Genomic DNA, 110,457 nt, shown 5'->3' with positions numbered 1-110,457 from the left:
CCTTGATGTTCTGCTGTGCTTTTTTTTTCCAACCTCAGTAGAAGGGGATCATGTTAGGGAACACTTTAAGATATCCGGGGGTCCATGGGGCCTGACCAGATACACCTCTGAGTGCTGAGGGAGTTGGCTGATGTCATTGCAAGGCCATTTAATCTTTTGAAAGATCATGGTGATTGGGATAGGTTCTAGAAGAGAGCAAATGTTAATCCTCATCAGAAAGGGGATCCAGGGAGCTATAAGCCTGTTAGCCTCTCTTCCGCCTATAGGAAGGTGGTGGAACAACGGACCCTGGATGCAGTTTCCAATCGCCTCTTGGTCCTTTGTGTGTTTGGGAACAGTCAGCGTGGCTTTATGAAGGGGAATTCATGCTTAACCAAGCTAATAGCGACAGTGAAGCGACTGGATTGGTAGATGAAGGGAGAGCAGCGGATGTTGTTTATTTTCAGAAGACATCAAAAGCCTTACTATTACATCCTCAATAGAGAACCTGTCAAAGTATGTGTTAAACAACTGAACAATCCCAAAATAGGCTGAGTGGCCAGGCCCATCTGTGGTAGGGTAACTCGGTGTAAACTCAGGTGGGCAGATGAGTTCCACTTGAGTTGGTCGGTATACGTCAGCTGCCCTGTTGATGTCCCCTCCCCGTCGCTTGCCCACCCCCAGCCTGCTGGCTCTTGGGGAGGTTGGAGGGAGTCCTGATGCGGTGCCAGTATTATGCAGCAATAGACACAACACTGGTGTGATACCAGTGCTGTTCTAGCTACATGTGCAGAGCACAGCACTGTATGGGCTGCTGCGGGGAAAGTGAACTCCATCCCAGACAGACCCAGCACACCATCCCATCAGGGTTGTGATCAGCGGCATAAAGTCCATTTGGAGGAAGTCATTAGCGTTGTACCTCAGCATTCAGTACTGGAGCCAGTAATATTTAATGTCTTTGTTAATGACCTGGATGATGAGGCAGAGTTTACCCTCTGCAAATATACAGACGATGCAAAACTGGGAGGAGTAGCTGTTGCACTAGATGTTTGGACAGGTTGATGAATTGAAAGGAGAGGATCCTCATGAAGTTCAGCAAAGGGAAAATGCCAAGTGCTGCATCTGGGGAAGATTAGCCGCGTGCGCCAGTACGTGGTGGGGGCTGACGAGCTGGTAAGCAGCTTTGCAGAGAAGGATGTAAGGGTCCTGGTGGACAACAAGCTGATTATTGGCCAGCAATGCATCCTCGTGACAGAAGGCCAACAGCACGCTGGGGCTGCATTAGGAGGAGCGTTGTCAGCAGGTCAAGGGAGGTGATCCCCTTGACTCAGCGCTGGTGAGGCTGTGTGTGGAGCACTGTGTCCTGTTCTGGGGTCCCCGGTACAAGAATGATACAGACTTACTGGAAGGAGCCTAGAAAAAGGGCCACAGGGATGATGAAGGGACTGGAGCATGTGTCGTGTGGGAAGAGAGGCTGAGAGGATTAGGGGGATCTTATCCATGTGTATAGCACCTGATGGGAGAGAATGAGGAAAGGGGAGCCAGATCATTTTCAGCATTTCCATGACAGAACAAGAGGCAATGAGGACAAGTAAACCACATGAAATTGAATTTGAACACAAGAAAAAAACAGGGTGGTCAAACACTGGAATAGGTTGTACAGAGAGGTTGTGGAGACTCAGTCTGTGGATGTATTTAAAACCCAACTGGGTATGGTCCTGTTTTGGATGACCTGTGCAAACCTGAGTTGCAGGACAAAGCATTTTGATGTTATAAGGAGGTACACCTCGTTCAGTCTTTCAGAACATTGTGAACCTGGGAAAACAAAAGGTAGCATTACATGTTTTAAAGCTTGGTTCCTATGAGTCACAAAACTTAGTGTTTATATTTTAATACATTGAAAATATGTTAATATGCATTTTGTCCTGTTAGAGCTACTTAAACTACTGGGGGGAAAAAAAGAAAGTAGTTTTGAAAACTGATGACAGTTAAATGTGAGTACATATTTTCCACTGTCTTGTCAGGATTATGTAGTATAATCAGACTTTTTTATTTGGCCTGTTTATAGAAAACAAAAGATAGAAGTCAAATTCAGAATGCTTTGATTACAACTGCTTCCTCTGCTCTTTACCCTTGCAATATTCCAGAAGATGAGGTGGTTTTACCATGCTAGGCAGCTGAACTCCACCGCAACCGCTCTCTCTCTCCCCCTCTCCTTAGAAGAGGAGGGGAAGAAGTAAAGGAAAGAACAACTCGCGGGTTGAGATAAGGATAATTTTAACTAAAGGGAAAAATAATAATTAAGGAAAGATCATTATTAATTAAACACTTTTTAACTAAAGGGGGGGAAAAAGGGAAAGGGGAGAAGGGGGGGGGGGGGAAAACACAACAAAACAAGTAAAAGCTGTGTGGAAGCGCAGAGGAAAGAAATCACTCTACTTCCCACAAATGAGCGATGCTTGGCCACGTCCTTGAAGCAGGGCCTCAACGCACGTAGCTGGTGTTCGGGAGGACAGATGTTTTCACAACGAGAGCCCACCCCTCCCCTCTTCTTCCTTTTTCTGCCTTTTATTGCTGAGTGTGACATCATATGGTATGGAATATCCCTTTGGTTGGTTTAGGTCAGCTGCCCTGGTGATGTTTGTTTCTCACTTCTTTGCCCACCCCCTAGGAAGGTTAGAGAGAGTCCTGATGCTGTGCCAGCACTGCTCAGCAGCAGACACAGCACTGGTGTGATACCGGGGCTGTTCTAGCTACAAGTGCAGAGCACAGCACTGTATGGGCTGCTGCAGGGAAAGTTAACATCCCAGCCCGACCCAGTACGCGTTTTTACCTTGACTCTTCGCACCCTCCTTGCCTGTGGGCTCGTGTCCACTTACACAACCAGTACAGATTCCCTGAGAGGAAGTTTCCCAGGTGTCACTTTCCAAATCCTGAAGCATATTGTGAGCTTCCAGGCGTGCTGTTTGGCTGGTTTTGGTGTTGTATAAGTAGACAAACGGAGAGAAGAGGATTGCTGATGCTAGAAAGATCGGATGAATGGAAGTGAAGCTAGAAAAAAATTCTGGATAAAGGATCATCTTCATAGTAGAGTGGGAGTGTCCTGGTTTTGGCTAGGATAGAATTGACTTTCCTCCAAGTAGCTGGTATGGTGCTGTGTTTTGGATTTTGGATGAGAATAATGTTGATAACACACTGATGTCTTCTGCATTACAGAGCAGTGCTTGCATGAGTGACAAAAGCACGTTATTATGACTGGCCCTGATGCTCTGTGCATCCTTGGCATAGACTTGGCATAAATCTCAGGAGAGGGTACTTCAAAGACTCAAGAGGGTTCCGGTGGGCTTTTGGTATAGATGCCTTAGCGACAGAGGATGTTAAACAGTTGTCTGCCTTGCCCGTTGTTGCGTTAAGGGGTGTAGCCAATTACCTGTTATAGGTCTGGTCGGGTTCAGGGTACTGAACTATCACGGTCACAGATTGACAAATAATGTAGCACATCACTCCCTCTAGTCGTGTTCAGTGAGAACTATCATGGCTAGGAACAATGCAATTAAGTGCAATTTATTACAGCAACAGGAACACAGGCTCTTTGGATTGCTGGCAATAAATTCACTGTCTGCAAAAGCAAGCTAGCATGCATAAAATACGCAGGTACACAGCTTGGCTATTAATGCATTAAAAGGCACAAAGAAATCTCTATAGAGTCTAAGTTTCCTGGGGAGGCACTTGGTATAACCAAGTGTTGAAATCTTACCCAGAGGTGTCCCAATGGGGGGGCGGGGGGGGAAGAGAGGCTCAGCCTGCTGACTGATCCCAGAAGTCACGATGGTGTCTTCCCTAACATACCCTCTCTCCTAAGCCAATTTATATTATTTTCTGTCTTTTAGGTGGAGCTCGAGTGACTGTAGTCATGCTTATCTTGGTTACGATTGGTGCAAAGTTTTCTCACTTTTGTTTGAAAGTATAGTTTCAGAGAAATTCAGAGCGCATGCTCAGTGAGGGGTGGTCACACCTTACAGGCGGGTAGCTTTTGGGATGGAGGCGTGTTTTGATATTATAATGATAAGTTCACTACAGTACAGCATTTTGTCAAACACATGACAGCTCGTTGACTCAGGGTAGCAAATGTGCAGCTGATCAGTCTCTGTGTGCACAAGAACAAGCAAGTCCCTCTTGTCACAGAGCCTAGCTGCAGTGTCTCCACTCTGCTCTACGCTCCGTACTGTTCCGTAGAGTCAGCACACCAAGTTCCCCCAGTGTGATTAACATCTAAGGTTGGAGGCCTAGGGAACGTTTAGGTAGTGTAGCTACACTCCACCCTGAAAGCTTCTTCAATGCTGTACGCTTTCCTTAAAATGTGAATATTAGTTTCATTTTCCTTGTCACCTCAGGCAATTACTCCATACCTGGTCTCTCAGAGGACCCTTCTGTTGTGGGGTTGCTGAGGGTCGAAGAACAGCAAGTGCCAGTCGCTACCACAACAGTGCACCGATGGCAATATCGCACCAACCGAGACTCCCTGATTCCCATCCATAAGCTAATTCGTCAACTGGAGAGCCAAGGAGTGATCAGCAAGACTCATTCACCTTTTAATAGTCCCATATGGCCAGTGCGGAAGTCTAATGGTGAGTGGAGACTAACAGTGGACTATCGTGGCCTGAACGAAGTCACGCCACCACTGAGTGCTGCAGTGCCGGACATGCTAGAACTCCAGTACGAACTGGAGTCAGAGGCAGCCAAGTGGTATGCCACAGTTGATATTGCTAATGCATTTTTCTCCATCCCTTTGTCCGCAGAGTGCAGGCCACAGTTGGCTTTCACTTGGAGGGGAGTCCAATATACTTGGAATCGGCTGCCCCAGGGGTGGAAACACAGCCCTACCGTTTGCCATGGACTGATCCAGTCTGCACTGGAGCAGGGGGAAGCTCCTGAACACCTGCAGTACATCGATGACATCATTGTGTGGGGTGTCACAGCAGAAGAAGTTTTTGAGAAAGGGAAGAAAATAGTCCAAATCCTTCTGAAGGCTGGTTTTGCCATAAGACAAAATAAAGTCAAAGGGCCTGCACGAGAGATCCAGTTTTTAGGAATAACATGGCGAGATGGACGTCGTCAAATCCCAATGGATGTGATCAACAAAATAACAGCTATGTCTCCACCAACTAGCAAAAAAGAAACACAAACTTTCCTAGGTGTCGTGGGGTTTTGGAGAATGCATATTCCAAATTACAGTCTGATTGTAAACCCACTCTACCAAATAACCCGTAAGAAGAACGATTTCAAATGGGGCCCCAGGCAACGACAAGCCTTGAACAAATTAAATGTGAGATAGTTCATGCAGTAGCCCTTGGGCCAGTCTGAGCAGGACCAGATGTAAAGAATGTGCTCTACACCACAGCCGGGGAGAATGGCCCCACCTGGAGCCTCTGGCAGAAAGAACCTGGGGAAACGCGAGGTCGACCCCTAGGGTTTTGGAGTTGGGGATACAGAGGATCTGAGGCCCGCTACACTCCCACCGAAAAAATAGGTATTGGCAGCATATGAAGGAGTTCGATCTGCTTCGGAAGTGGTCGGTACTGAAGCGCAGCTCCTCCAGTCACCCCGATAAAGGCACGCATGACACGGACTCCTCATGGCTCTTCAACAGCAGGACCTTTATTGCCATTTTTCACCACTACATATGCATTTTCCCCGTAGCCCCGCATGCTGTCCACGTGCCCAAATCTGTCTTACAATTGGTTAGAGACCCTCAGATACGCGCCTTGAGCCAGCCAGCAATTGGCTACTGCCCAAAGCTCATCTTTAACACTGTAGCCAATTTACTTTCTCGTCCTTGCTCAAATTTTTAGTTCTACCGCTGTTTTCCTCATTATCTCTAACTCAGGGATGTGTGAAACAGCACGAAGCCACCTGTGAATTCCTTTCCCCCAAAGAGCACAAAGCTCCCTGCGAATTCTTCTCCCACACCCCGACTGCTGGTACTAGGCTGGATGTTCAAAGGAAGGGTCCCCTCTACACATCATGCAACTGATGCTACATGGAGGAAGTGGGTTGCCCTGATTACTCAGCGGGCTCAAATAGGAAACCCCAGTCGCCCAGGGATCTTGGAAGTGATTATGGACTGGCCAGAAGGCAAATACTTTGGGATATCACCGGAGGAGGAGGTGGCCCGTGCTGAAGAAGCCCCGCTGTACAACAAGCTATGAGAAAATGAGAAGCAATATGCCCTGTTCACTGATGGGTCCTGTCGCATTGTGGGAAAGCATCGGAGATGGAAGGCTGCTGTATGGAGTCCTCAAAGTCATTTGCTGAAACTTTTGGCTTTTGACCAAAGCTTGGGGTTCTGACTCCTCTTTCTTCTCGTCCTCCAATAACGCTGAAGTTCCCTGTATAATTGCGTTTAGCTGTAGTGCTGGATTTAGTCTGGGACTGCCACGAAGTACTTTGTGGTTTTGTGGATTTCTGCCACTGATTTCCTGACTTCTGAGATGGAGCGGTCTTCTGACCAAACCCACTACCGGAGAATCCACTTGTGGAGGAACCTGGAAGACCAGATGCAAGACTGGCAAGGTCAGCAAAAGGGTCAACGTTCTGAGACTTAGACCGGCTGAAGGACGGACCTGAAGACACACTGGACTGACTTCCTGTGGTAAGAACTTGACCTTCAAAAGCAGACTTCATCTGTGCCGATGGTGCATAGACAGGTCCGGAAGAATCTACCCAGGAATCCCATCCACCTAAGAGATCTGGGTAGCTTGTAGAAGATGACATTTTAGGTGTCTCTAGTCCCAGGTTCCCTGAATTCAAGAAATCTGAACTAGAAGACCGAACCGAATTACTTGTAGGAATAAATGTATTAGGAGTAGATGTTGCATTTGGATTCAGCATGCCTCTAAAGAAGTCTGCACTAGGTAGGGACAGATTCTCAGAACTTGATGACATTGTGAACGGGTCGAAAGGATCAGCTGATGCTGAAGACATCTTAGTAGCAGCTGAACACTGAGACTGACTGCTGAGAAAGAAAGATGTTCCTTGTCCAAGAAGATCTCCAGTGGACTCTTCTGGGATCTGTGATGCACTACCCACAAACAGATTGTTCAACAAGTCTGCATTACTTGTTGAAGAGCTTGTTTCTGAGATAGGTTGTTCCTGTTCTAGTGGAATATCAGAGTTCAGTCCCAGTAAATCTACATTCTCTTCAGTGAGAGGTTTTTGTAACAATGCAGATGAAGCTTCAAAACTGGCTGCAAAAGGCAACTCTCCTTCCTGAGTACCAGAGTCTCTCTCACCAACAGTTACTGCCCCTTCTTCACCTGGAAATGCAGGGAATTCCTCATCTGAAGGATCACTCTCTTCTCTCTCATTAGATAGTTGAACATGATCATTTTTGGATGAATTATTGTCTATTCCACTTCCTGGATTTTTTCCTTCTTTCCAATCCAGAGAATGAAAGAAGTTATTTGCATCAGTACCACTGCTATGGGAGGATTCTGTCTCGGCTGGGGCACTTTCTGAAGACTGCTCCAGTTGGGATGCTTCCGCTTCGTATTGTGCAGTTGAACCTGGCTGTCTAGGCAGCTCTGGTTTCCCGAATTTTGACAAAATCTCTTGTTGTTCCTCTCAGGTAGAGAAAAGAATCTTGGGATTCAGTCCCTTCATATTCATGTTATCCCATGGTGGCTGCTCACAGCTAGGTCTGTCTCTGGGCTCCACCTCCACTTCCAGATTGACTTGAAATAAATCAGGATACTTCTCTTGAATGTCACAGGCATCAAGGTCATACTTAGCAAATTTCACTGTGGTGGCATTTCGGGGCACAAAACCTGTGTGGAACTGAATCTGAAACATCTTCATAGAAGCCATCTTGGCTTGTAGTCGGCCTCCAAGCGTTGACCGGGCGTGATAGATCACAATGAGGACATCACCTTGAACTGTTATACCTAGTGGAATTACTGCTTTACCATCTTCAATTTTGAACTCCTTCATTTTGTCATATTCCTGGGAGGTAGTGGTTACTCTTTCATCCCCAACATATACTTCACAAAAAGGCCTGCAGCCATTACGCTGCTTACTGAACAGAGGAACTGGAGTCATGATGTCCTACACGTCCTACACGATGAGTTGCAGAAGCTGCTGAGGGAGAAGGTGAATTGAGTCAGTTTGCAGAAGTGAAAGCCATCCAGCTGGCTTTAGATATTGCTGAACGAGAAAAGTGGCCAGTTCTCTATCTCTATACTGATTCATGGATGGTAGCAAATGCCCTGTGGGGGTGGTTACAGCAATGGAAGCAGAGCAACTGGCAGCGCAGGGGCAAACCCATCTGGGCTGCGGCATTGTGGCAAGATATTGCTGCCCGGGTAGAGAACCTGGTTGTAAAGGTACGCCATGTAGATGCTCTCATGTGCCCAAGAATCAGGCTACTGAAGAACATCAGAACAACCAGCAGGAGGATCAGGCTGCTAAGATTGAAGTGGCTCAGGTGGACCTGGACTGGCAACATAAAGGTCAATTATTTATAGCTCGATGGGCCCATGACACCTCAGGCCATCAAGGCAGGGATGCAACATATAGATGGGCTTGGGATCGATGGGCGAACCTGACCATGCATGCTATTGCACAGGTTATTCATGACTGTGAAACGTGCTGCAATCAAGCAAGCCAAGCGGTTAAAGCATCTTTGGTATGGGGGAGGAATGGGGAGGTCCAATGTGTACCTCAAGGGGATCTGATGTTGGTTGAGAATAGCCCATGAGTTGAATTGTATTATGTTAATTATTACATAATGCTGTATGTCATCACTACCATGATTGCTACATGTCAGTGTCCCATTAATGGTATCACAGTAACAGCCACGCCGATAATGATGAATGAATTCTGATAGAATTGGACAAGCACAGCGGCGTGATGGAACCAGAACGAGCTTCAGCATGTGATGATCCAACATCCAACATCACACATCATCTCTTCTACCCTGCAAGACTGCTGGGACAGATGGAGCCCAAAGTCAGTCACAGACTCCACAAACTCAGTGGACGTTTTATATACATATATGAAGGTGGTGACTAATTGGAATGTATTGGGAAGTGTGGGACCTAAGCATGACATAAATGGTATGGAATAAGGGGTGGATATTGTCCTGGTTTTGGCTAGGGTAGAGTTAATTTTCCTCCTAGTAGCTGGTATGGTGCTGTGTTTGGTATTTAGGATGAGAATAATGCTGATAACACGCTGATGTTTTAACTGTTGCAGAGCAGTGCTTACACCAAGCCAAGGACTTCCCAGCTTCTCGCTCTGTCCTTCCAGTGGGCAGGCTGGGGGTGCAGCAGGAGCTGGGAGGGGACAGACCCAGGACAGCTGACCCAAACTGGCCAAAGGGGTATTCCATACCATCTGACGTCATGCTGAAGAATTAATATGGGGGGGCTGGCCAGGGTGGGGAGGGATGGATCTGCTGCTTGGGGACAGGCGGGTGGTGAGCAATTGCATTGTGCATCACTTGTTTTGTACACATTAGCAGTATAGTAGTACTGTTGTTATTATTTTCCTGTCCTAATAAACTGTTTTTATCTCATCCCATAAGCTTTCACTTCTTTTTTGTGATTCTCTCCCCTGCCCCATAAGGGGGTGGGGGGAGGGTGAGTGAACAGCTGTGTGGTGCTTAGCTGCTGGCTGGGTTAAAACACAACAGAGAGTGATTACTTAAATTATTTACTCAAAAATCATTTTATTCTGAACTTCAGTATCCTTTGTTTTCTTGAAATTTTTGAAGGCCAGGTTGGAGACATTTTATTAAGATTATTATTTTTTTCACTGTTAGCAGATGCAGTTCTGGACATTATATTATTTTCTAATACGTGGAGCAAGTCAGAGTACATCATAAGGAAGAGGCTCTTCACTGAGAGGGTGGTCGCACACTGGAACAGGCTCCCCAGGGAAGTAGTCACTGCGCCAAGCCTTTTGGAGTTTAAGAAGCGTTTGGACTGTGCACTCAGTCACATGGTCTAAAATTTGGGGTAGACCTGTGTGGTGCCAGGAGTTGGACTCGATGATCCTTATGGGTCCCTTCCAACTCGGGATATCCTATGATTCTATAGATGTTACTACCTCTGACTGTAAAAATCCCTGGCTACTCTGTAACAAGTCTTGTATGTGTCTGCACTGTAATCTATTTTTAAAGTGTTGTGTGGAGATATGAGCTCTGCTAACAGGTGCTTGCTAGGTTCTGCACTATGCTTACCCTATAATGGTCTTACACTTCCTGGTTAGAAGTTGCTGCAATATATTGCCAGTTTGCCTGCTTATTTAATGGTTGTGATTTAACCTGTCAGACAGTTAAATACTACACGCTTGTTTGCTTGCCACCACCCCCAAGTGGGATGGGGGAGAAAATTGAAAAGTGCAAGAACTCATGAGTTGATGAGATAAGGATAGCTTAATAATAATGGGGGGGGGGGGGATAAACCAAGTGATGCACAATGCAATTGCCCAGGCAGCCCCCGAGCAACAGTCCCCTCAATTTTTATTGTTCTGTGTGACATCCTATGGTACGGACTATCTTTTTGGGTCAGCTGTCCTGGTTCTGTCCCCTCCCAGCTTCTTGTGTACCCTTAGCCTCCTTGCTGGCAGGACAGCATGAGAAGCTTGAAAAGTCCTTGATTTAGTGTAAGCACTGCTCTGCAACAGCTAAAGCAGTGTGTCACCTGCATTATTTTTCTCCTAAGTCCCACACACAGTACTGTACCAGCTACTAGGAGGAAAACTAACTCTATCCCAGCCAAAACCAGGGCATTATTGAAATCCTTCAGGAGTGAAGGAGGGTGAAATCTGTAACTGACAGTTCTGGTGGCAGGAGTCCTTTTTCCTCCTGGTGAATGTGGGGGGTGGTAAGATTTTTATATATTCAAGAAAATGCAGAAGTCTTATTAAAAAGCTACCTAGCATTTTCAGAACGGAGGAAAAAGAGGAAAATTTTTGGGGGGGAGGGGGGGGGCTGTAGTCTCATGGTCACCGCCTAAGCGAAAAACTGACACTTAATTACCATGTTATATTTGTGTGCATGTATTTGTGCAGTTAAACAGTTTCATGTATAACAATTCTTAATTTCTGGCATTTAAGCATAATAGGAATTGACAGGTTTGAATATTTGAAGTCTTAAAGTTGTTCCAGAATCCTGTTCTTCTGATCTTCAAAACTCCATTTCCAACTGGTATTTTTTTTTTTGTCCTTTTGTGGTGTTTTGGATTAAAACACCTCTTTTCTCAGTGGACTTTACTCCTTCAGATGTTTATGACCAATGTTTAAATATATCTTAGTTCCTCATTTTGTGAGGCAAAGCAAGCAGAGAAGTTTTCTTAGAGGCTTCTTTTGTCCATGATGACTGAAGTAGTTTGCTATTGCCCTTGGAAAAATTTTGAATTTATGATGTTATTCCAGATGTGGCCTTACTTGTATCTTGTTTTGTGATGATATAAAAAAGAAAATGTTCAGGGAAGAATGACTATGCTGTTTAAGATTTTTTTTTTTTTCATTTAATTTGGTAAGCTGAAGCTAAAGATAGTTGTTTTAGTTTCATCTTTTTGTTTTTTTTTTTGGTAATGTGGAGTTCTGGGAGTTGACTCTAGATGATGTTTTTTCTTAACCTTTTCACAGAAGTCTTGACTTCTGATTCACGCAGTTGCTTTCAGTTTCCCTTTTCTCAACGCGTTGCTACTCTTTCTACTACTCTTTCTAAAACAGAGGCAATATATTAAGCTTTCCTGAATACTGTTGTGCTAAGACAACTATGTTTTAAAAGTGTCTCCAGCTACTTTAAAACTGATGAAAAATACTTTGTCACAAAAGGACCCTATCAACTCCATCATAAAAAAGAAAAACAAACTGACCTTTTTGATTGTTTGATTATACGGTGTAGTGTTCTCGTTTCAGCTGTTAATGTGGCTCAAAGTGGGTGGCTTATCTTTACGAGATCAAATCTCTTCACTGTACATCGTTTGGAACTAGTTGTTCATTTTTACTTGGTATTCACTGCCTTATTGATGTTCAGACCTCACAAAACAATAGAATTAAATTTTCAGTAATTAAATACTGGAATAATTGTTGCATGTTACCTGAAACAAAATTCTTTACAGACTTCTTAGATGACCCTCAAGAAACAAAACTGAATTAATTCTTTCCTTGCTGCAGTCTATTCTGCTATCCACGTGCATAGCAAAACATACATTTTGTGAAGATTTTAATCTAAATCTATACCAATGGAAGGCTTTTTTTATGAAGTCGCTATGCAGAACTTGAATCAGACATCAGAAACTATTGCTACCGTGAGACTTAATCAGACTGCTAAAAATATTCAGGAAACTGAAATGCATTTGAATGTTAATGGTAAGAGGATAGCAATATTTCAGTGTCTTTTTCTTGCCTTTTTAGAATTTTACAGCTCTGTTTCAGTGATGGACAACCTAAGCCAAGTTAGCTTTCAGGATACTTTTACTAAAGGCAGGTATGTTTTGAGTTTGTGCTTCTAAGGAACGATGAGTTCACTGTGACAAATTTTGGGCTTAATTTTTTGTTACCAAGAGAGCTTCTGAAAGCAGTAGAATCACCGTATTCAGATCTATGGAGCTTACCTCAATACGTTTCTGATAGTCGTTTTTTAATGTTGGGTGTACAACAACTGTTTTATCATGGAATCATAGAATGGTTTAGGTTGGAAGGGACCTTAAAGATCATATAGTTTCACCACCCCCCCCCCCCCCCCCAGATGGGCAGGGACGCCTTCTACCACCTTCCACGAGACCAGGTTGCTCAAAGCCCCATCTAACCTGGCCTTGAACACTTCTAGGGATGGGGCATCCACAACTTCTCTGGGCAACCTGTTCCAGTGCCTCACCACCCTCTGAGTGAAGAATTTCTTCCTAATATCTAATCTAAATCTACCCTCTTAGTTTAAAGCCATTACTCCTTGTCCTATCGCTACGTTCCCTGACAAAGAGTCCCTCCCCAGCTTTCCTGTAGGCCCCCTTTAGGTACTGGAAGGCTGCAATGAGATCTTCCTGGAGCTTTCTCTTCTCCAGGCTGAACCACCCCAACTCTCTCAGCCTGTCTTTCTAGGAGAGGTGCTCTCTGGTCATCATTTATCAATGTTAATGAACAGTGGTTGATCTGATGTATGGTGTGTATATAAGAGAAGGCTTGCTAGGAGACGAGTTCTTCATGGTCTGTCATTATAACTAAATCACTCTTGTTAATGCTTGTATGGGTGCATACTACTTATTTTCATTCTATTCAAATACCTAAGGTGTGAATTTTTAGTTAAATGTGGGACAGTCCTGTATTTCTCAAAGGCGGAAATGTTCTTCTAAATGTTCTTCTAAATGTTCTTCTAAAATGAATTGCTTATCGGTGCTACTTATTTGCCTTAGGCTCATGAGTCTTTGCAAAGGTAACTGTTTGATGTCAAGCTGGAAGGATATATCAAGTGAACTAAATAGGTCTCTTCAGTATTTTTATTAACATCTGCAATAATGAAATAGAGCATACTTATTAAATATGTAGGTAGTACAAATCTGAATAGAGGTTGCAGTTGCTTTGGGGGATACAGAATGCAGAAATGTCTCTGACTGCTGGGGATAGATGAAGTAATGGACTTGAATAGCAGGGGAAAAAACAAAAATTGTCAGATCTTGTAGAAGAAATCTTTGAAACGATGTAAGAGCAATTCAGTGCTGGAACGTGTTGCAGAAGAAAGTGGTAGTCTAACTTGTTGGTGTAACTTAATTTGAACTCAACCAAAAATCAAACTGATGTTTGGCAACCAAACTGATTGTAAATGGTTTAGGCATAGCAAATCTTGCCTGAGGTGACAGTAGTCTTGCTGGCCTTCCGTTCTCACTTTGTGATCTGTTTTCAGTTTGCCAAAAATAACTTCCTGGGGATGAAGAGTACTCTAGTGTTGATACTTGTAATGAAGCAGAGCTCGTACTTGTAATGGAAACGTTTTCTGTATTAAAATACATTCTAAGGCAAGCTTGTTGGCAACATCGGAAAGGTAGCAACTAGGAATATTTATGGAGCCTGGTAAAACATGGGGTTGGTAACTTAAAGCTGGATAGGCTGTATATTCTAAAATGTGGTTTAAAGAAAAGCTAACCGATCAGGTGGATGATTAGTTGCGTGGCACTAGCCACGCTCAGGGTTTTGGGTTCTACAATCTCAGGTGCACTTTTGACCAGCCATGTTGGCACTGGATGGTGCGCACTTGACCAGGTGGTGCAAGAGCATTCTGCGTAGCAAGTTGGCAGGATTTATTATCAGAGCTTTGAACTAGATTTAGCGGAGGAAGGAATGTACCTCTGACAGAAAAGTACTAGGGACTGCTGAAACTTTAGGAAGCAACAGGGGAAATAGTTGTGAATTGTCACAAAGGAAGGAGGAATTGTCACAAATAGGAGGGCTCCTATAAAAAGGTGATGCGGCTGATAGCCCAGCTGTGAAGTGCCTCTACGCCAATGCGTGCAGCATGGGAAACAGGAGGAGTTGGAAACCATAGTGCAATTAGAGAACTATGGCCTAATTACCACAGAAATGTGGTGAGATGAATCACACAGCTGGAACACTGGAATTGAGGGCTGCAAGCTTTACAGAAGAGAGACAGGGAAGGAGGGGAGGGGGTGTGGCCCTCTGCTAAGAAATGGATAGATTGCAAAGAGCTGCTTCTGAGAAACAGTCACAGACAGGTTGAGAGCTTATGGGTAAAAGTTAAGGAGCAGACCAATAAAGGACACCTTGTGGTTGGGGTCTACTACAAGCTGCCTTGTCAAGGGGAGTCTGTTGATGAGGCCTTCCTACTTCAGCTACAAGAAGCATTGTGCTTGCAGGCTCTCATCCTGATGGGGGATTTCAAATGCCTGAATGTCTGCTGGGAAAGCCACACAGCAGGCTGTAAGCAATCCAGGAGACTCTTGGAGTGCATCACAGATAACTTCCTGGTCCAGGTATTAGACAAACCAACCAGAGGAGAAGCGTTACTGGACCTGGCGCTCACCAATGCGGAAGAGCTCATTAACGAGGTTGAGACTGGAGGCAGTCTGGGCTGCAGTGACCATGCCCTGGTTGAGTTTGTGATCTCGAGGAATATGGGCTTGGCAAAGAGCAAAGTCAGGACCCTGAACTTCCAAAGAGCAAATTTCAAGCTATTTAAAGACCTGGTGGATGAGATACCCTGGAACACTGTCCTTAGCTCTGTTCAGCTCCTTTGTCCCTGGCAACTCTTTAAGGATGTTTTCCTTAGAGTGCAAGAACTCTCCATCCCCCTGTGTAAGACAGAAAGCAAGCAGGGAGGGCAGGAAACTGGGATGGCTGTGCAAGGACCTGCTGGTCAAACTGAGGTGCAAGAAGGAAATGCACAGGCAGTGGAAGCAGGGGCATGTGGCATGGGAAGAGTACAGGGATGCTGCCTAGACGTGCAGGGATGGGATCAGGAAAGCTAAAATGAAAGAAAAAACAAGCAAACAAAAAAACAGCTTTAGTATGACCTCATGGCAAAAAAAAGAAGCAGCAACTTGACTAAGTAGTGCAGTTTAATACTTACAAATTTGTTAAACTTCTTTTTAGTTGTTGAAATTTCTCTTGCTGGAAGTCTGCAGTAGCCCACTTCAGGCCAAAATGCAATGATAATTATCAGTTATCTAGTTCAGATTCCACAGTGCTTGTTAAAACTTATCAAATTACAGCAGTTTTAGATTGGAGTGACCCACATCTGTGTTCACTAACAGATCTGCACTCTGTTGTGCATAGACATGGAATACATGTTTATTTGCTTTTCCCTATAACATGCACTTGGATGTTAATTGTGTTTTCACTACCTGAATTTCTAATAATGTGTACATCATACTTAAATATTTTTGAGTCTGTGGTGGTTTTACCGTGCTAGGCAGCTGAACACCACAACCGCTGTCTCCCTCCCCCTCCTTAGATGAGGAGGGGAAGAAGTAAAGGAAAGAACAACTCACGGGTTGAGATAAGGATGATTTAATTAAAGGAAAAACAAATAATTATTAAGGAAAGATTATTATTAATTAAACAATTTAACTAAATTAACAATTTAACTAAAGGGGAAAAAAAGGAAAGGGGAAGAGGGAGGGGGAAAGGGAAAACTAAACAAAACAAGTAAAGGCTATGTGGAAGTGCAGAGGAAAGAAATTACTCTCTACTTCCCACAAATGAGCGATGCTTGACCACGTCCTTGAAGCAGGGCCTCAACGCACGTAGCCGGTGTTCGGGAGGAGGACAGACGTTTTCACAACGAGGGCCCACCCCTCCCCTCTTCCTCCTTTTTCCACCTTTTATTGCTGAGTGTGACATCATATGGTATGGAATATCCCTTTGGTTGGTTTAGGTCAGCTGCCCTGGTGATGTTTCTTTTCTCACATCTTTGCCCACCCCTAGGAGGGTTAGAGAGAGTCCTGATGCTGTGCCAGCACTGCTCAGCAGCAGACACAACACTGGTGTGATACCAGGGCTGTTTTAGCTACGAGTGCAGAGCACAGCACTGTATGGGCTGCTGCAGGGAAAGTTAACATCCCAGCCCGACCCAGTACAGAGTCATTGATAATTTTGCTGTATCTAGCCGTAGAGCATGATTCAGATACCCTTATAATTCAGGTAGTGTTTCATCCATTTCTTTCCTTTCAGTGCTATAGTTCAGCTTTAAGCAATAGTTTATATTACCTTGCATTCTCTTGTTTGCTGAGAAATGTTTCTCTGCCTGTGGGGAGAACAAGGGGTAGAAAAAGTACTCTCGGGTTTTGCCTTAAGCCATTACCTTCTCTTGCCCATTTTCAAACTAGTGAATTTTACTGGATTTTGGCAGTATTTCTGGATATTCAGGCTCTGTTTCTATTCAATCTAGAGGAAAATACGGGGTTCTTGGCATCTAGTTTTCTCATGAAGAATCTTAATGTGGCCTCTGAGATTAACTTTCAGGGGCTAATTTGGGAAACCAGCTTCTTCTAAGAAGCTAGTGAAATAGCTTCTATAATCCATTCTAGACAGTATCAGAAAATATTTCAAGGAGATAATTTTGCCACAGCTTTCTGATCAGACCTCACGCAAGGTGCTTCATCCAGTTTGTAAGAGGAAATAAAGGAATGAATGTTAGTTCTAATTTTATGATCTTTGTGAAATATTTGATTAGTGTGACACTTCGGTAATAAAAGGACAAATGTGACGCTGTAATGAGATAAGGCTAGCTAGATTACAAATCATATCTGTTTGAGACAACAATACCAGACAACAGAAGGGAGGTAGTGATTATACCACAAGTATAATGTTCTTGAAATGAGTACTTTTTAGATGTTTATCTTGTTTTTCCAGTTACAGGGACTTGCCATGAGGTGCTGAAGCCTTGTCTCATTGATTCAGAGAGACTGGACCTAAATGGCGCAACATGACTTTGCTCCAGCCTGGCTTAATTTTCCTACTCCACCATCATCAACAAAGGTATGTTTTTGCTGTTCTGATCAGGCAGCTTCAATATTACAGAAGTCTAAATGTCATAACGTCAATCATAATAAAAATAATAATAAAACATAATAAATATGGGAAGGGTGATAACGGATGATATATATCAAGTCTTGCTGTCATGATTTAAATACTTGAACCTTGGTTCTCAAGCTCATATCTCTAGTAGGGGGTTTCTGCTTGAGCACCTGAGTTCAAGGAAAGAAGAATGTGGACACATTTCCAGAGCTGCTGTTAGATTAAAATTTCCTTCATCAGTAGCTTAAAATGAATTATTGTATTGCTGGAAAAACTGAGAGGCATGTGCTTGATGTTCTTGCTTCTGATTTTGCTTTGTCCTATATGTTTTAGAGAACGTTTTTTCTTATTCCATCATCAAAGTGATTAAAAAAAATGCTTTTGAAAATAGACCTTCTGAAATGTCTCATCAGTTACTGGGGGTAGTGTGTGGTGCTTTCAAATAGTTGTGCACCCTCACTGTTGGCTGTTCCATCTAGACTACAATTACTTCATTTATGAAATGGAAAAGTTAGCTTGAGAACAAGAAATAGCGGTCCCTAGAATACTTGGAAAACAAGGAAAGTCTTGAAAGTCTTGAATATGTTTCTTGTATAAATGTGTGTTTTGTTTTGTTTTGTTTTTTTATCCTGGCATATCCTTCTACTCTTTCCTAATTTGTGTGACTGCAGAAGCAGAGGCAGCACTGGATATTTCAGACTCCTATTATCTGTTTTATTTTTCTATTTGTAGACCTGCCTTCTTTCCTTCTTTGTTCTAATCTTTTTGAATGCAATATCTGTATCTACAGCTATGAGAGTGGTATTGCCTTGCTTTAATGTATTTAAGTTTCTTGCTGTCTTCATGTCCATGGAAAATATTTAGCCTTTATAAACTTTGGAAATGAGCTTGTGCTATTGTTCAATGCATAGTCAGCAGTCAGTATTAGTTGACTCCACTGCTTTACTTATGTATCTACACACACATGCATGCATGCACTTTTTTATTCAGGTCATTGAATGTTTTTATTGCTCTATTTATCTTCTATGCTGAACTAGCTAGCTTGTTTATTGTAGTCTATCAGCAACTGTCAGTTGCTATTACGGGAATGTTAGGCTCATCTGTTCCTGAGAGCTGTATATTTTTGATCTGCTTGATTTCTGAGAGATTCAACTCCTTGATCTGCCTTTTCCAATTTAATACACTTTCAATAGGAAAAGTAATTAGAGCTTAATTTAATATAGTGTCCCAATTATAAAACAATTTTTCTCCATGTGTTTCATGAATCTGCTGGAAGGGACTTACCTGCATACTTAAAATGCCAGTACAGCATGATAAAAGTAAGTTCCAGCATTGCCCAAGTACTATTCAAATATATCTGAGGTGTGAGGTTTTTTGTTGCCTCCTTCCTGAATTGTGCAAAGCTTCATTGCAAACATCTGTCTTCCATGAATCTTTACCTGAAGGAGTTTAGATAAACTTTCATTTCTTCCAAAAGCTTTGTAGTTGTATGCTTTCTCCGTTATAGTCCTTGTGCTTCGTTGTCTGTATTGCAGCTTATTTCCTTGCGTTACCTCTTCCTTTAGCGATGAGCATTTTGCGATACACAGCCCGTTTGGATATTAAGCGCTTAGTCTTTTTGGTCCTACCCATGTGTAGTAATTCCTAATTTACATCATAAGGCTTGTTCTGTCATTCCTTCACGAGAAAGATCTCAAATGTTGTGGCCCCCTGCGTGCCCCCCCCCCCAACACTTCCTAGAATAGGTGTTTGTTTCTGCTTCCCATATCTGAACAAGGCAGCTGAAGAAAAGAGCAGATAAGAGGGATGGAGATGAAGAAAGAAGGGAAGGCATCTCATGTTTCATGCAGAATGGGGCTGGGATGAAGCTGTGGTATCAACAACATCTGGATTGGAAAAGGAGAAACTGAACTCTGACCTGTTTCCCTGAAGAGGCACTTTTATTAACTGTATCTTCAGGAGTTTGGTTCCCTCTCAGTGCTGCGTAGCTGAGGCTTTCCCTCATGTAGGTAAAGGTTAGTATTAGAAAAACCTGATACAAGGAATCTGGGAATGTGAATGAACTCTCATAATGTGACTGAAATGAATTACATCTTGATTAAAATCCAATTCACCTATTGCTCCTGGTTTCCTTTTAAGGTTAAGCTTTTGATATATAAGTGATAGGGAGGTGATATAAAGCTGGGTAGCCACTGCTGAGCAGCTTTAGTTCAGGTCTGGAACTATGTTGTGGTTTAACCCAGCAGGCAGTTAAGTACCACACACAGCTGTTTCCCCCCCAGTGGGATGGGGGAGAGAATCAGGAAGAAAAAGTAAAAGTTCATGGGTTGAGATACAGTTTAATAGGACAGGAAAGGAAGAGAGAACTGAAGTTCAACAAGGCCAAGTGCCGGGTCCTGCACCTGGGGCACAACAACCCCAAGCAGTGCTACAGGCTGGGAGATGAGTGGCTGGAAAGCTGCCTGGCAGAGAAGGACCTGGGAGTAGTGGTTGATAGTTGGCTGACTATGAGCCAGCAGTGTGCTCAGGTGGCCAAGAAGGCCAAACGGCATCCTGGCTTGTATAAGAAACAGTGTGGCCAGCAGGACTAGGGAAGTGATTGTGCCCCTGTACTCGGCTCTGGTGAGGCCGCACCTCGAGTACTGTGTTCAGTTTTGGGCCCCTCACTACAAGAAGGACATGGAGGCGCTCGAGCGAGTCCAGAGAAGGGCAACAAAGCTGGTGAGGGGTCTGGAGAACAAGGCTTATGAGGAGCGGCTGAGGGAGGTGGGGTTGTTTAGCTTGGAGAAGAGGAGGCTCAGGGGCGACCTTATCGCGCTCTAGAGGTACCTTAAAGGAGGCTGTAGCGAGGTGGGGGTTGGTCTATTCTCCCACGTGCCCGGTGACAGGACGAGGGGAATGGGCTAAAGTTGCGCCAGGGGAGGTTTAGGTTGGATATTAGGAAAAACTTCTTTACTGAAAGGGTTGTTAGGCATTGGAACGGGCTACCCAGGGAAGTGGTTGAGTCACCATCCCTGGAGGTCTTTAAAAGACGTTTAGATGTAGAGCTTAGTGCTATGGTTTAGTGGAGGACTTGTTAGTGTTAGGTCAGAGGTTGGACTAGGTGATCTTAGTGGTCTCTTCCAACCTAAATGATTCTGTGAAATATTGTTAATTGAATGTACAAAGCAAGTGATGCACAATGCAATTGCTCACCACCCGTTCAACCACCAGCCCATCCCTGAGCAGCGGTCACCCCACCCCAGCCAACTCCCCCGTATTAATTGTTCAGCATGATATCCTATGGTAAAGACCATCCTTCTGGGCGGTTTGGGTCAGCTGTCCTGGTTCTGTCCCCTCACAGCTCCTGCTGCACCCCCAGTCTCCTCGCTGGCAGGGCAGTATGAGAATCTGAAAAGTCCTTGGCTTAGTGTAAGCACTGCTCTGTAACAACTAAAACATCAGCATTATTTTTCTCCTAAATCCAAAACAGAGCCCCATACCAGCTACTAGGAGGAAAATTAACTCTATCCTAGCCAAAACCAGCACAAACTAATATTTGCTTCAATACAGTACTCTAGTTGAGCAGATGTGAATAGCTGAGCCATCTTTGGATATGGACAAAACTTTTTTGGGAAGGATTTTTATAAATTGTACATGGGCAATACAGACTGTTAAACTCAATAGTTTTTGCAAGGTTACTGTTAATTCATGTTAAGCGATAAGATTTCAGAAATCTCTTTTGCTTTGTTTCTTGGCTGGCTGAAACAAATCAGATAATTTCTCAACTTCTAGAAATTGCCAATAGATTTCCTGTGGATTATAAAGCTTACTGTTGTCTTTGCAACAAGAGGCTTGACTGATACCTCCATCATGTGGGGAAAATGCAAATGGGATGATCTTTGCATATCACTTAGCAAGTTTAGATGCTTTATATTGAGTACAACTCAAAACACTAGATGTGAAATGCTGACAGTTATACTTTGCGAAAGTGTGATTGTTCTTCAAGGTTATACCAAAAATGAAATTCTAAAGGCAGTATTATTCGGTTGTCGTGTGTAAATGAACAGGTGAAGCAATCTTCTAAAACTCAATTTATAATCAGCAAATCTGGACCTTTCTTAATTTTTTAGTGGCTTATTCAAAGCTTGTTTATAAGGAATTAATATTGAGGTTCCTTATCATAATTTAACTACTTAAATCTTAAGTTTCTTATGGTTTTCTCTTTTTTTTTCCTCTCTCTAGGTTTGCAAGGAAATAATTCATTTCCCAGATCTCAGATTGAGAGGGAAATCCGTTTTCATGTGACTTATGTACAGTTTGGAAATGCATGCTTTGTATTTTGAACATATCTAGTGCTTTTGTGAGTTTGAATTTTAAGCACTGGATTTTTGAACAGCACTTGAGCATGACAGGTCTTTATCTCAACCCATGAGTTTTTACCTTCCCCCCTCCCCCCCCCCCCTCATGATTCTCTCCCCCATCCCACAGGTGGGATGTCTGCCGGGTTAAACCACAATACAGTGGTATTACAGTAAGTAGCCCAGATTAATGAAGAATGAATCTTGATGGAACCAGAGAAGTGCAGTGGTGATGTTACCAGAACTGGCTTTAGCATGCAACAATCCAAAACTACATAGCATCTCTACTGTCCAGAAGGACCATTATGATGGAGGGAGCCTAAAATCAATCCCACTGTGGGTCCGTGGGGCGTGTAAGCGAATGGCTGGCTTAAATTGCAACAGAAGGGTAGCCAGAACTCACAAAAGTTTTCTAAGGATTCTTTGGGGGTAGCAGCTCATTACTGAGGTCTAGATTAAGACAGAATGCAAATGTGTTTTTATTTTTTTTAATTTTTATTTATTTATTTATTTATTTATTTATTTTATCCTAGTCTTGCTGCTATCAGAATAGAGTGTTTTGCCTTTTCTGTCTCAACTCAGAATGTGTAAGAATAGCAACTGGTATATTGTGGATCATGATTTGTTATGTGTTTACAAGTATTATGTGAATAAGCCATTACTGCTGTCTTTTAGGGGGTAGACTGAGGAGTGGGAGGGGGAGGGTTTTTCTCAGGAGTAAGCTTCAGGCAGCAAAATCAATACTTTTGTGTAGTGAAGCTAATACTCCCAAGAACTGCTAAACTTATTTTGCTCACGTAGTACATTTTTCACATAGCTACAAAAGCAAAAATGCCCAGCTATTATGGCACTGGGGAATGTTTGATTTCTTGCACATGTGCAATACAGTGGGCTCAGTGCACAGTAAGTCTGGTGCTGGAGGGAAGGGGAAACTTTTTGCTGTTGTTGGGAGATGTGTGGCACGTAGAACAGTAAGACAGCATTATTTTTGCAGAAAGAAAAGTTATTCTTGAATTTTTAAGGTGTAGTAGCGAAAGAAATGCTATAGTGTTAAAATAGTAAAGGCAGATAGACATAATAGGGAAGACAGCTTCTGTAAGATGTGATACTTTTTGATTTAATCCCCTTAGGTATGAGTTCTAGTGAGGATGTATTTTGATTTGAGTGCTATTCTCAGCATAAGGTTTTAACTTATGCAGTATTTCCTACTGGTATATTAAAGATTTACTTTAAAATGTCTATAATCCCTACTTATAAGCTGATAATTTGAAGTATATTTGTGAATCTATACTTTTGACTGTTTTGTTTGTATTTCATAACTAGTTGTGTTTGCCTTATTAAAATTTAATTACAAGGCTAATATAATAAACTGGGTCTTTTGGGTACTGCTGCATGTGATCAAAGCAACTCCTTGTTTTCTGTGCAATGCATGTGTGGTCTCTGACAACCCAAACTAAGATCCCAGATTTTGAAATATCCTGCCTTCCAAATTATGTTCTCGTGTCCTTTCTTACCTTTTTTTTTCCCCCTCTGCTGCAACACGTGACACTTGTCTTCATTCTGCTGCCAAACCAGAATAAACACTTGACTTTTTTACCCTGTGTCGCAAGCATGGTCCTCAACACTGTTTCGGTGTCCTGGAGTGGAAGATACAGCTTCCACTTCTGCTGGCATGAAAGGTGATGAACATGTGCATACCTGAGAGTTACTGTATTGTCTGCCAAAGTCCTTTTAAAAATGGTTTGAATATACCACGAGTAATGCATGTTACAGTTTTGTTATTAATCAGATATCTCGGGTCTACTACTTTTGCTCCTTTACAGTCATCACTGAACTTTGAGAGACATTCTGAAAACTTTTTGTGGGCAGAGAATCGTTATGAAGTAAATCGCAGAAGACGCAACTCCTCAGATGGGCTTGATTCTAACGTTGGACGACATTATAGAGGTATAATTTAGCTTTCATGGAATGTTTTTACATCATTGATATGTAGCACTCTGGCTAGGAAAAAAATATATGATGATAATAGTTGTCCTATGCTAAATGTTGTGTTCTGTAGTAACATTAGAGGTGATGGAAAGATGGATCATCTGGGAGAGAATGTGATGAGTAAGGGTTAGTCAGAGTAATGCGATTCCAGGTGTATTTCTATCTTAACTCGTTCTAATTCTTAATTTTCTAGCTAATGACATATAAATGAGTAGTCAGGAAAAGGGGTTGAGTAGTCTTAATGTTGGACTACAATCCTCTTTCTCTAGAACTGTTTTATGAGATTCTTCCCTACTGCTTATATGAATAAGTCCACTATGCTATCACATCCCAGAGTATGGGGCTGCTTGCTTGACTCCTCTAACAATTTTGCAAAAGTAGACTGTTCTTCCAAAACTGGTTGTTATTACATTTCTTTAAAACTTAAAAATCTAAGGGCATTTTGGAAGAAAAGAGAAGAATGGTTGGCGTTCACAAGGCAGAAATGGTACAGAAAATATAAACTATCGTGGGGGATACCATGGCGGAGGTTCCCGTGCTCATACCAGCACTTCCCACTGTGGAAAAAGCCAAGGCCTGCATGAAAACAATGTACCTGATAATGAAACTGGGAAAAAGGAAGACAAGGAAGTACCTAAACAGTTTGAGGCTGAGGATTTTGTAAGTTAATTGTAATTATAATAAACAAGATTCTATTGTTTCTGCAAGTTCCATTTTGTCCATTACAAGCTACTTCATGAGATTTCACCAGTTACAGGTTATCGTGTAAGGGATCGCCCTTCCCATAGGTAAGGGGGTGTTAGTCATTTGTCCGCTAACTTGTTTCTCTTTTCATCTCCATTTTTATCACTGTATATTTATTATTGTCAATTAAATGTTTAAGTGAAACTACAGTTGGGTTCCAAGTTGATTTTTTATAGTATTTTTGCCACAGTAAACTGCGGCACGTGTAATTGTGTAGAATTTAATACATACCTCACTGGAAATTTGAAGTACTAACAAAGTTATTCTGCTGCTGGTCCTTTGAGGTTTCATGTTTCAACCTACAATTTTAGGATATAAGAGGAAGGATAAACTTCCTCTTTGAAGAACCATACATCACTTTTTTTTTGGTTTGTTTTTGGCTTTCTTCAGATAGTTTATATAATGGTATTGACTGCTGCTTGAGATCACAGAATCACAGAATTGTAGGGGTTGGAAGGGACCTCGAGAGATCATTGGGTCCAACCCCCCTGCCAAAGCAGGTTCCCTAGAGCAGGTTGCCCAGGTAGGCGTCCAGACGTGTCTTGAATATCTCCAGAGAAGGAGACTCCACAACCTCCCTGGGCAGCCTGTTTCAGTGCTCCGTCACCCTCACTGTGAAGAAGTTCTTTCGCATGTTGGTGCGGAACTTCCTGTGATCCATTTTGTGGCCATTGCCCCTTCTCCTGTCCCCACAAACCACTGAAAAGAGGCTGCCCAAATCCCTTTGTCTCCTACACTTAACGTATTTATAAACATTGATAAAATCCCCTCTCAGTCTTCTGTTCTCAAGGCTGAGCAGACCCAGGTGTCTCAGCCTTTCCTCATAGGGGAGGTGCTCCAGGCCCCGTATCATCTTTGTGGCCCTTTGCTGGACTCTTTCCAGGAGATCCCTGTCTTTTTTGTACCGGGGAGCCCAGAGATGTTTTATTGGAGAAGAGAAACAAGTGAGCACTGGTATATTTGGGTTTGCAGAGGGAAGTTTCTAGTCTGTCTCCATTTAAAAGTCTTGGACAGCAGAGGTTATACTTCTGATATTGTTGCGGTTCTTTATTTCATTGGTCTTAGAATTCAAGACTCTTTGAATTTTGTTTTAAATAATGATAAACTTTCCTTTCAGCCGTCTTTGAATCCTGAATATGAGAGGGAACCAAACCAGAATAAGTCTTTAGCTGCAGGTGTGTGGGGTGAGTATTGTTGATGTTCTTAAATATAAAAATATAGTACAGATTTGAAGTAGTTTTATTAGAAGCATAATTTATTTTAGAATATTACAAAGATACAGATGGAAATTGAGGAAATTTCCTCAGTATTATTACAACGTGAGTATCTCTTTGTAAGAGAGGTAATGCTTCTATTTGAATATCAGTCTGGTCTGTAGATACAACCACAGCTAGGGTTCTTGTCCCAGAACAAGTATGCATCTTTTTGTAAAGATGTCAAGAATTTATCTACCAAGAGGAAATGTCACAAAGGTGGGTCACCTAAACTAGTGATGTGATTGCTAGTTGAAGACTTCATGAAAGAATGCTTCTGACTGATTAGAATAGTTAAAGAGCTGGGAGAAAAACCTAGGAGGGCTGGAAAGAGCAGGTTAGGTTGCAAAGACTTAAGGTCTCTTCCTGGAAGCAAATTTCTTGAGCTGATCTGTGTGTTGATGAATTACTTGTAACAAAGCCAACCCTGAGAGTGGGCATTGAACTGAACTGTAGTCTGGGATAACTTTCTCATCTCCACCTGATTTGTACTGTAAAATGATAGCCATATTTTTCTTGAAAGTAGGCTTCTGATACTGAATTGTTCATTAAGAATGTGGCAATAAGGTTTCCCCTGAGCCTTCTCTTCTCCAGACTAAACAACCCCACTTCCCTCAGCTGCTCCTCATAAGACTTATGTTCCAGACCCTTCACTAGCTTCGTAGCCCTTGTCTAGATATGCTCCAGGGCCTCGATGTCCTTCTTGTAGTGAGGGGCCCAAAACTAATCATAGTACTCGAGGTATGGCCTCACCAGAGCAGAGTACAGGGGGCCGATCACTTCCCTGGTCCTGCTGGTTACACTGTTCCTGATACAAGCCAGGATGCCGTTTGGCCTTCTTGGCCACCTGAGCACACTGCCGGCTCATGTTCAGGTGAGCATCAGTCAGCACCCCCAGATCCTTTTCCTCTGCACAGCTTTTGAGTCACTCTGCCCTAAGCCTGTAGTGCTGCATGGGGTTGTTGTGCCCCAAGTGCAGGACCCGGCACTTAGCCATGTTGAACCTCATCCCACTGGCCTCTGCCCATCAACCCAACCTGTCTGGGTCCCTCTGCAGGGCCTTCCTACCCTCCGGCAGATCGACACTTCTCCCCAACTTGGTGCCCTCTGCAAACTTACTGAGGGTGCGCTCCACTCCTTCATCCAAATCACCAATAAAGATATAAAAAAGGATGGGCCCCTACACTGACACCTTGGGAAAACCACTGGTGACCGGTCGCCAGCTGGATTTCACTCCATTCACCACCACTCTCTGGGCCTGGCTGTCCAGCCAGTTTTTAACCCAGCGAAGAGTGCACCTGTCCAAGCCACGGGCTGCCAGGTTCTCCAGGAGACTACTGTGGGAGACCATGTCAAAGGCCTTGCTGAAGTCTAGGTAGACTACATCAACAGCCTTTCCCTCATCCACCAGGCGGGTCACCTTTTCATAGAAGGAGATGAGGTTGATCAGGCAGGACTTGCCTTTTATGAGCCCCTGCTGACCATACCATCTGACGTCATGCTAAGCAATGTATAGGGATGGCTACCTGGGGTGGGGGGGCCGGCTGCTCAGGCATAGGCTGGGCATCAGTCAGCGGGTGGTGAGCAATTGCATTGTGCATCACTTGTTTTGTACACACTATTAGTAGTAATACTATTATCACTATTATTGTTATTATTATATTCCTGTCTTAATAAACTGTCTTTATCTCAACTCACCGGCTTCACTTTCCCGTTTCTCTCCCCCATCCCAGAGAGGGAGGGGGGAGGGTGAGCGAACGGCTGTGTGGTGTTTAGCTGCCGGCCGGGTTAAACCACAACAGTCCTTTTGGCGCCCAACGTGGGGCTCGAAGGGTTGAGATATCGACAGATTTGACCAGAGTGTGTTAAACTAAAATTGGTATAAGTATTAGACCTGCTTAATAGTTGCTAGTCACGATGTGGATTGCCTTAATCTCCAGTCTGCTGTGCCTGTTTTCCAAATTGAGTTTTATAGCGCGTTACTTTCTGTATGTGCTCCCTGTCATGCTGTTTATCCTTTCCGGGCCCTGGTTTAAGATTGTTATGGTACTGTGCGGTGTAACAATGGCTTATGAAATGATGAGATTTCTGGTCACGACTCTATCCTGGTATTTGTACTCAGCACTGTCGTCGACTCTATACTTTGGAAACCATATCTCGGAAACTATTAGCAATTACACCTACTGCCTTTTTTCGTCAGGGAGCCAATCTGTGGAGGGGACAGGGGAAGATATTTTTCCCTACCTGTTCACTCTCCCTTTCTCCTTCACCATCACCCTCTTATCCCCTGAGCTAGTTACGGTGGTTCTCCGAGATGTTGAATATCCTTGGGATACTCAGACCAGCCTGCTCTTGTTGTTATGTCTCCTGAATGCGCTTCAGGTTTTGTTGAGGGTTAAACAACTACTTAGGAATCTCGTCCGGAGAGCTGTCTTGAGGCAGGATAGTTGCGAGTGGCAGGGAGTGTGGGAGGATATGGGCAGGTTTCTAGAGCAGCGTGCACCTCCAGTGTTTTGGACATTCACCCCTGAACAACTGCAAAATCCTAAAAAGCTGGCAGAATGCTTGAAAAAAAGGTGTCATGACTCTGGCAGTTCCAAAGTGACACAAATCACTGTAGCGTGCTGGGGTCTGGCTTGTGCCTATCGAGCTGCAATTGATGCTACTATCAACCAAGTGACAGACCCTGCAGCCGCTCCAGCTCCTGCAGCTGCTCCAGCTCCAGCTCCTGCAGCCGCTCCTGTGGCTGGGTCAGAGAAATGAGCTGTAGCAGTGCAAGTTGCCCCTGTAGACAAGGTGAAAAAATGGTGTAGAGATTCAGGTCGTTTAGAACGCAGACAGTCTTCTGCTAGGTCTAGGTATAGAGAAGACGAGGCTGGGCCATCAGAGGTGCAGGAGGATGAAGATGTCGAAAAATCAACAGTAACTACCCGGACTCTATACCAGCGTGAGCTACGAGATGTGCGAAAAGATTTTGGTCGCTGTATAGGTGAGCAGCTTGTCACCTGGCTGCTCCGGTGCTGGGACACGGGAGCCAATTATGTGGAATTAGAGGGCAAGGAAGCCAGGCGGCTGGGATCCCTTGCTAGGGACGCATGCATTGACAAAGCAATTGGAGATGGAGCACGATCTCGCAGCCTCTGGAGGCGTCTCCTGTCAGCTGTGAAGGAAAGGTATCCCTTCAAGGAAGAACTTGTATGTCTACCAGGCAAGTGGACCACCATGGAGAAGGGAATTCAGTACCTGAGGGAATTAGCCATACGGGAAGTAATTTATAAGGACCTAGACGACGCACAAATATCCACAGATCCAGATGCAGTCCAGTGTACACGACCCATGTGGCGGAAGTTTGTATGGAGTGCACCATCATCATATGCCAGCTCATTGGCAGTAATGGCCTGGAAAGAGGATGAGGAACCCACAGTGGATGAAGTGGCTAAAATACTCCGGCAGTACGAAGAAAGTCTCTCCTCTTCCCTACAGGCCTGCGTCTCGGCTGTGGAGAAACTTTCTGCAGAGGTCCACCAACTTAAAGAGAGTTTATTTTCCTCCCCACCTCTACAAACCAGTGTCTCAGCTATTAGGGGTAAACGTTCATCTATGCAAGGAAGACAATATGGTGGGCACACACACCGTGCCACCCTGTGGTTTTACCTACGTGACCATGGACAGGACATGAGAAAATGGGATGGAAAATCTACTGCAACCCTAGAGGCACGGGTACGTGAATTGCAAAGGAAAACAATTGGGAAAAAGGAGTTCTCTGAAGTTTGCTGCTCCAACTTCCAGCAGGCAGTCCTTTAAACACAGAAATGAAGATTCTGACCAGGACTAGAGGGGCCCTGCCTCCAGCCAGGGGGAGGAAAGGGACAATCGAGTTTATTGGACTGTGTGGATTCGATGGCCTGGCACGTCAGACGCACAGAAGTATAAGGCTTTGGTAGACACCGGTGCACAATGTACTCTAATGCCATCAAGCTATAAAGGGCCAGAGCCCATCTGTATTTATGGTGTGATGGGGGGATCCCAGCAGTTAACTGTATTGGAGGCTGAAGCGAGTCTAACCGGAAATGAGTGGCAAAAGCACCGTATTGTGACTGGCCCAGATGCTCCGTGCATCCTTGGCATAGACTTAGAAGAGGATATTTCAAGGACCCAAAAGGGTTCCGCTGGGCTTTTGGCATAGCTGCCTTGGAGACAGAGGACATTAAACAGTTGTCTACCTTGCCTGGTCTCTCGGAGGACCCTTCCGTTGTGGGGTTGCTGAGGGTTGAAGAATAGCAGGTGCCAGTCTCTACCACAACTGTGCACCGGTGGCAATATCGCACCAACCGAGACTCCCTGATTCCCATCCATAAGCTAATTCGTCAACTGGAGAGCCAAGGAGTGATCAGCAAGACTCATTCACCTTTTAATAGTCCCATATGGCCAGTGCAAAAGTCTAATGGTGAGTGGAGACTAACAGTGGACTATCGTGGCCTGAACGAAGTCACGCCACCACTGAGTGCTGCAGTGCCGGACATGCTAGAACTCCAGTATGAACTGGAATCAAAGGCAGCCAAGTGGTATGCCACAGTTGATATCGCTAATGCATTTTTCTCCATCCCTCTAGCAGCACAGTGCAGGCCACAGTTGGCTTTCACTTGGAGGGGAGTCCAATATACTTGGAATCGGCTGCCCCAGGGGTGGAAACACAGCCCTACCATTTGCCATGGACTGATCCAGTCTGCGCTGGAGCAGGGGGAAGCTCCTGAACACCTGCAGTACGTCGATGACATCATTGTGTGGGGTGTCACAGCAGAGGAATTTTTCGAGAAAGGGAAGAAAATAGTCCAAATCCTTCTGAAGGCCGGTTTTGCCATAAAACAAAATAAAGTCAAAGGACCTGCACGAGAGATCCAGTTTTTAGGAATAAAATGGCAAGATGGACGTCGTCAAATCCCAATGGATGTGATCAATAAAATAGCAGCTATGTCTCCACCACTAGCAAAAAGGAAACACAGGCTTTCCTAGGTGTCGTGGGGTTTTGGAGAATGCACATTCCAAATTACAGTCTGATTGTAAACCCCCTGTACCAAGTAACCCGTAAGAAGAATGCTTTTCAATGGGGCCCGAACAACGACAAGCCTTTGAACAAATTAAGCAGGAAATAGTTCATGAAGTAGCCCTTGGGCCAGTCCGAACAGGACCAGATGTAAATAATGTGCTCTACACCGCAGCCGGGGAGAATGGTCCCACCTGGAGCCTCTGGCAGAAAGAACCTGGGGAAACTCGAGGTCGACCCCTGGGGTTTTGGAGTCGGGGATACAGAGGATCTGAGGCCCGCTATACTCCACCTGAAAAGGAGATATTGGCAGCATATGAAGGAGTTCGATCTGCTTTGGAAGTGGTCGGTACTGAAGCGCAGTTCCTCCTGGCACCCCGACTGCCGGTACTAGGCTGGATGTTCAAAGGAAGGGTCCCCTCTACACATCATGCAACTGATGCCACATGGAGCAAGTGGGTTGCACTGATTACTCAGCGGGCTCAAATAGGAAACCCTGTCACCCAGGGATCTTGGAAGTGATTATGGACCGGCCAGAAGGCAAATATTTTGGGATATCACCAGAGGAGGAGGTGGTCCGTGCTGAAGAAGCCCCACTGTACAACAAGCTACCGGAAAATGAGAAGAAATATGCCTTGTTCACTGATGGGTCCTGTCGTATTGTGGGAAAGCATCGGAGATGGAAAGCTGCTGTATGGAGTCCTACACGACGAGTTGCAGAAGCTGCTGAGGGAGAAGGTGAATCGAGTCAGTTTGCAGAAGTGAAAGCCATTCAGCTGGCTTTAGATATTGCTGAACGAGAAAAATGGCCAGTTCTCTATCTCTATACTGATTCATGGATGGTAGCAAATGCCCTGTGGGGGTGGTTACAGCAATGGAAGCAGAACAACTGGCAGCGCAGGGGCAAGCCCATCTGGGCTGCTGCACTGTGGCAAGATATTGCTGCCCGGGTTTAGAACCTGGTTGTAAAGGTACGCCATGTAGATGCTCTCATGTGCCCAAGAATCGGGCTACTGAAGAACATCAGGACAACCAGCAGGTGGATCAGGCTGCTAAGATTGAAGTGGCTCAGGTGGACCTGGACTGGCAACATAAAGGTGAATTATTTATAGCCCGATGGGCCCATGACACCTCAGGCCATCAAGGTAGAGATGCAACATACAGATGGGCTCGTGATCGAGGGGTGGACCTGACCATGGACACTATAGCACAGGTTATTCATGATTGTGAAACATGTGCTGCAGTCAAGCAAGCCAAGCGGTCAAAGTCTTTTTGGTATGGAGGACGATGGCTGAAATATAAATATGGAGCGGCCTGGCAGATTGATTACATCACACTCCCTCAAACCCGCAACAGCAAGCGCCACGTACTTACAATGGTGGAAGCAACCACCGGATGGCTGGAAACGTATCCTGTGCCCCATGCCACCGCCCGGAACACTATCCTGGGCCTTGAAAAGCAAGTCCTATGGCGACACGGCACCCCAGAGAGAATTGAGTCAGACAACGGGACTCATTTCCGAAACAACCTTATAGACACTTGGGCCAAAGAACATGGCATTGAGTGGGTGTATCACATCCCCTATCATGCACCAGCCTCTGGAAAAGTTGAACGATACAATGGACTGTTAAAGACTACACTGAAAGCAATGGGTGCTGGGACATTCGAAAATATGGATACGCATTTGGGAAAGGCCACCTGGTTACTCAATACTAGGGGATCTGCCAACCGAGCTGGACCTGCCCAATCAAACCTGTTACATACAGTAGAAGGGGATAAAGTTCCTGTAGTGCACGTAAGAAACATGCTGGGTAAAACAGTCTGGGCTACTCCTGCCTCAGGAAAAGGCAAACCCATTCGTGGGATTGCTTCTGCTCAGGGACCTGGATGCACTTGGTGGGTAATGCAAAAGAATGGGGAGGTCCGGTGTGTAACTCAAGGGGATTTAATACTGGGTGAGAATAGCCCATGAGTTGAATTGTAGTATGTTAATTATTATATAATACTGTATGTCATCACTACCATGATTGCTATATACCATAGATGAAAATGGTGATTAATTAGAATGTATTGGAAAGAGTGTAACCTGAGCATGACATAAATGGTATGGAATAAGGGGTGGATATCTCTCCTGGTTCCAGTTAGGACAGAGTTAATTTTCCTCCTAGTAGCTTGTAGGGTGCTATGGTTTGGATTAGGATGAGAAGAGCGCTGATAACATGCTGATGTTTTAATTGTTGCAGAGCAGTGCTTACACTAAGCCAAGGACTTTTCGGCTTCTCGCTCTGTCCTGCCAGCGAGCAGGCTGGGGGTGCAGCAGGAGCTGGGAGGGGACAGACCCAGGACAGCTGACCCAAACTGGCCAAAGGGGTATTCCATACCATCTGACGTCATGCTAAACAATATATAGGGGTGGCTGGCCGGGGTGGGGGGCCGGCTGCTCGGGGATAGGCTGGGCATCGGTCAGCGGGTGGTGAGCAATTGCATTGTGCATCACTTGTTTCTTACACATTATTATTATTAATACTATTATTATTATTGTTGTTGTTGTTGTTGTTGTTCTTATTATTTTCCTGTCTTAATAAACTGTCTTTATCTCAACTCACCGGCTTCACTTTCCCGTTTCTCTCCCCCATCCCAGAGAGGGAGGGGGGAGGGTGAGCGAACGGCTGTGTGGTTTTTAGCTGCCAGCCGGGTTAAACCATAACACTGGCCCTGTTTCCCTGGTTGTCCCGCATATGTTGAATGATTGCATTCAAGATGACCTGCTCCATCACCTTTCCTGGCACCGAGATCAGGCTGACAGGCCTGTGGTTCCCTGGTTCCTCCTTATGACCTTTCGTATAGATAGGCGTCACATTACTAAGTCTCCAGTTGCAGATTCTCAGAATTGTAGGGGTTGGATGGGACCTCGAGAGATCATTGCAAAAAGCAGGTTCCCTAGAGCAGGTTGACCAGGTAGGCGTCCAGACGTGTCTTGAATATCTCCAGAGGAGACTCCACAACCTCCCTGGGCAGCCTGTTTCAGTGCTCCGTCACCCTCACTGTGAAGAAGTTCTTTCGCGTGTTGGTGCGGAACTTCCTGTGATCCATTTTGTGGCCATTGCCCCTTCTCCTGTCCCCACAAACCACTGAGAAGAGGTTGGCCAAATCCCTCTGTCTCCCACACTTAAGGTATTTATAAACATTAATATGATCCCCCTCTCAGTCTTCTGTTCTCAAGGCTGAGCAGACCCAGGTGTCTCAGCCTTTCCTCATAGGGGAGGTGCTCCAGGCCCCGTATCATCTTTGTGGCCCTTTGCTGGACTCTTCCCAGGAGATCCCTGTCTTTTTTGTAGTGGGGAGCCCAGAACTGGACACAGTACTCCAGGTGAGGCCTGACCAGGGCAGAGTAGAGGGGGAGGATCACCTTCCTTGACCTGCTGGCCGTGCTTCTTTTAATGCACGCCAGGATCCCATTGGCCTTCTTGGCCACCAGGGCACACTGCTGGCTCATGGCCAACCTGTCGTCCACCAGGACCCCCAGGTCCTTCTCCGCAGAGCTCCTCTCCAGCAGGTCATCCCCCAGCCTGTCCTGATATATGCGGTTGTTCCTTCCCAGGTGCAGGACTCTACACTTGCTCTTGTTAAACCTCATTTGGTTTCTTCCTGCCCATCTCTCCAGCCTGTCCAGGTCTTGCTGAATGGCAGCACAGCCTTCTGGCGTGTCGTCCGCTCCTCCCAGGTTTGTATCATCAGTGTACTTGCTGAGGGTGGACACTGTTTCCTCATCAAGGTCGTCGATGAAGTTGTTGAACAAGACCGGACCCAGCACCGACCCCTGGGGAACACCGCTAGTCACAGGGACATCCAGGACCTCTCCAGATGACCATGACTGCTGATAGATGATGGAAAGCGGCCCAGCAGTCACATCTGCCAACCCCCTCAGCACCCTTGGGTGGATCCCATCTGGCCCCATGGACTTGTGACAGTCCACGTTGTGGTGGTTTTACCGTGCTAGGCAGCTGAACACCACAACCGCTCTCTCCCTCCCCCTCCTTAGATGAGGAGGGGAAGAAGTAAAGGAAAGAACAACTCACGGGTTGAGATAAGGATGATTTAATTAAAGGGAAGAAAAAAATAATTATTAAGGAAAGATTATTATTAATTAAACAATTTAACTAAACAATTAACAATTTAACTAAAGGGGAAAAAAAGGAAAGGGGAAGAGGGAGGGGGAAAGGGAAAACTAAACAAAACAAGTAAAGGCTATGTGGAAGTGCAGAGGAAAGAAATTACTCTCTACTTCCCACAAATGAGCGATGCTTGACCACGTCCTTGAAGCAGGGCCTCAACGCACGTAGCCGGTGTTCGGGAGGAGGATGGATGTTTTCACAACGAGAGCCCACCCCTCCCCTCTTCCTCCTTTTTCCACCTTTTATTGCTGAGTGTGACATCATATGGTATGGAATATCCCTTTGGTTGGTTTAGGTCAGCTGCCCTGGTGATGTTTCTTTTCTCACATCTTTGCCCACCCCTAGGGGGGTTAGAGAGAGTCCTGATGCTGTGCCAGCACTGCTCAGCAGGAAACACAGCACTGGTGTGATACCATTGCTGTTTTAGCTACGAGTGCAGAGCACAGCACTGTATGGGCTGCTGCAGGGAAAGTTAACATCCCAGCCCGACCCAGTACAACCTCCACCCCTTATTCCATAACATTTGTGTCACTCTCAGGTCCCCCATACTTTAGCATGTAAGTATTCTCATCACCGTTGTCCCTTGTCCTTTAACAGATCGATGGGTAAGTATGTCTTTTCATCCTATAGGTCTTTCTTGGAAAATGTTCATAAGAACTGTTGACAACTTGGTCTTCATCTGCCAAAATGGTCACTCACAGCAGGCGGAGTTGGATGTCTGGACGCCAGCACCAGCTTAGCTCAAGTCCTTGTTGCACTTGCCCGGTTCCTTGCGAAGTTGACCTGTTGTTGATCCTGCAGCATCTTCCTACAACATATAACTTAGATTACAGATTAGTTTTCTCTCAAGGTTAAATCTCCTTGAGGCATGCACTTGATATCCCCATTCTTTTGCATGACCCACCAGGTATACCCCGGTCCTTGGGCGAAGACAATCCCACGAGTGGGTTTGCCTTTTCCTGAGGCAGGAGCATCCCACACCGCCTTCCCCATCCACTTTCCTACATGCACTACGGGGACTTTAGCTCCTTTCACCGTGTGTAGGGGTTTTGCTTCAGCAGGACCAGCACGGCTGTCAGACCCCCTGTTGTTATCTAGCCAAGTGGCTTCTGGTAGATTTATGTCCCATTGTTTCCATGTCCCAGCACCCAATGCTCGTAACATAGTCTTTAACAGTCCGTTGTACTTCTCAACCTTCCCAGAGGCTTGTGGGTGATAAGGGATGTGATACACCCACTCAATACCATGCCTCTTGGCCCAGGAGGTGACAAGATTGTTTCGGAAATGACTGCCATTGTCAGACTCAATTCTCTCTGGTGTACCATGACGCCACAGCACTTGCCTTTCCAGGCCCAAGATAGTGTTTCGGGCCGTGGCATGGTTTACGGGGTATGTTTCCAGCCACCCAGTAGTTGCTTCTACTGTGGTGAGTATGTACCGTTTGCCTTGGTGGGTTTGTGGGAGTGGTCCGATATAGTCAATATGCCAGGCCTCACCATATTGAAACCCTAGCCACCTCCCCCTATTCCAGGGAGATTTTACCTCCATGGCGCTCTTGATTGCAGCACAGGTCTCACACTCATCGGTAACCTGTGTGATGGCCTCAGTGGTCAGGTCCACCCCTCGATCACGAGCCCATCTGTATGTGGCATCCCTCCCCAGATGTCCTGATGTTTCATGGGCCCATCGAGCTACAGACAGCTCACCCTTACGTCCCCAGTCCAGATCCACATGAGCCACATCAATTTTTGAAGCTCGATCCACTTCTTCGTTGTTCTGATGTTCTTCAGTAGCGCGGCTCTTGGGCATGTGGGCATCTACATGACGTACTTTTACATCCAGGTTTTCTACCCAAGCAGCAATATCTTGCCACAGGGTAGCAGCCCAGATAGGTTTACCTCTGCGCTGCCAGTTGCTCTGTTTCCATTGCTGCAGCCACCCCCACAGAGCATTTGCCACCATCCATGAGTCAGTGTAGAGATACAGTACTGGCCATTTTTCTCTTTTGGCAATTTCTAGGGCCAGTTGTATGGCTTTTACTTCTGCATACTGACTCGACTCGCCTTCCCCTTCCATGGCCTCCACGACTTGTCGTGTGGGACTCCACACAGCAGCTTTCCATTTCCGATGGCTCCCTACCACACGGCAGGATCCGTCAGTGAACAACACAGACTGCTTTCTGTCTTCAGGCAACTCATTATATGCTGGTGCCTCTTCAGCACGGGTTACCTCTTCTGTCGGCACTCCGAAATCTCTGCCTTCCGGCCAGTCCATGATCTCTTCCAGGATTCCTGGGCGGTTGGGTTTCCCCATTCGAGCCCGCTGTGTAATTAACGCTATCCACTTCCTCCACGTAGCATCAGTTGCATGCTGTGTAGTGGGAATTTTCCCTTTGAACATCCAGTGTAACACAGGTAGCTGTGGTGCCAAGAGGAGCTGTGCTTCTGTACCCACAACTTCTGAAGCAGCTTGAACACCCTCATATGCCGTGAGTATCTCCTTTTCAGTTGGGGTGTAATTGGCTTCTGATCCTCGATAGCCCCGTCTCCAGAAACCCAGAGGTCGACCTCGAGTTTCTCCTGGGGTTTTCTGCCAGAGGCTCCAGGTGAGGCCATGCTCCCCGGCCGCAGTGTAAAATATGTTTTGCACAGCTGGTCCGGTACGGACAGGCCCAAGGGCTACTGCACGAGCTATTTCTTGTTTGATTTGTTCAAAGGCCTGTTGTTGCTCGGGGCCCCCACTTGAAATAGTTTCTCTTTCGAGTCACTCGATACAGAGGACTCACAAGCTGACTATAGCCTGGAACATGCATTCTCCAGAATCCCACAAGGCCTAGGAAAGCTTGTGTTTCTTCTTTGCTAGTTGGCGGAGACATTGCTGTTTTTTTATTGATCACATCCATCAGAATATGGCGACGTCCATCCTGCCATTTTACCCCCAAGAACTGGATTTCCTGTGCGGGTCCCTTGACCTTACTCTGTTTAATGGCAAAACCAGCTTTCAGGAGAATTTGGATTACTTTCTTCCCTTTCTCATAAACTTCTTCAGCTGTGTTGCCCCACACGAGGATGTCATCAATGTACTGCAGGTGTTCAGGAGCTCCCCCTTGTTCCAGTGCAGACTGGATCAGTCCATGGCAAATGGTAGGGCTGTGTTTCCACCCCTGGGGCAGCCGATTCCAAGTATATTGGACACCCCTCCAAGTGAACGCAAACTGTGGCCTGCATGCTGCTGCCAGAGGGATGGAGAAAAATGCATTAGCAATATCGATTGTGGCATACCACTTGGCTGCCTTTGACTCTAGTTCGTACTGGAATTCTAGCATGTCTGGCACTGCAGGGCTCAGTGGTGGTGTGACTTCGTTCAGGCCGCGATAGTCCACCGTTAGCCTCCACTCGCCATTAGACTTTTGCACTGGCCATATGGGACTATTAAAGGGTGAGTGAGTCTTGCTGATCACTCCTTGACTCTCCAGCCGATGAACCAGCTCATGGATGGGAATCAGGGAGTCTCGGTTTGTGCGATATTGCCTTCGGTGCACCCTTGTGGTAGCGATTGGTACCTGCTGTTCTTCAACCTTCAGCAATCCTACAACGGAAGGGTCTTCTGAAAGGCCAGGCAGGGTAGACAGCTGCCTAATCTTCTCTGTGCTCAAAGCAGCTATGCCAAAAGCCCACCGGTACCCTTTTGGATCCTTGAAGTACCCTCTCTTGAGGTAGTCTATGCCAAGGATGCATGGAGCCTCGGGGCCAGTCACAATGGGATGCTTTTGCCACTCATTCCCAGTTAGACTCACTTCAGCTTCCAATACAGTTAATTGTTGGGATCCCCCTGTCACTCCAGAGATACAGATGGGTTCTGTCCCTTGGTAGCCTGATGGCATTAAGGTACATTGTGCGCCAGTGTCCACTAAAGCTTTGTATTCTTGTGGTTCCAATATGCCAGGCCATCGGATCCGCACAGTCCAATAAATTCGGTTATCCCTCTCCTCCACCTGGCCAGAGGCAGGGTGCCTGTAGTCCTGGTTGGAGTATCTGCCAATTAATTCTTGCAAATGAGAAGCAGAGGTCCCTTCATCAGGGTCAAGAATAACATCAGTTCTTCTACTGCCTCTGGGGAACTGCCAAACAGAAACTGGAGCAGCATTTTTTTTAGGAGCCCCTCTTCTTTCTGCTGTATTTCCTTTCAGTTCACGTACCCGAGCAGCTAGGGTTGAAGTAGGTTCATCATCCCATTTCCTCATATTTTCCCCGTGGTCACGCAGATAAAACCACAAGGTGCCACGTGGTGTGCGTCCTGGATACTCGAGCAGGAAAATACTGATTCTTAGTGGCTGAAATATCACTCCGTCTGGATGAGGAGGGATATGCTCGTTCTACGAGGTGGTCAGGTCTTTCGGACAGTTTCTCCACAGCTGAGACACAGGCCTGTAGCGGAGCAGAGAGGTTGTCTTCATATTTTTGAAGCATGCAGGATACAGTATACACTGTTGGTCCCATCCCCTCATCCCACTGAATTCCTGCCAGCGTACTGGCATGTGATGATGGTGCATTCCGCACCAATTTACGCCACATGGATGTTGTGCACTGGACTTCATCGGGATCTTGAGGTGTCTGGGCCTTGTCCAAATCACTATAAACCTTCTCCAGCACAACTAATTCCCGCAAATGCTGGAGACCTTTATCTATAGTGGCCCACTTGCCTACTTGATATACAATATCTTCCTTATGGGGATACCTTTCTTTCACAGCTGCCAGGAGTCGCCTCCAGAGGCTGAGAACCTGTGTCCCTCTCCCAATTCCTTTGTCATTGATCCTTTCTCTAGAGAGGGATCCCAGCTGTTTGGCTTCATTGCCTTCTAGCTGTTGGCTATTGGCCCCAGTGTCCCAGCACTGAAGCAGCCAGGTGAGGATGTGTTCACCTGGGTATCGACCATAATCCTTTCGTATTTCTCGCGACTCACTCAGGGATAGGGATCAAGTGGTTTCTGATTCCTTTATGATTTCCATTCTTCTTCCTGCTGTTTTTGTGATGGCTCTGCTTTAGAGGTGCCTGCCTTCTCCCTCCTTCTTAGGAGAGGCTTCTTCCCTTACTAAACGAGCTGACTTCCGTTTCCATTGTTTTGACTTGACTATGGGGGCGACTGATACCATAGTTGGTTGATCCTCCGGGTCAGCCACAGCATGTGTTATCTGGTCATCTGATTCAGAGACTTCCTCCCTCTCTTCAAGGTGCTGGATGATGTTAAACAGTGTTTGATAGGAGTAAGCCAGGACCCAGCAGGGTGCTGCAAGCTGTCGTTCTCCACCATTATCAGGGTCAGGGCATATGACTCTCAAACATTCTATCAGGTTTTTAGGATTTTGCACTTGTTCAGGGGTGAAGTTCAAAACTATTGGAGGAGACACCCGTGAGAGGTACCTGCCGATATCCTCCCACACACCTTGCCACCTGCCACAAGACTGTTTTGGGATAGATTCCCGGGTAAGCTTTCTAAACAGTCGACTAATCTTAGAGAGAAGAGGAAACCCATTATTCAGAATTAGAAATAGTAATATATGGGTTACACATGGATATTCAAAATACTCAGAAACTGTTGTAATTAGCCCACTGTGAAAGAAGGAGGAGGTACCATTCCTGATATTATTCATAAACTGACTTCCAGATGAGGAAAGAAAGGCAGTGTAATTCTGAACGTTCTCTAAAAGATAGTTTCCATGAGACCCAAATGATAACAGCGCAGAGCCTGAATGCCAGATTAACCTCAAGGCCAGTGCTTGGCAGCACAGCGAATTAAAAAAAAACGAACACAGATTGTAGCACATTCTCGGATCGGATATAGAGGAGAAAGGAGAACATGACACGGATTGCATGACACATGATCAAACACGCCAATATTAACAGGACACTGAACATGGCGACTAGCAAGTAAGTGTGTTAGTTGTAAGCATTTTAATCAATTCTACTGTTATCTCAACCCTTCGAGCCTCATGTTAGGCGCCAAAAAGGACTGTGGTGGTTTTACTGTGCTAGGCAGCTGAACACCACAACCGCTCTCTCCCTCCCCCTCCTTAGATGAGGAGGGGAAGAAGTAAAGGAAAGAACAACTCATGGGTTGAGATAAGGATGATTTAATTAAAGGAAAAACAAATAATTATTAAGGAAAGATTATTATTAATTAAACAATTTAACTAAACAATTAACAATTTAACTAAAGGGGAAAAAAGGAAAGGGGAAGAGGGAGGGGGAAAGGGAAAACTAAACAAAACAAGTAAAGGCTATGTGGAAGTGCAGAGGAAAGAAATTACTCTCTACTTCCCACAAATGAGCGATGCTTGACCACGTCCTTGAAGCAGGGCCTCAACGCACGTAGCCGGTGTTCGGGAGGAGGACGGATGTTTTCACAACGAGAGCCCACCCCTCCCCTCTTCCTCCTTTTTCCACCTTTTATTGCTGAGTGTGACATCATATGGTATGGAATATCCCTTTGGTTGGTTTAGGTCAGCTGCCCTGGTGATGTTTCTTTTCTCACATCTTTGCCCACCCCCTAGGAGGGTTAGAGAGAGTCCTGATGCTGTGCCAGCACTGCTCAGCAGGAAACACAGCACTGGTGTGATACCATTGCTGTTTTAGCTACGAGTGCAGAGCACAGCACTGTATGGGCTGCTGCAGGGAAAGTTAACATCCCAGCCCGACCCAGTACACACGTGGAGCAGCAGGTCTCTATTTCCACCTGAACTGTGGGGGGTTTCTTCTGCTCCTGTCCCAGACTTCCAGGTCGGGAGGCTGAGTACTCGGAGGATAACTGGTCTGGCTAGTAAAGACAGATGTAAAGAAGGCATTAAGAACCTCAGCCTTTACGTTATCCTCAGTAGTCATGTTCCCCCTGTGTCCAGTAAAAGATGGAGATTCTCCTTGGTCCTCCTCTTGCCTTTAATATATTTGTAAAAACATTTTATGTTTTCCTTAACCAGGTGCCAGGTTGAGCTCATGCTGGGCTTTAGCTTTTCAGATCTTCTCTCTGCATATGCTGGCAACTTCCTTGTACTCTCCCCGAGCTGCCTGTCTCTTCTTTCACCGGACATAACCTCTCTTTTTCTCCCAGATACTCAGCAGAAGTTCCCTCTTCAGCCTTGCCGGTCTTCCCCACCGGCTCATCTTACAGCACACGGGAACAGCCTGCTCCTGCACCTTTAAGACTTCCTTCTTGAGGAGCGTCCAGTCTTCCTGGACCCCTCTGCCCTTCAGGACTGACTCCCAAGGGACCCTCCCTACCAGTGTCCTGAACAGTTCAGTCTGCCCTCTGGAAGTCCAAGGTAGCAGTTTTACTGCCTTGACCCCCCTCCTGACTTCACCAAGAATAGAGAACTCTACCATTTTGTGATCACTCTGCCTAAGAGAACTCCCGACCACCACATTTCCTACCAGTCCTTCTCTGTTCATGACCAGCAGGTCTAGCAGGGGACCCCCCAGTAGGCTCACTAACCAGCTGAGTCAGGAAGCTGTCTTCCATGCACTCCAGAAACCTCCTTGATGGTTTCCTCTGGGCTGTGTTGTATTTCCAGCATATGTCCAGGAAGTTAAAGTCCCCTGTGAGAGCGAGTGCTGGTGATTTCATGACTTCCACCAGCTGCTTGTAGAGCGCCTCAGAATTTACTCAGAATGAGGGCCAATTTAAATAACATGAAAGCTACTATTTAAACTGTTACTAGTACTGAGATCTGAATCTTGTTGCTCATTTTAAGCGGTACTTTAATTTGCTGACTCTTATTCTCATACTTCCCCAGCACATCTTGTGCTGTTAGGTATTTATTTAGAAGGGGGTGGCCTACGTCTAGTTTTACAAAATCGCTAAGAACTTTTGCAGTAGTCTAAAAAATTGGAATACTTTCCATTCTTGTGTATTTAGTAGCTTTAATGTGAAAGTCAAGAAATATTTAACTTTCAATAAAAGTGTAACAATAGCTAATTTTATTTCTATAGCAACTTGAGTGTTTTATCACGTTTGAAGCACTCTGGCTGCTGCATGATGTGGCTCAGGTTGATCTGATTCTTGATTCCAGGCTTTTTAGGTATTGCTTCACAAGCAAAGGAAAGAACAGTTCTGTTAGTTAAATAGGTTCTGTAAACTACAGTACAGTGGCTTGTTACAGCTTACAGTGTGATATCTTTATTATAGCTTGGCTCTTGCAAATCTCATTTTGTAGTTGAAAAACTGAAATTAAGGCTCTTTATTCCCTATCAAAGGAAATGCAATGTTCAAGAATGTTGCCATTCCCTTTAAATGCTTGTTTTTAAAAAAAGGATACTTTTAGATTACATTTTATCTTGTGTACCTGGGATGAGAGCATGCTTGTATTATGAAAATTCATTTCATAACTTTGTACTTATTTGTCATTTAACTTTATCACAAGTGTAACATTTACCTGCTAAACAAAACTAAAGCAATTTATGCTTTTAAGATAGTTTTCTTTTTTAAATGTAGGATATGGTGACTCTGACCATGAATTAGAAACACTTGCAGGGAGAGAAGATAATCTTGGAAAAGGTTGTTGATGCAAGATTGGAGTGCATGTGCAAAAACAGTTTTTCCCACTTTTTGGAAATTTTAAACTATTTTTAATAGCTGCTCTTGAAAACTGTCAAATGTCAGTTATTTAGTGAGTATGACAGCTGGCTGTATGTTTCTAATTAGTGCTGTCTTGAACCTGGAAAAGGTGTAGGGTTCAGATGTTCTGTTATAGACATCTTAGGCATGGAGATAGAAAATGGTCATTGCCATGATCTGGAATAGTATGCATCACTTCTGATAAGAAGTGATGTTTATAAAGGACTTTATGGAACATTGACTCTAAAGTGAGCTGTTAATTATTACGAGTAATAATTCTTTAGTAACCTTTAAAGGAAATATGAAAGCCGTAATATCTTTTGAAGATAACCATTAACAACTAATAGCATTTGGTGTTTAGGTTTGCAAACAAGAGCTGTATAGCTAGTTCTTTGACTAAAGAATATCTTTCTGAAAGTAAAATTCCTGCAGTGCCAAGTGAAATATTTTACAAACAATGGTTGTAGAAAGTGGACCAGAACCTTTTTTTATCCAGTTTTGAACAGTGTGTTATTTGTGAAACCTAACTCTGGACTAAGTTTTTGCTTTATGCCTGTTTGTTCTGGACCATATGGCTGTCCAGTAACCTATGAAGTAGAAACTTAAGACTATATACATATGCACACGTTTTTCTTTTTCCAGAGTATCCTTTGAATCCTAAATCTAGATCTCCAAGAATGCTGGTCATTAAAAAGGGCAGTACAAAAGAACTGCAAATATCTGGATTCCCTCTGGTAGGAAGTCTTCATTCACAGCCAGTAAAAAATGGAACTGGCACAAGTGTTTATAAAGGAGTAGTCCCTAAACCTGCCACTCCACCCGCAAAGGTGAGTTTTGGATACCGGTGGCATGAATAACAAGCCGGGGTGGGAGTGGGGGGAGCTCTAATTCTGAATGTGCTCATTTCACCCCTGAGAATTCTGTTCCTAGAGTATGCTTTCAAGTCTTGCATACCTCAAGTGCCACACGCCCCAAAGTTGACTGGAAACACTTTCTCATTTTTCTTTTTAAATTATACTATAACTGAAACTTCCTTTATTTCTTATTTACCTTTTTTTTGAGAAGTGCAAGAAGCATCCAAGTGAGAGTGAAAAGGATGTTTTTAATTTACGGAATAGTAATGCTTTTTCTGTATATGTTTTTAACAGAAAAAGAGATACCAAGTTGAGAGCTATAGTTGGCATAACAACACCTTCAGAATTTATTCCAATTATTGATATAGACGATGTTGCAACCTCTTAGTGCCATTTTGGTCCTTCTCCATATGCAACTTTCCATGTTCATCTTTTGATTTTTGTTTCAGGAATTTTTCATGTGCTCCTAAGAGCACCTGATAGAGCTGTTTATAACTCTAGAACTTAAAGTATTGAAAACATTATCATAGAATCCTAGAATACACTGAGTTGGAAGGGACCCACAAGGATCATAGAGTCCAACTCCTGGCTCCATACAGTACCACCCCAGAATGAAACCGTATGTCTGAGAGCATTGTCCAAATGCTTCTTGAACTTGGCAGGCTTGGTTCCCCTCTAGACCCTTCACCATCTTTGTAGCCCTCCTTTGGACATTCACTTATAGTTTTATGTCTGTCTTATATTGTGGTGCCCGAAACTGCACATAGTACTCGAGGTGAGGCTGCACCAGTGCAGAGTAGAGCGGGACAGTTACTTCTCTGGACTGGCTAGCAATGTTGTGCTTGAACTCCAGGGTACAGTTGGCCCTTCTGGCTGCCAGGGCACACTGTTGACTCATTCACTTGCCATTGACCAAACCCCCCACTTTTCTTTCTGTGGGGCTGCTCTCCAGCTTTTTATCCCCTAGTCTGTCCACATATCCAGGGCTGCCCTATCCCAGGTGCGGAATCTGACACTTGCTCTTTTTAAAATTCTATTGGTTGGTGATTGCCCAGCCATCTAATTTGTCAAGATCTCTCTGCAAGGCCTCTCTACCCTTGAGGGAGTCAACAGCTCCTCCCAATTTAGTGTTGTCTGCAAACTTGTATAGTATGCATTGGAGTCCTATGTCCATGTTATTTATGAAAACATTAAAGAGAACTGGCCCCAAAATGGAACTCTGGGGGAACCCCACCAGTGACTGGCTGCCAGCCTGATCTAATCCCATTTACTATATAACCCTTTTATAATTATTTTCAGCTGTTAAAGACTCATATTTTAGTTCTTAATACATGACATATGATGATCTTAATCGTTCTTAAATTTAGCTCTTTATATAAAAAGTGTAAGCTATTTATGAAAGGATTAATTGCTCATAAACAGTTGGTCCTACAGAAAACAGGTGTTTGGACTAAATTATGGTTGTTGTTATGATTTGCTTTTCCTTAATCAGTTTTCTAAAGATGCCTGAAAATAATTCTATTGTAGTTGATGATTCTTTAATTTTTGTTTAGACTACGCCGTGGAAAAGCCAAGCAAAAGAAAATAAAACTGGGATTCCATTTCCTCATGAATCTGCATATGGTATTGGCAATTTCAGTCCTTTCAAATCAAACACCAAGGCATTTCCTGTACCACAGAATTCAGTGAAAGAGGTAAAATAATGCTTGTAGTTCTAATCAAATATATCAATTTTTTGATTTGTTTGGTTAGATAAGTAGATCAATAAAACTTATGGAGAATTGTATTTAATGTTTGTTTTCTAGAAGTTAATGTGAGAGAGGGTAATGTGAAAGGTACCTCACTGCCTTTAAGTACTACTGCATAATTTGCTTTGTAGGCTTGATTTAGAGTAAAAAATGGTGCACTAGTATGTATAACTTGGTAGGTTTAAAATTTAAAAACTGCTAATATACTTCAGAAGGTCAACTGGTTTTTTAGCAGTGCTCCATAAACCTGCATCTCTATTTACATGCAAGAACCATATATACTGGAATATGGATATCTTTCCTCTGCTTTTGACTGCGGATATACATGCAACCCAAAACTACAGGTTCCTGAAAGGCCTTTTGTCTTTCATTTAGAAGAATTTCAACAAATGTGCTTCTAAGTCTTTTTTTTCCCTCACCCCCTACATTAGTGTCATCAGTCAAATTCTTCATCCCCTGTTGACAAAGTTGGTCAGCCTCATTTAACAAAGTTGACAAGAATGCGGACTGATAAGAAGAGTGAATTTTTGAAAGCATTGAAACAGAGAGTGGAAGAACACGAAGATGAAAATCATGCTGGGCAAGAGAAGGTAATGGTCTTCATATGTGTTGTAGATCCAGCAGTTGAATCTATGTTGGTTGAGCCTTTGTAAGAGCATATTTAAGAAGGGGAAAAAAACTGCTGTGCAACAGCTGCTGGGAGAGAGAGGAGTGAGGTTTCAGGCTGAATGTAACCTATGTTTTATTTGGCTATAACCAGACTGTTAAGACATGGTCTTGCATCTCTAAATGTAGGAAAGGAATTACCTTTTGAACTGTAAAAAGTTGCTCCAAGTACTACTTTCTCCAGTGCTTCTCAGTAGTTTCTTTTTCTTTCTGCAGAATGTGTTCATATACGTTAATAACTCAGGCAAATCTTGTATTCAGCAACAGTAAAAAGAATGAAGAAGCTTAGTACGCTAAACTAATCTTTCTGGAGGGCAGTGTTTTGCAACTTGTCTGTTATCCTTTATTGTGGTTTAACCTGGCCGGCAGCTAAGCACCACACAGCTGTTCGCTCACCCTCCCCCCTCCCTCTCTGGGATGGGGGAAGAGAATCAGGAAAATGAAGCCTGTGGGTTGAGATAGAGACAGTTTATTAGGGCAGAAAAGAAAAGAATAACGATAATAGTACTACTACTACTAATGTGTACAAAGCAAGTGATGCACAATGCAATTGCTCACCACCCGCTGACCGATGCCCAGCCTATCCCTGAGAAGCCGGCCCCCCCACCCCGGCTAGCCACCCCTGTATATTGTTTAGCATGACGTCAGATGGTATGGAATACCCCTTTGGCCAGTTTGGGTCAGCTGTCCTGGGTCTGTCCCCTCCCAGCTCCTGCTGCACCCCTAGCCTGCTCGCTGGCAGGACAGAGCGAGAAGCTGAAAAGTCCTTGGCTTGGTGTAAGCACTGCTCTGCAACAATTAAAACATCAGCATGTTATCAGCGCTCTTCTCATCCTAATCCAAAACATAGCACCCTACCAGCTACTAGGAGGAAAATTAACTCTGTCCTAGCTGAAACCAGGACAATATCCACCCCTTATTCCATACCATTTATGTCATGCTCAGGTTACACCCTTTCCAATACATTCCAATTAATCACCAATTTCTTCTATGTTATATAGAATGTCCACTGGGTTTGCATAGTCCGTGACTGACTAGGGCTCCATCTGTCTCAGCAGTCTTTCAGGGCAGAAGAGATGGTGTGTGATGTTGGATCACTGCATGTTGAAGCTTGTTCTCGTTCCATCACATCTCTGTGCTTGTCCATTTCAATCAAAATTCATTATTATCTGTGTGGCTGTTACTGTGATACCATTAATTGGACATTGACATATAGCAATCATGGTAGTGATGACATACAGTATTATATAATAATTAACATAATACAATTCAACTCATGGGCTATTCTCACCCAGTATTAAATCCCCTTGAGGTACACACCAGACCTCCCCATTCTTTTGCATTACCCACCAAGTGCATCCAGGTCCCTGAGCAAAAGCAATTCCACGAATGGGTTTGCCTTTTCCTGAGGCAGGAGTAGCCCAGACTGTTTTACCCAGCATGTTTCTTACGTGCACTACAGGAACTACTACAGGAACTTTATCCCCTTCTACAGTGCGTAACAGGTTTGATTGGGCAGGTCCAGCTCGGTTGGCAGATCCCCTGGTATTGACTAACCAGGTGGCCTTTGCCAAATGTGTATCCCAATTTTCGAATGTCCCAGCACCCATTGCTTTCAGTGTAGTCTTTAACAGTCCATTGTATCGCTTGATTTTCCTGGAGGCTGGTGCATGATAGGGGATGTGATACACCCACTCAATACCATGTTCTTTGGCCCAAGTGTCTATAAGGTTGTTTCAGAAACGAGTCCCATTGTCTGACTCAATTCTTTCTGGGGTGCCATGTCGCCATAGGACTTGCTTTTCAAGGCCCAGGATAGTGTTCCGGGCGGTGGCATGGGGCACAGGATATGTTTCCAGCCCTCCGGTGGTTGCTTCCACCATTGTAAGTACGTGGCGCTGGTTGTTGCGGGTTTGAGGGAGTGTGATGTAATCAGTCTGCCAGGCCTCTCCATATTTATATTTCAGCCATCGTCCTCTATACCAAAGAGGTTTTGACCGCTTGGCTTGCTTGACTGCAGCACATGTTTCACAATCATGAATAACCTGTGCTATAGTGTCCATGGTCAGGTCCACCCCTCGATCACGAGCCCATCTGTATGTTGCATCTCTACCTTGATGGCCTGAGGTGTCATGGGCCCATCGGGCTATAAATAATTCACCTTTATGTTGCCATTCCAGGTCCACCTGAGCCACTTCAATCTTAGCAGCCTGATCCACCTGCTGGTTGTCCTGATGTTCTTCAGTAGCCCGATTCTTGGGCACATGAGAGCATCTACATGGCGTACCTTTACAACCAGGTTCTAAACCCGGGCAGCAATATCTTGCCACAGTGCAGCAGCCCAGATGGGCTTGCCTTTGCTCTGCCAGTTGTTCTGCTTCCATTGCTGTAACCACCCCCACAGGGCATTTGGCTTTCACTTCTGAACTTTTCTTTTGCACTTCTTTTTTTTTCTTCTTTTGCACTCTTCTTCTGCACTTTTCTTTCACTTCAATGGCTTTCACTTCTGCAAACTGACTCGATTCACCTTCTCCCTCAGCAGCTTCTGCAACTCGTCGTGTAGGACTCCATACAGCAGCTTTCCATCTCCGATGCTTTCCCGCAGTACGACAGGACCCATCAGTGAACAGGGCATATTGCTTCTCATTTTCTGGTAGCTTGTTGTACAGCGAGGCTTCTTCAGCACGGGCCACCTCCTCCTCTGGTGATATCCCAAAATATTTGCCTTCTGGCCAGTCCATAATCATTTCCAAGATCCCTGGGTGACTGGGGTTTCCTATTCGAGACCGCTGAGTAATCAGAGCTGAGTAATAAGAGTAAACTACTTACTCGGTGTAGTATCGGCTGAATGATGTGTGGAGGGGAGCCTTCCTTAGAACATCCAGCCTAGTACCGGCAGTCGGGGTGCCAGGAGGAGCTGTGCTTCAGTACCGACCACTTCCGAAGCAGATCAAACTCCTTCATATGCTGCCAATACCTATTTTTTCGGTGGGAGTGTAGCGGGCCTCAGATCCTCTGTATCCCCAACTCCAAAACCCTAGGGGTCGACCTCGCGTTTCCCCAGGCTCTTTCTGCCAGAGGCTCCAGGTGGGGCCATTCTCCCTGGCTGTGGTGTAGAGCACATTCTTTACATCTGGTCCTGCTCAGACTGGCCCAAGGGCTACTGCATGAACTATCTCACATTTAATTTGTTCAAGGCTTGTCATTGCTCAGGGCCCCATTCAAAAGCATTCTTCTTACGGGTTACTTGGTAGAGCGGGTTTACAATCAGACTGTAATTTGGAATATGCATTCTCCAAAACCCCACGACACCTAGGAAAGTTTGTGTTTCTTTTTTGCTAGTTGGTGGAGACATAGCTGTTATTTTGTTGATCACATCCATCTCGCCATGTTATTCCTAAAAACTGGATCTCTCGTGCAGGCCCTTTGACTTTATTTTGTCTTATGGCAAAACCAGCCTTCAGAAGGATTTGGACTATTTTCTTCCCTTTCTCGAAAACTTCTTCTGCAGTGTCACCCCGCACAATGATGTCATCGATGTACTGCAGGTGTTCAGGAGCTTCCCCCTGCTCCAGCGCAGACTGGATCAGTCCATGGCAAACGGTATGGCTGTGTTTCCACCCCTGGGGCAGCCGATTCCAAGTATATTGGACTCCCCTCCAAGTGAAAGCCAACTGTGGCCTGCACTGTGCTGCTAGAGGGATGGAGAAAAATGCATTAGCGATATCAATTGTGGCATACCACTTGGCTGCCTTTGATTCCAGTTCATACTGGAGTTCTAGCATGTCCGGCAATGCAGCACTCAGCGGTGGCGTGGCTTCGTTCAGGCCACGATAGTCCACTGTTAGTCTCCACTCACCATTAGACTTCCGCACTGGCCATAGGGGACTATTAAAAGGTGAATGAGTCTTGCTGATCACTCCTTGGCTCTCCAGTTGATTAATTAGCTTATGGATGGGACTCAGGGAGTCTCGGTTGGTGCGATATTGCCGCCGGTGCACAGCTGTGGTAGCGACTGGCACTTGCTGTTCTTCGACCCTCAGCAACCCCACAACAGAAGGGTCCTCTGAGAGACCAGGCAAGGTAGACAACTGTTTAATGTCCTCTGTCTCCAAGGCAGCTATGCCAAAAGCCCAGCAGAACCCTTTTGGGTCCTTGAAATATCCTCTTCTAAGTCTATGCCAAGGATGCACGGAGCATCTGGGCCAGTCACAATACGGTGCTTTTGCCACTCATTTCCGGTTAGACTCACTTCAGCCTCCAATACAGTTAACTGCTGGGATCCCCCCGTCACCCCATAAATACAGATGGGCTCTGGCCCTTTTATAGCCTGATGGCATTACAGTACATTGTGCACCGGTATCTACTAAAGCCTTATACTTCTGTGGGTCTGATGTGCCAGGCCATCGAATCCACACAGTCCAATAAACTCGGTTGTCCCTTTCCTCCCCCTGGCTGGAGGCAGGGCCCCTCTAGTCCTGGTCAGAATCTTCATTTCTGTGTCTGGAGGACTGCCTGCTGGAAGTTGGAGCAGCAAGTTTGTCATAGAACCCCTTTTTCCTGATTGTTTTTCCCTGCAACTCATATACCCATGGGTCAAGGTAGATTTTCCATGCCATTTTCTCATGTCCTCTCCATGGTCACATAGGTAAAACCACAGGGTGGCACAGGGTGTGTACCCACTATATCATCTTCCTTGCACAGAAGGATTCTTACGCCCGATAGCTGAGACACTGGTTTGTACAGGTGAGGAGGAAGATAAATTCTCTTTTAGTTAGTGGACCTCTTCAGAAAGTTTCTCGAGAATATTCTCTTTTAGTTGGTGGACCTTTTCATAAAGTTTCTCCACAGTGAACACGCAGGCCTGTAGGGAAGAGGAGAGACTTTCTTCGTACTGCCGGAGTTGTTTAGCCAATTCATCCACCATGGGTTCCTCATGGTCTTTCCAGGCCATTACTGCCAATGAGCTGGCATATGATGATGGTGCACTCCGTACAAACTTCCGCCACATGGGTCGTGTACACTTGACTTCATCTGGATCTGTGGATATTTGTTTGTTCTCTAGGTACTTATAAATCACCTCCTGTACGGCTAATTCCCTCAGATACTGGATTCCCTTCTCCATGGTGGTCCACTTGCCTGGTAGACATACAGGTTCTTCCTTGAAGGGATACCTTTCCTTCACAGCTGACAGGAGACGCCTCCAGAGGCTGAAGATGTGTGCTCCATCTCCAATTGCTTTGTCAATGCATGCGTCCCTAGCAAGGGATTCCAGCCACCTGGCTTCCCTGCCCTTTAATTCCAGATAATTGGCTCCGGTGTTCCAGCACCGGAACAGCCAGGTGACAAGGTGCTCACCTATACAATGACCAAAATCTTTTTGCATGTCTCGTAGCTCATGCTGGTATAGGGTTAGGGTTGGTTTCTGTTGTTTTTTCGACATCTTCATCTTCATCCTCCTGTTCCGCTGATGGCCCGGCCTCGTCTTCTCCATACCTAGTCTTAGCAGGAGTTTCTCTGCCTTCTAAAGGATCTGAGTCTCTAAACCATTTTTTCATCTTGGTTACAGGGGCAACTTGCACTGCTACAGTTTTGTTTCCCTGACCCAGCCACAGGGCCTGCCACAGGGTTGCAACGAAGGCAGGGCCCGCCACAGGGGTTGGAATAAACTCTGGGCCTGTCACAGGGATTGGAACGACCACTGGGCCCGTCACAGGAGCTAGAATGACCGCTGGGCCCATCACAGGGGTTAGAACAACCGCTGGGCCTGTCACAGGAGCTAGAATGACTGCTGGGCCCATAACAGGGGCTGGAGCGGCCACAGGGGCTGGAGCAGCCACAGAGGCTGGAGCGGCTGGAGTGGCTGCAGAGGTTGGAGTGGCCATTGGGCCTTTCACAGGACTTGGAGTGGCCGCAGGGTCTGTCACTAGGGTTACAGTGGCATCGATTGCAGCTCAATAGGCATAGGCCAGACCCCAGCATGTTGCAGTGATTTGTGTCTCTTTGGAATTGCCAGAGTGATGATACCCCTTTTTCAAGCATTCTGCCAGTTTTTTAGGATTTTGCAGTTTTTCAGGGGTGAATTTCCAAAGCACTCGAAGTGCCCACTGCGCTAGATGCCTGTCCATATCCTCCCACACTCCCTGCCACTCATAACTATCCTGCCTCAGGACAGATCCCTGGATGGCATTCCTAAGTAGTTGTTAAACCTTAGACAAAATCTGAAGCGCATTAAGGAGACATAATAACAACATGCTGGTCTGAACATCCCAAGGATATTCAAAATCTTGAAGAGCTATCATAACTAGCCCCGAGGAGAAGAGGGGGGGTGAAGGAGAAAGGGAGAGTGAACAAGTAGGAAAAACATCACCCCCTGTCCTCTCCACAGGTTGGCTCCCTGAAGAAAAAAGGTAATAGGTGTAATTGTTAATAGTTTCCGAGATATGGTTTCCAAAGTATAGAGTTGACGACAGTGCTGAGTACAAATACCAGGTTAGTTTCATGACCAAATGATATGATTTTTTCAAATCATAAGCCAGTGTTACACCGTACAGTAAAATAATGATCTTAAACCAGGCCCCGGAAAAGATAAACCGCACGAAAGGGAATACATACAGTAAGTAACGTGCTATATATCTCAATTTGGAAAACAGGCACAGCAGACCTGAGATCAAAGCAATCAAAATTGTGACTAGCAACTATTAAGCAGATCTAATACTTATACCAATTTTGGCTTAACACACTCTGGTCAGATCTGTCGTTATCTCAACCGTTCGTGCCCCAGATTGGGTGCCAAAACAACTGTTATGATTTAACCCAGCCGGCAGCTAAACACCACACAGCCGTTCGCTCCCCCTCCCTCTCTGGGATGGGGGAGAGAATCAGGAAAATAAAGCCTGTGGGTTGAGATAAAGACAGTTTATTAGGACAGAAAATAAAATAATAATAATAATAACGATAATAGTATTACTACTAATAGTGTGTACAAAACAAGTGATGCACAGTGCAGTTGCTCACCACCTGCTGACCGATGCCCAGCCTATCCCTGAGAAGCTGGCCCCCCCACCCCAGCTACCCACCCCTATATATTGTTTAGCATGACGTCAGATGGTATGGAATACCCCTTTGGCCAGTTTGGGTCAGCTGTCCTGGGTCTGTCCCCTCCCAGCTCCTGCTGCACCCCCAGCCTGCTCGCTGGCAGGACAGAGCGAGAAGCTGAAAAGTCCTTGGCTTAGTGTAAGCACTGCTCTGCAACAATTAAAACATCAGCATGTTATCAGCGCTCTTCTCATCCTAAATCCCAAACACAGCACCCTATCAGCTACTAGGAGGAAAATTAACTCTATCCTAGCTGAAACTAGGGCATCCTTCAAAGCAATTAATGGAAAAACTTTGTTCTTTTTCTCAAATTGTTTCCCTTCTAATTGGAGGGCTTAGATACCCAGAAGTTCTCTATTCTTAGTTTTGTCATAGAAGCAATATTTTGATTTATGCGTATATAAAGAAACTGCTTTTACTTTGAAATTGAGAGCTTGAAGGTCTGTACTGTATTTATCTAGATTCTAGAATCTAGAATTCTTCTATGATGATACTGTATATAATATTATGTCAGATTTCTTTCATTCTGGATCAGTTCATGCAGTGCCTGGCTGACACGTTGAGAATATTTGTCTGTGCTACCTGCCACCAAAGAGCTATAAGCATAGTAAGCATAGTTACCTTATGTAGTATGTGTGAAGGTAAATAATGTGTTATTCAGGATGAGGTGATTACACATCTATGAGTGGTTTAATATATATATATATATTTTTTATTTTTTTTTAAGTGATCTTGAAGGGTTACTCAGAGATGAAAATAACAACAACAAAAAACAACAGTGCCACTGTGCTTTGCTTGTAAGACTAACTTTTCTGACCCTGTTTCTATTTCAGGAAAAATAAAATTTGCTGTAATGGCACTGCACAACTTAACTGTATGCATGCGTTGGGTTTACGTGGCAAGGACTTGGTATTGGGGAGCTGCAGGGGTGGCCTCTGTGGGAAGAGTCCAGAAGCTGCCCCATATTAGAGAAGAGCCAGTTCCAGCCAGCTCCAAAAGGGACCCGCTGCTGGCCAGAGCCAAACTAATAAATGATGTTGGTTGTGCCTCTGTAAGAACATATTTAAGAAAGGGGAAAAAAAAAATCCTGCTGTGCAATGGCAGCTGGGAGAGCAAAGAGTGAGAAACAGCCCTGCAGACACCAAGGTCAGTGAAGAAGGAGAGGGAGGAGGTGCTCCAGGCACTGGAGCAGCAGTTCCCCTGCGGCCTGTGGAGAGGACCATGGTGAAGCAGGTTGTCCCCCTGCAGCCCATGGTGTATGACGGCAGATCAGATCTCCACGCTGCAGCCTGTGGAAGGAGCCCATTGTGGAGCAGGTGGACCTGACCTGAAGGAGGCTGCAGCCCATGGAGAGCCCCTCAGGAGCAGGCTCCAGGCCAGACCTGTAGCCCTTGGAGAGGAGCCCATGCAGGAGCGGGTGATCTGGTGGGAGCTTCCACCTGTGGAGGACCCACGTTGGAGCACTTTGCTCCTGAAGGGTGGATCCTGTGATACAGACCCATATTGGAGCAGTTCTTGAAGAGCTGCTGCCTGCGGGAAGCCCATATAGGATCAGTTTGGGAAGGACTGCATCCCATGGGAGGGACCCCATGTTGGGGCAGGGGAAGAGTGACCATGAAGGAGTGGCAGAGATGAAGCATTATGGACTGACCGCAACCTCCATTCCCCATGTTGCCGCTTGGGGGAAGGACACAGAAGAGGGTGGATAGGGTGGGGGGTGGGGGTGGTGGTTTTAGTTTGCTTTTAGTTTCTCTCTGTTCTGGCCTGCTAGTGATAGGGAAGAAATTATATTAATCTCCCTATGCTGAGTCTGTTTTGCCTGTGATGATAATTGTTGAGTGATCTCCCTGTCCTTATCTCAACCCTTGCACCCTTTTCATCATATTTTCTCCCCCTTTTCCTTTGAGGAGTGGAGCGAGAGAGCAGTTGCGGTAGAGTTCAGCCGCGTAGCAGAGTAAAACTTACACAGTGAGTGAGTTAGGAAACGTCTGCATCTTTTTATTTGGTATTGTATTGCTGAATACACCCTGAGGTGGGTGTTGGGTGCAGTGTTGTTTAAGAAATGCACAAAGATTTTGATTTAAGATTAAAAAGATCTTGGTTAACACTGTTTTGAGCTTCAGAATTCTGAAAATATTATGTGAACGTGATTGGAGTTTCTGTTCCTGAAATCGTCTTGAACTCTTAATATCTTCATGGTATTTATGTCAAATGCATTTGGTTGTCTCGCTCTACACAGCTGATTTTCAGATGCAGTGTATTTTGGAGGGGAAAAAAAAGTCATAATATCGTTGGACAGATGTATGTAACACATAGCTTGGAGTATTTGTTTTTAATTGCATGTATTTAGTTCCCTGCCATTGCTGTTTCACTAACTGGTGTCAGAAGATGTTCAGGTGTAACAAATCATGTAACTGTAATAGTTGTCCAGCTTCCAACATTAATTTAAATGATCATCAGTAGAAGATGCACTGTGTAACTGAGTGGTTAAGTAGATAACTTCGCATCAGTCTTTTATAATGTGATGATGTTGATAATTTTTAAGGCCTGCAGTGACAGACCTCACCTCTGAAATAATGATGCAAATTGTGATCAGCTTCTGAATCATGCTTGGAGGAAGGTTTTTTGCCCTAATACGCTAAAATTCTTTAATATTTTTATGAATTTTCTTTGATAATCTAAGATGCATTTTCCAGGTTAATAACTTAACAGCTGAACATATGTTTACTGGGATACCTCTTAAGAATTTCTTGCTAAGCATTCTAAAATTTCTGGAAGCAGATAACACTGAATGGAAGGGGAATGATAATGATGGTCTCAATCCTGGACTCAAAAATATTTCTTACAAGTGCAGAACTGGCTGGGTGATTGCCTCCTGCTATGGGTAATGCTGTTATATGCCAAGTCTGGGGCTTTTGTTGTCAAAAGAGTGCTAGCTAGATAATCATACTCTTCTTTGTTTTTACAGTTGCTAAGACTTCTGAGGCAGTTTGGCTACTTACTGAATAAAAATTACAAGTTGCCGAATGAGTAGAATAAGCATTTTAGATTTATGGGACTAAAGAACTTTTAATATTTGAGTGAACCTGAACAGTCTGCTTTCTAAATAAGCTTTCTTCCTAGTTCTTATATCATGGCTAGTAAGTTACAATTGCTGTTACAACAGCCTGGGAATTTTGCAGCATTTGTAGAGGTTTACTTGAGTGGAATTTACTTTTAAACTCTGTAATGTATAATTGCTTTAACAGGATGACTCCTTTGACTTGCATAACAGCAACAGTCCTCGTCATGAGAGATATATAAATCAAAACTTCGAAAATGAAATTCCGCAAGAGAATGGCAATGCTTCAGTTACATCTCAACTAATCATTAGATCTTCAACTTTTCCTCAGGCAGATGTTCTTTCAAGCTCACTTGAGGCAGAGCATAGGTATGTATTTATTATATAAAATGTTTCTTCATGGTAAGTGAGTGTCTTCAGTTCTTACAAGCTTAGAAGTCAGAATCTGGAAGCTGAGAAGACAATACTTAATAAGAGTTTAAGTTTTAGACGTACTAATTTAACGTGGAATATACTTTGCTTCTATTAGGCTTGTGTACTGGCATCTTTAACTTGCTTTACTAAAAATTTGATATTTCCTTAACGAAATAAAGCAAACTACATAGAGACTTTCATCCCTCTGATTTTGGGCTGTATATCTAGGAGGAACAATGCGTGTAGTTGCTATCTGTATTAATAATACTTCAAATGTTGCATCTTATGTAAAACCCAGTGAACTTTTCCTTGTTAAAGAAATGGATTGTTTTTATAGCTATTTGACATGGTCAGTGATATCACAAGACAATGCAATAGAAAGGGAGAAAGTAACTTCAGAAAAGGATTGAAATATAATTCTAGTATCTCCTAGGTGTAACTGCAGTAGCAGGTGATAAAGATGAGAATGGTGCTGCTAGGAAATCATAACTCAGTCTGGAGGCGAGCTTGTCATGAGTCCTGTTAATTTCTTACTGTTAACTAAAGAAACAGTGTCTTTTTTCAGTGATAGATTCTATGTATACATTGGACTAGAGAAATTTTCCTTCTGTAGTACCCGCAGAGACTTTCATGACTTCTTCTCCATTATGATTATAGAAGGTGAAATGTACCCTGTTCTGTTTGTGATTTTTTCTTTTTTTGTGTGTGTGTGTGTGTGTGTGTGTGTGTGTGTGGATTTCTGCATGCATGAAGACGTTATGGTAGGCCTTTTTGTGGAAAAGTGGACTCGAAGTGACCAGCTTAACTCGCAGGATGCTTGTGCATGCCTAATAACTATTGGCACATTGTACAAAATAAATCTTGGACTTTCCTTCTGCTGGGGGAGTTTCCAGCATGCAGTGATTATATATTCATCCTGTAGGTGTTGAGTTTGCTAATCTGAAATCTTTAGTGTAGTTTACATTCTTAACTGTCCTAGAAGCCTAATGCTGCTTTAAAGAGACAACGTTGCTTAAGTTATTTAGCTATTGCCCTAAATTTTACTTAAATTAACAGCTATATAACTGTTCAATTATACATAATACTATTAAAATCCTAGCTTGCTTGCAGTAAAACTTTGACTCAAATTACTGTTGCTAAAAATATAACTATCACTGAAATGCTTTTGGCATTACATAGTAGCAAGTCTTTTTTGTATGTGTATAACCCAAATGAGCGTATTCTCATAAAAGAGAAGCTTTGGATGACTTGTGCATTATTTCCGCTGATTTCACTGCTCTGGCAATCGCATTGTTCAGTTAGGTCTGAGCAATACAGAGGGATATAACTTCCATTTCTCTTGTTGTCCTGTTAACTTTTTTAAGCAGACTAAGTAGTGCCGTCCCATCCCTCTACAATTTTGGGCTTTTAGTATGGTTTTAATAATGGTTAGTGCTGTCATTGGTTGCATGCAGGGTTGTCCAGTGCACATCTGTTGTATTGGGACCTAGGATTTTTTGTAGGGAGAGTTATGTTGAAGAGTGTTTCTTGCTGACATCTGGCTAAATGGAGAATCAGGTACACAACATCAACTTGAATTCATCTAATTAATTCTGTTTTAATATATTCACTGTTCTTCATCTGTGTCAGTACTCTGTGCCAGTTCTGGCCTATACTTTTAGAAACATCTTTAATTTTTGCGAGATAGTGGTGTGTTTTGCTTTTGCTTTTTAACCTCTGAAGATTTAAGGTCATCAGACCTTAAGGTTTGCCTGAAGAAGGTGCTAATCCTGTTGGCAAAAACTTCGCAGCAAGAGAATGTGCTATCTTTGTTAAATGCTAGTCTTCACCCTCAGATTTAACCCCTGTTTTCGGTGTCTTAATGCTTAAAACCACTTTCTTCATGCTCAGATATTGCTGTACCACTTTTGGTACTAGCTAAAATACTTTGATTATTTCATCTTTTGAGATATCTCAAGTTTAATCACCAGAGGAATGTCTCCATTTCTCTTCCTCCCTGCATCCCAAAACTCGCTCCTAGTTATAGTCTGTACATGCTGCGATATCAGCATCTGCTGTCAGGTGAGACTTGAAAAATTACAAAGAAGCCCGTCCTGGCTCTGACACTAGCATGTGCTAGAAAAATAGAAACTATATGAGGCCATTGCATCCTGAATTGTGCCTCTGTCACTGAAGAGCAATGCAGATTTTCTCAGGATTTGATGCAGAAGGTGTTGTGGGTTGAAGTGAGTGCTAGCTCCCATGGAGGAAACTCCAGCAGCATTCCTTCTGGTTGCTGCTATCCAGGAAAAAACTGCAGATTGCCTCAGTGTGAATATTTGCCTCTTTGCACTATTTTTGAGGAGGTACACTGTTGTTCCACCAAAGCAGTTATGCAAAGGAAATGCATTCTTTTCCACCTTATGTAGTCTTCTTCTAGTCTTCACTATGGCCAAGGTGGCCACCTATCGCCACTTCACTCACCAGACCCTCCCTGTTTACAAGCAACAGGTCTAGGAGGGCACCTTTCCTAGTTGGCTCTCTTTGTACCTGTACCAAAAAGTTATCATCAAGGTGCTTCAGGAATCTCCTGGACCCCTTTGTCTCAGCTATGTGATATTCCCAGTTGATATCTGGCAGGTTGAAGCCCCCCATAAGGACAAGGGCAGCTGATCTAGAGGTATCTCTCAGTTCCTTAAAGAATAGTTCATCAGTGTTGTCATCCTGTCCTATAGTAGTGTCCTATGGTCTATAGTAGACTCCCGCAACGACATCCCCTTTAATTGCTTGTCCCTTAATCCTTACCTAGAGGTTCTCAACCGTGTCATTGCTTACTGCAAGCTCTGTACAGTTCAGCCCCTCCATTACATACAGTGCCACCCCTCTGCCTCATCTGCCCTGCCTATCCCTTCTGAAGAGCCCATAACCGTCCATCGTAACAGACCAGTCACAGGTCTCTTCCCACCAGGTTTCGCTTATGCCAATAACGTCATAGCTCTGGGACTGGGCCAAGGCTTCTAGCTCCTCTTGCTTGTTCCTCATGCTGCATGCGTTTGTGTAGAAACATTTTAAATGTGCTTCATTGTACCCAATACTTTGGAGCAGACAGAAGGATCTCGCTAGCATGCAGTCCTTCCAATTTTGGCATGCCATCCTATAGCTTATCACTGGTGGGCCTGGTTTTATCCCTTTTCCCCCTCAAATCTAGTTTAAAGCCCTATCAGTCAGCCCTGCAAACTCCTGGGCAAAAATCATTTTTCCCCCTCTGAGAAAGGTGCATCCTATCAGGTGCCAGCAGGCCTGGTGTTGTGTAGACCATCCCTTGATTGAGCAACCCTAAATTCTGCTGATGCTACCAGCCTCGGAGCCACATATTGATCAGCTGGGTCTGCCTATTCCTTTCAGTATTGTTCCCTGCTACTGGAAGGACAGAGGAAAATATTACACTTAACCAGTTGCCCCAAGGCCCTGAAGTCCCTTTTGATTGCCCTTGGACTTCTCTTTGCTACTTCATTCCTGCCAGCATATAAAACCAATAAAAGGTAACTATCAGATGGCCATACCAGGTAAGCGACTTTTCTAGCAATGTCTCTTACCTGGGCCTCAGGGAGGCAGTAGACTTCCCTATGGGTTGGGTCGATATATTGGGCCCTCTGTTCCCCACAGAAAGGAGGAGGAGTCACCTATGACAATAGCCCTTTTTTTTTTTCTTGATGGAGCCTGTTGTGATATAGGGGATAGGGGCTGACTTGCCCTAGGGATCACCTCGCACCTCGTTGGACCTTCATCCACATCGTTGTTTGTCTGTCAGTGTAGTGGGTTTACGTGGCAACGTTTTGGTAGCAGGGGGCCATAGGGGTGGCTTTTGTGAGAAGGATCTAGAAGCTGCCCCATGTTTGGTAAGGGCCCCACTGCTGACCAGAGCTGAGCCAATAAGTGATGTTGTTTTGCGCCTCTGTGAGAGCATATTTAAGACAGGGAAAAAAAACGCTGCGCCACACACAGCAGCTGGGAGAGTGAGAGGAGTGAGGAACAGCCTTGCAGGCGCCAAGGTCAGTGAAGAAGGAGGGGGAGAGGTGCTCCAGGCGCCAGAGCAGAAGTCCCCTGCGGCCTGTGGTGAGGACCATGGTGAAGCAGGCTGTCCCCCTGCAGCCCATGGAGTACCACGGTGGAGCAGGGTTCCACGCTGCAGCCCGTGGAGGAGACCACGGTGGAGCAGGTGGACCTGCATCGACGGAGGCTGCGGCCTGCGGAAGACCCCTGCCGGAGCAGATTCCGGGCCGGACCTGTAGCCCGTGGAGAGGAGACCACGCAGAAGCAGGTGACATGGCAGGAGCTGCTGCCCGTGGGGGATCCAGGTTGGAGCAGTTTGCTCCTGAGGGATGGACCCCGTGGTACGGACCCATATCTGGAGCAGTTCTTGAAAAGCTGCTGCCTGTGGGAAGTCCACGTCGGATCAGTTCAGCAAGGACTGCATCCCGTGGGAGGGACCCCACAGCACAGGGGACGAGAGTGACCGAGAAGGAGCGGCGGCGAAGAAGCGCTATAGACTGACCATAACCCCCGTTCCCCAGCGCTGCTCGGGGGGAGGAGGTGGAAGTGGGTGGATGGGGGGGAAGGTGCTTTTGGTTTCTTTCATTTGTTTCTCACTTCTCTAGCTTGTTATTAATAGGTAATAAATCTTACTGTCTCCCTATGCTGAGTCTGTTTTGCCCGTCACGATAATTACTGTGCGATCTCCTCGTCCTTATCTCAACCCTTGAGCCCTTTTCATCGTATTTTCTCCCCGTTCCTCTTTGAGGAGGGGGAGTGAGAGAGCGGTTGTGGTGGAGCTCAGCCACCCACCCGAGTAAAACCACCACAGTCGGTCATGTTCCAGAGCCTCATAGTTGCTGTATAAGAACACCCAAGGAGGTGAAGTAGGCAGGGAGCGGGGTTGCCTGCCACCCTGGGCAGAAACCTGCTTCCATTCCCTTCCTCCCCCCCCCCTGTCTCTTAGTTCCCCTCCTTTTGCCTGGTGGTGAGAGGGTAGGGGGGATCCTTTGTTTCTTGTGTTGTGGCTGGCCCGCATGCTTGTCTCAGGGATGGTAAAGTATGATTCCACCAGTTGATCTCCTTCTCTGACTCCCTGCTGCTCTTCAGCCTGCCCACCTCCTCCCGAAGCTCTGTCACCAGGCTGAGCAGTTCTACCTGGGCATACCTCCCCACATGTATACTCACTGCTGCCATCACTGACAGAAAACTTGGGCGTGCTCTGCAGTCTGAGATGTGGATGGCTGCTTGTTGCCAGGGGAGCTCTGCTGGGGTAGCTGCATCAGTGCCTGTGGCTGGAGAGGCCAGAGGGGACGCAAAGGGTGTATGCTATGACTAGAGTTCCTTGCACACAGGTGTGGTAGTTTTGCCCTGCTATGCAGCTGAACTCCACCACAACTGTTCTCTGGCTCCCCCTCCTCAAAGGAAAAGGGGAGAAAATATGAAAAAAAAGGAGCAAGCGTTGAGACAAGGACAGGGAGATCACTCAACAATTATCATCACAGGCAAAACAGACTCAGCATAGGGAGATTAATATAATTTCTTCCCTATCACTAGCAGGCCAGAACAGAGAGAAACTAAAAGCAAACTAAAACCACCACCCCCACCCCCCACCCTATCCACCCTCTTCTGTGTCCTTCCCCCAAGCGGCAACATGGGGAATGGAGGTTGCGGTCAGTCCATAATGCTTCATCTCTGCCACTCCTTCATGGTCACTCTTCCCCTGCCCCAACATGGGGTCCCTCCCATGGGATAAAGTCCTTCCCAAACTGATCCTATATGGGCTTCCCGCAGGCAGCAGCTCTTCAAGAACTGCTCCAATATGGGTCTGTATCACAGGATCCACCCTTCAGGAGCAAACTGCTCCAACGTGGGTCCTCCACAGGTGGAAGCTCCCACCAGATCACCCGCTCCTGCATGGGCTCCTCTCCAAGGGCTACAGGTCTGGCCTGGAGCCTGCTCCTGAGGGGCTCTCCATGGGCTGCAGCCTCCTTCAGGTCAGGTCCACCTGCTCCACAATGGGCTCCTTCCACAGGCTGCAGCGTGGAGATCTGATCTGCCGTCATACACCATGGGCTGCAGGGGGACAACCTGCTTCACCATGGTCCTCTCCACAGGCCGCAGGGGAACTTCTGCTCCAGTGCCTGGAGCACCTCCTCCCTCTCCTTCACTGACCTTGGTGTCTGCAGGGCTGTTTCTCACTCCTTGCTCTCCCAGCTGCCATTGCACAGCAGTTTTTTTGTTTTGTTTTTTTGTTTGTTTGTTTGTTTTTTTTTTTTTGTTTTTTGTTTTTTTTTTTTTGTTTTTTTTTTTTCCCTTTCTTAAATATGTTCTTACAGAGGCACAGCCAACATCACTTATTGACTCGACTCTGGCCAGCGGTGGGTCCCTTTTGGAGCTGGCTGGAACTGGCTCTTCTCTAATATGGGGCATCTTCTGGACTCTTCTCACAGAGGCCACCCCTGCAGCCTCCCTGCTACCAAGCCCTTGCTACGTAAACCCAAGACAGCAGGTTACAATCACTGTTGGAAGTGGCAGTGACAGTGTGTCCTGGTTCCAGTTAGGACAGAGTTAATTTTCCTCCTAGTAGCTGGTAGGGTGCTATGTTTTGGATTAGGATGAGAAGAGCGCTGATAACATGCTGATGTTTTAATTGTTGCAGAGCAGTGCTTACACCAAGCCAAGGACTTTCCAGCTTCTCGCTCTGTCCTGCCAGCGAGCAGGCTAGGGGTGCAGCAGGAGCTGGGAGGGGACAGACCCAGGACAGCTGACCCAAACTGGCCAAAGGGGTATTCCATACCATCTGACGTCATGCTAAACAATGTATAGGGATGGCTAGCCGGGGTGGGGGGGCCGACTTCTCAGGGATAGGCTGGGCATCGGTCAGCAGGTGGTGAGCAATTGCATTGTGCATCACTTGTTTCGTTCACATTATTATTAGTAGTACCGTTATCATTATTATTATTGTTATTATTGTTATTATTATTTCCCTGTCTTCATAAACTGTCTTTATCTCAACTCACCGGCTTCACTTTCCCGTTTCTCTCCCCCATCCCAGAGAGGGAGGGGGGAGGGTGAGCGAACGGCTGTGTGGTGTTTAGCTGCCGGCCGGGTTAAACCACAACACAGTGCCCTTCTGCGCAAACTGCCCCACCACTCCCTAGCTGATGCACCACGCCCTGTTTGCCTCCCTTCTTAACCCTGCTCCTGGGTGATGGTGCTCCATTGGTGATGCTTTTGTACATGTGGGGCTGGCTGCCACTGCTCCTGGCCCAGCCTAAGCCTCATCAGATGCTCTCACGAGGCCTTGCAGGAACTCCCCTGCACACCGTCATTCCTTGTTCCGCTGCAGAACTTGCCTGCACTGCAGCTGATCACCTTGGCGAGTGGTACTCCAGGTTGTACTCAAGTGTTTAGAATAGAATAGTTCAGTTGGAAGGGACCTTCCAAGATCATCTAGTCCAATTGCTTGACCACTTCAGGGCTTACCAAGAGTTAAAGCATATTAATGAGGGCATTATCCAAATGTCTCGAACGCTGGCAGGCTTGGGGCATCTACTGTCTTGCTAGGAAGCCTGTTCCAGTTTTTGACCACCCTCACAGTCAAGTAAATTTTCCTCATGTCCAGTCTGAACCTCCCCTGGCACAGTTTTGTGCACTTCCCGTATGTCCTGTCATTGTTTACTAGGGAGAAGAGACCAGCACCTCCCTCTCCACTTCCCCTTCTCAAGAAGTTGTAGAAAGCAACGGGGTCACCTCTTAGCCTTCTGTTCTCCAAACTAGACAACCCAAGTGTCCTCAGCCTCTCCTCATAGGACATGCCTTTGTCACAAAAGGAATTATTCACTTCACTTGTAAGAGAGAAGCAGCAATATATTTATTGATGAAAATAGTGATTTAGCAGAGATAAACTGTGGTTGAGACAGCAATTTAATAAAGCTCTAATGGTAAATGTGGCATTAACAAGATTCATGATGGCAAGGTCACTTGATTATTTACTGCATAGAGGACAGGGTTAGACAAAGTATCAGGGAGATCCTCACATTGACTTACGAGGTTCAGAATGGAGTCCCTTTTGCCATACAAACTCCGAGGAGTGGATCGTGTCCCAATCCTAGACTTATCAGTTTATATGCACAACCGTTCCTTTATATCACTTAGTTAAGATTACAAAGTTTCAGCGTGCTTAGCAAATTACTTGCAAAGTTTCAACAAGCTAGCTATTAGTCACTTACCGAGTATCTGTCCCAGGTAAGGAATCTCTTGACCTTGAGGAGTAACCTTGAGAGGCATCCCTGCTAAAGGGGAAGATCTTGGCATGCAGGTTGCTGCAGTACAGGAGAGCTTAGCAGGCTCTTGTCTGTCCCCTATTTATGGGGTAAGAAGATTGACTACTAGTCATATTTGCATACCAGCCATATTTGGTTGTTGCATGATCCATTAGTCCTTGGATTTATCTCCCCTGAATCTACCTTGAGCCTGGTTAGGCTATCATGACCAGGAGCATTCATCACAATTGCCACTGTTGGTTATCACCTGAGCAGGGTTACAGGTGAAGGGTCAGGTTTGGGGGGAGCAAGAGGAGTACACAGCCACAGGGACTCATTTCCAAAACAACCTCATAGACACCTAGGCCAAAGAGCGTGGCCATGAGTGGGTAAATCACATCCCCCTATCATGCATCAGCATCCACGAGGCCGTGTGATGGACTATTAAAGACTACACTGAAGGCAATGGGTGCTGGGACATTCAAAATTGGGATGCACGTTTGGCAAAGGCCACCTGGTTAGTCAACACTAGGGGATCTGCCAACCGAGCCGGACCTCCCCAATCAAACCTGTTACGTACTGTAGAAGGGGATAAAGTCCCTGTAGTGCACATAAAAATACCAGCCATATTTGGTTGGTGCATGGTCTGTTAGCCATTAGAGCTATCTCCCCTGAATCTACCTTGAGCCTAGTTTAACTGTCATGACCAGATGCATTCAATATGGTTGTCACTGATGGCTATCGCCCAAGCAGAGTTACAGGTGAAGGGTCAGGTTAAGGGGGGCCAGGAGTACACTGCCACAGCTTTCCAGCCCTTTTACCAGCTTTGTAGCCCACTGCTGGATGCTTTCAAGTACCTTAACGTCCGTTTTATGTGGTGGAGCCCAGAACTATGTTCGCTATTCAAGGTGAGACCACACCAACACTAAATATAGTGGGAGAATCACCTCTTTTGACTGGCTGGCTATGCTGTGTTTAATGCATCCCAAAATGTGGTTTGCCCTCCTGGCTGTCAGGGCACACTGCTGACTCACGTTGAACCTATTGTCAACCACCACCCCGGATTCCTTTCTGCTGAGCTGCTCTCAAGCTACTCATTTTCCAGACTGTACCAGTGTCTGGCATTACTTCATCCCTGATGTATAACTTGGCATTTAGCTTTGTTGAACTTCATGCTGTTGCCGATCACCCAGTGCTCCAGTCTATCTAGATCCCTCTGCAAGGCCTCTCGTCTCTCCAGGGTGTCAGCAGCACTTCCCAGTTTAGTATCATCAGCAAACTTGCTGAGGATGCATTCCACTCCTGCATCCACATCATTGATAAAAACATTGAATAGGACTGGCCCAATTGTGCTCTGGGGAATGCCTCTGGTGACTGGCTACCAGCTAGATGTAACCCCATTCACTACAAGCCTTTGAGCTCTACCGTTCAGACAGTTCGTCACCCAGTGTAGCATGAACCTGTTTATCTCATAATTGGACAGTTTGTTCAGAAGGATGCCATGAGGCCAAGTATGAAAGGCCTTACAAAAATCCAGAATGATTACGTCCAATGCTTTCCCTTCACCCACCAAGCAGGTGACCTTATCATGGAAGGAGATCAAATTACTAAGGCAGGCCTTTCCCTTGATGAATCCATGAAGTCATTTACCTTGGATAACTTCTTAGATAAATATCTTGACAATGGAAGTTGGAGTTTAATGGTCTGTAAAGTCCACGGCATGGCAACACTAGATAAGCTTTCAAGAGAAACACTTCATCCACAGCTGAACTTGCATGTGGTCCAAATTATTTTCTCTTTTGCTTTTTTTATTGCTGCAGTTCTGGAGAGCAGCCATCCAATTGAAACAATAGGAAAAACTGAGGTTCTTATTAGCCTGGTTTCCATAAGAGTTTATTTGAAACATCGGGCAGCTTATGCTGAGAGCAGCTATATCTGGGAATGTTGTCAATTGATTAATAAACATCTTGAAGCGATATAACAGGAAACTTAGCTTTTGTTGGTACATTTACTGGACTGGCAGAGGGGGGCAGGGTCTGTTTTGTATGTGAAACCTGATGGCAGGAAATTTAATACTTGGTGTGTGCAAGTGATGGTGCAGATATTTGCTTGAAATTAAGAACGTGTCCTATAGATAAAGTATTACTACTTAGGTTTTGCAGCCCTTTAAATTAAATGTAGTAGCAAAAGCAGGGTCAGCTGTGAAAGACCTGAGAACTTCTCAACTTCTGTGCTTTATGTATCTTATGCTTTTAACCTACTTTTATATAAGAGTTTGTTTAAAAATCAAATTATGGACTAATCCATATATTACACATCTTTACCTATTCACGTAGGCAGAGCTTGAAATGTCTGAGTACGTGTAGAAATTCCTTAATATTGTCGTTTTTGTTTTAAAGGTTGTTAAAGGAGATGGGCTGGCAGGAAGAGAGTGAAAATGATGAAACGTGCTCCACTAACAGAGGATGAGATGAGGGAATTCCGAGCCATTAGTGAACAGGTAATGTTAAGTTGATGTTCCATTATGAACTTGCAAGTGGCTACCCTAAATACCTACCTTTTAAGGAGGATCTCCAGTAATTTTGATAGTTAAGGATGATGCCATTTCAGTACCCTTTTTCTTTCCTCTCCTTGCCTTCCTTGTCCTTTCAGAAAAATAGCTGGTTAAAAAAGATATGGGAAGCAGTACTTATTTTAGATGAGGCCTATTCTCAACATATCAAAGAAAGAAGAGAGGATGGGTTCTAATTAGTTTCAGCAGTGCTGGTTACAGAATTGCACAGGCCTTCTAGCTCCTCAGCTCAGCCTGAGGAAAGGGAATTTTCTTTCAAGGTCTTTATGCAGCTTTCTTGGCTTTCTTCACTGGAAATCGAGGAACATATAATTCACTAGTAACAGAGTCTGAGCACGCAATCTACAATTGATTTTTTATTTTTATTTTTTGAAGTAGTAGACTGCTGTCTTGGGTTTATGTGGCAAGGTTTTGGTAGCAGGGGGGCTGCAGGGGTGGCCTCTGTGAGAAGAGTCCAGAAGCTGCCCCATGTTAGATAAGAGCCAGTTCCAGCCAGCTCCAAAAGGGACCTGCTGCTGGCCAGAGCCAAGCCAGTAAGTGATGTTGTTTGTGCCTCTGTAAGAGCATATTTAAGAAGAGGAAAATAACTGCTGTGCAACAGCAGCTGGGAGAGCGAGGAGGGAGAAACAGCCCTGCAGACACCAAGGTCAGTGAAGAAGGAGGGGGAGGAGCTGCTCCAGGAGCTGGAGCAGAAGTTCCCCTGCGGCCTGTGGAGAGGACCATGGTGGAGCAGGTTGTCCCCCATGGTGTACAACAGCGGAGCAGATTTCTACACTGCAGTCCGTGGAGGAGCCCATGGTTGAGCAGCAGGTGAAGCTGGTCTGAAGGAAGCTGCGGCCTGCTGGACCCCTGCTGGAGCAGACTCCGTGCCAGACCTGTCGCCTGTGGAGAGGAGCCCATGCAGGAGCAGGTGACCTGGCAGGAGCTGCTGCCCGTGGGGGACCCGTGTTGGAGCAGTTTGCTTCTGAAGGATGGACCCTGTGATACAGACCCATATTGGAGCAGTTCTTGAAGAGCTGCTGCCTGTGGAAGCCCACGCAGTATCAGTTTGGGAAGGACTTTATCCTGTGGGAGGGACCCCGTGCTGGAGCAGGGGAAGAGAGTGACCATGAATGAGTAGCAGAAACAAAGTGTTATGGACTGACCACAACCCCCATTCTCCATTCCCCAGCACTGCTTGGAGGGAGGATGTTGAAGAAGGTGGATGGGGGGAAGGTGTTTTTAGTTTGCTTTTAGTTTTTCTCTGTTCTGGCCTGCTAGTGATAGGGAAGAAATTATATTAATCTCCCTATGCTGAGTCTGTTTTGCCTGTGATGATAATTGTTGAGTGATCTCCCTGTCCTTATCTCAACCCTTGAGCCCTTTGCATTGTATCTTCTTCCCCTTTCCCTTTGAGGAAGGGGACTGAGAGAGCCGTTGTGGTGGAGTTCAGCTTCCCAGCTGAGTAAAACCACCACAACTGCAGAAAAATGGACTGCATCATGGGAGAGACCATGTGGGAGGAGTCACTGGGGCAAAATGTCTGAGGAAGTAGATGGGAAGAGAGTAAACTCTTGTTCACTTAGCTTAGTATGATTGGAAGCTCTTGGATGCAGGTGGCTGGTTCAGAAGTGAAGGCTCTCAGGTGAATTTTCATTTGTGTGTATATATAACACGTAGTGCTGTGGATCTAATGTAGCCCATAGATGAAGACAGAGAATGTTGAAATGCAACAGGTTGTTGTGTTTTTCTCTCTCTAAATAATTCTTGTGGTTTTTTGTTTTGTTTTGTTTTGTTTTTTCCATTTCAGTTGCAAAAAAATGGCCTTCGGAAAAACGGCATTTTGAAAAATGGCCTTATCTGTGATTTTAAATTTAGCCCCTGGAAAAATAGCACTTTCCAACCTGCTCTAGAGAATGATGATTCTGAGACAAGCAGCAGTGATACATCAGATGATGATGATGTGTGAAGATTTCTGTAACATCTGTAGATGCTCGCTTTTTTCTCATGAAAATATGGGGATGTATTGTTTAAAACAAATCTTAATTTATGTAGTAACATGCCTCATTAGAGGAAGATTGATGGGACTTCTCTCTGAAGAAAGCAAGAAACATTGTGTTGGGTGTGTTGAACATTGCTATAATTTCTTTGTAAACAAATGTTTTAGAAGGAGGACTTGGGTTGACCCAGCATTGACTTTCTTCCTCACTGCAGCATTTCTGACTAGCAATGTGACAATGTAACAAATCAGACTTTCTCATTTAATAATAAAAACAAAAAGAATTGCAATATCATGCAAAGCTTCTGTCTTAGTGTCCAAGTATAGACTTGAAAAAAAAAGGGGCAAAAAAAAGGGCAATTTGACACAGTTTTGCTTGTCATTTCTTTCTTACAATGGAAATCCTCAAATCCACTTTGTATGCAAAAAGGGCAATGTAGAGTGCTGTCTAAAATGAGCGAAGTACGCTAAAACTCTTTTCCTTAATTGAGCTGTTCTACTTCTTCCACACATAATTGTTCTTTAGCTATTGTAGTGTAGTCATTGTTATTAATGGCAAAAAGACCTGATGTTACGGTTCCAAATTTCTAGAAGTAACCTTTAAATTGAAAGCTTTATGGGTTATTGCAAGACCCAATATGCCACAGTGAATACATTCTTGTGGGAAAATAAGTACTTTGAATTTACTATTCACCGGCAGAAAAATAATTAAACTGACTGGATTTGTCCACTACATGGAAAATAAACTGATTTACAGAGTACTGTCTCAGTGCATAGCATCAAGGGTATTGTTTTTAAATCTAGTAAGTTTCGTTTGCATTTATATTAAATGTACTCTGGCAGGAGTCATTGCATTTCGGAATGACATAAAGATATTTTTATCACCAGCTCTTGCTTTGTAGCAGCAGAAGTATGTCTATGCAATAAGCATCTCTTTTGATTATATATTTTCCACAAGGTTGTGCAAACTATGTAGCATTAATCCATGAGCACAACTGCTCTCAGTGATGTCACATACACTTATACTTAAGTACAGCTTATATAGACATTCCTCTTCAAGATATTTTTGAATTGCACTACTTTTTATAGTAAGTAATTCACAATTTTAAACTCTAAAGCAAAAATATTTATCAAGATGAGCTTTTGTCCACGTTTAACTTTTTTAGGAAAAACCTTTTTTAATAAGGTGACATCTAACAATTTTGGGCCAAAGATGTAGCGTGTTTTTCTTTTTTCCTTTTTATTAGTTTAAATAAGGGGGGTTATTCAATACATCAGGGTTTTTTTTCCATTTTTTTTCTTTGAACAAACATTCAAATGTTGGTGTAGTTTATTTTGGCACAATGCTTTCAAATATGCCGTTTTGTTGTCTAAATTTTAGAGGATAAAAATGTTTGTTTTTTTGAAGAGAAAACTGCTGTATCAGTAATGAAGTCTTTCCTACTTGTATGCCTTAAACATGTGTGGAATAATTGCCTGAGGTGACTTGGAAATTAAACTGATATTCACATTTTAAAGAAAAGGTTTTGAAAGGACTGAAGAAGCTTCCAGGGTGGAGTGCAGCTGCACTACATAGAAGTTCCCTAAGCCTCCAACATTAGATGTTAATCACACTGGGGGAACTTGGTGTGCTAAGAGGAACGGTACGGAGTGTGGAGCGGAGTGGAGACACCGAAGCTAGGCTCTGTGATAAGATGGGAACTTGATTGTTCTTGTGCAGACCGAAACCAATAAACTTCACATTTGCTACCCTGAGCCAACGAGCTGTCATGTTTTTGACAAAATGCTGTACTGTAGTGAACTTTTCTCATTATAATATCATTATAATACCAAAACACACCTCCATCCCAAAAGCTACCCGTCTCCAAGGTGTGACCACCCCTCACTGAGCATGCGCTCTGAATTTCTCTGAAACTATACTTTTAAACAAAAGTGAGAAAACTTTGCACCAATCATAACCAAGATATGTATGACTAGAGTCACTCAAGCTCCACCTAAAATATAGAAAATAATATAAATTGGCTTAAGAGAGAAAGGTTGTTAGGGAAGATACCATTGTGAAGGATACCTTCTGACTTCTGGGATCAGTTGACGGGCTGAGCCTCTCTTCCTCCCTCATTGGGACGCCTTTGGGTAAGACTTGAACACTTGGTTATATCAAGTGCCTCCCCGGGAAACTTAGAAATCTCTATAGAGTTGCTTTATACCTTTTAACGTGTTTATAGCCAGGCTGCGTTACTCATACTTTTGGTATTTGTATGTGCTTTGCAGACAGTGAATTTATCACCGGCAATCCAAAGAACCTGTGTACCTTTTGCTTTAATAAATTGCACTCGCCTTTAACACATCAGAGAAATTGACGTATTTGGCAGGATTGCCATGGATAAACTGCTGCAAAAATACAAATGTGCCCCTTGCCAGGTTGGGAAGGAGTGGGCTCAAAAATTTTAGAAAGATGGAGAGACAGGGGTAGAACGCATTAAGCAGTGTCAGGCTGTGCAAAAGACTGGAGTGAAAAAAGGCGAAGGTGTAATTTGTGCAGTATTAGGAGCCTGTTTGTCTTGCACTCAGCAAGAAGCTAAGGAAATTCCTGCTCCCAAACTAATTTCTGATGTGGAATATACAGCTTTAAAATTGGAAAATGTGGTGTTAAAGTCATCATTAGCCTTTGAAAGGGAGACAGGAAGAACATTAGGAATCAGAGTTGCTAAACTTTTGAATGAGAATAGTCATCTTAAACAATTGCTGGAAAGGGTTAATCATCTGTTAGATAAAATGCAACCTTCTGCTCCAGTTAAGCAGGTTCGTAGATTAATGCATAGTGCAGACCCTGAAAGTACCACGCCAGGAGAGCATAACTGCTCCTTAACTGCACGAGCTGCATACTGGGCAGGTGGTATAGATCCCCAGGAGAGAGTGGAACCACTAGAAATTAGAGCCACAGGCTATTCCAACCTGGCTGTAGCAGTACGGAAAGCAGCCTGCATACAGGTGATATATGAAAGAGATGAATTTAGGAAATCCCTGATGTTAGCCCTGTTATAAATGAAGATACAACTCAATCTGAATTTAGTAATATTTATAAAAGGCAAGTAAACAGCGCTGGGTGCACGGGGAGTCTACGCTCTACCAACACGCACACACAACCGTCGAACTTTCTAAATATATAGAACATCGCTTTTACATATTCATAAGAAACCCGAGTACGCCTATACATATGTACAATCAGAAAAGGTATCAATTGAAACATAAACATGGCAAAGTTTTCCGAATTCTGGCAAGTGTTTAACAAACAATCCTTTAAGTCTATTACTATTAATGTCCATGACTGGGGGAGCATAGTTGGAGCTGGTAATCCTGGTTGAAGTGCTCCCATATCTTCCATGACTTCATTAATTTTTCTCAGATCATATAACAGTCTCCATTTTCCATTCCTTTTCTTGATTACAAACACCGGAGAATTCCAGGGCTAGTCGTGGGAACAATATGTCTCGCTTTAAGTTGTTAAGCAACTTGGCCTTCGGGCCTTATGTATCCTATTCCTCCCGGATCGAAGGGAAACAGATCCGGCTCCTTTTCAGGGCCTATAGGGCCTGGATCAAAAGGAACGTTCAGGTCACCAGGGGCGTAACAGCAAAGTCCTGCGATGGCAGTAGCGGCGGGGGGGCCGATGGTGTAGCAGAAGGATCGGTGGATGAGCCCGCAGCTCCCTCACTGTCTGGCAAACCACACGTTTCTGATTGTGGTCCCACATGGCTCTTTAAGGCCTCAGATTGCTCGCCAGGTGCCGAGCAATCCCACCGCAACCTTGTCGTTTTTAGTAGCAGAGTCCCACACCTTGACCTCAGTTTGGTCCCATGTTTCAGGATCATAAACTGTCTGATTGTTAATAAAGAGAATAAGCTGTAAGGTTACCAGGACAGTCTTTGTTTCTAAGGACGTATGATTCCCCATAATGCGCAACTGCTTACCTTCGGCCAGCGAGGGGCAGTTGTGTGTGCGGGTCCGCTTCCCTCAGCTTGAGCTTCCTTCCAGCTCTGGTGCGCCTATTTCCAGCGACTTTCTATGCGAGCTTCCTCGAGCAGTTTGCTGAGTTTGGCCGAACCTATCTTCATTAGGCCATCAATGTCCCTGTTCCTGTCCTGGTCCCTGTTCTGTTAGCCTGTCCCTGTTTCTGTAGTTCATGTCCCTGTTTGTTTTCATCATCGAGGACAGGCTCCCTTTTTATACCATTCGCCCCACAGCAGTCCTTTTCCCCTAACTCTTCATTGGTCAAACAACTTTGCCCGGCAACCAGCAAACCCCCAGCAGCTTCCATGCCTTAACGGCTGGAGAACAAGCAACCCAAGACGGCATGGCGTCTCCCGAATCACCCTTCTTTGTTCCCTCTAAACTCTACATTCCTGATGGCCTCATCGTTAAGAGTCTGATGTTATCACCAACCATGGGGCTTGTCGACCCCCATGACCACACTCCCACATCTCCCCCTTCTTTATTAACATCAACCATCTTCTTGACACGAATTATTACTCCATATATCACAGCCCCTATCGACCCAGCTCAATTAACCCCTCTCATCCGTGGACTCCCTGATTGTCTTAAGATGTTTGTAGCAAATACCCAGGATCGCATACAAGCTGTTCATAGGGAAGGTGATTGCGTTTGTAGACAAAATCTGCACTCCCCCATTCCCACCTGGAGTGAAATTGCACAAGACATAAATAAGTATGGACGCCGAATGGACTGGATTAGTTCATCCAGTATTAAGTCCCCAGATCACTCCTGGTGAGTTCGCCAAATCCACACTCAAAATCCCAAATACCCCAAATTCAAAGAGAGGTTCAAACCTAATAAGGAACAGGGTGAGTTGTGGCGTAAGGCCCTAGATTTGGGTGTACCCTGACCAATCTTGCTTGGCATCTCTACGGAGGTTCTCCGTACATTAGTCCAATCTCTGGGTAAGGAAAATATTCCAGCTGGGGAGAATTGCCTAACTGGAAAACCCCCAACCCATAAGGAAAGTACACCTGCACCAAGCCCAATTGACGAGGCAGAAGCTCAGCAAAAAACTCCTATCCCCAGGGAGGTCAGTGAGCCACCCTGCTCGGCGGGTATTAGCAATTCAATGGCTCTCTGTTGAATACTCTGACCCTACCATTGCCCTTCCCGTTGGACCCCGAAAAATATTGGTAAACTTTCTCATTGACACCAGGGCTCAAATGTCAATAATTACCCATGAGACAGCACAAACCCCGGGCATAAGACCTGGTCGACGCAGGGTTAAATTCACAGGAATCGACAGTGTGAAGAAAGAATGTCCCACCACAAAAATTTCACTCTGGCTGCCAGAGGTATGAAGATTAACCAGGGCAGAAGTATTAGTTGGTGCTGCATGTACTAATATTTTAGGATTTGACATACTGGGTGGATGAATGTGGAAACTCCCAGATGGGATGGTGTGGAGTTTCATGACACATCAAAGGGATTCAGGCACAGTGAGACTGAGTCTGTTACAAACATCCATACCCTTACCCTGCTCTCAAATCACTAATGTTCGGCAATATCTGTTGCCAGCAGCAGCACTTATGGGGATTGACGGGGTGGTAACAGAATTGGAAGAAAGAGGCATTATTAAAAGGACCCGTTCACCTTACAGTTCACTGGTGTGGCTGGTAAAGAAACCAACCGGGCAATGGCGTTTTACCATGGATTACAGACAGTTAAATGCTAACACCACGCCTTTGACTGCCGCAGTTCCAAACATGGCAGAAATAGTGACATTGATACAAGGTGCTGCCCATCCTTAGATGGCTGCCCCAAAATGAAAGTCTTCTGTGCATCTACCAATACAATCACCCCAAGCATTATACTAAACCAGGAGAATATCCTACAGGATTTCACACTGGACAACCTGTGCTGGTAAAAATGCCTCAGACTGGAACAGTAGCAATGGTACCAACTATCCCCAAAAACCTCTACGCATGGGAAGCCAAAGATTGTTCAGGAAAAGTACACCGGATTAGCACTCAGTGGATTTCACCCTCTTTTTAACCCTGCCGGTTGAATACAACCAAGCACATTTTCTTTCCTTTTGCGTTCACAGGAATCCTGAGTGGACTGCATGTAGACGGAGAATGAAAAATCAGCAGTTTGAAATGATAAAACTATGCTTTACCCTGACGTTAATGCAATCCCCTTTGGTTCATAGCCAAAAAGACCCAGAATGGCCAGGTCCCAAGCCCACGTTAAATACACTGGAATTAAGGGAACACGTGCCGTCAGGGAAAACTTAAACTTAGCTACTGTGGTTGTGCATGGAGCTGAGGTGTTTCACCATGACCATCTGGTTTCACCAGATGATTTATTGTTGTGGTTTAACCCAGCCGGCAGCTAAGCGCCACACAGCCATTCGCTCACCCTCCCACCTCCCTCTCTGGGATAGGGGAGAGAATTAGAAAGAAATGAAAGCCTGTGGGCTGAGATAAAGACAGTTTATTAGGACAGAAAAGACAGGAAAATAATAATAATGATAATAGTATTACTACTAATAGTGTGTACAAAACGAGTGATGCACAATGCAATTGCTCACCACCCGCTGACAAGCCTGTCCCCAAGCAGCGGATCCATCCCTTCCCCCCCACCCCGGCCAGCCCCCCCATATTAATTGTTCAGCATGACGTCAGATGGTATCTCATGGGCTAGGTTACTAGAAGGCAAGAGTGCTTGTGAGAGCTGAGCTACATTTAAACAGGACTTCTTCCAAGCTCAGGATCGGTGCATCCCTAAGAGTAGGAAATCGGGAAAGGGGGGCAGGAAACCTGCTTGGGTGAGCAAGGAGCTTATCGATAAGATCAAAAGGAAGAGGAAGGTCTATGGAATGTGGAAAAAGGGCCTGTCCTCTTGGGAGGAGTATAGAAGTGTTGTCAGGGCCTGCAGGGATGCAACGAGGAAGGCTAAAGCCCACCTAGAGATGAGGCTTGCAAAAGAGATAAAAGATAATAAGAAGGGGTTTTTTTAAGTATGTAAAAAGTAAAAGGAAGACTAGGGATAATGTGGGTCCCTTACTGAACGAGGGGGGTGTCCTGGTAATGGGAGACGCCGAGAAGGCGGAGGTGCTGAATGCTTTCTTTGCTTCAGTCTTTGCTTCAAGGACTCCCCCCCTGGGACTCCTTGACCCTGGCGGGAGGAGAAAGGGGCTGGGAAATGGAGGGCTCCCACCTGGTTGACGAGAGAGTGGTTCGGGAGCGTCTGAGTGGGCTCAACGCACAGAAATCCATGGGTCCCGATGGGATGCATCCACGTGTGCTAAGGGAGTTGGCAGAGGTGATCGCCGAACCGCTCTCTATCATCTTTGAAAGGTCCTGGAGAACAGGAGAGGTGCCTGAAGACTGGAGGATAGCCAATGTCACTCCGGTCTTCAAGAAGGACAAGAAGGAGGATCCGGGAAACTCCAGGCCAGTCAGTCTCACCTCTGTCCCTGGAAAGGTGTTGGAACAGCTTGTTCTGGATGCCATCTCCAAGCAATTGGAAGAGAAGAATGTTATGGGGAGTAGTCAGCATGGATTCACCAAGGGTCGACCTCGTTGCCTTCTATGATGGCATCACCACCTGGGTAGACGGGGGGAGAGCAGTGGATGTCATCTACCTTGACTTTAGCAAGGCTTTCGATACTGTCTCCCATGACATCCTGATAGCAAAGCTGAGAAAGTATGGGATAGAGGAGTGGAGAGTAAGGTGGGTTCAGAACTGGCTGACTGGCCGAGCTCAGAGGGTGGTGATCGGCGGCGCAGAGTCCGGCTGGAGACCTGTGACTAGCAGTGTTCCCCAGGGGTCGGTGCTGGGTCCGGTCTTGTTCAACATCTTCATCGACGACCTTGATAAAGGAATAGTGTCTGCCCTCAGCAAGTACGCCGATGATACAAAGCTGGGAGGAGTGGCCGACACGCCAGAAGGCTGTGCTGCCATTCAGCAAGACCTGGACAGGCTGGAAAGATGGGCAGGAAGAAACCAAATGAGGTTTAATAAGAGCAAGTGTAGAGTCCTGCACCTGGGAAGGAACAACCGCATATATCAGGACAGGCTGGGGGATGACCTGCTGGAGAGGAGCTCTGCGGAGAAGGACCTGGGGGTCCTGGTGGACGACAGGTTGACCATGAGCCAGCAGTGTGCCCTGGTGGCCAAGAAGGCCAATGGGATCCTGGCGTGCATTAAAAGGAGCTCGGCCAGCAGGTCAAGGGAGGTGATCCTCCCCCTCTACTCTGCCCTGGTCAGGCCTCACCTGGAGTGCTGTGTCCAGTTCTGGGCTCCCCACTACAAAAAAGACAGGGATCTCCTGGAAAGAGTCCAGCGGAGGGCCACAAAGATGATACGGGGCCTGGAGCACCTCCCCTATGAGGAAAGGCTGAGACACCTGGGTCTGTTCAGCCTGGAGAAAAGAAGACTGAGAGGGGATTTTATTAATGTTTACAAATACCTTAAGTGTGGGAGACAGAGGGATTTGGCCAACCTCTTTTCAGTGGTTTGTGGGGACAGGACAGGGGTAATGACCACAAGATAGAGCACAGAAAGTTCCGCACCAACATGAGAAAGAACTTCTTCACAGTGAGGGTGACGGAGCACTGGAACAGTCTGCCCAGGGAGGTTGTGGAGTCTTCTTCTCTGGAGATATTCAAGGCCCGTCTGGTTGCTTACTTGGGCAGCCTGCTCTAAGGAACCTGCTTTGGCAGGGGGGTTGGACCCGATGATCTCGAGGTCCCTTCCAACCCCTTCAATTCTGTGATGGGAAAATGAGAAAGGAATACCCCTTTGGCCAGTTTGGGTCAGCTGTCCTGGGTCTGTCCCCTCCCAGCTCCTGCTGCACCCCCAGCCTGCCCACTGGAAGGACAGAGCGAGAAGCTGGGAAGTCCTTGGCTTAGTGTAAGCACTGCTCTGCAACAGTTAAAACATCAGTGTGTTATCAGCATTATTCTCATCCTAAATACCAAACACAGCACCCTACCAGCTACTAGGAGGAAAATTAACTCTACCCTAGCCAAAACCAGGACAATATCCACCCCTTATTCCATACCATTTATGTCATGCTTAGGTCCCACACTTCCCAATACATTCCAATTAGTCACCACCTTCATATATGTATATAAAACGTCCACTGAGTTTGTGGAGTCTGTGACTGACTTTGGGCTCCATCTGTCCCAGCAGTCTTGCAGGGCAGAAGAGATGATGTGTGATGTTGGATCATCGCATGCTGAAGCTCGTTCTGGTTCCATCACGCCGCTGTGCTTGTCCAATTCTATCAAAATTCATTCATCATTATCGGCGTGGCTGTTACTGTGATACCATTAATGGGACACTGACATGTAGCAATCACGGTAGTGATGACATACAGCATTATGTAATAATTAACATAATACAATTCAACTCATGGGCTATTCTCAACCAACATCAGATCCCCTTGAGGTACACATCGGACCTTCCCATTCCTCCCCCATACCAAAGATGCTTTAACCGCTTGGCTTGCTTGATTGCAGCACGTTTCACAGTCATGAATAACCTGTGCAATAGCATGCATGGTCAGGTTCGCCCATCGATCCCAAGCCCATCTATATGTTGCATCCCTGCCTTGATGGCCTGAGGTGTCATGGGCCCATCGAGCTATAAATAATTCACCTTTATGTTGCCAGTCCAGGTCCACCTGAGCCACTTCAATCTTAGCAGCCTGATCCACCTGCTGGTTGTTCTGATGTTCTTCAGTAGCCCGATTCTTGGGCACGTGAGCATCTACATGGCGTACCTTTACAACCAGGTTCTCTACCCGGGCAGCAATATCTTGCCACAATGCAGCAGCCCAGATGGGTTTGCCTTTGCACTGCCAGTTGCTCTGCTTCCATTGCTGCAACCACCCCCACAGGGCATTTGCTGCCATCCATGAATCTCATCAACTCATGAGTTCTTGCACTTTTCAATTTTCTCCCCCATCCCACTTGGGGGTGGTGGCAAGCAAACAAGCGTGTAGTATTTAACTGTCTGACAGGTTAAATCACAACCATTAAATAAGCAGGCAAACTGGCAATATATTGCAGCAACTTCTAACCAGGAAGTGTAAGACCATTATAGGGTAAGCATAGTGCAGAACCTAGCAAGCACCTGTTAGCAGAGCTCATATCTCCACACAACACTTTAAAAATAGATTACAGTGCAGACACATACAAGACTTGTTACAGAGTAGCCAGGGATTTTACAGTCAGAGGTAGTAACATCTATAGAATCATAGGATATCCCGAGTTGGAAGGGACCCATAAGGATCATCGAGTCCAACTCCTGGCACCACACAGGTCTACCCCAAATTTTAGACCATGTGACTAAGTGCACAGTCCAAACGCTTCTTAAACTCCAAAAGGCTTGGTGCAGTGACTACTTCCCAGGGGAGCCTGTTCCAGTGGGCGACCACCCTCTTGGTGAAGAACCTCTTCCTGATGTCTAGCCTAAACTTCCCCTAACTCAGCTTGACACCATTCCCGTGGGTCCTATCACTAGTGACTAAAGAGAATAGATCGGCGCTTTCCCCTCCACTCCCCCTTGTGAGAAAGCTGTAGACCACGATGAGGTCTCCCCTTAGCCTCCTCTTTTCCAGGCTGAACAGGCCAAGTGACCTCAGCCGCTCCTCATACGTCTTCCCCTCCAGGCCCTTCACCATCTTTGTATCCCTTCTCTGGAAACTCTCCAACAGTTTTATGTCCTTTTTGTACTGTGGTGCCCAGAACTGCACACAGTACTCGAGGTGAGGCCGCACCAGCGCAGAGTAGAGCGGGACAATCAGTTCCCTCAACCCACTAGCAATGCTGTGCTTGATGCACCCCAGGATACGATTAGCCCTCCTGGCCACCAAGGCACACTGCGGGCTCATATTCACCCTGCTATCAACCATAACCCCCATATCCCTCTCTGCGGGGCTGCTCTCCAGCGTCTCGTTGCCCACTCTGTACGTATAGCCAGGGTTGCTCTGTCCCAGGTGCAGGACCTGGCACTTGCTCTTGTTAAACTTCATGTGGTTGGTGATCGCCCAGCTCTCCAATCTGTCCAGATCTCTCTGCAAGGCCTTTCCACCCTTAACAGAGTCCACAACTACTCCAAGTTTAGTGTCATCAGCTTTGTAGCATCAGCATACTTGCTGAGGGTGGACACTATTCCCTCATCACGGTCGTCGATGAAGATGTTGAACAATCGATGAAGATGATGAACAAAATTTCCCACAATACGACAGGACCCATCAGTGAACAGGGCATATTGCTTCTCATTTTCTGGTAGCTTGTTGTACAGTGGGGCTTATTCAGCACGGGCCACCTCCTCCTCTGGTGATATCCCAAAGTATTTGCCTTCTGGCCAGTCCATAATCACTTCCAAGATCCCTGGGCGACTGGGGTTTCCAATTTGAGCCCGCTGAGTAATCAGGGAAACCCACTTGCTCCATGTAGCATCAGTTGCATGATGTGTAGAGGGGACCCTTCCTTAGAACATCCAGCCCAGTACCGGCAGTCAGGGTGCCAGGAGGAGCTGCACTTCAGTACCGACCACTTCCGAAGCAGATCGAACTCCTTCATATGCTGCCAATATCTCCTTTTCAGTTGGAGTGTAGCAGGCCTCAGATCCTCTGTATCCCCGACTCCAAAACCCTAGGGGTCGACCTCGCGTTTCCCCAGGCTCTTTCTGCCAGAGGCTCCAGGTGGGGCCATTCTCCCCGGCTGCGGTGTAGAGCACATTCTTTACATCTGGTCCTGTTATGGCAAAACCAGCCTTCAGAAGGATTTGGACTATTTTCTTCCCTTTCTCAAAAACTTCCTCTGCTGTGACACCCCACACAATGATGTCATCGATGTACTGCAGGTGTTCTGGAACTTCCCCCTGTTCCAACGCAGACTGGATCAGTCCATGGCAAATGGTAGGGCTGTGTTTCCACCCCTGGGGCAGTCAATTCCAGGTGTATTGGACACCCCTCCAAGTGAAAGCCAACTGTGGCCTGCACTCTGCTGCTAGAGGGATGGAGAAAAATGCATTAGCGATATCAATTGTGGCATACCACTTGGCTGCCTTTGATTCCAGTTCCTGATCACTCCTTGGCTCTCCAGTTGATGAATTAGCTTATGGATGGGACTCAGGGAGTCTCGGTTGGTGCGATATTGCCGCCGGTGCACAGTTGTGGTAGCGACTGGCACTTGCTGTTCTTCAACCCTCAGCAACCCCACAACAGAAGGGTCCTCTGAGAGACCAGGCAAGGTAGACAACTGTTTAATGTCCTCTGTCTCCAAGGCAGCTATGCCAAAAGCCCAGGGGAACCCTTTTGGGTCCTTGAAATATCCTCTTCTAAGATAGTCTATGCCAAGGATGCACGGAGCATCTGGGCCAGTCACAATACGGTGCTTTTGCCACTCATTACCGGTTAGAATCACTTCAGCCTCCAATACAGTTAACTGCTGGGATCCCCCCGTCACACCATAAATACAGATGGGCTCTGGCCCTTTATAGCTTGATGGCATTAGAGTACATTGTGCACCGGTGTCTACTAAAGCCTTATACTTCTCCAGTTGACGAATTAGCTTATGGATGGGAATCAGGGAGTCTTGGTTGGTGCGATATTGCCACCGGTGCACAGTTGTGGTAGCGATTGGCACCTGCTGTTCTTCGACCCTCAGCAACCCCACAACAGAAGGGTCCTCCGAGAGGCTGGGCAAGGTAGACAACTGTTTAATGTCCTCTGTCTCTAAGGCAGCTCTGTTAAAAGCCCACCGGAACCCTTTTGGGCTCTTGAAATATCCTCTTCAGTATGCATGCTTCTTAACCTTGCCTGGAAAGCATCATTTTTGCAGCTCAGGTCAAGGTAAATAAAAGACCAAACTATTTAAAGGATGAGGTAGAAAAATGAGACTGCAACGCAATTAAGGTTGTGATGGGCGCCTAAGAAAACCACCATTGCTGTTACAAATTGGAATTGGGGTTGACTAGTCAGAATTGACCTGAAGGTAAATAAGACCACAGCGCTCTCTGAGGTTTTTGAAGGGATGCACGACACGGACTCCTGATGGCTCTTGAACAGGAGGCGTTTATTGCCCTTTTTCACCACTACATATACTTTCCCCGTAGCCCCACGCGCTGTCCACGCGCCCGAATCTGTCTTATAATTGGTTAGAGACCCTCAGACACGTGCCTTGAGCCAGCCAGCAATTGGCCACTGCCCAAAACTCATCTTTAACACTGTAGCCAATTTACTTTATCTCGTCCTTGCTCAAGTTTTTGGTTCTACTGCTGTTTTCCTCATTATCGCTAACTCAGGGACGTGTGAAACAGCACAAAGCCACCTGTGAATTCCTTTCCCACAAAACAGCACAAAGCTCCCTGCAAATTCTTCTCCCACAATTCCCCCTTTTTTATTTTCAATCAACCAAACGTTTTCTATAGATTTTTCTATCAATCACTGCACACACTGCAATAAGCAAGGTACAATAAGCAACAGGGTCAAAATCTCATGCAGAACTACGATTGTAAAGTAGTGTGCCTACTAGAATCTACATCAGTCAACAAGCCACTAAGTGCTAGGAATGTTGCTTCGCAGCGATACTGCTTCTTACTTGCACAGCACAATCACACAATCACACAATCACGCAAAGAGGCCTCTTGCACTTCTCATTCACACCACAAGAAAACATCACTTAAAATAATTTGTGTGCGGCTTCAGGAGGTCCTTGTCTGCTCCCGTGGTGAGCGGCTGAGAGTGGAGACCCCTCCGAGGAAAAAATGCTCGGGGTGCACCTAGGGGCGTCCGTTCCACAGTCGATCCCACAGCCGAGCAGAGCGGCTCCTGGCGCAAGGAAGGATGCTATTATAGTTTGTATAATGACAGCAAAGAGATGCATTGCAATAAGGAGCAAGTGACCTTTTTTTTTTTTTTTCCGAGCAATTACACCTTACACATGCTATTACTGTTACACATCTCAGGATATCTAATTCCTGTGGCTCTAGGGGCGCTTGCGATAAGTAGACAGTCCAGTCTTTGTCATCCGCCGGGTTCCCCACCAGACATGTCGTAGATGGGTCGTTTCATTGGCTCCACCAGATCCAGGAACCTCCTCCCATCTAACCTTTAGTGCACTGCTGTATTAATCAGCTCCAGATTATCACCGAATGGGTCACCCACAGTCTGGGCTGGACTGAGACCCAGGAGGCGCCGAAGCTGCAGAGGCGGACGAGGATGATGGTCCCAACCATGGTCACACGCCACGAGCTGGCACCCATCGTGGTCCTTGCCCTGTGGAAACACAAGCGTACCCTCGCCCCCAGGTTATTAGGGGATATGGTCCTTCCCACCTCCCAGTATCCAGATTTCTCATCATAACCATCGCTTTTCCTGTTGGAATGGAGGTTAGTCCTGATTCCATTGATTTAAAATGCTTAATTATACGTGGTACATCTTCGTATTGAAAAGGTAGTGTCAAATGATTTATGACATATACCACTTTGTTCAATCTATTCTGCGGGGTCTCCTGTGTCTCCCCCTTTTTCTGTTTAGCCAATAAGTCCTTTAACGTGCGGTGAACACGTTCTACTATTGCTTGTCCTGTGGGTGAGTGTGGGATGCCTGTCTTGTGAGTGATGCCCCAGGTATGGAAAAAAAGTCGCGTAGAGCGGCTTGCATAAGCTGGGCCATTATCAGTTTTTATTTCTTTAGGGATTCCGAGGGCGGCGAAGGCCGCACGGAAATGCGCCTGTACATGACAGCTTGTTTTGCCCGTCATCGCAGAGGCCCAGAGCACGTGCAAAAAAGAATCTATGGACATGTGAACGTATTTTAGCCTCCCGAACTCAGGAATGTGAGTAACGTCAGTTTGCCAAAGCTGAAGAGAAGAGAGGCCCCTAGGATTAACTGTAGTCGGTGGGCCTGGTCGTTGTTGACAATCCGGGCAGGTCTGTACTATGAGCTTAGCATCTCCTATGGGGATGGCAAACTGTTTGGACAATGCCTTTGCAGCCTGGTGGAAGAATTGATGTGATAAACGAGCCTGGGACAATGTATTTGGCACTGGGACTTGCAATGCAATGTTAGTCAATTGATCGGCCCGGGCATTTCCTTCTGCAAAGAATCCCAGGAGTGTCATATGACTTCTAATGTGGATCACGCAATAAGGGTGGGTACGGTGCTCTACAAGAAATAATAACTCTCTAAATTTTAAGAATAGTGCTTCGTTGTGGATGTGTTTGATCTGAGATCTTTCAATGTGTTGTGCTACTCCTACTGCATAATGTCAATCAGAGACAATATTTAGTGGAGCCTGGTCCCATTGCTTGAACGCCATTACTACTGCATGTAATTCTACTATCTGAGGGGAGCCCTGTATTGTTTCTATGACATGTTGCCAGTGGTCTCCTTGTTCCCACGTGACTACAGCTTTTCCCGTTCTCCCTGACCCGTCTGTGAATACTGTTTGTCCTTGGACTGGGTGCCATCGATATAGCGGCTTGTCCTCAACGTGTACATTATTATAAAAGGTAAGCATTTTATGAGACGGGAGATGTATATCAAGTTGACCATTGAAACCCGAAAGGGCTGATTGTAGCTCTAAGCTATTCTGGAGGCACCAATCAAGATAGTCTTTAACTATCGGAATGATAATGGATTTTGGCTCTTCTCCAGCCATTTCTATAATTCGTTCTCTTCCCTCCCTAATCAAATCTGAAAACATTTCAATGCGGGTGGCGAGTGTCTTTGTCGGTTGGTGGGGTAGAAACACCCATTCTAATAGAAGCAACGGGTCTGTTGCGTTGGAGTCCCATTGCGCAATAATAGCTAAAGGTTGTGGATTCTGGTTGCATATGTAGAGCTGAATGGGTAAATTTTCTGCTCGCCGCTGGCATTGTTGGGCAGAGATCTTCTCCTCTATACGGTGTAGCGCCGCCCTGGCTTCATTAGTCAGCCGGCGGGGCGCATTAATACTAGTGTCCCCTTTTAACAACTCGAACAGGGCTGCTAGTGTATGGTTGTCAATTCCGCATTGCGTCCTTATCCAATTTATATTGCCTATAAGCTTCTGGACATCATTGAGCGTGCGAATTTCCCTTGTAATGGCTACGTTTTGGGGTTGAATACTGTGCTGCAGTATCTTCCAGCCTAAATATTTCCAAGGCGCCTCGATTTGAATTTTCTCCGGTGCGATTTGTAATCCCCATGTCTGGAACTCCTGCCGTAGAACAGGCAGTACTTCTTGAGTTAAGTTGTCTGTCGGACTGGAGAGCAATATGTCGTCCATATAATGATAGATGTATACGTGCGGGAATCGTTTGCGTACGGGGCGTAGCGCTTCTGCTACGTATGTTTGGCAAATTGCTGGGGAATTTTTCATCCCTTGAGGCAGCACAGTCCAATGATACCTATCCATTGGTTCGGTCTTATTGATTTTTGGGACCGAGAACGCGAATCGAGGAGCATCAGCAGGGTGAAGTGGAATAGTAAAGAAGCAGTCCTTTAAATCGATAATCAAGATATTCCAATTGCGAGGGAGCATAGCAGGAGAAGGTAATCCGGGCTGGGGAGCTCCCATGTCCTCCACTGCATTGTTTATTTGACGTAAATCGTGAAGTAATCGCCATTTCCCGCTTTTCTTTTTAAAAAGAAACACGGGTGAATTCCAGGGACTGGTTGTGGGGGTAATGTGTCCCAATTGTAACTGTTCTTGGACAAGTTCTTGGAGAGCAGCGACCTTTTCCGCAGGAAGCGGCCATTGATTCACCCACACAGGATTATCAGTTCTCCAGGTGAGTCTCATGCGCAGTTGCTCGTCAATGGCCGCTATTGAAAATTTTCCGGAAAGCTCAGAGTGAACTCGCCCTGCCCCATCACATCCCTCCCCAGGAGACTGACAGGTATGAGGGCAGCATACGGCCGGACGTTATACAGCGAGCCTTCATGAGTCTTAATGCTAAGCATATACCGGCTCTGAAAGGTACCGGAGACACCACCGACTCCCACAAGGCCTTTTGTGGTGGAATCTAAAGGCCAACTTTTGGGCCAATCGTGAAGAGAAATTACTGTAACATCTGCCCCGGTATCCATTAATACGGTTATTTGTGCGCTGGAGGGGTCAGCCTGTGGGTGATGAAGTGTTAGGGTCAGCGTAGGCCTCTTGATGGTAATGGCCGAGGCCCAAAAAGCTGACGGGGGTCCCGTTGATCCAAACTCCGCGTCGTGTCGGTCACATGTCTCTGCTTGTGGAACTATGGCTTTAAATAGTATTAACTGTGCAATTGTAGTCCCCTTGGGAATGAGCATCGGTGGGGAGGGAGTCCATGCCATTGCTTGTATTATGCCTTCATAATCAACGTCAATGACTTCAGGCAGTATAAAAAGACCCGTTAGTGTGGTGCTAGACCGCCCTAGCAAGAGGGCGCTGCATCCCTTCCCTATTGGTCCCTGTACATTTAGAGGTATTCTGCGAACCCGAGTGTCCCAAAGGGTGCAGCTCGTTACTGTGGAGACATCCAATCCGGCGCTTCCTCGGGTTCTGGCTGTGAGGGAATCCACGGTGACGTAGTAGGCGGGATCGCTGGAGCAGTGGGCGGCTGCGGTCGCAGCCCGGTAGTCGTCATCGCCCAGGGCGGTGACTTCCGCGAGGACGGCCCGCCCACGAAGGAGGGCCGGGGCACTTGTGTCATCGCGCGGCCCCGCCCCGCGCTCTGCTTCCCGTTTCCCTGCCGCGGTTGTAAAGGTCGTCCCTCTGCATCATGCGTCGAACGGCACTGGCTAGCCCAGTGCCATCCCGTGCCGCACCGTGGGCAAACAGTGGGAGGGGCAGAGTTACCGCGTTCCCCCCCTGCTCCTCGCTGTGGGCATTCGGTGGCAAGATGCCCCGTGGCTCGACAGCGAAAACACCGTTTTCGCCCGGTTTTAAGTGCAGTAGCAAAGGCTCCGGCCAAAGCGGCAGTGTGATGTTCTACGGATCCGACTCGATTGCAAGCCTCTATCATTTGTACCAGTGTAGTATTAGCAGGCAGGGCTTGGAGTATTTTCTTACAGTCTGTGTTTGCATTTTCTACCGCCAGTTTTAGTATAAGGGCCTCTTTGGCCTCGCGGTTGTCAATTTGTTTGTCCAAAGCGTCTCGCAATCTATCAATGAATTGCATATAAGGCTCGGTAATTTGTTGCCTAATGCTGGTAAACGATGGCTCGGCTTTTCCAACTTCAGGCAACTTCAGCATAGCCTGGAAGGCCAGAGACGCGGACTGCCGCAAGATGGCATCGTCGAGCCTAGCCTGCAATCTCGGATCAAATAACGGCTCAGCCCCCATCAACTGTGGGATCCCGGCTCCCAAGAGGGGGTCGCCGGGCTGCCGGTCCAGGTTACGCAGGGCGGCCAATTCGCACGCTTCTTTCCATTTTTGCCCCCACAGTAATTTTTGTGTTGGCGTTAAAATCATCGCGGCTATCTGACGGCAATCGTACGGCACCAACAAGTGACCAGTCATAACATTTTCTAACAATGACTGAGTAAATGGTGCGTGTAATCCATATGTAGTCACAGTCTTTCTCAACTCTTTAATTAGGTCCCAGTGGAAGGCATTATATTCATTTTGACCGTTGGGTCGCACCTGCACCGGGAAAGCCATTCCTACCGGGTCCCCGTCCTTTAGCGCTTCCCGGCGCACCAGCTCCCATCGTTCCCACGGGTCGAAAGCTCGGGCCCCCAGGGAGGCATTATCGGGGGCAGGCAAGGCGGGAGTCGAGGGGGTCAGCGGGGAGGGGCTCTGCGGCGGCGGTCCACGGCCCTCTTCCTTGTCATCCCCCAGGTCTATCAAATTGCACTGCTCTGGTGACCTTGCAGGCTCTGATCTCAGTTCGGCTGCTGTTATTGCCTGGGCAGCGGCGTTCTGTACTTCCTTTTCTGCCTGCCACGCTCTTAAAGTCTCTGTCACCAGCCGCCACGTAGTCATCACCTCAGCAGCATTAGTATCCCCACGGGACACTGCTTCCCAGATTTTTTTCCCTGCTTGGTCCCAAGTTTTTACATCAAATACTGTAGAAGCCATTGAGGGGAGCCCTTGTTTTCGCAAAATTTTCAATAATAGCTTTATCTTAAACGGATCATATTTTACTCCCCTTTCTATTAGGAGTTCCTTTAGTAGTTTCACTATAGCCTCTTCCTCTGCCGAAAGGCTAGCTCCCATGATTAATGCCCAGCCGCTCACCTGTCCTCCAGGTGCTGTCCCAGGGTTGAAGCTGCAGTCCAGCTGCGAGCTTGATCCGTTCTGCTGGGTTCCATTCAGACGCTCGTACAGCGCTGCTCCTTCCTGATCACGTCGGGGTCACCAATTGAAGGGATGAAAGACACGGACTCCTGATAGCTCTTCAACAGCAGGACCTTTATTGCCATTTTTCACCACTACATATACTTTCCCCGTAGCCCCACACGCTGTCCATGCGCCCGAATCTGTCTTACAATTGGTTAGAGACCCTCAGACACGCGCCTTGAGCCAGCCAGCAATTGGCCACTGCCCAAAACTCATCTTTAACACTGTAGCCAATTTACTTTATCTCGTCCTTGCTCGAGTTTTTGGTTCTACCGCTGTTTTCCTCGTTATCTGTAGCTCAGGGATGTGTGAAACAGCACGAAGCCACCTGCGAATTCCTTTCCCATAAAACAGCACAAAGCTCCCTGCGAATTCTTCTCCCACAGCATCCTACCAGCTACTAGGAGGAAAATTAACTCTGTCCTAAATGAAATTAGGACATATATCCACCCCTTATTCCATACCATTTATGTCATGTTCAGGTTACACTCTTTCCAATACATTCTAATTAATCACTATTTTCATCTATGCTATATAGTAATCACGGCAGTGATGACATACAGTATTATATAATAATTAACATACTACAATTCAACTCATGGGCTATTCTCACCCAGTATTAAATCCCCTTGAGGTACACACCGGACCTCCCCATTCTTTTGCATTACCCACCAAGTGCATCCAGGTCCCTGAGCAAAAGCAATTCCACGAATGGGTTTGCCTCTTCCTGAGGCAGGAGTAGCCCAGACTCTCTTCCCCAGCATGTTTCTTACATGCACTACAGGAACTTTATCCCCTTTTACAGTGCGTAACAGGTTTGATTGGGCAGGTCCAGCTCGGCTGGCAGATCCCCTAGTATTGACTAACCAGGTGGCCTTTGCCAAATGTGTATCCCAATGTTTGAATGTCCCAGCACCCATTGCTTTCAGTGTAGTCTTTAACAGTCCATTGTATCGCTCAACTTTCCCGGAGGCTGGTGCATGATAGGGGATGTGATACACCCACTCAATGCCATGTTCCTTGGCCCAAGTGTCTATAAGGTTGTTTCGGAAATGAGACCCGTTGTCTGACTCAATCCTTTCTGGGGTGCCATGTCATCATAGGACTTGCTTTTCAAGGCCCAGGATAGTGTTCCGGGCGGTGGCATGGGGCACAGGATATGTTTCCAGCCATCCGGTGGTTGCTTCCACCATTGTAAGTACATGGCGCTTGCCGTTGCGGATTTGAGGGAGTGTGATGTAATCAATCTGCCAGGCCTCTCCATATTTATATTTCAGCCATCGTCCTCCATACCAAAGAGGTTTTGACAGTTTGGCTTGCTTGATTGCAGCACATGTTTCACAATCATGAATAACCTGTGCTATAGTGTCCATGGTCAGGTCCACCCCTCGATCACGAGCCCATCTGTATGTTGCATCTCTACCTTGATGGCCTGAGGTGTCATGGGCCCATCGGGCTATAAATAATTCACCCTTCTGTTGCCAGTCCACGTCCACCCGAGCCACTTCAATCTTAGCAGCCTGATCCACCTGCTGGTTGTTTTGATGTTCTTCAGTAGCCCGATTCTTGGGCACATGAGCATCTACATGGCGTACCTTTACAACCAGGTTCTCTACCCGGGCAGCAATATCTTGCCACAATGCCGCAGCCCAGATGGGCTTGCCCCTACGCTGCCAGTTGTTCTGCTTCCATTGCTGTAACCACCCCCACAGGGCATTTGCTACCATCCATGAATCAGTATAGAGATAGAGAACTGGCCACTTTTCTCGTTCAGCAATATCTAAAGCCAGCTGAATGGCTTTCACTTCTGCAAACTGACTCGATTCACCTTCTCCCTCAGCAGCTTCTGCAACTCGTCGTGTAGGACTCCATACAGCAGCTTTCCATCTCCGATGCTTTCCCACAATACGACAGGACCCATCAGTGAACAAGGCATATTTCTTCTCATTTTCCGGTAGCTTGTTGTACAGTGGGGCTTCTTCAGCACGGACCACCTCCTCCTCTGATGATATCCCAAAGTATTTGCCTTCTGGCCAGTCCATAATCACCTCCATGATTCCTGGGCGACTGGGGTTTCATATCTGAGCTCGCTGAGTAATCAGTGCAACCCACTTGCTCCATGTAGCATCAGTTGCATGATGTGTAGAGGGGACCCTTCCTTTGAACATCCAGCCCAGTAACGGCAGTTGGGGTGCAGGGGGAGGAGCTGCGCTTCAGTACCGACCACTTCCGAAGCAGATCGAACTCCTTCATATGCTGCCAATATCTCCTTTTCGGTTGGGGTGTAGGGGACCTCAGATCCTCTGTATCCCCGACTCCAAAACCCTAGGGGTCGACCTCGAGTTTCCCCAGGCTCTTTCTGCCAGAGGCTCCAGGTGGGGCCATTCTCCCCAGCTGCAGTGTAGAGCATGTTCTTTACATCTGGTCCTGTTCGGACTGGCCCAAGGGCTACTGCATGAACTGTTTCCTGCTTAATTTGTTCAAAGGCTTGTCGTTGCTCAGGGCCCCATTTCAAATCATTCTTCTTACGGGTTACTTGGTAGAGCGGGTTTACAATCAGACTGTAATTTGGAATGTGCATTCTCCAAAACCCCACGACACCTAGGAAAGTTTGTGTTTCTTTTTTGCTAGTTGGTGGAGACATAGCTGTTACTTTGTTGATGACATCCATTGGGATTTGACGACGTCCATCTTGCCATTTTCTTCCTAAAAACTGGATCTCTCGTGCAGGTCCTTTGACTTTATTTTGTTTTATGGCAAAACCGGCCTTCAGAAGGATTTGGACTATTTTCTTCCCTTTCTCGAAAAATTCCTCTGCAGTGTCACCCCACACAATGATGTCATCGATGTACTGCAGGTGTTCAGGAGCTTCCCCCTGCTCCAGCGCAGACTGGATCAGTCCATGGCAAATGGTAGGGCTGTGTTTCCACCCCTGGGGCAGCCGATTCCAAGTATGTTGGACTCCCCTCCAAGTGAAAGCAAACTGTGGCCTGCACTGTGCTGCTAGAGGGATGGAGAAAAATGCATTAGCGATATCAATTGTGGCGTACCACTTGGCTGCCTTTGATTCTAGTTCATACTGGAGTTCTAGCATGTCCGGCACTGCAGCACTCAGCGGTGGCGTGACTTCGTTCAGGCCACGATAGTCCACTGTTAGTCTCCACTCACCATTAGACTTCCGCACTGGCCATATGGGACTATTAAAAGGTGAATGAGTCTTGCTGATCACTCCTTGGCTCTCCAGTTGACGAATTAGCTTATGGATGGGAATCAGGGAGTCTCGGTTGGTGCGATATTGCCGCCGGTGCACAGTTGTGGTAGCGATCGGCACTTGCTGTTATTCAACCCTCAGCAACCCCACAACAGAAGGGTCCTCCGAGAGACCAGGCAAGGTAGACAACTGTTTAATGTCCTCTGTCTCCAAAGCAGCTATGCCAAAAGCCCAGCGGAACCCTTTTGGGTCCTTGAAATATCCTCTTCTAAGATAGTCTATGCCAAGGATGCACGGAGCATCTGGGCCAGTCACAATACGGTGCTTTTGCCACTCATTACCGGTTAGACTCACTTCAGCCTCCAATACAGTTAACTGCTGGGATCCCCCCGTCACACCATAAATACAGATGGGCTCTGGCCCTTTATAGCTTGATGGCATTACAGTACACTGTGCACCGGTGTCTACTAAAGCCTTATATTTCTGTGCGTCTGATGTGCCAGGCCATCGAATCCACACAGTCTAATAAACTCGATTGTCCCTTTCCTCCCCCTGGCTGGAGGCAGGGCCCCTCTAGTCCTGGTCAGAATCTTCGTTTCTGTATTTAAAGGACTGCCTGCTTTAAGTTGGAGCAGCAAGCTTTTCAGAGAACCCCTTTTTCCCGATTGTTTTCTTTTGCAACTCACGTACCTGTGCCTCTAGGGTCACGGTAGATTTTCCATCCCATTTTCTCATGTCCTGTCCATGGTCACGTAGGTAAAACCACAGGGTGGCGCAGGGTGTGTACCCACCATATTGTCTTCCTTACACGGATGAATGCTTACCCCTAATAGCTGAGACACTGGTTTGTACAGGTGGGGAGGAAAATAAACTCTCTTTAAGTTGGTGGACGTCTTCAGAAAGTTTCTCCAAAGTATTCTCTTTTAGTTGGTGGACACTGGCTCGTTCAGGTGGGGGGGGAAATAAGTTCTCTTCAAGTTGGTGGAACTCTTCAGAAAGTTTCTCCACAGCCGAGACGCAGGCCTGTAGGGAAGAGGAGAGACTTTCTTCGTACTGCCAGAGTTGTTTAGCCACTTCATCCACTGTGGGTTCCTCATCCTCTTTCCAGGCCATTACTGCCAATGAGCTGGCATATGATGATGGTGCACTCTGTACAAACTTCCGCCACATGGGTGGTGTACACTGGACTTCATCTGGATCTGTGGATATTTGTTCGTTGTCTAAATCCCTATAAATCACCTCCCGTACGGCTAATTCCCTCAGGTACTGGATTCCCTTCTCCATGGTGGTCCATTTGCCTGGTAGACATACAAGTTCTTCCTTGAAGGGATACCTTTCCTTCACAGCTGACAGGAGACGCCTCCAGAGGCTGTAGCCTGGTGCTCCATCTCCAATTGCTTTGTCAATGCATGCATCTCTAGCAAGGGATCCCAGCCGCCTGGCTTCCCTGCCCTCTAATTCCACACAATTGGCTCCGGTGTCCCAGCACCGGAGCAGCCAGGTGACAAGCTGCTCACCTATGCAGCAACCAAAATCTTTTCGCACATCTCGTAGCTCACGCTGGTATAGGGTTCGGGTAGTTACTGTTGATTTTTCAACATCCTCATCCTCATCTTCATCCTCCTGCACTTCTGATGGCCCAGCCTCGTCTTCGCTATGCCCAGACTTAGCAGAAGACTGTCTGCGTTCTAAACGACCTGAGCCTCTATACCATTTTTTCACCTTGTCTACAGGGGCAACTTGCACTGCTACAGCTCGTTTCTCTGACCCAGACACAGGGTCTGCCACAGGGGTTGGAATACCCTCTGCGGGGTCAACTTGCACTGCTACAGCTCGTTTCTCTAACCCAGACACAGGGTCTGCCACAGGGGTTGGAATACCCTCTGCGGGGTCAACTTGCACTGCTACAGCTCGTTTCTCTGACCCAGACAAAGGAGTGGGAGCAGCTGCAGGAGCTGGAGCAGCTGCAGGAGCTGGAGTGGCTGCAGGAGCTGGAGCGGCTGCAGGGTCTGTCACTTGGTTGCTAGTAGCATCAATTGCAGCTCGATAGACACAGTCCAGGCCCCAGCACGCTACAGTGATTTGTGTCACTTTGGAACTGCCAGAGTCATGACACCTTTTTTTCAAGCATTCTGCCAGCTTTTTAGGATTTTGCAGTTGTTCAGGGGGTGAATGTCCAAAACACTGGAGGTGACCACTGCTCTAGAAACCTGCCCATATCCTCCCACACTCCCTGCCACTCGCAACTATCCCGCCTCAAGACAGATCTCTGAATGAGATTCCTAAGTAGTTGTTTAACCTTAAACAAAACCTGAAGCACATTCGGGAGACATAACAACAAGAACGTGCTGGTCTGAACATCCCAAGGATATTCAACATCTTGGAGAACTATTGTAACAAGCTCGGGGGATAAGAGGATGGTGAAGGAGAATAGGAGAGCGAACAAGTAGGAAAAAATATCTTCCCCTGTCCCTTCCACAGATTGGCTCCCTGACAAAAACAGGCAATAGGTGTAATTGCTAATAGTTTCCGAGATATGGGTTCCAAAGTATAGAGTCGACGACAGTGCTGAGTACAAATACCAGGTTAAAGTCGTGACCAGAAATCTCATCATTTCATAAGCCATTGTTACACCGCACAGTACCATAACAATCTTAAACCAGGGCCCGGAAAGGATAAACAGTGCAACAGGGAGCACATACAGAAAGTAACATGCTATAAAACTCAATTTGGAAAACAGGCACAGCAGACTGGAGATTAAGGCAATCAACATTGTGACTAGCAACTATTAAGCAAGTCTAATACTCATACCAATTTTAGTTTAACACACTCTGGTCAAATCTGTCATTATCTCACCCCTTCGGCCCTAACGTTGGGCGCCAAAAAGGACTGTTGTGGTTTAACCCGGCCAGCAGCTAAACACCACACAGCCGTTCGCTCACCCTCCCCCCTCCCTCTCTGGGATGGGGGAGAGAATCAGGAAAATGAAGCCTGTGGATTGAGATAGAGACAGTTTATTAGGACAAAAAAGAAAGGAAAATAATAATAATAATAATAATGATAATAGTACTACTAATAATAATGTGTACGAAACAAGCGATGCACAATGCAATTGCTCACCACCCGCTGACCGATGCCCAGCCTATCCCCGAGCAGCCGGCCCCCCACCCCGGCCAGCCACCCCTATATATTGTTTAGCATGACGTCAGATGGTATGGAATACCCCTTTGGCCGGTTTGGGTCAGCTGTCCTGGGTCTGTCCCCTCCCAGCTCCTGCTGCACCCCTAGCCTGCTCGCTGGCAGGACAGAGCGAGAAGCCGAAAAGTCCTTGGCCTGGTGTAAACACTGCTCTGCAACAATTAAAACATCAGCATGTTATCAGCGCTCTTCTCATCCTAATCCAAAACATAGCACCCTACCAGCTACTAGGAGGAAAATTAACTCTGTCCTAACTGAAACTAGGACAGCGGTGCACTGAGATCTTTAATATATCAGAGATTAATGAGGATCCAGATATAGTGGCCTAAGGCCGCATTATTCTTAATATAGTCTATGTAGGGATTTTACAAGATTTATTTTATGCAGAGTGACTGACACTCGCTGAGTGAGTATCTGAAGGCCAGCCTTTTTCTCCACTTTAAAAAGTGCATTGAGAATGAAAACATCTGTCTAAGAGCTGATTAATAATTAAAAGCATTTTAAAATTGTGGATCGGATCCTAGAGCATAATTTTGTGGTACGTTGATTTACTTCACAGTACATAAAATGTCACCACTGGTTTCCACTTTTTATGCTTGACATTTCCCCCATCTTTATAGCCTTTAAAAACCTTAGAATATGGAAACAGTTCTTCTCTGATGACAAGGTGTGACCTTATTCTGTGCTTTGAGTTGGTCCCTCTATATAAAATTCTAGTGCTTCGTTACAGTAAGTACTCACTTATTACCAGCATCTGGCTGACTTTCGAGATTTTTCTAAAACTTCGTTGCAAAAGAAGTAAGAAGGCCTCAGGTTTGCCACACAGAGATGGTTGGCTGACTGGTCCCTCCCCCTGTCTGACCTTAGAACTGGGTGCTCGCAGAGAATTATGCCTCCAGACTCCCTTCTTTCTCAAAACAGTTGCTACTTCCAACTATTTTAAGAAGTGTTAGGCTTTTGTCTTAGTCCAGTTTTCAGGGAAGTGACTCAGAGCTTCAAGACTTGGCTTCGCTTTAATATTAAGCTACCACTTTGAAGAATGTTATGTTTTTCTGCACCAAAAAAGAGTGTTGTCTCAGGTGTACAAATGAAGTTAGATCCTGACAGTAGCTGGGAGAATGCTGGCTGTTACTCACTGTAGAAAAATAAGTGTTCTCTTTTTTTGCCAGAAGATGGCATTACCATTAACAATTTAGAATTCTTGGAAACATACCAATACTGCCCTTACTTCTTTACAAAGTCATTGTGAAAAATTATGTATCAGTTTTAGAAACACTGTCTTCAGACACAGTCTGCGATATTGGACGAATTAAGGTATTTGTTTTATGAGGAGACAGGCACCCCATTCTTTCAGATCACTGACGATTAGAAGGCCAGAAGGGTTTCATTGTGATCATCTGTTCTGACAACTGTAATTCCCCTGAATTCTTTCTTGTGTGAACCAGACTGCATTGTCCAAAAATAGTCTGCTCTTGAGTTTTAAAATGATCAGAAATGCTAGAGCCATGACCATGGCTTATTTTTTTTCCATGGTTAATTTGGTTGTTATTCCTTTATTAGTCAATGTTGAGTTTTCCTGGGTTGTGTAATAGCTGTTCTATGGATGGAGAGACACCAGAGTTATCTCCTGGAACCACTTAGATCCAGCAAGATTTATTATATCTGGGGAAGCAAAACAGTTTTATTACTTTCAGGACCATCAATAAGCTGTGCAGAGCTGCTTACATATCTCAGAATTAACCTTCTTGTATGTTCTGCAGTACTTGTATTACTTGGATTTTCCATGTTTTGAGAGTTTTAGTCCCTCGTTACCCCAGATAATGGAAATCTGGCTGCACAGTTATTTCTAGCTGTTTAAATATATTTTGTTTAATTTTTAGTTAGAACCTTGAGCTTAAAATTCGTAATTCTCTCTCCTTGTCTGTTACTCTTGTTTTGGGAAGTGTTTCCTTTTTTGTTTTCCTTTTCTTCCTCCTAAAAACTGTGCCCAACATTATCATTCAAATAGAGGTTAACACAGCAGTAGTTCTTGTGCTAGTTTTTGGCCACTCTGTTTGTATTTAACATAAGCATATGTAAAGATGTAAGTATAATCTAAGATACAAGAATGAGAATAGACAAATCTGCTGGATTGTTTTCATCTTTAACAGAGAGATTCGTGTCTCCGATTTGTATTCTAGCCTCTCTTTTCATCAAACAAAAGAGGTTTCCCATGGCAATGCATACAGTTAGACAGGACCTGTTCTGGTTTTATATTTGGAAATACCGATAGGCATTTTTCAAAAACATAACTCTCCCTGAAATGAAGTCTGAAGTTCCTGTGTAGTTTATCTGTTAGAGAACTTAGGGAAATTGTGAATGCTTACAAAAGCCTTTGTACATGTGTTGAAGTTAAACCCAAGAATCAGTGCAGACTCTGCTAGCCACTCTGTCAATTTTGATTCCCCCCTCCCAGGATCTAATAATCTCAGCAGTGGCTTGGCCTTACCTCAAGATTCAGAATCACATCACATGTGCATTAAATAAGTCTGCCTACACACCTCTGGCTTTGTCTTGAAGCTTGTTACTGCTGAATCACATAATTTCATTACGGCTAACTACTCTCCACATCTTAGACTTTAACTTCCAAGTCACTTTAGATGTCCTCTACTGTACCTTTTGGCCTCTCTAATATCCTACACAATCAGCACTTTAATAGAATCTTTTTTCCTTTGTTGTTGTTGTTGTAACTTAATGTGTTAACTAATTTTTATGCTATTGGATCGTTTGGGGATGATATTTAGTGACCGTATTTTCTTTTATAATGTTATTGTAGAAATGCTTGTAAATCCTTCCAAAGAACTTCCCTTGAATTACAGGGGAAATATATTTAGTCTTAAACAAATTGGTTTTGTTGACTATTACTGTAACTTTCAAACGTTAGAAAGATCTCTGTTTGCTAAGATTCTAGACTAAACAAAGCCATAAGAAGGCAGTGGGCAACAGATACTTGAGGGGCTATCCCTAAAATGGCTTTTCCCATTTTATGGAACAAATAAAAATATCTGCAGATATTAATCCATGTGGATAGAGACAGCTGCACAATGTATTGCTTGGGAGACATGAGTTAAGGAGCTGAGGGTTTTTTGGCATACCTTTCAGTGATGCATGTTGCTTTTTTGGGTTTCCCAAGAATGCACGTATGGCGTTCCAGTAGCATATATATAAATTTAGAGAAATTCTGTGTTTCAGATTTCACATAATGTTTCAGCTAATGTTCAAGAACACCTAGAAATGCTCACAAGATTCATGAAATACAAAAGAAAGTTACACAACAAAACTACAACTTTGCGGTAGTTCATCTGTAAAATGAATAATCCTCATTTTTCAACATGAGGTGATAACAAATGCAGTTTCTTCTCCTTTGGTTAGTTAACCAGGGGTAGCCGAACCACATTAGACCACGTGCTCTAATATTAAATTGGGTATCTAAAATTAGGCATTTTACATTCTGTAAGTTTGAGGACAGGGTTTCAGTAGCTGCGGCATTCATCGAGTAGACATCAGGCGTGTAGGAGCTCTGCAGCAGTAAGTAACACTGCAGTGTGCATTTCTTACCCATTATTGTCTATTGTGTATGATTTTAAAATAGTTTCATAGATAAAATATTTGCTTCATATTTAGTTTATCTTTATTATTGCTATATTCTATAGTGTTTGGCATTCCAGTGTATTGTAACTTGGAGTATAACAATCTTTTAACTGCAGGTGATGGCATCTGGGGAAACATGTAGTTTCTTCATTAGTATCTTGGTCCCTCAAGATGTTTCATATAACTCAAATATTTGTCTTGTTTGATTCCTTGTAGACTTTAGCTTGAAGATGGCATCATGCCTTTAGGAATGCCTTTGTGAGACAGAACTTGAAAAATATTATCCCCATTTTGCTGCCTTTGGCCTTCAGAAGACTGATGAGCTTGCCAAGGTTTCCATGAAAGATTATACCAAACTGGGGGTACACGACATGAATGACCGCAAACAACTTTCAGCTCATCAGAATAATCAAAATTATGCAAGAAGAGGAAACCTTAAGAGACTTGAGCAAGCAAGATTTCCAACCAAGTAGCCTTTTCATTCAACCTCAGGTGACCAGATCGGGTCCCTGTAGACAGCTGCGTTTTGAGTCCTTCTTTGAGGAAAATAATGGAACAGTTAAAGACTCTGAGCCAGAATCATATGGTCCATCTGATTTCAGTGCCAGTGAGGAGAACAGTCTTGTGGAGCTGTTGGGACACGCTCAGCCATATGATTCAGAGCTGATCAGATTAACCAGAAGAGATGTAAATACTCCTGGAACGTGCACAAAAAAGCGAACTGAAGTGTACAACAGTTTCTGATGATATTGCTCCTCTCTTGGGGGATTCTGAAACTCCCATCATCCAGACAGTAACTCATTTCAGGGTATAATTATGGAATACCTCATGCCTGTATCAGGTAATAATCAGTTACCTTTATTTTACTATATTTCAAGCTATTCAGAATGAATTCTTTCTTTTCTGAGGATGAGAATCTGTCTTCATGGCTTCCAAACAAGCAATACTACCACTACAAAAGCTGTACAGAGCAATACAAAATCTTATAGAGAGATATTAATAAGCGCTTGCAACTCTCCAAGTCTGGTAGAAGGAATCAGTTGAATTCACCAGCTGCTACTCACCAAGATTGTCTAAGAATAGTCTTATCTTTCAGGATATAAGGCTTTGTTTTCTTGGTGCTTTGGCCAGTCTTTCTCTCTTTTTCTTTACTTAAGACTATTTTGCAAAACATTATTTTTTCAAAATAATGTGTTGCTTCTTGGTAAGTTCGTCAAGTTTTTTCCAGTAAAAATGATGCATGCTGTGAACTATCATTGTTCATAAAGAAATTTCTGAACTGGAGTTTTAAAAAGAACCAACGAGTATAACTGGGATGAGATACAGACATGGGGAGAGAGATGCCTTGCAGCTGCTCCATGAGCACAGGATTTGTAGCATTCATGCATTTTCCAGTGTTTGGTAACGGAGGGGCTACAGTTGTCTGAACCCCTGGTAAATCTAAAGCACAGAGTAACTTTTATTGGCTTGTACTAGGCAGAGTGCAGATAAGCACTGTGTAAACTGATTGCCTGAGTGAAAAACTGTCACCTAAAAAGGCTCAAATCAGCTATCACTACGTCCAAAATGATCCAAACTCAGTAGGTGTCTCCCAGGATTGGTTATTTAGACGTCTAGGGATATACCACTATGTCAGAGCACCATCAGGCTTCTGTTTGGAAGTTGGCTGGGATCCAGGCACTAGCTGTTTCTGCAGTGAGCCTCCTGAAGATCCTGGTTCAACAGGCAGAAGCACGTAGCTCCCTGCAGCCATACCACCAGAATCTAACTTATTGCCATGCCATTGTGGCATGGTTTGAAATGATAACTTTGTGCAGCGGTTTGTGCAGAGAGAGAGAGATGCTGTCACCACAGCGGAAAAGTACTGAGGTGGCACAATGGTTAGAGAGAATGCTTAACCTGTGAGATGAAAAATCTGGGTTTATAACTCCCCTTTGCTGGAAAGAAGTAATTCCTACCATTCCCACCTTCCAGAGGAGGGTGCTAACCTCCTAAATGTATTGGCATCTTAGTGAGTTCTCTGTCTCCTCTGGAAGCTGAGCCAAGGTGAACAAAGAAGGCAGGATTCATGGTGCTGGAAAGTAAAAAGTGATGAAATATAACCTCATGGTTCAGCTGGAGGAGTTCAAGATCTTGAATCCTGTGACAGAGCCATGTTCTCCATTGTTCTCACTTTCTTCCCTTCTCTTTTTTCCTAAGCACATTCTTCTCTGCCCAGTGTTATGGCTCATCTCATGGGCTTTCTGCATCCTGCTCCTGACACGCCTGAGTTCCTTCTCCTCTTCTGACCACAGACTGCATGTTCCGCATTCCAGGCCTGGGGCCACTCTGCTGACATTTGAGTTTCTGATTCCTGTTTTGCAAGTGCCCAACTCCTTCATTGAATCCATTCCCATGTCACCTTGTGATTTGCCCACTGTGAAGGCTAGTCTAGTCTCATCTATAAGAAACACTGGAAAACATTGGCATGATGTTTCATTACAGAAAGATTAAGAGCTCTTATAATATGTTTAAATATATTTTCCACTTGCCCACAGCAAATGACTCGATTTTGACAGTAGCAGACAGGACACAGTGGTTCTTCTGACCTATTGTTTAATCTGGTTTCTAATGATCTGTTTTGAGATTATTGTTTTTTCTAATAATAAAGAAGAAATTGTATTTTATAACAATGTTATTTAGAAAGGTTAATAGCAAATCTAAACTTGAGGTTCATCATATAAAATTAAAATGCATTCTGTTCCCATAAAAAATATAGTCAATTAAAGGGGCCTCATAGAAAGAATCTATGCCTCTCCTCTCATAAACAGAACCTCCAAGCCTTCACGGTTTCTTTTCTCCAAATCCTGCAATCAGTCTGTTCTCCTTCATGCTCTTAGGAAAATGAAAACAACACAGCTCTTTCTGGAAATCACCAAGTCCAGCCTCTGGTGACATGAGAATTAAACTTCAGAGCCTCTGATCCTTTGATGGACAACATCTGGTGCCCACTGATATCCATAAGCTCACACTAAATTATGAAGCATCTTATTTCAAGTATCATGGCCTTTCTTTTGAGGGGAAAGAATTTTCCATCTAAGTACAGGGACTGATCCCGGTCTGCATAGGAAAGCTATGCTAAAATTAATCTCTTTCCACCCAACTAGCACTGCGTTGCTGGCAGGACCTCTCACTTTCTCGTGACCTGTGAATACATCCTGCAGTCCCACCTTTTCCTCAGCTCCAAGCTAACTTGTGAAAGTGCTCAGCAGCTCTGTGATTGCCTCACTTCTGTGTGCTCACTGAGCAAGGGCCGTGGGAACTACTGCAAGTGCTCACATCTATTTGTGCTTTCAGAAGACATGAGGACTAACCAGCTGCCATGTGTTCTCCTCACCTTATGCATGGGAAAGCTATCCCCGTCTCCAGGAGAAGGGGCACTGAGGCTGAGTCTTGCTCCTGAATGCCTCATTTCTCTAAGCAAGGGAGGCTTCTTGAAATGTTACTGGGAGGCCTTGCTTCAGCTGTGACTTGCTGGTGGCCTGGAGCCGGGACACAGGAACCATCTTGAGGTCTCTAAACGCAGAGCCTGGTTACATCTCAGGAGCAAGAAGGACTAAATACCCCCCCTCAAAGATCAGGGCCCTGATGTAGGACTTTCTTCCTCAGGTACAATTGTCACTCCTTCCCTTACACTCCTGTTCCCCAGGGCTATGCTGTGTGATGTTCCTTGCATCAAATACACAACCAAGAGAGCTGTGTAACTGCGACCACTGTGCTGCTGCCACCAAACCTGGCTCCTGGGGGTAGCTGTAGAAGCAGGTGGTGAAATTTGCAGCTGGTCAGACAGCAGCGTTCCCTTACCCTTAGCATTTGTGGCTATTGAGCTACTACAGCCATTACTGAGGAAACACTGTGATGGCCGAATATGTTGTGGCAGCCCTAATTTTGGAGTGGAAACACTTGCAGAGTGTTGTTTTAGCCAAGCATGTTTCAAGGTCACTTGTGGCTTCAGCAAGTGGCCTTATTTTGTGGTTCATCTGTGGTACATGCAGCAGCAGAGATTTTGGAGGGTTCCAGCTGATCATTCTGTAGTTCTTGACTCAACTACCAGTTTGGTGTAACGGCACTGTCAGCTTCTTAAATCCCACTGCCTATAACTGCACTCTTCTGATGTGATAAATCAATTGTCAACCCAGACCACGAGCACTCTGCAGCTGAGCAGAGCTCAGACATGGCTTGTAGAAGGTGAGCTTTTGTCTTCTTACTCTTGACACCTGCGTGAAAACAATATGCTTATTAACACGCTAGATGAACCTGTGGTACAAAGTCCCTTGTACTCAGCCGCTCGTTACTTGTGACTTCAGTGATCTTTTTCAGAAGGTCTGGAGTGTTAGCCCCACACAAAGAACAAATGCTCCAGTAGCCTTCCTTCTGAAAGCACCAGAACATCTTATCCTGCCTTGATTTTCATTTACTTTTGGTCTAGTTAGTGTACTTAAGCTGTTTCTTCACTTCTGTTTGCAAACGCTTTTCTGGATAGCTTTTGAACATTTCTGTTCAGACCTGAGTCTGACTTCAAAGTGTTGTTTTTTTTTTTCTTTCCCCCTCATTTTCTTAGCAGCACAGAAGTGCCTCTAACATGTGAGAAGCTGCTGTGGATACTGTGGACAGGACTGCCTGCCGCTTGGTGAGATATTTAAGCACTTCTGAGCTGTTATTCTTAAGAACGTGGCTTATTGGTATTAAGGTAATACAAAGCTCATGTTGCCAAGTAATCATCTCTTATTTACTCAGAATTCTCTCCATCATTAGCTAAAATATGCACTAATCACAAACCATCAAACCAAAAGCTAGCCCCTTCCCACCCACGCTCTGCAGCACCAAGTGTGGTGAAACACTAGCTGGCTGTTTCCAAAACTGTTCTTGTGCATGTTTAAGCACAGCAGGTCTAAACTGGTGGAGGTGTTTGCAGGGATGTGTCAGCACTAGGAGAGGCTACATAGAGCTGAAGCTGGGCTCGCATGGTTTGGATACATTTCGACTTCAGTACCAGGATTTCATCTAGCTTGGTGACGAAATTCTGAAAATCCTGGGAAGGAAGGCAAAAGGAAAGTTTAGGGAACAACAGGAGCAGCAGGTTGGAGACGTTCAGCATGTTTTATATACTGCAGCAGTGCAAAAAAACGTTTTCCAAGCTACAGTACATTTAATCAGTGTTTCCTTCTTGAAGCTCTGACCCTTATAGACAGCAAAGCTCAATACCTCTAAATACTGAGGTTAACTTAGTCCTCTCCTTTTTTTTTTCTTTTCTTTCTTCTTCTGTTGGTGAAATTACAGCTAATATACTGGTTTCAGAAAATAAAAATGTATAACGTTCCTGCTCTCACCTTTCTACACAGGTTAGCTTTTTAAGGGTTAGGTATAGAGACTGGTGATCTGATGTACAGTTTTACAATGTACTGAGCTGTGTTCCAGACACTTCTTGTGTTGCATTTAACAGTCATGAAGATGAATGGTGAGCTGGGCACCTCACTGATTAGGCATAATAGCCCATTTTACAGAGAAACGAGAGGGAAGGGATTATTTCGCATCAGGTCATAGGGCTTGTCCAACTGCTGCCTGGCTACAGGTCTGCCAGGTTGCACATGAGAAACAGCAGCAGTGTGTAGCCCAGGCCAAGTGGAACCTCACCTTCCATCACGATGTGGGATGCTGTTGGATAAAATGTGACCTGAAACTCTGATTAAAACTGAAATGGATGCAGTTATTTTTAAGTAGATCTTGTATTAATAATTGTTCTCCAGCTGAGAGCAGAGCTTGCTGCATTTATTCCCAGGTCAGTATCTAAGAAGTTGGGAAGTGTCAGTATCCTTGGGGCTAGGGGCTGCAACTGCTACCACAGAAAAATGAATCATTCACAAGCTCATTTGGCAGAACTCCAGCTATCTTGCGCATTGTATCTTTGTCCTGCACAGACATCAGCACTAATGAAGACTAGCTCAGCTGCCCTAGCTTATGTTTCTTAAGCGCTTTAAACATTGTGCGGTTCAGTGTGTGGCTGGTCTTGGCAGGAATCTCTCCTGCAGCTACAGTTTCATGGCTGGAGAAGTTGCAACCATCTGAAAGTAGAAGTGTTAGTGTTGGGGAGAATCGAATGGATGTTTTATTAATGTCTCTTAGGTGATGGGTCATACAGTATAATTAAGCATTGCCAAATGTACTTACATTATCAATTAATTTATGTATACTGAGAAGTTTAGGGAGTATATTATCAAATAATCTATGTATACTGGGAAACTTAGGGAGTATACTGAACAGTCAAATGAATCTTTGAAGGGGAACCCTGGGAGGGAACAGATACAACCTGACCTTGGATAAGGGCCTGGAAGTGCTGAAATGAGTTGAAGCAGAACCAAGGAGCGGAGGGAGCATGCGTCGAGTGAGAAAGGTGAAAAGTTTAGCGGAGAGGAAGACTCCTTACTTCATCTGGACGACCACCTGGACGACCACCAGAGTGCGCCACGCATGTGCAAAGGGGAGGAGAGCTAATTAGAATGGAATGCGAGGCTGATGTTACCACCTGTAATGAATATGTATGCCTTACGTAATGTTGAATGTATAAATAATGGCTGGGAAGTAACGGGACTTGAAGCCAGATTTGGGCACCTGCCCCGGCTTCCAGCGCTGAATAAAGCACCTTCATATAATCACTTGGTGGTTATGTGGTTGCTACGCTAACATTTTGGCGACCCAGATGGGACGGCGTGGGCACTGCTGAGGCGGATCGTGTCTCGGTTTCGCTCCAGCTGGCACCGAGGGATTCTCGGGGAGCAGTCGACCGCGACCGACCTCCGCTGCTCACGACGTACCACTGGAGCGGTAAGCAAAGGTGCTTTCAACTTTGGGTATTCGGTACCGATTTGGTTGGGAAAGCCTGCCGGTCAGACGCGGCAAAAGCCACGCTCGGTTGGGCAGGGAGCTCCCGGGGTAAGCCTAGGCGCCGTCCGTTAGACAGAGCGAAAGCTCTGCAGGTTCGGCATTGGTGGTTTGGTATTGGTAATTGTATTGGTTTGTGCTGAAGGGTCAGCACCTGGTATTATTGGTATGTGGTAAGCACGCTGCTGCTCCGGCAGCTTCTGGGGGAGTGTGCTGCTGCTCCGGCAGCTTCTGGGAGAGCGTGCTGCTGCTCCGGCAGCTTTTGGGTTTGTATCATAAGCTCAAAATGAAAAAGATTAAAGGAATTCTGGGAAAAGATGTACCTATCCCGCGAACATCCCCACTGGGGTGTTTGCTAGCACATTGGAAAGAGGGAGGTTTTGGTCAAGAAATGCGGAAAGGAAAGCTGATTGATTATTGTAATATTTGGTGGCCACAGTATAAACTAGAGGACCAAGAAACTTGGCCTGAGAATGGAACATTGCAATATAATACAATCTTACAATTAATGCTATTTTGTAAGCGGGAAGGAAAATATGAACTGCCGTATGTGGAATTATTCTTTTATTTGCGCCGAAAGCCTGAATGGCAGCATGCTTGTGGAATAATGGTGCTTGAAGTTTCAACTGAGGAACGTTGTTGTGCATGTACTAGGGAGGGACGCTGTATACAGCATCAGGTAATAGAGAATAATAAGTGTTATGGGGAAATGAATAATGGAAATATTGATTTGGAAGTTGCGCCGTCGGCTCCGCCGGAAGAGCCAGGACAGGGAGGGAAAAGAGAAAAGGAAGATAGCAGTAGTGATGGAGAATCCCCGACTTTAGTCTCCCCTGTGTCACATAGGACCCGGCAACAGCGAAGGGCAGGAGAAACTATAAATGAACAGAGAGGGAAAATAATCGCTCCCCTCAGGCAAGGAGTGGGGACAGAAGGACCGGTATATGTTAAGGTGCCTTTTCAGCCGGGGACTTAATGATATGGAAACAAGCAGCCGGCACCTACAGGGAAAACCCAGATAAAGTAGCCAGGGTAATGAAAATGATAATTAAAACCCAAAATCCCAATTGGGATGATCTCCAGGTGATCCTGGATACTTTGATGGACTCGACAGAAAAAGACATGGTATTGCGGGCAGCCAGAGAGAGAGCCCGAGAGGATATACGAAATGGATTAGTGCTTGGAAATCTAGATCAAAACTTCCCCACTGAGGATCCCCAATGGGATTATAACACAGGGGATGGAATAAGGAGGCTGAAGAGATATCAAGATTGGGTACAAGTCGGGGTACAGAATGCCATGCCCCGGACCATAAATTGGTCAAAATTGTATAATGTCAGGCAAGAAAAAGCGGAATCACCTTCCGCCTTTTTAGAGAGATTGAAAGAAACTGCTAAGAAATATACAGATTTAGACGTAGAGACTGAGCAAGCTAAAGCTCAATTAGCACTCATTTTCCTGGGACAAGCCCAAGAGGATATTAGGAAGAAATTGCAAAAGTTGGAAGGTGCAGATTTGAGAAATTTGGATAGGCTGTTGGAAATAGCCTGGAAAGTGTATAATAACAGGGAAAAGGAAACGACAAAAAGGCAACAACAGAACTTATTAGCAGTAATTCTAGGGAGAGAACATGCAGGATTAAGGGGCAGGGGAAGAGGAAATATTAATGGTCGAGGTAGAGGAACAGGGAGAGGCTACCCGAGCTCAGGGGGAAACCGGCTGGGTCTTAACCAATGTGCCCATTGTAAGGGGGAGGGTCATTGGAAAAACGAGTGCCCTCTCCGTGGACAGCTGATCGTTGGTGGGGGAAATTCGTTCCGAAACCAAGAAGCAGCCAAGGCGATGGTTCTGGGGGAATATAGTAGCTGACTAGGAGATCCGGTAGCAGAAACTAAAGAGCCCTTAGTAAAAATTCAAATAGGAAATAAAGAAGTAAAATTTTTAATTGATACAGGGGCCACATATTCAGTACTCAATAGATTAAGTGGTAAGATAGGGGAAAGGAAAACTACTGTTGTAGGTGCCACCGGGAAGGAGGAAATACGGCCGTTCTTACAACCCCTTGATTTATGGTTTGGAGGTAAAGAAATTACGCATGAACTTTTATATGTACCAGAATGCCCTATTCCTCTTTTGGGACGGGATTTGTTAACTAAACTAAACGCTACCATAACGTTTGAAGATGGAGAATTGATTATGAGAATCCCGGAATCAAAACTGGGACAAATATTAATGATTAAAGAGAAGGCTGTTCCTCATATACCAAAAGAGGTAGAAAATGCAGTAATGCCTACGATTTGGGAAACGGACGTGCCCGGAAAATCAAAAGTAGCCCAGCCAGTAAAAATTGAACTTAAGGAAGGGGCCCGACCGGTACGGATTAAACAGTACCCGTTGAAGCTAGAAGCTAGGCTAGGAATAGTAAAGATTATAGATAAATTTCTTAGCTACCACATTCTGGAAGAATGCAAATCCGAATATAACACCCCAATTTTCCCAGTAAAGAAACCTAATGGGGAATACAGGCTAGTGCAGGACCTTAGGGCAATAAACGAAATAACAAAAGATATTCACCCAGTGGTGGCTAATCCTTATACATTGTTAACATCTGTAAAAGAGAAATATAAGTGGTTTACGGTAATTGATTTAAAAGATGCCTTCTTCTGCATACCCATTGACAAGGATAGTAGAAAACTCTTTGCTTTTGAATGGGAAAATCCACGGAACGGACGGAAGATGCAACTGACCTGGACAAGATTGCCTCAAGGATTCAAGAATAGCCCGACCCTCTTCGGCGGTCAACTAGCTAAAGAAATAGAAGATTGGATTAACCAAGGGCAGATTCAGGTACCAAAGGATCGATACCTGCTGTTACAATATGTGGACGATATATTAATAGCTACCGAAGGAGAGTCAGAATGTATTCAGGTAACTATTGATATTTTGGATCAATTGGGACTAAATGGGTACAAGGTTTCTAAACAAAAGGCACAAATCGCGTGCACAACAGTAATTTATTTGGGATGTGAAATTTCTCAAGGACAAAGAAAATTGGGAGTTAACCGAATACAAGCTGTTCGTGAAATCCCCGAGCCGCGAAATTTGCATGAACTACGGGCTTTCCTAGGTATGGCCGGGTGGTGCAGACTGTGGGTAATGGACTATGGACTCATAGCAAAGCCCCTCTATGAAACCCAAAAGGCCTGTACGTTTACCTGGGGAAAGCCACAACAAGAGGCCTTTAAGAAATTAAAAGAAGCCCTGATAAAGGCGCCTGCCTTGGGCTTGCCGGACTTATCAAAGGACTTCCAGCTGTTTGTGCATGAGAGACAACGATTGGCATTAGGAGTACTGACCCAGCGACTTGGGAGCTGGAAAAGACCTGTGGGGTATTTTTCTAAACAATTGGATGCGGTAAGCGCTGGATGGCCCTCGTGTTTAAGGGCCGTGGCAGCCACAGTCCTTTTAATACAGGAAGCCAGGAAGCTCACATTAGGGAAACGAATTGAGGTGTTCATGCCACATATGGTGACTACGGTATTGGAGCAAAAGGGGGGCCATTGGCTATCGCCCAGCCGAATGATGAAATATCAAGCTATACTAACTGAGCAAGATGATGTAATCTTAAGAACTACTAACTTATTGAACCCAGCAGTGTTTCTAGGAACAACTACGGAGGAAGGAGACCTCAGTCATGATTGCGTGGAGATCATCGAACATACCTATGCCAGCAGAACAGACTTAAAGGATCAGCCTCTGGGGAGACCGGATTGGGAACTTTTCACGGATGGAAGCAGCTTTGTGGAAAATGGGACTCGTTATGCAGGATACGCG

At 45.4% G+C, this 110,457-nt stretch overlaps 1 protein-coding gene, 1 long non-coding RNA gene and 1 pseudogene across 3 annotated transcripts; 1 reads left to right on the top strand and 2 right to left on the bottom strand.

Moving 5' to 3' along the window:
* Positions 1-6,213: 6,213 nt before the first annotated feature.
* LOC125181454 (cyclin-G-associated kinase pseudogene) lies at positions 6,214-8,076 on the bottom strand (annotated as a pseudogene).
* LOC125181504 (vasculin-like) lies at positions 8,064-70,635 on the top strand. The gene is given in 13 exon segments (XM_066986963.1): positions 8,064-12,360; positions 17,353-17,478; positions 23,681-23,804; positions 24,283-24,506; positions 25,708-25,774; positions 34,552-34,611; positions 44,313-44,497; positions 46,078-46,218; positions 46,704-46,862; positions 57,285-57,466; positions 68,190-68,240; positions 68,242-68,290; positions 70,152-70,635. Coding segments are annotated over 12 exon segments (1,464 nt in total). The 5' UTR covers positions 8,064-12,360; positions 17,353-17,415; the 3' UTR covers positions 70,311-70,635.
* Positions 70,636-76,817: 6,182 nt separating this feature from the next.
* Positions 76,818-93,317, bottom strand: LOC136788429 (uncharacterized). 2 transcript variants are annotated; one of them, XR_010827226.1, is made up of 2 exons: positions 92,835-93,317; positions 76,818-82,366 (listed from the first exon to the last, which is right to left on the bottom strand). It is a non-coding gene; the product is annotated as an uncharacterized lncRNA (long non-coding RNA). The 2 variants fall into 2 exon arrangements; XR_010827225.1 differs by having other exon boundaries at positions 76,818-82,363.
* Positions 93,318-110,457: the final 17,140 nt, after the last annotated feature.

The sequence above is a fragment of the Anser cygnoides genome, chromosome 36 (genome assembly GCF_040182565.1).
Source record: "Anser cygnoides isolate HZ-2024a breed goose chromosome 36, Taihu_goose_T2T_genome, whole genome shotgun sequence".
In the NCBI taxonomy this organism is placed as follows: Eukaryota; Metazoa; Chordata; class Aves; order Anseriformes; family Anatidae; genus Anser; species Anser cygnoides.
The sequence above is the reverse complement of the archived record's forward strand: the minus strand, read 5'-3'. Positions and strand labels throughout refer to the sequence as shown.